The sequence below is a fragment of the Diceros bicornis genome, chromosome 24 (assembly GCF_020826845.1).
Source record: "Diceros bicornis minor isolate mBicDic1 chromosome 24, mDicBic1.mat.cur, whole genome shotgun sequence".
Lineage (NCBI taxonomy): Eukaryota > Metazoa > Chordata > Mammalia > Perissodactyla > Rhinocerotidae > Diceros > Diceros bicornis.
In genome coordinates, this window is record NC_080763.1 from 5,043,444 (window position 1) to 5,187,622 (window position 144,179).

At 38.8% G+C, this 144,179-nt stretch overlaps 3 protein-coding genes across 6 annotated transcripts; 2 read left to right on the plus strand and 1 right to left on the minus strand.

Annotated features, from left to right (window-relative positions):
• Positions 1–20,717: 20,717 nt before the first annotated feature.
• WDHD1 (WD repeat and HMG-box DNA binding protein 1) lies at positions 20,718–84,854 on the minus strand. Its single transcript, XM_058566954.1, has 25 exons — positions 84,495–84,854; positions 77,527–77,638; positions 72,339–72,490; positions 71,558–71,669; positions 71,334–71,384; positions 70,300–70,395; positions 67,309–67,401; positions 66,365–66,471; positions 65,996–66,137; positions 62,836–63,046; positions 59,937–60,124; positions 57,183–57,367; positions 54,420–54,661; positions 52,103–52,240; positions 49,908–50,064; positions 32,739–32,853; positions 31,951–32,082; positions 29,439–29,659; positions 29,223–29,341; positions 28,973–29,029; positions 26,732–26,775; positions 26,160–26,327; positions 25,443–25,573; positions 23,573–23,711; positions 20,718–21,545 (listed from the first exon to the last, which is right to left on the minus strand). Exons 1-25 carry the CDS (start codon positions 84,569–84,571, stop codon positions 21,348–21,350), a joined length of 3,387 nt encoding a protein of 1,128 aa, XP_058422937.1. The 5' UTR covers positions 84,572–84,854; the 3' UTR covers positions 20,718–21,347.
• A 148-nt stretch (positions 84,855–85,002) lies between these two features.
• SOCS4 (suppressor of cytokine signaling 4) lies at positions 85,003–103,736 on the plus strand. Of its 2 annotated transcripts, none has more exons than XM_058566960.1 (2): positions 85,003–85,248; positions 100,075–103,736. In XM_058566960.1, exon 2 carries the CDS (start codon positions 100,167–100,169, stop codon positions 101,487–101,489), a length of 1,323 nt encoding a protein of 440 aa, XP_058422943.1. In that variant the 5' UTR covers positions 85,003–85,248; positions 100,075–100,166; the 3' UTR covers positions 101,490–103,736. The 2 variants fall into 2 exon arrangements, with proteins under 2 accessions (XP_058422943.1, XP_058422944.1); XM_058566961.1 differs by lacking the exon at positions 85,003–85,248 and adding an exon at positions 85,291–85,829.
• A 4,174-nt stretch (positions 103,737–107,910) lies between these two features.
• Positions 107,911–117,861, plus strand: MAPK1IP1L (mitogen-activated protein kinase 1 interacting protein 1 like). 3 transcript variants are annotated; one of them, XM_058566965.1, is made up of 5 exons: positions 107,911–108,025; positions 109,270–109,297; positions 115,019–115,040; positions 115,743–116,450; positions 117,448–117,861. In XM_058566965.1, exons 3-5 carry the CDS (start codon positions 115,023–115,025, stop codon positions 117,457–117,459), a joined length of 738 nt encoding a protein of 245 aa, XP_058422948.1. In that variant the 5' UTR covers positions 107,911–108,025; positions 109,270–109,297; positions 115,019–115,022; the 3' UTR covers positions 117,460–117,861. The 3 variants fall into 3 exon arrangements, with proteins under 3 accessions (XP_058422948.1, XP_058422947.1, XP_058422946.1); XM_058566964.1 differs by lacking the exon at positions 109,270–109,297 and adding an exon at positions 109,930–109,971; XM_058566963.1 differs by lacking the exon at positions 109,270–109,297.
• The last annotated feature ends 26,318 nt before the right edge of the window (positions 117,862–144,179 follow it).

The following is a 144,179-nucleotide window of genomic DNA, read 5'->3' on the forward strand; positions in this document are numbered from 1 at the left end:
TTCCCCTTCGTCTTAAGTAATAGAATCCTAATATTAAGCTGGACACAGGGTCGCCCTGAATGAAGACGCTTTTCAGCCACCCTCACACTTAGATGAGGCCACCGAGCTCTGGTCAGTGGGATGTGAACAGAAGGGTGTATGCAACTTTCAGGTTGCGTCTCACTTCTGTGGCCGGGAATGGGAACACAGGGGCTGAACGGACTGCATGGACAAAGCACTCTCCTAGAGATGGTGGGAACTGGACTGATGGAGCCTGGAGCCTTAGTGATTTTATAGAGCAGAGCCGCCACGTCAGTCTGGTCTTATACTTGAGAGAGAAGTAAACACCTCTGTCATTTAAGCCACTGGTATCTTGGACCTCTGTTATTGGCAGCAGAGCTTATATCCTAATCAACTCAACTGAGGTATACAATTTAGACTTCAGGGACAGACCTACAGAAATGCAAACGTCGCTTGTATCATCACGTGAGTATCCTGCCTGATTTACCTGACTCGCCAACCTCTAGCTGACATCAGTCATTGTTGTCTAATGCTGGACTGAATAGGGGAAATCCCACGTTTGAATAAAAACGGCTCTGAATGTTTCCTGGAGTCAGACCACTCCCTGATGACTTCTAGTCTCAAAGCCTCCAGAGTCCTTCCTGCAGCCGTCAAGGACTCCATTTACCACTGGTAGAGAAATGATCTTGCCATTCCCTCTGAGTCTCTAGTTTTTTCTTGTTTGATTCAGTGTTCAAGTCTCCAGACTTGACAACCAGGGTTTAGTGTAGGGTGACAACCATTTCAGTCTGCCTGGGACCTCCCCAGTTTTAGCAGTGAGGGCCCAAGTCACAGAAAACCCCTCAGTCCTGAGCAAGCTGGGACGGCTGACCATGCTAGCTATATTTAAAACATGTCATCCTGTTCCTGTTCTCAGAGCTTTTGAGTTTCTATCTGCAACTGCCTTTCCACTTTCCTTCTTACTTTCATTCTTAATTGACGTGTGCTGACTGCCCATTATGTGCCAAGTATAATGCTAGGTGTTGGAGAAGTACAAAGAATAATAGGATCAGACCTTCTCATCCACTCAAAGAGACAGATGTGCCATCTAAGTGCAATACTGTGTAATAAACACAATTAAAGAGGCAGGTGTGAATTATTTGGGAGTACAGAGGAGGAGGTAGTTGAAGTGCTGGAGGAGTTAGGAAAGGGCTTCCGAGGAAGGGACGTTCGAGCTGCATCTTGAAGATGATTAGGTATTCACCCAGCAGAGAAGTTGCTAAGTAGTTGATTCTTACCCTTCCTTTTATACCCTTCTGATACCAGACCTCTTAATCTCAAGTTCGTGTGCCCAGTGCGCAGTGAGCCAATCACCGAGACATCGTGCTTGGAGATGGAGAAAGGTTTGTTCGAATTGGCCAAAACAAGAAGGCAGGAGGGTAGCTTCTCTCAAATCCGCCTTGAGAAGAGAGGAAAGCAGGGGGTTTTATAGAGCTAAGGAGGCTTGGAAGGAGGAGTTCCAGAGAAACAAAGGGGAAATCCGTGTTCCTTTCACTCCAGGTAAGCCCTTGGGCAATCAGACTACTGGGCGACAACAGCACCTGGCCGCTGGTTATCTGGTGATTGAACCTTCCTTAAAGGCATTCTCTTTCTTCTGTAAAACAAGCTCATAAATCCTTGTGACCCTTGAGTCACCCCCGAGGTTAAAGAAGAAAACAGCAAATTGACACGATTGACTTCTTTTCATCTGTGTCTGTGTTGGGAACAAGGCTGAAGGGTAATCCTGTTCTCATTGAATATTTACAGTAACCCTCAGGTGCCCAGCTTCACTCCCTCTCAGTCTTTCCTTTATAATGGGGCTTATATCTGAACAGAGGTTTAGTACAAAACAAATCCAGGAAATGGATGCTAATTATTCAAGATTTCCTATATTTTTGTGAAATTTTTATGTGAATCTTTCTCCCACCCAGGAACATGTTGCAGTAGTTCTGGCTAAAGCAATGCAAACAGAATTTGTTAGATGGATGGGAAGACTAAAAAGGGACAGGCAGCTGGGGCAAGCCCTTTTGCCATTTCCTATTTCTTTTCCTGGAATTCAGAGGTGATGACTGGCACTCCTACAGCCATCTTGGACCATGAGGCAACTTTGAGATTGTGTGCATTAATGATGGCAGATCAGAAAGATAGGAGGAACCTGGCCCCTGATAACTATAGAGCAACCACAGGAGTCCTGGACTGTCTACCTCAGGACTTTTACAAGGGAGGAAACTAATCTTTTGTATATTTATACCATGGCTATTTAGGGGTTTGGGTTATATGAAGTTCAACCTAATCACAATGGATATAATTAACATGTCAAATTTTTAGTGATAATGCTACTGTATTAGCAGTCATACACCCACAACTACAATGATAGGTTGAGTAAGAATTCCCTAACATAGTACAAAATATACAGACATCATTGTAGATAATTGAAAATTAAATATCAGACAACCTTTGGCAATATTCCACTTCACCCCAACATGGGCTCCTGTCTCCTACCAGATGCTGAGTCCCTCAACAACTTCCTCTCTTCTCAAGGCGAGCTCTTCGTCCACCACCTCCACCGCCATGTTCCTGTCCATTCCTCATGTGAATCCGTTCATCTACCGCTCCAGGCCTCAGCCCAGCTCAGCCCTGATGATCATGTAATTTCTACTCCCAAAAGATAGTTCGCTTATCATAGTCAATATTCTCCCCCAAAAGAATTCGGTATTAATTCAAACTAACATTTTCCCTCTACTACATATATTATCTCAAAATCCCGAAGCTTCCACAGCAAACTTTTAGCTATTTGTTGAAGTTCTATATCATTTACTATCCATGGAAAAGCTTGGTCCACAAAGGAAACTCCTGACCAAAAGTGTATGAATTGAGTTTATTCTGTTAAAAGATAAACTGAGGCATATTAAATTTTTAAGAGTTTATTTGAGCAAAACCCAATTGCAATGAGACAGCACGACAGGGGAAGTGGTTAGGAGTGCTCCACTGAAAGGAGCCAGGGGAAGACAGGAGGCGGAAGGTAAGCAGGGAAGTGATCTGAGTGGCTACAGCGTGAGCAGTTGCCGTATTTGGGAGAGACTGGTTGGCTGTCTATGTTGGTCATGCTTAGGTTTTGATTTCTTAACCTGGAGGCATTTCAGGCTTAGGATTTGGTCTGCTTACTTAGGCTGCTGAGGCTTTAAAACCACTTGGTCTAAGGGCCTCCTGGTTTAATTAATTTAACGATCCAAAGCCCTAATAATTTCTCTACACTCCATCTGCATAATATAAATTGCTTTTCTAAATCTAAGGAATATGATAGTTAATACTAACGTCATATGTGTTTGTTTACACCTACCATGTCCCAGAAAAAACTCTGAGTCAATGTGCAGTCCTGCTCAGGTATCACACTTAACATATTCGTGAGGAAACCTAGAGACAAAAATGCTTGATTTTTAGGCTGGTAGAGAGGCATATTTGAGCAGGAAAGCCTCAGTGCCCCTCTGTTTCCAACGGAGAAGCAGCCCCAGCTTCAGCCTCTGGACGGAGCTGTCTGCAGTTTCCGCACCTGCATGTGAGGCGGCTTCCCCGAGGCTGGAGAGGGGGGCGCATCCTAGCAGCAGCAGTAAGTCCTGGTCTCACAGCATCAGGTGCGCCAGTCTATTTGCAACGTTGTGGAGAATCTAAAAGGAACATGGTGTCAACTTTCCTCTCCAAGGAGCCTCATCCTCATTCTCTTAACTCCCTGGCTTTTCTCGACCTGTTGCTTTTCTTCTGGCTTCTTCCACCTGCCAAAATCTGCTCTTCTCACTTTTATTATATACACAATATTAATTATTATTTAAACAAATGAAACATATTTCCAAACTGTGACTGTGTATGTGTGTGTGTGTATATATATATTCCTACTGAAATCTGCACAGAATTATATAAGCGTAGGAAGTTGTAAAATTTGTGAATGGGCTTGGGAGACATAGTCTAATTGAAAGATCAGTCAGACTTTCCAGAATGTTAACATGATAGGCGCATGTGTTTAAACAGTATATTCGAAGCATCAATCATTCAAGTACCATCTAGTTCTCATGAGTCTCCCTATTTCTGAGGCTATTTTAAAAGCTCCAGGCTCTACCTCATACAACCAAAAACTCTGAGGGGAGTATAAAAATGTTCTCAGCCTTTGTTATAATCACCAACCTTAAATAGATTCATACCATGAACGAGAACAGGCCCTTTTGTGACCAGGCTGGGGAATGGTATCCACCTGAATAAGAATCAGACACAAGCCAAGAAATGACCAGAAGGCAGAGAAACTGGATGCTCACCCTATGTCCCCTCACCACACTCCTTCAACCAAGGGAGAAGGCCCCAGCTGAGCCCAGGCTAATCCCGTCTTCACAGGAAATCTGTGAGCAGTGGCAGAAACTGAAAGGACAGGGGTCCTTTGTGAAGAGCCTCTGAAAGGCACCAGTTCTGATTTTGGCAATGGTGTGAAGAAAGAACACAGTCTGGCATTTAAACAGGCCTACGCGGAATCCAGTTTAGCCACTTTATTAGAAGCTATGTAACCTTGGGCAGGTCCCTAACCACTCTGTACTTCATTTTCATCTTCTGGAAATGAGACTAACGATATCCTCCTTGCAAAGTTGCTGAAATTATTTTTAAAAATATAACATATATAGAGGCCAGCCAGGTGGTGTAGCAGTGAAGTTCACACGCTCCACTTCAGCCGCCCGGGGTTCGCATGTTCGGATCCCGGGCATGGACCTACGCACCACTTATCAAGCCATGTTGTGGTGGCGTCCCATATAAAGTAGAGGAAGATGGGCATGGATGTTAGCCCAGGGCCAGTCTTCCTCAGCAAATAAAGGAGAATTGGCATTGGATGTTAGCTCAGGGCTGATCTTCCTCACACACAAAAAAATAAAAAATAACATATATTATCATATATGATTCCATTGATATACGTTCCACAAACAGGGAAAACTAATCTGAGATGTTAGAAATTAGGATATTGGCTATCTTTGAGGAGAGCAGAGGGTCTTGATTGGGAGAAGGCATGGTGCAGCCTCCTGGGGTGTGGGCACGACTCAGGAGGTGGTGAAACAGGTATTCACTTTGTAATAGTCCAGTGAGCTTTACATTGATGTTTTGGGCACATTTCTGTATATAAGTATTTTCGAATTTTGCTAAAGTTGAGAGAAATAACACACGTAAGGGCCTAGTACTGTGCCTGAAAGATTCTAGGTGCTCTAGGTGAATGAGTTATTTGTTGTCTATTTTAGATGTTAAAACCTGTTGAAAGACGTGTAATTGAGAAATCAGTAAGAATGAAGCCCAACTTTAAAAGCTCCAACAGTTTGTGCTTCTACAACATGTCATTCACAGCCCACATGGGAATGTGAGAAATACTGTTCTTAGCTCAAATCCATCATAGCAGTCACTATCTATGGCAGCTACAGTGTTAAGAAATCTCTTAAGGGCCGGCCCCGTGGCGTAGCGGTTAAGTGCGCACACTCCACTGCCGGCGGCCCGGGCTTGGATCCTGGGCGCGCACTGACGCACCTCTTGTCAGGCCATGCTGTGGCAGCGTCCCACAAAAAGTGGAGGAAGATGGGCATGGATATTAGCTCAGGGCCAATCTTCCTCACAAAAAAAAAAAGAAAGAAAGAAAGAAATGTATCTCTTAAATAACAAGACTTGAAAGTCAAAATTACTCCTTGATCCATGTGCTACAGAATGGATGTTGTGTCAGCAGGCATGAAAACAATACTAATCTCAGTGCACATCTCCATCAGAGATCACCCTTGGGTGACCAGATGCATTGTCAATGAGCAGTAATATTTTGAAATAAATCTTTTTTTGTGAGCAGTAGATCTCAATATTGGGCTTAAAATATTCAGTAAACCATGTTGTAAACAGATGTGCTGTCATCCAGGCTTTGTTTTTCCATTTATAGAGCAAAAGCAGAGTAGATTTAGCGTAACTCTTAAGGGTCCTAGGATTTTCGGAATGGTAAATGAGCATTGGCTTCAACTTAAAGTCACCAGCTGTGTTAGCCCATAACAAGAGAGTCAGCCTGTCCTTTGAAGCTCTGAAGCATTGACTTCTCTCTAGCTATGAAAGTCCTAGACGGCATCTTCTTTTAATAGAAGGCTGTTTCACCTACATTGAAAATCTTTTGTTTAGTGTAGCACCTTCATTAATTACCCTCGCTAGATCTTCTGGGTAGCTTGCTGCAGCTTCTACATCAGCACTTGCTGCTTCACCTGGCACTTTTATGTTACGGAGACGGCTTCTTTCCTTAAACCTCATGAACCGACCTCTGCTAGCTTCAAACTTTTCTTCTGCAGCTTCCTCTCCTCTCTCAGCCGTCACAGAGTTGAAGAGAGCTAGGGCCTTGCTCTAGATTAGGCCTTGGCTTAAGGGAATGTTGTGGCTGGTTTGATCTTCTTTCCAGACCACTGAAACTTTCTCCATATCAGCAATAAGCCTGTTGCACTTTCTTATCATTTGTGTGTTCACTGGAGTAGCACTTTTCATTTCCTTCAAGAAATTTTCCTTTGCACTCACAACTTGGCTAACTGTTTGGTGTAAGAGACTTAGCTTTCAGCCTATCTCAGCTTTCGATAAGCCTTCCTCACTAAGCTTAATCATTTCTAGCTGTTGATTTAAAGTGAGAGATGTGTGACTCTTCCTTTCACTTGAACACTTAGAGGCCATTGTAGGGTTATTAATTGGCCTAATTTCAATGTTGTTGTGTCTCAGGGACTAGGGAGGCCCTAGGGGAGGGACAGAGATACACACATTTATCAGTTAAGTTTGCTGTCTTATATGAGCGTGGTTTTTGGAGCCCCAAAACAATTACAATACTAACATCCAAGATCACTGATCACAGATCACCATACAAATATAATAATATGGGGCTGGCCCTGTGGCATAGCGGTTAAGTGCACGCACTCCGCTGCTGGTGGCCCCGGTTCGGATCCCGGGCACGCACCAACTCACTGCTTGTCAGGCCATGCTGTGGCGGTGTCCCATGTAAAGTGGAGGAAGATGGGCACGGATGTTAGCCCAGGGCCAGTCTTCCTCAGCAAAAAGAGGAGGATTGGCAGATGTTAGCTCAGGGCTGATCTTCCTCACAAAAAACAAACAAACAACGACAACAAAAAATATAGTAATAAAGTTTGAAATATTGCAAGAATTACCAAAATGTGACACAGAGACATGAAGTGAGCAAATGCTGTTGGAAAAATGGTGCCAATAGACCTGCTTGACACAGGTTTGCCACAAACCTTCAATTTGTAAAAAACACAGAAGCTGTGAAGCACAATAAAGCAAAGTGCAATAGAGCGGGGTATGCCTGTGCATAGGCGGCTTGCATTTGTGGCTCACATGATACGTCTATCGGACAGCTCTGCGCCTAGACAAATGTTTCCCAAACCTGAAGCATCCCTGCAGCCCTTCAAGATTTTTGCCATTACTGGTGGTATTACTATTGTTCACTTAATATTGACTCACATTTTTACTTAAAGTTCTTTTATTTTATTTTTATAATTTTATTTATTTATTTATTCCCCCCCTAAAGCCCCAGTACGTAGTTGTATGTCGTAGCTGCACATCCTTCTAGTTGCTGTATGTGGGACGTGGCCTCAGCATGGCCGGAGAAGCGGTGCGTCGGTGTGCGCCCGGGCTGCGAACCCGGGCTGCCAGCAGCGGAGCGCGCTCACTTAACTGCTAAGCCACGGGGCCGGCCCTAAAGTTCTTTTAAAAGAAAGCTATATATCATGGGCTTAATATATTAGCTCAAATTATTAACACACATTAAATATATAATTCTTAAAATAAAAAAATGCTTGTCTCCGTGCGCCTCTGAAATCATGTCATGCTGCAGTATTACAGGCCCACCATGCACTGGGAAACCCTGCCCTGGAGGGTAGAAGAGGAATTTGGGGACAGTTTCCCCGGGTGGTAGAACCATTCCTGAGCAGTGCTATTCCTGGCCACCTCAAGACTGGCCGCCAAGAGCTGTGGCCCTGGAAATGGCAGTGAGGCAGAGTGTGATCTGAGCTGCAGAGGAGGAATGGAGCTGCCTGCCGTAGGGGACCCACCAGGCGTGGACAATGAGCATCTCAGTTGCAATGAGCTGGACTGAATAATAAAGACCTTTCTCTGTGTTCCATACTCCCCAGAAGCAGCCCCCTAACTGCCTGTTATGGTGTAGTTCTCCAAGAAAAGGGTACCCCACCTTGAGAAATAGGGGATAAAGTTAGGTTAAATTTGATGTAGAAAAATAATGTGACTCTTACCTCCAGGATTGTGGAATAAAATTCAGACCCCTTAAACACCTCTGCTGCATGGCACCACGATCCCCACATATGAGGATGAGGCTCAGATTGCCCAGGGGCCCCCCAAGGTTACAGAACTAGCATGTGATGCCCAGCTGGCTCCAGCTCTGGAGGCCTCGTTACTCTCATTCGCTCCCGTTTTGCAATATCATGGACACAACAGAGATGTAGTCCTGTCCTCTACACACTTGAAATCTAATTGAGACCCAAAATGTTTCCCCCGGTATACATTAGGAAAACATCAGAAAAAATGTTCGCTGGGAAACATACATCCAATTCCCACAAACAGAATCTAAAGCCGAGTCCAACATCCTTCTAGGCCCACAAAGAAATTTCTTGTTGCTGTTTATTTTATTTTAATATTTTCCTCTGACCACAAGGAAATGATCTTCTGGCAGCTATGGTGAAAATAGTCCAGGCTGAAGTCTGACAGACCTGGATTCCAAATCCTAACTCTGCCCTTTACTGTGTGACGTATGGGAAATACTCGACCTCTCTGGGCTGCAATTTCTTTACTTGCAAAAAGGGAAAAGTTGCTTTGAAAATTAGAAATAATGTATGCAAAGGACATTGTGAATGTACCATAAGTAATAATTATTATGATGATTATAGCAAATAATTGTTCCTTATTCTTCTTTTTCCTCCAAATCTTTCATCAGCTTTAAAACAAAATAAAACCATGTTTTTCATCTTTCTAAGGGAAAAAGAAAAGCCTAAATGGTGTTTGTGTGGCTGCACCTGTCTGTTCACTTAGTGTCACCATTTCCCGGGAATCAATACAATTATTTGCCCCTGGACATAGTTTCCCGGCAACACACGTCTTGAACCAATTCAGGTGAATTTCCTCTGTCATTTATGGTCACCTGGCTCCTGCATCAAGTGGCTCTTTGCAATCTTCCACAAATATTAGGATCATGCCTGCTCAAGGGAAATGGGAAAATGTTATGTTGATACTGTCTTTCTCTCGGGATTTTACAACACTGAGCAAAGAGCCGTCAGCTGAGGCCACCTCTGTCTCTCTGAAGGCAGTTGGGTGGGTACTTTGTGCCATGTAAACAGCAGAACAGATGTATTCCCAGGGTTTTCTGACCTGAAGGAAAGGGAGCAATCCCTCAGTGAATCCTCAACAACTACTGTTGATGATTAGGAGAGACCTAGGGGGCCGGCCCCGTGGCTTAGAGGTTGAGTGTGTGCGCTCAGCTTCTGGCGGCCCTGGTTCGGTCCAGGGGACGCACCGATGCACCGCTTCTCCGGCCATGCTGAGACCGTGTTCCACATACAGCAACTGGAGGGATGTGCAGCTATGACATACAACTATCTACTGGAGCTTTGGGGGAAAAATAAATAAATAAATAAATTTAAATTAAAAAAAAAAAAAAGGAGAGACCTAGGAAATAATGTGATTTTCCTGAACAACGGTGTACCCTGACATTTTCTCTTTCTTTCCACCAAGAGCAGGCTGGCAGGTACCTTTAAGGCAAAACAACAGTCAAGTTATTGCCAAACCATTTAGCAAATAGCATATGAATGTTCCATGTTTTAACTGTAAATATTCTTCACTTTAAATTCCCTTTATCCTTCCACATCCAATTTTTTTAAAAAAATTATGTTGTTTGAATCCCTGCATGCAAATCATTTACTTTGATATTCATTAAGTAGATTTTTGTGATTGCTAAACAAGTATATCATATTTTTAAAAAGGATTTACAGGTTTTTATTTGAAAACAATTGTTTTTGATAAAATTAAAATCTCTCATAATCTCACCACAATGTTATCAATTTGCTGTATTTCTTTTTAACAGTTTTCCTATGTACAAATGGTTGTTTTTATTTTACATTGTTCTTCATTGGCAACCTGCTTTTTTCTTTTTACCATTGTATTATATGAATTTTTCCATGTTACAACAACATTTTCATAGGTACTTTTTAAAAAACGGCTTATTCCACAGTTAATCTGATAAAATCTCATTAACAATAGAGCCCTTCATCATTGCCAATCACCCAGGGCCAATCACTTTAACATGACCTTCTCCAGGGTCTCCAGTTTGTACCAGGGATAGATAAGTAAATTACTCTGCTTTTAAGGTACTTTTCCTAATTCTGTACTTGGATAAAAATCTAAAGTACAAGGATATTATAAGTGATGTGACCTTGCATAAGTTATTTAGCCTCTAAACTCAGCCTCTTTATCTGAAAAATGGGGATAATAGAACCCAGTTCAAGAAGATGTGAGATCAGTGCTTCTCACATGCTACACAGTCGATAAATGCTGTCGATAAATGAAGCGTATGTTTGAAACAAGATTCACTTCCAGTCAAAGTAAACGGAAAAGGAAGTACCTACCGGGCTTTTCCTAACAGGTATCAAATTAGGTTATGATCTTGTCCAGTGTGTAGGGGGCAGCCTAAAGAAATAGGTCATGTAAAATCAATAGAAAATGTTATCTCCCGACCCAGCAGGGCCAGCTTGCCTTTGTCGGGCACTGCCACGCTTTCTCTCTGGCAGAGTCAGACCACAACACAGTGATGCAGTGGCCGCACTGGTCAGCTCAGCGCCTCCAGGCACGCCTCGCTGGCCTGCTCTCTCAGTCGTCAAGCAAATCTTGAACCTCTACTCAGACTACACAAGATGCTTTCCTGCAAAGAGCGGGACATGTTATTTTTCTTTAGCCTTCACATGTCTAGATGTTATTCCAAACAAAATTATGCAATGGAGCCCACGTTTGGAATTTACTGTAAGCTATTTTTCGAAGATTCTGAAATGCCTTGTATGGAGAAGAGGAAGAAAAACTACTAGATTTTTCAGTGTTCTCTGTTTTTTAACATTTTCTTTTGAAATAATTTCAGATTTAAAGAAAATTTACCAAATAGTATGAAGAATTCCCATATACCCTTCAATGAGATCCCCTAAACGTTAAGGCTTTACCACGCTGGCTTCCTCATTCTCTCTCACTGTTTTCAGTCACTCAGTACAGTACGTTTTCTTCACAACCACTTCCTTCAAGTGAAACGGGATGCCCTCTATGGTATGTACTTGTCTCCTGTAATCTACAACTGAGCATGTGTTTTAAAACACATTAATATATATATACACACACACATTTCTAATTAATCAAAGTGATACACACAGTCAAAAAATCAAATAGAGAAGATGAGCTGATAATGGAGAGCAAGAGCCCCACCCCCAGCTCTGCTCCTCAGTGGCACTATCTCTCAACTGCCCTTTTTGCTTTGGCTTCTTCCAGTGGCAACCTATACGTCTCTAAATAATATGCTTCTACTGCTATTTCTTACGAATCATCTTGGGACATTTAGTTTTAACTTCCTACTATGAAAGATAAGAATTTAGCCCATTTACTCCCTCTGTCCCATAGTGATATCACTATTCTTAGTTCTTGCCCTGTCACTTCAGTATCTTCAGTCAACATACTTAAGTCTCAACTTTTGTTCCAGCCACCGTAGAAAGCGAGCTGGCCTCCCACTGTGTAAGCAGAGGATACTAGCATTCTAATTCCTTACCCCGTTCCCTTCTTCTCAAGGCCGTCAATTTACAACATTTTCGTTCTGTTCTATAACCACCATTCAGATGTCTACAATTTTTCTATGAGTTCATCTTACAAAATGGAAAACTAGTCAGAATTTACATTTCCATGATGATGTGACCACGGGTCACTGCAGAGAAGCAGCATGCTAGGAGCCCTTCTCCACAGGGCCAAGGTCATGACCACCTGTCACTTAGTGCAGAATGTTCCCCATGTCAAATCAAAATGGGAATTCTACCTCTTACCTCCACCAATCCCTGAACCAAATCTTCGTGTTTTTCCAAGTTCTCGATACTGCTTAATCATTGTCCTGCCATCCATGTTTTGTCTCTGTGGTTTACTCCTTCCTTCTCAGGCTTTGTGAGCATGCAGGAACCCCTGAAATGCCAGAATGTGCTGCTCTGGTTCTCCCTAGAAGATGTGCTCACTTTCCTTAGAGCAGCCTTCCCCATTTTAATTAGTTACCAAGAATGAAACAAACTCAGGAGATTTCAGATAAATTCTAGATTTCTGTCTTCTATTGAAAAATTACAAGATTGGGTAACTCTGGATTCGAATTCTACAGCAGTGCGCTGTGGTGCAACAATACTAGCTCTCTTCCCTTTACCTGTCTGGACCCTGTGGTAATGGGTTTTCAACCCTTGAAATACAGACCTGCGCTTAATCTCCTTGGCTCCTGCCCAGTCTGAAGTCTGTCTCAGGTTCCACAGGGCAGACCATGCCTCCCCTGGGTCATAGCACCTCCTCATGTGTTCTATCTTGCTACTTACTCAACACGTGGTCCACAGACCAGAACAGCCTCAGTGGCATCACCTGGAAGCTTGTTAGAGCTGTTGAACCTCATGCCCCACCCTAGACCTACTGAATCATAATCTGCAATTTAACCAGATTCCTTGGTGCTTTGTAGGCCAACTAAGAAAATAATTGTTCTAAACTGTAGTTTCCTGCCTTGCTTCACTGGGCATCCCCCCTCTTTTTTTTTTTTGGTCTTCCTAAACTCATTGAATTCTCTCATGCACGGGTGTCCCTCACTCCTTTCACTTCATCATCAATTTTGTGGATTTACTTACTTTTCATTTTTCATCTCTTTTCCATTACTTTTATTTCCATTATTTAATGGGATCTCTAGAGGCAAAAGAAAAAAATTTTGTGTGGTCACTAATTCAGCAAGCAATCTGATAGTTTTCAGACATGGGTCTTAAAACACTAGAGAAACAGAAAATTTTGCCATGCCTTGTCTTTGTTTTGTTTTCTTGTTTGTGTTTTACAGCTCTCCTCTCAAGAGCACAGAGGTGAGAGGGGATGACAGATGTGTATGACTTTGATGGAACAATTCCTCATGAGGGAGTCTCCTTATGCCCTTTGGTTGATTACACCTGGAAAACTCAGAGAAGCTGCTGCTCTAAGACTGGAGGCCACCATTCTGCCAGAAATACCAGCATTTTTAGCAAATTGGAAATTACAATAAAGACAAAGGGAATGGAACAGTTTAGCAGAGACGTGCAAAACCATGTTTTTTTGTTGTTCTGGGTGTATTTTTATTTTTAGCATCACAACTGCTACTGTACATTTGTCCTTGCCAGTCATCCAAGTATTTGTGGAAATTAACTGCAATGTTATGAATGTTTCACAGATGGATGAACCAAAGCTGATGAGAAAACAAACTGTTCTGATCTTCTCACCATTTTGGAAATCTGAGTTTTATCTGGCTGAAAATAAATATGTTTTCAATAAAAACTGTACCATGTAGTTTTTTTTTTCTGCCAGAAACTGAACACCCAACTAAAAGTGGCTTAAACTGGTGGTTCTCAAAATCAGCTGCACATTGGAATCCCCTGGGAAACCTGGCTCCCACCTGGTGAGATCTGGCTTCATTGGTCTGGAGTGTGGCCTAGGCATTGAGAGGGATTCCCGTGTGCCGCCAAGGTTGAGAACCACTGGCTTAAACAATGCAGACATTTGCTGTTTCATATAACCAGAAGTCTGAAGGTGGCACTGCAGGCATGGCCCAGGGACTTGGTAATGTCATCAAGGACCCAGGCTCTTCCTAACTTTCTCCTTAGTCATTCTCGGGACGTTGTCAGTGTCTCCACTCTCAGGCATAGAGAGCTGCCGCAGCTTTGAGCATAACGTGTTTTTTTTGTGTGTGAGAAGATCAGCCCTGTGCTAACATCTGCCAATCCTCCTCCTCTTTTACTGAGGAAGACTGGCCCTGGGCTAACATCCGTGCCCATCTTCCTCCACTTTATATGGGACGCTGCCACAGCATGGCTTGCCAAGCAGTGCGTCTGTGCGCGCCTGGGATCCGCACTGATGAACCCCGGGCCGCCGCAGCGGAGCTCGCACACTTAACCGCTTGCGCCACCGGGTCGGCAAGCATAACGTGTTTAAACACAGCCAGGAAGATGAGGTCAAGATCACCTCCTCCTCTCACTTGTCTTTCTTTGTCAGCAAGGAAAACTTTCTTGGAATCCCTCCTGGAAATTTCTTCTTATTTTACTGGGTAGAACATGGCCACCCATAGACCAATTGCGGCAAAGAGAAATAGCTTAAATCAATTACCTTGTTGCTGTTAAAAAACAAAAGGAGGGGGGCCGGCCTTGTGGTACAGCGGTTAAGTTTCATGTGCTCCACTTCAGTGGCCCAGGTTTGTGGGTTTGGATCTGGGCTGGGACCTACACCACTTGTGAGCCACGCTGTGGTGGTAACCCACATACAAAGTAGAGGATGAGTGGCGCAGATGTTAGCTCAGGGCAAATCTTCCTCACCAAATAAAGAAAGATAAAATGAGGGCTCCATTAAACTAAATAAAAAGAGGGGAATGGGTGTTAAATGGGCAACCAACAACGTCTGTCTCTGTAACCTTGTTATCCAAAACAAATTAGCAATAACTCCTCATTCACCTGCAGTATGCCATCAGGCTCCATTGGATCAGTTTTTCATTTTCTTTTTTGGAGCAGTTCTATTTGTAAGAAGTATTATTTTGTGACTTTAGTTCTTTCTTAGAAGTCTTCCAAAGAACAAAGAGAAAATTTACTTTAAAAAAAAAATTGAATAAAATTCATTCTATCTTGGTGATTACCATATGGGTCCATTGACACTTTTATAAATCTAAAATACATCAAGAGATCTTACTGATTTTATTTTTCTTGCTTCAGGTTTTGCTATTTCATCATTTAAGGAATTCTTTTATCATACTCTTCAATTTTTCCCAGCTATATTTGAAAAAAGAATTAAATTACAAGAAAATGGAAAAATAATGTAATCAACTAAAAGGATGATGCAATGGTTAAAAAAATTTTTTATCCTTCAGTTTTCTTATTGCATCATTTTTCAAGAAGGTATAAAGGAAGACTGGAGGAACTATTATAGTTTGCTTTAAGATTTCATAGAACAAATTGAGAATTCATAATTTTTCATTTTCCAAGTGGCAAAGAGAACTGACAGAGGAAGTTGTTTCAAAATTATTAGATGAATCAGAAGATAAATGCAAAGAGACATATAGCAGCACTCTAGACTCTAAAAATGATGGTGGAATTGATCATATAAATGAAATCTGAAATTACGAGTTTTCAGATGGTGACACTGTAGATGAATTTTCTCAAACTCAGGAATCAATAAGTGACCTGTATATTTCTAAGGACAAAAAGGAAATGTGGTATTTTCATCCAGTTAGTCGTTCATTCAAAAGGAGCATCTTATCACGCAATATTTTGTGACAAGAACCTGGACTATCTTGTTTTGCTAAAAGGATGTATGATGGTATTCTTTAACCTTTTTTTATTGTTTGTGCACCAATATTTATTTGAAACGAAGAGGTTTGCTAAGTTTAAATTCTTTTTAACATTTCTAATAAAGTTTTTTTCAAACTACCCCTTTATTCTTCTGTGAATTAACCATAAAATAACTTCAAAATGACTTCAATATTCAAGATGAATATTTTTCTTGGTATCTTGACAAAGATCACTCAGATTATCCAGTTGTGGGCTCACAATCCTTTATCAGTGTCAACAAGAGAGACATATTGATTACCTTGTTTAGGAGAGGCACTGTGCCAGGCTCTAAAGATACAGAAACACAGATACAGATATGTCTGCTCTTGAAGAGCTTATAAACCTGTTGGGAGTCAAGAATATAAATGTTTTCCCATTAGCTACAAATATACACATTAGGGTTTTTCATTGCCAGTTGTAGGACATCCTCAGCTATTTTCCCTCTAGCTTCCCCTAATGTGAACATCTTACATAACTATAGTAGAGTACCAAAACCAAGAAATTGACATTGGAACAATCCATACAATTCCTTCAGATTTTACCAGTACAGACTTACTTGTGTGTATAACTTGATGCAATTTTATCACATGTAAAGCCTTGTAAAACCATCACCCTGATCAAGACGCTCACCTGTACCATCACCACAAGACTTGCTCTCGTCACCCCTGTACAGCCATACTCCTCCCCTCTCCATCTTTAACCCTGGCAACCACTAATCTCTTCTCCATCTCCATAATTACATTATTTCATGAATGTTATATAAATGAAATCATGCAGTGGAATGGAATCAAAATATCCTTTTGAGATTGGCTTCTTTTCATTCAGCATAAGTTCCTTGAGGTTAATCCAAATTGTTGCATGTATCAATAGCTTGTTCCTTTTTATTGCTGAGTAGTATTCCATGGTATGAATGTGCCATAGTTTGTTTAACCATTTAGCCACTAAGGGATACTGGGTAGTTTCCAGTTTGGGGCTATTAATAAAGCTGCTGTGAACAGTCATGTACAAGTTCCTGTGTGAAAACAAGTTTTCATTTCTCTGGGATATGTGCCTAAGAGGGCAACTGCTGGTCATATAGTAAGTCCATTTTAGTTTTGAAAGAAACTGCTCAACTATCTAGAGTGGCTGTACCATCTTACATTCCCACCAGCAATATATGAGTGATCCAGTTTCTCTGCATCCTCACTTGCCTTTGGTGTTGTCACTATTTTCTATTTTAGCTGTTCTGATAGGTGTGTAGTGATATCTCATTGCAGTTTTTTTTTTTTTAAAGATTTTACTTATTTATTCCCCCCCCCCAAAGCCCCAGTAGATAGTTGCATATCATAGCTGCACATCCTTCTAGTTGCTGTATGTGGGACGTGGCCTCAGCATGGCTGGAGAAGCGGTGCATCAGTGCGCGCCCAGGATCCGAACCCAGGCCGCCAGTAGCGGAGCGCGCGCACCCAACCGCTAAGCCACGGGGCCGGCCCTATCTCATTGTAGTTTTAATTTCCATTTCTCTAATGGCTAATGATATTGAACACCTTTTCAGGTGTTTATTTACCATCTGTATATCCTCTTAGTGAAATGTCTGTTTATGTCTTTTGCTCATTTTCTAATTGGATTATATGCTTTGTTTTGTTTTTAATGCTAAGTTTAAGAGTTCTTTATATATTCTAGATATGCCCAACTACTATTTTTAATCAGCTGCTATAACATTTAATTTGAGGGACAAATGATGTCATGAAGTGTCTCTATCTCATTGAACCACATTAATACTCCTCCCTCTTTAGAAGAACCATCTGTATCAATTCCAATCCAGCTGTCCTGGAGAGGAACACTATGGGGAGGTCAGGTTCCAACCCCGGGCAAAACATTTTATGTCATTCATCTGCTCCACACTATTCTTTAACAATTAAAGTGCCAGCTCTCCATCCTTCTTTCTCTAGGGTTTTTGTTATCAGAGCCACAAAAGCAGCTGAGATAATGGTGACATGATAATTTTTTCTCTGTTTTTAATTCTTCCCCCACTTTTCCACTTTCACTAGATGGGTTTCTTCTGCTCCTTCATTTCTCTGCTTCCCCACAACTTGAACATTCCCCATCTATGGCTATGGCACTCGCTTCCACATGCCTATGTAGCTCAGTTCCTTGAACTAACTGATTCTGCTTCTGTGCCCAAATTCCAAATTTCTGGGAGAGAGACTGGACCCCTGAATATTGGGGTCAGTTATGTACTTCTAGTGCAGCTATGGACTGGGGAAGTGATGGCAAGTGATATGTGACTATCCTTCTGGGGATGTGGCCTATAAAGTTCTCTGAGGAGGTCTGGGCAGAAAATTACTAGCATCTTTATTACAAGGACCACAGGGAACAGGTCAGAGAGGTTGAGTTGTTCCCAGAGCCACAAAGCTCCAGTGGTACAGGTAGGATATAAACCCTAAGGCTATCAAGCCCCCAAGTTTGTACTGTATTGACTATGCCAGTCATCCCACCAACATGGTTTCTGCCCTCAAAAACCTGGGTCTCTGGTGAGATCAACAAGTATCCACAATTACAGTAGAGACACAAAAATTCCAACAGAGAAATATACCAGGAGAAAACAGAAGACAGAGATCTAGTAAATGAAATACAATTTATGATTAAAAGAACAATAGCATTATTCCCTTTTTTTGTTTTTGAGGAGGACTAGCCCTGAGCTAACATCTGATGCCAATCCTCCTCTTTTTGCTGATACAGTTTCAGAGTAGGTAGAAGTTGGTATCAACCATAGGACCACTACCAGCAAAAGGCCACACTTTAAATTTCACGTTTGAGTTGACTTTTCTTTTTTTATACCTCTATGGAGCACAAATTTGGATTGCACACCTATGTGGGAAAAAAACACATGCACAGAAAACAGCCTAATGACACACACAAAATATTAATAGTGGTTACCTCTGGGTATTCAAGTTAGGGTGATGTTCTTCCTCATTCTTTCCTGTATTAAAAGTGTGTACTTCTAATAGTTAAATGCAATGCAAGATTCTTGACTGATCCTAGATGAGGGGAGAAGGGTGAGGGAGAGTAGGCTAAATGGCACTTAGGGGAAATTTTAATATGAATACATGTTAGGCAATAAAATTCTTCTGTTAAGTTTCTTTGGCATAATGATATTGTGGTTATGTAGAAGAATGTCTTTGTTCTTAGGGGACACATGTTCAAGTACTGATGGGTGAAGTGTCATGATGCATATTTCAAATAGTTCAGGAAATACCCTGTCTATAAAGCATACAAGGCAAAATGTCAACAGCAAGTCAATCTAGATAAAGGGTATAAATATGTTCACGGTATTATTTGAAATTTTCTGTAAGTTTGAAAATTTTCAAAATAAAAACCTGGGGAAAAATTATATACTTCTTATAATAAAACAATTGGAAAACCAAAAAAGGCCCATAAAACAACCAGTCACTGATCAAGATGCTTTCTATGTGGATGGGCCTCATCCTTTTGTCTAAAGGGATCTGTTCCATGTTAGTGACAGGGGCTCACCACAGGCTGCTGCAGTGATAGGAAAGGCTGTAGATGACCACAGTCCCTGGAGTTGGCAGGTATAACCCCGCACTCACTCACTAGCTCTCCGGAATAATTAGATGATGCCCTTTCGATGAGTGTAAAGCCATAAAATAATCTTTTTGAGAAGTTTTTGCTGTTGGAGAACAAAATTGGGCATATGACAACTTTCTAGAGAACATAAGCTCAGAATAGGCAATATTATTGATATCATGATGGTGGTTAATATGTTAATTTATTCCCAATTCCATTTTCCTACCATTAAGTCCCAATTTTCTGAAAAAAATTTTTAAAAAAGAGATTTAATCTTATATAGCAAAGGAATAATGATAATCTTTCTTGGTTTCAAAGTTCTCATTTGTAAGTTAAATCGGGTCACTAAAAAACCTTCCCTCAACCAAATAAAAGCAGGGGATTAAAAAAGCCTTTTGCAAATCCTTGGTAGTATCAGATTCCTATGGATCTGAAATACAACACTCAAAGATTATATACTTAAGTATTATACACTATGTACAAAAAGCAAGTTGAGGAAATAAAAACAAAGTATATGTCTACAAACATGCATTCCAAGGTATAAATAAACTTATGTCAGGATCTTAAAATCAAAATTAATTCATACAGTACAAAGCAAGATAAAATAGCCAATAGCACAATGATAATAAGAGCTGACATTTATATAAAACATTACTATGTGCTAGGAACTAAGTGCTTTTATCTCATTTAATTCTCATATAACAACCCTAAGAAGTAGGTACTACTGTTATACTCATTTTACAGATGAGTGAACAAAGGCTAGAACTTCCCCAAGGTTATTCAGCTGGTAGGTACTGCAGCGGGTCTTCAAACCAGGTAGTCTGGCTTTCAAATCTGTGCTCCTAACCACTGTGCTATAATGTCTCTCAATACCAACTACCAATTAAAAAATCAGAAATATATTCCTTCCTAACCTTAATCATCATGAGATAAGGAGTATCCTTTGGCTCCTACACATCAAAATTTTCAACATATTCTGTTTCTTCCAACCTATAAAACCATCCTCAACTTTGAGCCATCTGATTTTATTTTACTACTATGTCCCCAGCCCCTGTACTTTTAAGTATTATATACTATATACAATAAGCAAGTTGAGGAAATAAAAACAAAATATATGTCTACAAACATGCATTCCAAGGTATCAGATACCTCATTAAGTGGCTGCATTTGTATTAAGCTCTGCTTAGAATAATAACCAAAATGCATGAAATGCTTAATTAAATCTTGTTTGTCCAAAATAAAGAGGAGTTAAACATTTTCCCTAACTCTTGACTACTCTCTTATCAAGGCTTCAGAGACTTGCTCAGAAAAGTACTGCCGATGCTGATAACCAGAGTATCTGACCAGGAGCACATTATGCCTTGGGCTGCAATACTATTAAAACAATATCTTCAATTCTTCTCCTCTGTGTGTATAATGTGTAGCAGGATGAAGGCGGTGGTGGAAATTATGGTGATAAGTACTATAAGATAATACAATGTTAAGACCATATCAAGCCAAACATGGAAATGTTGAAGTTTCATTTATTTAAAAAAAAAAATAGGCCATAGACAACTGAAAGCCATATATGAAGAAATTTCCAAAACACACAAAAGAAAAAGTCTCATCTACAAAATTATTTACATGTTTAGGGCCCATATTAAAAAACATGGTCCCCTAGGTCCAGTCTAGACATAGAGAGCAGCCTATGGTAGCACACTGGGGAAGAGGACCACTACGGTACTTCCCAGTACAGGACATAAACCAAACAAGGAAACTTCTAGAAGGTACTTCAATGCTCAGAGGTTTTAAGACCTTGGCTTTGATGACTTTGAAGGTAAGAAACAAAATCAAACTGACTTCCACTGGGACATGCTGGTGGCCTCAAGTCAGTGACCACAATCACAATGCTTCTGAATGGCCCTCCATTTGGGGGCAGAGCAATCTGCAGAGATGATAGTTTTTACACCTGCCCTGTTACTTACACCAATATAATTAATACATTATCTGATAAAGACAAACAGTTGTCTTTAAATTCTTTTAAAAATATATAATGAGTTTCCCAAAGATTAAAAAATAACAGTCCAGATTTATCAAAGATGAGTAAAAAATCCATTACTTTCCTAAGGTCACTTCCTTACTCTATTCCTGCTTAAATGCAAAAGCTGACAGTCTCTGATTCGTAGAAAGATCTAAAGGTCTTTGCTTTTTGGGCGACTTCAGACTCTCCTTGCTTTTCCTTTCTGGTTCAGTTTCATTACCCTCCTCAACCGCACATTTCCGCTTCTTTGCTCCGGCTCCATCACCTGCAGTTTCTCCTCTGCCCTTGGTAGCCCACGCCTTTGTAAAAACATTGGAGGAGAAACGATTTTTAGGCAATAATAAAAAATAGGAAAGAAATGACTTCTTTACTTTTCCAGGTGACATTCTAGCATACAAAGCAGCGTAACTAGCACTTCAAGTGTTAAGCTAATCATTAATGGTTCTCACTGTCAACAATCTCTTACTCTTAATTGCAGAGCATGTTAAAAAATTTACACTCTACTACATTTCAATCTAAACTCTGCTTGTATTTAACTATATTAAGTGCAAAATACTAAAACTGCAGGCACTTTTTTTTAAATAAAAGTCGTTGTTTTCTTTTTTTGGGTGAACAAGAGTGTCCCTGAGCTAACAACCATGCCCATCTTCCTCTATTTTGTATGTGGGATGCTATCACAGCATGGCTTGATGAGCGGTGCACAGGTCTGTGCCCAGGATCCGAACGTGTGAACCCCAGGCTGCCGAAGCAGAGCTCGCGACTTAACCACTACGCCACCAGGCCGGCCCCTAAATAAAACTTTTTACTTTGACATTATTGTAGATTCACGTGCCGTTGTAGGAAATAACACAGAAAGATCCCGTGCACCCTTTTCCTAGTGTCTCCCAATGGTAGCACCTTGCAAAACAGAAGTGCAATATCACAACCAGGATATTGACATCGATACAATCTCCCTTTTTACTTCTACTCATTTGTGTGTGTGTGTGTGTGTGTGTGTGTGTGTGTGTGTATTTAATTCTACTGTAGGTTTGTGTATTTACCACCACATTCAAGATACAGAACAGTTCCATCACCACAAGGACGCTCACGTTGCCCACCCTCCCATACACATACTCCTCACCCAGGCCCCAACTGCTGGCAATCAGTACTCTGTTCTGCATCCCTATCACTCTATTATTTCAGGAACGTTACGTTCAGTACATATTCTTTTGGGATTGGCTTCTATTCACTATGCAGGAACCTAACAAAATTCACTCTTTTCAGCTGTCTCTTAAATCTCTTTTAATCTATAATAGTTCCTCCTCCTCCTGCTTTATTTCCCCACCCATTTATTTATTGTAGAAAAAGGATCTTTGAGCTGTAGAATTTCTCAAATTAACAGACTGGATTTAAGTAAATGTTTAAGGTTTACCTTAAAAATACTGATTACATTTTTAAGCACTCAAAAACACAATCATAACTTTTGCCAAGTCGCTTCCTCTTCTGCTGCATAAGGTCTTATTCACTCAGATGCCATTTTATCTAATTCTTTAGAATTTTTATCTTTCTATAAATACTCATAAAAAATGAGAAACACAAAGTTCCTGATGAGATTCTAAATGAAGCTATAGGTGGTAAGAGCAATTTCTAGCTTCCTCATTTTGCAACACCTTTATACATAAAACCCAGTTCATCAAAGTGAGTATCTGTCACTAGGTGCCCACGCTGCACACTGCCATCCCTGGGGAAATGAAGTATAAGACTTTAACTGATACACCACACACGTTCCTTCGCCTTGCAACAGAAAGCTGCTCCTAGCCTTCCTTCACGTGGCAGAAATTTACATGAGGAACAATAGGCACGAGCCACCTGTCCTAATTTTCACGTGAAAGGCTGGAACAGAACAACCAGCTTTTTTTCCCAAAAGCAATATTCTCATTTAGTATTTAATGTATAAGTAAATAGCATTTTTAAAAATTCTGCTTACAAGGACCCTAAAGTAGTAGTCCAAAAACGTGAACTAATTTTATTTTTACTTATTAACTTTATTTGCTTTTGATTTATAAGTAATGCACTTTTTCTTGGAGTATTCCCCTAACTTACAAAATGCAGGAACTTATAAGGATGTAAACAGTATATCTGATAAAAAAAATTAATCATCAGCACTAAATAATAATTATTATATATCCATATGTTCAAAGCTGACATTTCAATTATTTAATTTTCTCTCCACCAAGAGTTTACTGAAATGTATTCAATTTTCAAAATCAGAAAAAGGCATTTTCTACAAGAATTTTTAGTACCTGGGAATTCACTAAGATCTCAATCTCAACATAATTATCCGTACCTTCCTTTCTTCAGTTGACAATGCTCTAAATCGAATCATTGCTTCTTTTATTATGTCTGCTTCATCCGAAAAGTTAGGATTGTCAGACAAAATATTACTTCTGTTTTCTTCCAGCCACATCTGGAACCCAGTCTTTGGCCTAAAACAGCAATTATGTGAAAAAATTTCATACTTAAGATGGTTTAAAGTGCTTTATGATTCTTTTGGTTAGTAATTAACCATTAGGTTTTGCATACCTACACAAAGTAAGAGAGACAATTAATTACACTTGTTAATAATCATATTACATATTGCTTAAAACTGCCTGGAGATTGCAGAAATAATGACCTGAAAAATCCTTTGTAAGGTCAATTCAAAGGGTTTACTGACATTTGTATTCTCCAAGTGCAGCAACTGTGAACTCTGCACTTTCAACTCTTTTGTGAATGGCGACAGGCTCAAGGTTTCCAATGTCACTTAGCCCCCTGGCCCATGAAAATTCTTCCACGTATCTTGTAGGCTCTTTCTCCGCTTCCCAAACCAGCTATTTGAAATCTCACAACTTCTCTCAAGCTCCTTACCCATCCCCTCACCCCTGCTCTCACAGCTGACCTGGGAGTGTGGGTCCTTTCTTGTATCATCATTATGTAAAGCATGGACACAGCACACTTGTCAATTTTATTAGATTTCACTTCTGACACAAATTGTCTTTAGGTCACAAGTAAAGGTTTAATGCAAACATTTTTAATGCAAACATATTTACTGAGCACTTTTTTTCTGTAGAGCCAGTTGATAGTAGAAAAAATTGAATCAAATAAAATTTTCACTTTTTAAATATCTAAATTAAAATCAGAACAAAACAGAAAAAATAAAAACCATACCTACACCCTCAAAATAAACTGGTTAACATGAGATACTGGTTAAACGAGATACATAATGCTAAAAATGACACGGTGACTTTTTCAATTTCACTAATGCATTTTAAATAAATCCAGCATAACAGAGATCAAGAAATTTGGTGACATATTACATTGGTGGACAAACAGGATATGGACAAACAGAAACTCTCATATCGCTGGAGGTGTACAAAATGAGACATCAATGCAGAAAAGTTTGGCAATATCTATTGGAATTACAAGTGCACATTAACTTGAACCGTACAGGAAACATCTTATAGCTGTATGTATATGTGAGAAGTGACATTCATATACAGTTATTCATTGCAGTCCTATTTGTACTAGCAAAAGACCAGCAAGCACTTTTTGTCCACCACTAGAGAGTTAAATGAGTTATGGTATATCCACTCAATGGATGTGAAAAGATTGAAGAAACTTTTTATATAGTGATAGGAAACGATCTGCAAGAGCTAAGTGAAAAAAAGCAAGGTAGAGAACAATGTGTATACTCCCATTTCTGTAAAACTAAAGAAATAGACAAATATAAGTGTTGTATATGAATAGAGTAATTCCGGAAGGCTAGTAAGAATCTTACTGCAGTGACTATTTGTGGGGAGGGGAACTGGGTGGACAGGAAAGAGATTTACTCTTCATCACATCTTTTTGTATCCTTTGACTGTGTGTCACCCATGCAACTCTATTATCTATTTAAAGACAAACAAGAAATGAACTATAAAATATAATGCTCCAATAAATCTATCTATAATTTAAAACACATACACAATTTATCAAAGCACACTTTAATAAGTAATATAAATAGACCTTAATCAATATTTGTGGCTTCCTCAAAGTTACAAGTGTTCAGAATGCCCACTAACAGTGCCAATGCATTACTTATAACAATAACTAACAGAACTGCAGACAGTACTGCTGCTCTGCATGCCTTTTACTGGGACGCCGAACCTTGAGAACACTAAATGTCTCCATGTACTGACCTTGGGTTTTCAGTGTTCTGAGGACACATCGCTGGGGTTTCAGATGATGGATTTTTAGGATTTTCTTCTTTCACTTCCTCAGTCTTATCAGCTTGGGAAGTTCTTTTCTGGAAATAGGATGCTGCAGATGCCTATAAAAACAAACATAATGAATACCGCAATAAAATCTAGTATGATTCTATATGTTCAAGCAAGTTTTGAAAAATGAAAAATATTCACAGTTATTTAGAATTCTTATACCAACATGTGAAGTCCTAAGGTTCTCAGTTGAAAACAAACATGCATATACACACAAAACTCAAAAAAAAACTATACTTCAAATTCCACGTTTTCTAAATAAAGTTACATGAAATGGAAAAGGTAAACAATAGATCTATCTTACTGATGACAAATCGGAGAAGAAAGCTGGGAGGCAAGATCAGAATGCAGAACAAGGAAAGGTTAGAACCAGGTAGCATACTCGGTGTCATTACACAGGGACACGCATCAGAACCATCTGGGAAATTAAAAAAAAATAGATGCCTGAGTCCCTGGGGTCTGGGTATATATATTTTTTATAAGTGGTTCTGAAGCAAAACCAGAATTAGGAACCAATGCCCTCGCAGACAATCAGTTACCAACAACTGGAGCCTCCTGCCCACCTGGAAAGTGAACAAAACCAAAATCAGACAGACAGACCGCATGCTGCGTAGCGCAGATGTGGGCAGTGAACGGTACCTGCTTAGACTTTGCCTTTGGAACCAGAGGCTTTATAACTGGAGACTTTTCATTATTGGTAGCTCGATTAAGTACAGATTTCCTGGATGATTTGTTTATATTGTCTAAAATATGAGTTGAACGTGATGAATTCACTGAAATGGCTGGCTCTTTGGAATTGGCTGACACCTAAAGAGCAAACCTGCATTAGCATTTTACATTGAAAGAAGGAAAAAAACCCCAATAGATTTATTTTTCCTTTAAATTTCTGTTAAGCTTGTATTGCAGTCTCATCTTTAGAACTGAATACATTTGGTACGATCCAAATTAAGATTGATGCACATGTTCTCAAACACACATTCCCAAGAAAAAAAGGGAATATCTTTCAAAACGATAGGTACTTAGAAGATAAGGAGAAAACACAGCTCTTAGCCTAAGCGTGAACCAGTGCTGCTTTCGTCTTTGTTTTCACCAAGACCTGCTTCAGTCTTTAATGCCTCCAAGTCTGAGGAGGGTCATTCGGTGGTTGGGAAATATTTTCTCTGTATGGAAATGTATTTAAGTAATAGAAAATATCACTGAAAAGAGTTTACCTTAAAGGGGTTTACTCGTCCTTGGCTGTTAGAGGTAACTGCACCTTTCATAAGAAAGAAACCCTCACTTAGTGGTAAAGCATGGAAGACTTCTGACTTTTATAATAATAGATGAAATATTTTATCTATATTATATGAAAATAAATGTACTTTGCAACTTTAAAACTATTAACAACTATATATGACCTCCTTCCTATTTCCAAGACAAAATAAAAGCTATTCGATGAACACTATCCCAACCTGCCACTATGAAATACACAAACCCAACATGTATAGATCTGTCCTTTCTCCTGTTACCATGGAGGAACGGTGTCTTCTTTTAGCTAAGGTTAATAATTCCTCTACTTGTGCTGTAGATCCCACCCCCTCCTGCTTTGTCAAGAAACTTGTCCTATCAATGGCTACACCATCTTTGACTTTTTCCTCTTTATTGGCTGCTCAAGTTTCCCACTTAAACAAACAAAAAAAACAAACCCTCTCTACCCCACATTCCCTCCAGTCACCATTTTCTCTCACCTCCCCTATAGCCAAATTTCTCAAAAGCTGTCTACACAGCTATTCCCATTTCTTCACTGCTCATACATTCCAACATCCAATATAATATGGCTTCTAGCCCTACTACCCTACAGAATCTGTTCTTGCTAAGGACTAAATAAACTCTGTGTGGCCAAACCTGGTGGATACTTTTCAGTCATCATCTTACTGTACCTCTCAACAGCATTCCACATAGCTGAGTGTTCCTTTCTTCTCAATGCTGTCTCCTTCCTCGACTTCTGGGATACCACATTGTCTGGTTTACCTCTTTCCTCTCTGGTCTCATTCTCTTTCAATGGCTCCTCCTCCTCTACCCAATGTTTAAATGTTGGGGATTCCCTAGGCCTAAGCTCATTGTTCTTCTCACTTTACATCCTCCCCTAATGTTCACTCACCCATGCCCATGGTTTAAATTGCTATACTTATGCCAACGATTTTCACTTTATATCTCTATCCCAGAGATACTACTTTCCTGAGCTCCTGACCCAAATATCCAATAGAAATCCATCATCCTCCTATCCAACTCTGTATTTCTAGTGTTTTCTCAGTAAATGGCACTATCATTCACTCAAGTACTCAAGCCAGAAACCAAGAGTCATTTTCCACACCCTAAACTTGCACACTCTCCACATCATCTTCTGAAACACCTCTTCAATTCCTCCCATTCTTTCTACCATCACCACCACCCTAGTCCAATCCACTATTCACTCTCATTTGGACTGCCTCAGTAGTCTCCTTATATGCATTCCTCCTTTGCACAGTGTGCCATGCTATGCCCCCGCCTAAAAACCTACAACAGCTTCCCAGAGACCTTAGAATAAAGATCAAAATCCTTACTATGGCCCACATGGATCTGCCCACCACTCCAGAACTATTCAGTACCACTTTTTCTTTGCTCTCTGTGCTCTTCACACCACACTCATACTCTGCATACATGCTGTTCCTTAAGCCCACATACTTTTCCTCTGCTTCTGCCCCCCCCCGCCACCTTTGCTTAGCTGACTCTTATTCATCCTTCAGGTCTTTGTTTTAAACACTCCATGAGACCTCCTTGGGGTCCCAACCCATCCCCCTCACTGACTAGATTACAGCCACCTGTTATATGCTCTTTTAATATTCTGTACATGGTTTTCTGTTTTTGGGGGGTTTTTTTTGTGAGGAAGATTAGCCCTGACCTAACATCTGTTGCCAATCCTCCTCTTTTTGCTGAGGAAGATTGGCCCTGGGCTAACATCCATGCCCATCTTCCTCTACTTTATATGGGACGCCACCATAGCACAGCTTGATAAGTGGTGTGTCAGTCTGTGCCCAGGATCTGAACCCATGAACCCCCGGGCCGCTGAAGCGGATCATGCAAACTTAACTTCTATGCACTCGGCCCACCCCTCTGTATATGTTTTTAAAGGTAATGTTTTTAATCAAAGTAATATATGTACATAGTTTAAAAAGTCAACTGGTATTATAAGGTTTATGCAGGGATTAACCATGCATGTCTGCTTGACTTCTGTATTCCCCATCTAGTCAAATACCTGACACTCAATAGGCATTTAATAAATATTTGTTAAATGCCACAGTTTCACAAACAACATCTCTGATAAAAACAAAAAACCAAAAGCTCTAAAGGGTAAAGTGTATTGAGTAGATGTATCATTTTAAAGTCTACTTGCAAAATTTCCTTGATATTACAGAATCACAAACATTTCTTACCTGACTTAAGAGCTGGAACATCAGAGGAATTTGCACTTTTGGAAAATGGGTTCTGTCCTATAGAATAATTAAGATAAAACAATATAAGGTAAGTGGGAATATAACGTCATCTTCTATAATCAACAATCAGATAGCAAAGATGTCTTGAAAAAGTATGGGTATTCAATTTTCCTCAGCCAAGTAAAATGGGCAAAAACACACAAATGACATTTCTCAACTTTAAATTGCCTTAAAGATTCATGCCTCTTACCATGTTTATGTATTTCTGGTTTTTCTTCTATATCATCAGCTTCTCCAGTGTCCTCTGCATCTTCTTCAACTTGATTTCTGAGCCTTGGCTGGCTCCACTCTGTAGCAGTATTACTATAACTAAAATGCAGTAATATTATTCAATAAAGAGCTAGGCAAAGATCAACTTAATATTCAAGAGGATAAAGAAAAACTCAAACAACTGAATATTTCTTACCCAGCATTCAGCTTTTTTCTGAAATCCTCTTCCTCTTCTTCCTGTTCTACCTGGGTGGCTGCCAATTCTGCTGCCTTGTCTGCAGCCAGTTCACTAAGTCGTTGGGCCAATATTAATCTCCGAGAACGAGAAGCATATTTAATGGCTAAATTCACAGCATTTTGAGTCATTAGATCAGCAAGTTCCACACAACGAAATTCCCGCTCCAGTTTACAAGAAAGCTAACTCAAGAAGAAAGAAAAATGTATCAAACCACGTTAAGCAAAACTTTTTAAAAATAAAAGAATGATACAGTAGTAAATACAGTAAAACTGAGAAAACAGTTTTCTAGATATTGGATCTCATTGATTCTAAGATGCACATTTTTACACATTTTATCATCTCTGAAATTGGGGAGTGTCTTACAATTAATCATGGGTCAGAGTTTAATTGGCAGCATTTTTTTCTGTCTCAGTGGCTTAAATAAATAAAATAATGGTGCATTTTACAATCAATAGCAGCATAGAGTCAATGAAATATGGCATATCATTTCAAGTCGTTAACTGCAAGGAGAGTAAGAGATTCATTTAAAATTCAAATGTGGTTCTCTTAAATTTGTTTTCCTGCCCTCGCCAAGTAGGGTAGCAAATTTAAAGAAGGAATAAATTGTAAATGATTTATTTGTTATTACTTTGCCCAGAATTGGCACACAAATGCTACTACGTGAATTTCGGTGGTGGCAAGTAGATTTATCCATTAATTTTTAAGAGTGATCGTCTATGATCTCCAACTACTAGAAACAGTTATACAACTTCCAAAAAAACAACTTCCTTTTTCTTGCTCTATTTTTTATACTTAACAATATAAAACAAATGGCATTCAGTTAACATCTCTTAGAAAACACTGTTTTTCTTCTAATATGAATTTTGATAACTCAAAGTGAGGCAACTCAAGTACAGTGTGAGGAAAATACATACTTCGCAGACTACTAAGGGTCTCATAATTCATAGGGTAGAAGGATTATTTTGTTACTTAGACATCCCATGTCTGATCCGTCAGCACAGAAGCTTTAGCTATTCACTTGCATGTCCTCAAGTTTTCTAGTATCACTTATCTAAGCAGTACTTCTCAATCAAGGTAGTACTGTGCCTCAGGCGGCATTTGGAGGTGAAAGGGAATACAGTCATGCACCACATAACAACGTTTCGGTCAATGAGGGACCGCATATACAATGGTGGTCCCATATGATTAGTACCATATAGCCTAGGTGTGTAGTAGGCTATACTATCTCGGTTTGTGTAAGTACACTCTATGATGGTCACAAAACATCAACATAACAACATCATGTTAACTGAAATCACCTAATGATGCATTTCTCAGAATGTATCCGTGACGTTAAGTGATGTATGACTGTAATGTGGTTCTCACAGTAACTAGACTGAACTACAGTCATTTGCCAGGGGGCCAGAAACGCTAAAGAAGAACTGACGAGGCCCCAAAGCTATTAGTGCCCTGCTGAGAAACACTGCTCCAGAGGAAAAGTTCCTCAAAGGCTAAATGCTAAATAAATTACACATATTTTTCCTTACATGTCTTGTAGGAAGTAGAAAGGTTACTAGTTCCTAAATCACAAATGACACTTTACAAAAGGAACAAAACTTACTCTACATAAACTAATTAAATTTCTTTAATACTAAACTCAAGGCAGTGGTGCATAGAGAGGACAGTAGTGAATACCACCTTCTGGAGACTGGAGCTACAGTTAGCTATGTGGTCTTAGATATCACTTTTCCCTCAGAACCCTCTTCCTCAACTTGAAAACGAAAAGTCTGGACCATTTACTCTCTTAAGAAATACTGAGGTCTACTATGTATTAGACAGAGCCTGCACGGTCTCTGTCCTCAAGGGGCTTACAGTCTAGTGCAATATGAGCAGAGAAGAAATTATAGGATTTTCCTCTCCATAAACCAACCTGGAGTGAGGACACAAACATATAAACCTTATGTTTCAAAAAGTTCATTTATCTCCAAAGATAAAACTACTTAAATTCCAAGGCACCAAACCTAGTCACCGGCTATAGACAAACTTACCACACATAGTTGTCTAAGAGGATGACAAAAGGCAAGCCTACCTAAAAGCCTTATCAAAGTTAAGACTGCCCAGCCTCGGAGGTTTAAAAGCCCTCAAAGTTTATTTGTTGCACACGACCAGAGCAAGAGCTACAGCCATGGTTCTAAACTTTAGTGAGCATCAGAACCACCTGGAAGGTCTGTTAAAACTGTGTGGTGGGCAAAAGCAAAAAGTGAGGCGGCACCAGAACAGTTTATTTCCTCCTAGGATCTTAAATACAAGGCAATGTTCTAAATATTTTAACTGCAACATCAACTGAGAAACAGAACTTTCAGGGAGAAAAACACGACAGGATACAACTTAGGAACTCTAGGTTGGGGAACTCAGTGTTAATTCACATACCTTTAAGAAATTCAACCTACAGAAAAGCATTTAATTTTTTCAGTGTATTTATTTTACTTACCGCAAGCATTTTCATTAAAAGTTCCTGTTGTTCTTTTATTGCTTGATTTTTAGTACTCTCTTCATATTCATAACCATTTTTAGCTAAATAATCAAGGTGATTGTGAAACATAACTGAACGCCAAAATTGTTCCTACAGAAATGGAAAAAATTGCTTAGAGTCAACTATCAGCTTAATACCAGCTAAGTGTTAAATGTTTATCTTAAGATATCAGTTTCTGAATATGCTATTTTCTGATAAACTCCATTCTATAGCTTATTTTACAATTCAAATTCTAATGTGATACAATGGCTTGATTTCATCTTCTATCTTTAAAAAAAAAGGGAGGGAAATTTAGCATTTTAAACAGTTTCCTAGCTATTATAGTTAAAGCTTAGAGAACTTGGTAAACTAGTTTTTTAGAAGCCAATCTGCTCCTTGTTTAATAACTAGTTGCTAGATTTCAAATGACTTTTGATGATGCAGGGCTAGGAGTGGGGTGAGGCAAGCCAGGTGCCTACGGCACAAAACTGGTGGGAGCAACTCTCTCAGGCACTTGCTCCACCCCAAGAGGGGGTGCCTTACTCTCGTGAGGCCTTGACGGTCATACCCGTTTACCTCACAGAAGGTCCCTGGAAGCAGCGATGGCACTCAGCTGCCCTGGTGATCATAAGCAGTCCTCCTACTGCTATTTATTTAATTATCAAGTAAGGAGTACTCAACACTGGTCATCAGGATAATTTTTCAATGCCTGCGTCACAGGCAGTGTACTATGAAATTCAGAGTGTCAAGGCAAGATTTCCACATACCTCCATTTGTCCTTTCTCTGTTGCAATCTGACAGTAAGGAAGCTTAAAGGACAATATAGCTACAGCAGGGCGTGGAAGGGTGGGAGGAAACCGAGAACCTTTACAAGGAATGCACCTGTCAGTAAAGAAAAAGTCGCACCATAAAAACTTCCTAAAATGTCATAAAACTGCTAAAATATAAATATTTTCCAAAAGTCAGTAACTTGGAATCATGATATTATTCCAATATTTGGCTTAATAAAATACAACAAATTCCTCTTTTAAAAAAGTGCTTTAGGGGCCGGCCCGGTGGTGCAAGCGGTTAAGTGCGCGTGCTCCACTGCGGCGGCCAGGGGTTCGCCGATTCGGATCCTGGGCATGCACCGACGTACTGCTTGGCAAGCCATGCTGTGGTAGTGTCCCATATAAAGTGGAGGAAGATGGGCACAGATGTTAGCCCAGGGCCAGTCTTCCTCGGCTAAAAAAGAGGAGGATTGGCAGATATTAGCACAGGGCTGATCTCCTCACAAAAAAAAAAAAAAAAAAAAATGCTTTAGCCTTGATCAGGTATTAACACTATCCCTCCATGCATTTCAAGAATTTAAAAAATCCCTCCTTACATCAGCTTTATTAAATAGCAAAGGCTAAAAGTAAAATCAGCTCTCTTCTGTGTTTCTTTAGCAAACTGGCCACTTGTAAAAAATAGAAATTGTGCCATAAACACTTGTCATGGGATCCATGTTCTAAAACAGATCACCCTAAGATAAAATGCTAATGAAGCATATTCACTTTCATTCATCATTTGGGAATACTCAGTACTGTTGGTAGAAAGCGTCAAACAGACAAAAAAATGGTGGAATGTCCAATACAGAAAAGTGTTTATTATTAGATATTGGTGAGAGTGGAGCAAAAAATCCAGTATCATCAAAAAGGTTATAATGTATACCTTCTCTGCTAAATCAGAGGTTGCCTCATATGGTAATAGCTCAGAGGGAAAGGACTTTGTCTAACCTTTCTGACTAGGATATGTAAGGCATTCAAAGATGCCCATCAGGATGAGTACTGCTGCAATTTATTAACTGAAAAGCATTCACTGATCACAGAATAATCTATACACAGAATATTCTTAACTTATGTACTCCGAATTATTTACAAGGAAATCCCGGGAAGCATGACTGCGCACTGTAAGTGTCATGGGCGTTTAATTTACAGCACAGCCTTCAGGGCCTTAAGCTCTTGAAGGGAAATGTCAAGCAGAAATAAGGCCCTTGGGTTTGACATTTTTTCCCTAAATATCTTCTAGCATTATCAAATGCCCACTAGAGTAATCAAAAAAAAAGGGGGCAATACCCAGAAATCTTTTTCAAACTACATAGGCCCCCTTCCTAGTAAGATTTGAATACACCTTTCCTTCTTTTTGTGACTATACAATAAAAATACAAACATGTTTTTAGAGTTTCAATATTTCTGAACATACAATCTCATTCTTTCTTCCCCCTCCCCTTTTACGACTTCATATAAATCAGTGGTTTTCACCACACAATATGAGGTGGCAGTGTGAACTGGTGTCTGAAAAATCTCTTATGGCAATTCTGTCATGCACCTATTCACAAAAACCACTGGTTTACTAGTCACACAAAATGGACAAGACAGAACATGTGCATTCAGAAAGGATGAGTCCCATTACACACATATATGTACATTAACAAAATTAAGAACAACATTGGGAATAATCTTAATTGCCTTAACATTCTCTTTTCTATAAAGTGATTAACATTTTCTTGTTTAAAAACATTTTGCAGCTCAAATACTTTTTGCAAATACATTCATTGTAAAGACTTGAATTAAAAAGATCTTTTCATGGGGCCGGCCCCGTGGCTTAGCGGTTAAGTGCACGCGCTCCACCGCTGGCGGCCCGGGTTCGGATCCCGGGCGCGCACTGATGCACCACTTCTCCGGCCATGCTGAGGCCGCGTCCCACATACAGCAACTAGAAGGATGTGCAGCTATGACATACAACTATCTACTGGCGCTTTAGGGGAAAAAAATAAATAAATAAAATTAAAAAAAAAAAAAAAAGATCTTTTCTCTGTAAATATCCCTTTCATGGAAGAAGAAGAGGAAAAAACAAATTCATTTGACCGTTAATTTGGTGAGTTTTGCCTACAATGAATGAGTTTCCCGGAAACTATGTGGCTAAACCATTTGGAGGAAAAAATGTCAAAAAAATAAACCACAGTTTACTAATGAGACAAAATTACTTCAATTCCTCTTCAAATCACAAAATTTGTTCTTCTATTATATTAAAGGAAGAGTTGAAAAATATCAAACTGGAGAAAACTGGGGCCAGTGTCCAGACTGGCCTTCCCCCCCAGCGAGTTTTGCGCTGTCTTCTGGCTGGACAGGACCTCCCGTGTCCGAGGGGACTCTGATTTTACAAGCCAATTGTCAGGCTGCTGGCCTTATTTATCTTTGCGTAAGGCAGCACGTACAGTCAGCACTATAACAAATATTGGTTAAATGAACACAACTCAAAAAAAAATGTTGTTTTCAAGTATGTTTAACTCAAGACAGAGCTTTTAAACACTAAAGAGAAAAAGAAGGAAGGCTGATGTTTCTAGAATGCAAATTAAACTAGCACACAAAATTAGTCAACTCTCAGTTATGTATTAACCAGTAGTGATCACATAAAAAGTCCTTTAAGGAAACCATAAAGACAGTTTTGCTAAACTGAAGTTCATTTCAAACGGAGGTAGGAGTGGTACCTCTACAGCTCAGTACTTACTTATATTCATAATTAAAGGCAGGTGTTTTGTACAGACTCAAATAAATTTTTTAAACATTATTTTTAGCAAAATGTACTCCTGAACAAAAAGAAAGCGTAAATATTGCTAAATCTGAGTTTAAAAAAAGCATTTAAAACGAAAAGAATAAAGAAACAGGTATCATTAACCATGAAATACATGGCTAAATGCCTTTAAGTAAATTGTTTTTTTATTTTCTTTAAGAAAACTGCTGTTATTATTAAGAGCTGGCATTCAAGGAAGACTCACTAAGAGCCAGGCACTTTTCTAAGCACATGCTACATATTAACGCACTTCATCTTCACAGCAATTCTGTGAGAAGGGTACTAGTTTCATCCTGGTTTTAGAGACGAGGAAACAGGGGCACCGAGAGTCTAAGTGTCATGGCCAGGGCCACACAAGTGAGCATTTTAGTCAGGACACCACCACAGGCAGTGTGATTGCAGAGCTTGAGCTGTGGACCACTAGGCAACACTGCCTTCCCAGGGAGCAAGTGGTTCATCATCCTTACCACAGACACTAAGAGCAAACAGAGGCATTAGAGGTTTCAAGTCACCTATCAAGGGTGAAGTTCTTGAGAGCAAAGATAGGTAAGTCTCATTAAACACAGCAGCAGGCTACTGGCTACTAAAAGTGGTCGTAGAATTTTCTTCTCTGACCTTTTATGTATCTCTATCTATAGGAAGAAAATTAATCATCTCTAAATGTGTCTAAATATAAGGAAAGCTGGTATGAAAAGTGCTGTAAGCCATACTGCAAAATGGTAGCTTCCAATCTTGCAAAAGTCTTCTGATTCAAGTTTATTCTTCCAAAATAAAGCAAGGAAAAAATTAAAAACATTCTGATCAATTTATCATGGTATATACGTTTTTATTAACAGATTTTTCAGCATATCTTCTCGGTGTTTCAAATGTCTGCTGGATGAGACTCTCCTCAGTAATTCCATTATTCTCCTAGAATAAGCTGGTTCTTAAGGGAGAAGTGTTTATTCTTTCAGTCCACTTATCAACTCAACTCCCATTGTTCCTATACTCCAATATGTACAGAAAATATTGTAACTTTTCTGCCACTAACTAGCTGTGTCATCTCAAATAAGTTACTTAACCTTTTTGGACCTCAGTTTTCTCATCTGTAAAAATTGGGGAGAAGGACTGGGAGTGAAGGCAGAGAGCACAGGAACTGGGCCAGAAGAAACTGGTGGTTCCCATTCTTTTATCACTGTAGGGCTGCTAAGGCAAAGTGTCCATTCATTCACACAGGCACCATGAAGTGTCTGTAGAACAAATTTTAAAAGTTTCCACTTTAGTACTAGAGTTTTCACATGCATGTAGATGCTGTAATTTATAAATACAAATTTATGTTAAAATATAATTTTTAGGGGCTGGCCCCGTGGCTTAGCGGTTAAGTGCACGTGCTCCGCTACTGGCAGCCCGGGGTTCAGATCCCAGGCGTGCACCAACGCACCACTTGTCTGGCCATGCTGGGGCGGCATCCCACATACACCAACTAGAAGGATGTGCAACTATGACATACAACTATCTACTGGGGCTTTGGAGAGAAAAAGGGAAAAAAAGGAGGAGGATTGGCAATAGATGTTAGCTTAGGGCCGGTCTTCCTCAGCAAAAAGAGGAGGATTAGCATGGATGTTAGCTCAGGGCTGATCTTCCTCACAAAAAAAATAAAAAATAAAATATAATTTTTAGGTCTATAGAAGTTTTCTGTTATTTTAGATTTTCTCTATCAACTGATACTAAATGTAGAAGCTACTATCATTTAGAGGTCATGAAATGTTTTGACATTTAAAAGGGTTCTTATACTTTAAAATGTCAAGAGCCACTGGCCTAGACAATTTCTAAAATCCTTCCAAGTCTAAGAGCTATAATTTAGAGTCCATTATTTCTTTATCCCATGTTGAATTTAACAGTTAAACGTTACTAGCTGTAATTATCATGTCCTTTAATGAGAGTTAAAACTCTTTGCAGACCTTAACTGAAAAGCAGATAAGAAAAGAAGGCTGGTGGTATAAATGACTAGGGGGTGTAAAAATTAAACTTGATAAAGTATTTATAATATTAAAATTAAATGAAAAAACAAAATTATTCATTGCAAATAAATAATTTCACATACCTCCTTAAGATAATGACATTCACTAGCAAAATGAATCATCTTACTTGAATAAACATTAGATGGAATAGTAAAAGATCCTTATAGGTTCAAAACTTAACCTCTTATTAAGATAAAACGTGAATTCTTTCATTCAAATTACTAAATAACTTGATTCATGGAAATGGACATACAGCCTAAGAACTGTTAAAAACAGTTAACTAATATACTCCTGATACTAAACATGTCAATAATGGAATATTTGGAGATTTTGAAAACCCAAGACAGAGACATAATAACCAGCAATTCCTCTACAGTTCTCTACTAAGTTCAATTTTGTATTTTCTTAGAAGACTATGTCTTCTCTTCTCAAACATCCCACACTGCCAACCAGTGCCTTAAAAATACCCTTGACCTTGCTTCATCAGACAGGAATTCCTGTCACCTTTCAACTACCAAATCTATCTGCATTTGTGTGTATCTTCCTCCCTCTCTCTATAACTGATAAAATCTCGTATCTTCCCGTTTTAGACAGGTGGTCTAAAATCTACCATCTTTTTTGAGAATTTCATTCCTTTGGTTGTCTTCTTTTCTTACATTGTCAATCTCACCCTCCTTACTGAATTTATTGCCAAAAGACTACAAAAATGCTCTACAATCACCCACGGTAAATAATATCTTGTTTGACTTCTCATCTTCCTTTAGATACCTCCCCATATCTCTGCTCCTCTTCACAGCCAAACTTCTTGAAGAGTTATCTACATATTATACTTTCATTTCTTTACCTCCCATGTTCTCAGCCCACCACAATCTGGAATTTATCATATCACTAAAATCACTTTTATAAGGGTTACCAGTAACTTCCACGTAGCCAAGTTAAGAAGTCTTAAATCTGACTTCTAGCCTTATCTTATTCAGGTTATTGAATTGCCTCTTTCATTAAAAAAAACAATTTAACTTATTTAATTTCTGAACAAGTAATATATTTACACGCATAAAAAGTATAAAAAAGAATATAGAGGAAGTTTCCTATATTATCCACTGAGTTCCCTCTGCCAGGTGACTACTATTCTTAGTTTCCTTTTTACTCTTCCAGGAATTCTTTGGCATATATACAAACAAATACAATTATGCAGTATTCTCATTCTCTCTCCCTTTTATACAAATGGTATTCATTTCACTTAACACATCTTGCAGATCTTTCCACATCATTACATTAAAACTTTTTAATAAGTTTTATTAAGATATAATTCAGGGAGTGACGTCAGTGTCATGGCGGAGTGAGCTTTGCCGTGAACTCTTACCCCATAAGATACAACAAAAGGAACAGTCACAGACCAACAACGGAATCCCAGACAGTGAAAAGCTAGATCGGAAAGATCCACACTGCCGCACATCTGAGAGCGGAACGTGCTCCGCCAGGAGGAAGTGGGGAGAGGTAAGGAGAACTCCTCTCCCTCCCCATCAGATCAGCGATCCCGGTCCCTGCGGCTCCCAGAGAGGGGGGAGGGGTGGCCCTCTGCGGGGAAACCGTAGCTCTTCGGCTCTCTCAGCCAGTGGGAAACTCCCACACGGAGGACTCAGAAGAGCCACAGGGCTACCATCAACATCTGAGCACCCCAGAGAGCGGATACAAGGGGCGAACAAGAGGTCCCCCACGCCAGGGACCCAGAGGGCAAAAGAGAGAACGCCTCCTCCCTGCAAACGGGACCCTGCAGCTCAGCCAACCAGACCAGAGCAACCGATCCCGACAGACCAGATCAAACGACCCGACCTGCAGATCGCAGCAGAGCGCAGGGGACTTAGACTACACAGCCCTTTACCACCACACAGTGGCAGCGGGTGGAAATTGCAACCAGAGATTTCCAGGATGAGGAAAAACAAAACCAACACAGGAAATAAATAAAAAATTATTTAAAAAAGGGCCAGCCCCGTGGCTTAGCGGTTAAGTGCACGCGCTCCACTGCTGGCAGCCCGGGTTCAGATCCCGGGTTCCCACCGACGCACCACTTCTCCGGCCATGCTGAGGCCGCATCCCACATACAGCAACCAGAAGAATGTGCAACTATGACATACAACTATCTACTGGGGCTTTGGGGGGAAAAAATAAATAAATAAATAAAATTATTAAAACCAACACAGGAACCACAATGCAAAGATATATGAAATCACCAGACCAGAAACAAAATGACAAGCACCCAGAAATCAACCCCGAAGACACAGAAATCCATAATCTAAATGACAGAGATTTCAAAATAGCTATCATAAAAACACTCCACGAAATACGAGACAACACAGACAAACAATTCAATGAGATTAGGAGTTTCTTCACAAAAGAGATTGAAATCATAAAGAAAAACCAATCAGTACTGATGGAGATGAAGAACACAATGGAGGAGATAAAGGAGAATCTGGAATCTTTAAAGAACAGAGCTGACAATATGGAGGAAAGAATTAGCACTTTAGAGGATAGGAATACAGATATGCTCCAGATGGAAGAGGAGAGAGAACTAAGACTAAAAAGAAATGAAGAAAGTCTCCGAGAAATATGTGACTCTATTAGGAAATGTAACATAAGAATTATAGGTATTCCTGAGGGAGAGGAGAGGGAAAGAGGAACAGAGAGCCTATTCAAGGAAATAATAGCTGAGAATTTCCCAAATCTGGGGAAGGAGCAGGAAATACCAGTAAGCGAAGCCAACAGGTCACCTAAATATATTAACAGACAAAGGGCCTCTCCACGACACCTAGTGGTAAGGCTAGCCAGGGTCAACGACAAAGAAACAATATTAAGGGCAGCTAGACAAAAACAAAAAATAACGTACAAAGGAACTCCCATCAGGCTCTCAGCAGATTTCTCAACAGAAACTTTACAGGCTAGGAGAGACTGGAATGATATATTCAAAATACTGAAAGAAAAACTTTCAGGCAAGAATACTCTATCCAGCAAAAATATCCTTCAAATATGATGGAGAAATAGTAACTCTCCCAGATAAACAAAAGCTAAGGGAGTTCATGGCCACGAGACCCCCACTACAAGAAATACTCAAGAAGGCCCTCAGGCCTGAAAAAAAGAAGAGAAAGGGAATACAAAGCTTGGAGCAAGGAGAAAAATAGGTAGATAAACTCAGAAAAATAGTAGATCTTTACCGGAATAGGTTAGCAACCACTTAAATACTAAATTCAAAGATCAAAGGAAGAAACTCATCAAAAATAAATTTAACCTCATCACTGTAAACACACAGCCACAACACAAGATAGAATAAGGTATATAACAAGAACGACTTAGAAGGGGAAGAGGAAAGTGATTGAATTGACTTAGTATAAGGAAATAGGAGGCCATCAGATAATGGAATATCTCATACACAAGATTTTTTACCCAAACCTCAAGGTAACCACTAAACAAATAATCAAAACAAAACCACATATGATAAACAAAGAGAAAACTAGAAGAGTTATAAGACAGAACAACCAAACTGAATTGGCAGTCCGAAACAAATGGGACAAGAAACAAAGGAAACGCAAAAGAACCAGAAAATAAGTGACAAAACAGCAACATTAAGCCCTCATATATCAATGATTACCCTAAATGTAAATGGATTGAACTCTCCAATCAAAAGATACAGAGTGGCAGGATGGATTAAAAAGCAAGACCCAACAATATGCTGCCTCCAGGAAACACATCTCAGCACTAAAGACAAGCACAGGCTCAGAGTGAAAGGATGGAAGACAATACTCCAAGCTAATGGCAAACAAAAGAAAGCAGGTGTTGCCATACTCATATCAGACAAAGTAGACTTCAAGATAAAACAGGTTAAGAAAGACAAAGAAGGGAAATATATAATGATAAAAGGGACACTCCACCAAGAAGACATATCACTTATAAATATATATGCACCCAACATAGGAGCACCAATGTACATAAAGCAACTATTAACAAACCTAAAAGGAGACATTAACAACCACACAATAATAGTAGGGGATCTTAATACCCCACTTACATCAATGGATAGATCATCCAGACAAAAAGTCAATAAAGAAATAGTAGACTTAAATGAAAAACTGGACGAGATGGACCTAGTAGACATATACAGAGCACTCCATCCAAACACAGCTGACTACACACTCTTCTCAAGTGCGCATGGAACATTCTCAAGGATAGACCATATGTTGGGAAACAAAGCAAGCCTCAATAAATTTAAGAAGATTGAAATCATAACAAACATCTTTTCAGATCATAATGCTATGAAACTGGAAATGAACCATGAAAAAAAAACTGGGAAAGTGACAAAAATGTGGAGATTAAACAACATGCTACTGAACAACCAATGGATCATTGATGAAATTAAAGGAGAAATCAAAAACTATCTGGAAACAAACGAAAATGAAAATATGCCATACCAAACCATATGGGATGCAGCAAAAGCGGTCCTGAGAGGGAAACTCATAGCGATACAAGCCCACCTTAACAAACAAGAAAAAGCCCAAATAAGCAACCTTAAATCACACCTAACAGAACTAGAAAAAGCAGAACAAACAAAGCCCCAAGTCAGCAGAAGGAGAGAAATAATAAAAATCAGAGCAGAAATAAATGAAATTGAGACCCAAAAAACAGTAGAAAGGATTAATGAAACAAAGAGTGGGTTCTTTGAGAAGATAAACAAAATCAACAAACCCTTAGCCAGGCTTACTAAGAAAAAAAGAGAAAAGGCTCAAGTAAATAAAATTAGAAATGAAAGAGGAGAAATTACAACGGATACCAGGGAAATACAGAGGATTTTAAGAGAATACTATGAGAAATTATATGCCAACAAATTGGACAATCTAGAAGAAATGGATAAATTCTTAGACTCATACAACCTCCCAAAACTGAACCAAGAAGAAATGGAGAATCTGAATACACCAATCACAAGTAAACAGATTGAAATAGTAATCAAAAAACCTCCCCCAAACTAAAAGTCCAGGACCAGATGGCTTCTCCAGTGAATTTTACCAAACATTCAAAGAAGATTTAATACCCATCCTTCTCAAACTATTCCAAAAAATAGAGGACGATGGAACACTTCCTAAATCATTCTACGAGGCCAACATCACCCTGATACCAAAGCCAGAAAAAGACAATACAAAGAAAGAAAATTACAGGCCAATATCGCTGATGAACATAGATCAAAAATCCTCAACAAAATATTGGCAAACCGAATACAGCAATACATTGAAAAGATCATACACCATGATCAAGTGGGATTTATACCAGGGACACAGGGATGGTTCAACATGCGCAAATCAATCCATGTGATACATTACATCAACAAAACAGAATAAAAACCACATGGTCATCTCAATAGACTCAGAGGAGGCATTTGACAAGATACAACATCCATTTATGATAACAACTCTCAACAAAATGGGAATAGAAGGAAAGTACCTCAACATAATAAAGGCTATTTATGACAAACCCACAGCCAACATCATACTCAATGGGGAAAGACTGAAAGCTATTCCTCTGAGAACAGGAACGAGGCAGGGCTGCCCACTCTCATCACTCCTGTTCAACATAGTACTGGAGATTTTGGCCAGAGCAATTAGGCAAGAAAAAGGAATAAAAGGAATCCAAATAGGTAACGAAGAAGTGAAATTCGCACTATTTGCAGATGACATGATTTTATATAGAGAGAACGCTAAAGAATCTGTTGGAAAACTATTAGAAATAATCAACAACTACAGCAAAGTTGCAGGGTACAAAATCAATCTACAAAAATCAGTTGCATTTCTGTATGCTAATAATGAACTAACAGAAAGAGAGCTCAAAAAGATAATACCATTTACAATTGCATCAAAAAGAATAAAATACCTAGGAATAAATCTTACCAAGGAGGTGAATGACCTATACAATGAGAACTATAAGACATTATTGAAAGAAATCCATGATGACATAAAGAAATGGAAAGATATCCCATGCACACGGATTGGAAGAATAAACATAGTTAAAATGTCTATATTACCTAAAGCAATCTACAGATTCAATGCAACCCCAATCAGAATCCCAATGACATTTTTCACAGAAATAGAAAAAAGAATACTAAAATTTATATGGGGCAACAAAAGACCCCGAATAGCTAAAGCAATCCTAAGAAAAAAGAACAAAGCAGGAGGCATCACAATCCTTGACTTCAAAACATACTACAAAGCAATAGTAATCAAAACAGCAAGGTACTGGTACAAAAACAGACACACAGATCAATGGAACAAAATTGAAAGCCCAGAAATAAAACCACACATATACGGACAGCTAATTTTCGACAAAGGTGCTAAGAACATACAACGGAGAAAGGAAAGTCTCTTCAATAAACGGTGTTGGGAAAACTGGACAGCCACATGCAAAAGAATGAAAGTGGACCATCTGCTATCGCCATTCACAAAAATTAACTCAAAATGGATCAAAGACCTGAAGGTGAGACCTGAAACTATAAAACTCATAGAAGAAAATATAGGCAACACACTATTTGACATTGGTCATAAAGGAATCTTTTTGGATGACATGCCTACCCAGACTAGGGAAACTAAAGAAAAAATAAACAAGTGGGACTTTATCAGATTAAAGAACTTCTACAAGACAAACGAAACCAGAATCAAGATGAACAGACAACCCACCAGCTGGGAGAGAATATTTGCAAAACATATATCTGACAAGGGGTTGATCTCCATAATATATAAAGAACTCACACAACTGAACAACAAAAAAACAAACAACCCGATCAAAAAATGGGCAGAGGAAATGAACAGACACTTCTCCAAAGAAGATATACAGATGGCCAATAGGCACATGAAAAGATGTTCAACATCACTAATCATCAGGGAAATGCAAATCAAAACAACACTAAGATATCACCTCACTCCCGTTAGAATGGCTATAATCACCAAGACAAAAAGCAACAAATGTTGGAGAGGATGTGGAGAAACAGGAACCCTCATACACAGCTGCTGGGAATGCAAACTGGTGCAGCCTCTGTGGAAAACGGTATGGAGATTCCTCAAAGAATTAAAAATAGAGATGCCCTATGACCCAGCCATCCCACTACGGGGAATGTATCCAACGAACCTGAAATCAACAATCCAAAGAGGCTTATGCACCCCTATGTTCATTGCAGCACTATTCACCATAGCCAAGAAGTGGAAGCAACCTAAGTGTTCCTCAACTGACGATTGGATTAAGAAAATGTGGTATATATATACAATGGAATACTACTCAGCCATAAAAAAAGACAAAATCATCCCATTTGCAACAACATGGATGGGCCTGGAGCGTATTATGTTAAGTGAAATAAGCCAGAAAGAGAAAGACAACCACTGTATGATCTCACTCATATGTGGAATATAAACCAACACATGGACAGAGAAAACTGTATGGTGGTTACCAGGGGCAGTGGGGGTGGGGGGTGGGCACAAGGGGTGAAGGGAGTCATATATATGGTGATGGACAAACAAAAATGTACAACCCAAAATTTCACAATGTTAAAAACTAGTAAAACATCAAAAAAAAAAAATGATATAATTCATATACCAAAGTTCACCTAGAATGTACCACGGCCATATCACACCAGAGTATACAATGCAATTTTTAGTATAGTCAAAGATGTGCTTGTATCACCACTATCTAAATCCGAAACATTTTCGGGGCCAGTCCCTGTGGCCTAGTGGTTAAGTTCAGCGTGCTCTGCTTCAGCTGCCCGGGGTTCAGTTCCTGGGCACCGACCTACACCACTCATCTGTCAGTGGCCATGCTGTGGTGGGGGCTCACATACAAAAAGAGGAAGATTGGCAACAGATGTTAGCTCAGGGTGACTCTTCCTCAGCAAAACAAACAAAAAACAAAACATTTTCATCACCCCAAAGAGAAACCTCACACCCACTACTAGTCACTCCCTATTCTCCACAGCCCTCTCCCCTGCAAGCCCCTGGCAACCACTAATCTAGTTTCTGTCTCTATAGCTTTGCCTATTCTGTATATTTCATATAAAGGAAATCATATAATACGTAGCCATTTGTGTCCGGCTTCCTTCATTTAGCATGTTTTCAAGGTTCATCCATGTTGTAGCATGTATCAGTATTTCATTCCTTTTTATAACCCAATAATATTCCACTGTATGGATATACCACATTTTACTTTTATCCATTCATCAGTTAATGGACATTTGCATTGTTTCCACTTTTTAGCTATTAGGAATAAATCTACTATGAACAGTCAAGTACAAGTTTTTGTATGGATGTTTTCAATTCTCTTGGTTATATACCTAGGAGTGGAATAGCTGGGTCATACAGTAACTCTATGTTTAACCTTTTGAGGAACTGCTAAACTATACCATTTTACATTTCCACGCAGTGAAGTCTGAAGGTTCTAATTTCTCTGCATCCTCACCAACACTTGTTATTGTCTGTTTTTGGATTATAGCCATCCTAGTGTGTCTGAAGCAGTATCTCTTTGGTTTTGATTTGCATTTCTCTAATGACTAATAATGCTGAATATCTTTTCATATGCTTATTGGCCATGCATATATCTTCTCTGGAGAAATGTCTATTCAAATCCTTTGCCTGTTTTTTAATTGAGTTGTCTTTTCTTGAGTTGTAAGAGTTTCTTTATATATTCTGGATACATGTCCCTTATCATATATATGATTTGCTTCACCCTTCTAAAAAAATTACATAGTATTCTAGTGTATAGATGTACAGAATTTATTTCTCTATTCTTCTACTAATGGAAATTTAAGTTTCCAATCTTTTGCTAATATTAACAATCCTACAATGCAGGATATCTTTTACATGTATCATTTCCCATATTTGCTAGCAGCAGTGCTTCCTAAACTTTAATATGCATATGAATCACCTGAAGATCTTGTTAAAGTGCAGGTTCTGATTCAGTAGGTCTGATCTGAGATTCAGCATTTCTAATAAACTCCCTGGTGATGCTGATGCTGCTGGTCCACGGATCATACTTTAAATAGCAAGTACTAGTATATCAGTAGGACAAATCTTAAAAGTAGAATTATTGGGCCAGCCCGGTGGCGCAAGCGGTTAAGTGCACGTGGTCTGCTGCGGTGGCCCAGGGCTCGCCAGTTTGGATCCCCGGCGCGCACCGACACACCACTTGTCAAGCCATGCTGTGGCTGCATCCCATATAAAGTGGAGGAAGATGGGCATGCATGTTAGCCCAGGGCCAGTCTTCCTCAGCAAAAAGAGGAGGATTGTGAGACGTTAGCTCAGGGCTGATCTTCCTCATACACACAAAAAATAATTAATTTAAAAAATAAAATAAAATAAAAATAATAAAAAATAAAAGTAGAATTATTGGATCAAAGGGCATACGCATTTTTAACTCTGGTAGTTTTTGAAAAATTGCCTTCCATAGAGACTGTAACCAATTTATACTCTCATCAGCAATGTATGAATGTGATTATTTCCCCACAGCCTCACCAACTAAGAGTGTTATCAAATTTTCAGATTTTTCCCATTTGATAGGTAAAAAGAGAATTTTCTTTTCAGTTTTGATTTGTATTTATCTTATTTTGAGTGATATCAATCATCTTTTCATATATTTGAGAGCAGTTTTTATTTCCCTTTCTGACTACTGCCTCTTTCTTGAAACAGTCTTCAGTTCTAGCTTCTGTGATATGACGCTCTTCAGGTGATTTTCTCTTACTTGCTTAGCTAATCCTCCTTTTGTCTCATTCAAAAGCTCCTACTCCAAGACATGACCTCTAAATGTTGGAATTTCTTAGGTTTACGTTCTGAGACCTTTTTTCTTCTAAGTCATCTCATTTATTACTAGGACTTTAAATACCATCTATATTCTGGTGATTCCAAAATTTATATCTCTAGCCAAAATTCTTCCTCTAAATTCAAATTTTATATTCCAATACCTTCTTGATAGCTCTATTTGGATATTTTGCAGGCATTTCAAACTTTAGCACACCCAAGAGAGAATTCATTTTCATCTCCCTTATCTCTATAAATGGTTTGACTATCCATCTAGTTGCTTTAACTAGAAACATGGGTGTCATTATTGATTCTTCTCTCTCACTCTCAATCCCTGATCTAACAACAAATCCTACTGTTTCTATCTTGAATCTGCTTCTCTTCATTTCCACCCGCACAATAGCTCCAGCCATAGTTATAGCTCAGCTAGATGACTGCAAAATCTTCCTCAGTGTTTCTCAATGGAGGCACTGATAGCATTTGGGGAGGGACCATCCTGCACACTGCAAAATGTTTAACAACCCAGGCCTAGCTCTCTAAATGCCAGAGTAATCCCTAATCACCGTGACAGCTAAAAACAATACCCCACATTTCCAAACATCGCTTGAAGAGGGGATAAATCCCCTGGATGAAAACTGGTCTCCCTACTTTCAGTTTTACCCCTGCCAATCCATTTACTATACATATATCTCTTTTTACAGCACAAATCAGATTACATCATTCCCCTGGATAAATACCACCCCCCCCTTTTTTTGTGAGGAAGATCAGCCCTGAGCTAACATCCATGCCAATCCTCCTCTTTTTGCTGAGGAAGACTGGCCCTGTGTTAACATCTGTTGCCAATCCTCCTCCTTTGTTTTCCCTTTTTCTCCCCAAAGCCCCAGTAGATAGTTGTATGTCATAGTTGCACATCCTTCTAGTTGCTGTATGTGGGATGCCACCTCAGCACGTCCGGACAAGCAGTGCGTTGGTGTGCCCCTGGGATCCGAACCCGGGCCACCAGTAGCGGACCGCACGCACTTAACCACCAAGTCACGGGGCCAGCCCCTCGATAAAACCCTTGAATGGCTTCCTGATGCACTTCGAATAAAATCCAGACTCTCTATCCTCTATCTTATAATGCAGCCTGTGCTTAACTTTCTGATATCATCTTGGACTTATGCCCCCCACCATCCCTTGTTCCTTATACTCTAGCCACATTTAGATCCTTTCAATTGCTCAAATATACCAAGTGCTTTCTGACCTCAGGCCTTTGTACATCCTGTTGTGGGAGATCAGAATTGGCCACCTCAAAATATGACTCTTTACCTTGATTATTTTTTCTGAAAGAAACTTTGACCTCCCCCCACCACTAACTGCCTAAAAGAATTTAACTCTGGGCATGGATAGACTGGGAGGGTCCTTGCTAAGCCCATTCCAAGTAGAAGTTGCAGTTATTCTTTGTAAGAGACACTTACATTTGTAGGGGAAATCTCCATTTGTAAAGGTATCTCCCTCTCTGTACCGGGAAGATGCAGAAGGTGAGACTGCATAATAACCTTACTGTGCTTTTCTGGCAATCTCCCATAACTGACTCCCCCCACCCCCAACATCCTCCTTTGTCTTTACCTAAATCTATTTAAGAAGAGGGAACCTCCACCATTTTGTTGAGATACTCAGTTTCCCCAGGTCTCTCCCATGTATACATGTTATAAAGCTTTGTTTGATTTTCTCCTGCTATTTGGTCTCATGTTAATTTAATTTGTAGCCCAGCCAGAAAGGACCCAGAGAGGGTAGAGGATAGTCTTCCTCCCCTTCACTGTTTACTCTGCATGGATTGCTTTTCACTTCATTCTTCCATGGCAGACTCTTTGGCCCTCAGGTCTCATTTTAAATGCTACCTCCATAGGAGTTTTTTGTGATCACTCCACCTAGAACGTGCCCTTCTGTGATTCTTCATCATGGGCCTGCTCAGATTAATTACTGGCATTTATCCCAAGTAGTAATTAATATTTACTTGTTTCTGTTATCTGTCTCCCCAGACTGTAAGCTCTATGAAAGCAGAGACCTCTTTGTTCACTAAGTACCTACATAACGTCACTGACAATCTTTTAGATCGAGAAGATATCAGGTGTCAAAAAAAGAGGAAAATCTTCAACACAATACCGAACAGAGACTATATGGACTGAGAATTCTACACTTGCAGTCAACCACTAAATTTCTACTAGCCCTCTCCCCGACTACAATAATTAAGCTAAAAATCTCAAAAAGCAGCGGAATTACATACATTCAATTCTATTCATAGTTAAAAATAAAAGGCTGTAATAAAAGATGAAATGCCATGTTTAACCAGAACTCTCCTCCCTGTCTGGCTGAAATGATGCTACAGTCACACTAACAATTTCTGTTTTGTTCAATAAGTTCCAAGTCAAGAAATTGGTTGAAAACTTTCAAGTGAATATAAACAAATTCTAATTTAGTGAATATGGAAAGCAAGTAAATGAACTAAGGTGAAAGACAAAAAATACACTTTAAGCATTTTCTAATAGCCCACCTCAGTTGCTGGGGATTTTCATGGATACCAACCACCCAGTAGTGATCAGATTTTCCTTTGCAGTGTTCTCTAGTGTTACATACTGGAGTCCATGTATTACCAAGCCCTCTGTTAAGCATTCGAACAATGCCTTCTGAATCCACATAACAGGGGGTACCTATACAGCAAGAAAAAAACAAGTCGCTTGGAAACACAGTTACGTATTTGTTAAATCCTATTTTAAAAATACATACCAATGATTCAACTTCCAATTCAAAAGCAAAAACCAAAACAAAAGGGCAAATAATTCAAGATTATTTCCCACAAAAAATCATTAACTACATACAGTTAAGACCTAACTATAGAAAGGGGAAAAAATTGCATATGATATGTCTGAAATTTACCAAAATAAGAGGAAAAAACTGACAGTTTCAGTAAAAACTATGCCACCTGCTGGAATATAGCAATATTTTTAGAAGCCAATTTCAGTAAAAAAATTAAATTTGAATCCGAAGCCTCCCTGGTTAAGAGAGATTTGGAAAAACGCCCAGAACCTGACGCAAGGTGATGACGCAGAGAATTCTGTCTTCAGTACTCCTCTTCCTCCCTCTCTTTCTTTGCCTTGTCGCTGTGCTGCTCCCCAACTCCCAGGTAAGCAATTCTTACCTAGGAAACAAGTAAGCATCCCTAGTTCCCACCTACTCTGCTCCCATCTTGGGAAGCATACAGCAAATTCCCTAATTACCCCTTTTCTTATCTGTGACTTCACAGCCCTCTCACTCTGCAAACAGCAGTTTCCTCAGAGTCTAGATCTGATTGGTAATTGGAAAAAATAAAGCTATACAAATGGGAGTTATCAATGGTCACATTATTAAAGCTTTAATGACTAATAATACCCCAATGGAAAACACACCCAGAAATGGCTGATGTTTTAAAGACAAACTGGAGTTTCCAACGATGTAATTGAAGGGCACAAATCTCCAATAACAGAAATATTTAAGCCAGCAGACAGGGTTAACAGGTGCCTTAAAATAAGATACTCCTCTGTATCCTTCAAATCATCTTTCAGAAGCCACTATTAAATCAATCTACAACAGGACTGTCCAACAGAAATGTCATGTAAGCCACAAATGTAATTTTTAATTTCCTAATGCTACATGAGAAAAGGGGGAATAAAGTGAAGTTAATTCTAATAATATATTTCATTAAATCTAATACATCCAAAAAATAACCATTTTAACATGTAATCAATGAAAAGAATTATTAATGAGATTTTTTTTTTTTTTTGGTGAGGGAGATTGCCCCTGAGCTAACATCTGTCGCCAATCTTCCTCTACTTGATATACGCCACCACAGGATGGCTTGATGAGTGGTATATAGGTCTGCGCCCAGGATCTGAACCAGCAAACCCTGGGCCGCCAAAGTGGAGCACGTGAACTTAACCGCTACGCCACCAGCCCGGCCCCTTAATGAGATTTTTTTTCATTCTTTTTTTCATACTAAGTCTTCAAAATCTGGAGAGTATTTTATACTTACAGCACATCTCAATTCAGATTAGCCATATTTCAAGTGCTCAACAGCCACATGTGGCTAGTGGCTACTGTAGTAGACAGTGTAGCAATAGAAAATTCCTGATTTTTAAGTAGAATCTACTACAAAAGCCACAATTGTACCATTTGTATCTCCTCCTTACTATCTATAAAACTTTCAGAAAAATATATTTCCTTCTTTGTAAGTTTTCTAATGAGAATTCCCATGAACAAAAAAAGATCTAGTACATAAAACAATGGCTACCTTGCCTAATAATTCCAATTTCCAGTTTTGCCAACATAATAAAATAAAAAATTTTAAACATATTATATAGATAACTTATCTTCAAAGAAATTATCAGGATAAAACAGTGAAACCATTTTCTTCTTCTTCTTTTTTTTTTTTTGGGAGGAGATCAGCCCTATGCTAACATCGGCCAATCCTCCTCTTTTTTTTTTTTTTTTTTGCTGAGGAAGACTGGCCCTGCGCTAACATCCATGCCCATCTTCCTCCACTTTATATGGGATGCCGCCACAGCATGGCTGTGGGTGCGCACCCAGGATCCGAACCGGCGAACCCCAGGCCACCGCAGCGCAGCACCCACACTTAACCGCTTGTGCCACCAGGCCGGCCCCCATTTTCTTCTTAAAAAATGTCTTTAATATAAATAAATGAATTTATCTTGCCTTCAGCTGAAAATCCAACCCATACAAGGTAGGACTTCCTTGTAAGAGGAAGAGAATCACCATAAAAAATTTGTTTTTTCTCTTTCCCCAGCTCTAGCAGTTGAACTCCAAGGCACTGATCCCCATCAAATCCTGTACCTAGTGAGAAAATGTAAATATAAATCAGGTATCAAAGATTATTTAGCTATAATGCAGTCTAAATTATTTCCTGTGAATTGAATTGATTTTGTGATTAATTCTTAGATTAACAAGCACTACTTTTTATGGATAACTCACTCAACTGAGGCACCATTCAGGTATTAGAAGCAGAATACTATGTTACATGGACTATTACTAGAAAGTGGTTATAAGTCCTAATTCGTTCACTTAAGAAATATTTACAGAGAGCTAACTATGTGCCAGGCACTGGGACTACAATGGTAAACAAGACAAAGTCACTGTTCTCTTGAAATTCACATGTAGGTAGGAGAAGACAAACAAATTAATAAAAAAAAAACAAAAAAGAAGAAAGAAAAAGAACAAAAAATGCTAAGTGTTATCAGAGTTAAAATAATGTGATACAGAGCGCTAGACTGAGTGGTTACTTGAGATTGGATAGTCAGAGGTGGCCTCTTTGAGAAAGTAAAATTTAAGCTGAGACATGAATTGCAAGTTGGAGGCAACCATCCAAATGTTAGGGGAAGGAGCACTACAGCAGAGGGAGGGAACAACTAAGGAAAAGAGCCTAAGGTGGGAACAAGCTTGCTGAGTTTGAAGAACACAAAGAAGCCAGTATGGCCAGAACGAGTAACAAGAGAAAAAGTGGCAAGAGATGAGGTTGCAGAGGCAGGCAAATGTCAGATCATGTAGGACCCTGCCAGCTGTGATAAGGAGTTTGATTTTTAATCTAAAAGCAATGGGAAGTCATCAGAGGAATTTGAGCAGAAGAGGAATGTGATCTGATTTATGTTTTTAAAAGATCACCCAGGCTGCTATGTGGAGAATGGGTTGTGGAAGGTAAGAATTGAAGTTGAAAGACTAGTTAGGAGGATACTGCAGTAGCCCAAGAGATAACATCTGGGTTGAACTGGGCTTTTAGTGGAGGAGATGAACAGCCAGATTTGGAATGTGTTATTCTATAGAACTGACATGATGACATGACCTTACTGACAGAGTTGATGTGGGAGGTAAGAGAAAGAGAAGAATCAAGGATAACTCTTACATTCCTGACTTGAGCAGCTGGATTGATAGTATGCCATTTACCGATACGGGGAAACTAAGAAGCAAGTTTGGAGGGAAAAAAAAAGTCAAAAGTTTTATTGTGACCAAGTTAAGTTTGAGATGCATATCAAAACTCTACATAGAGATTTCAAGTGGACAACTGGATATGTAAGTCTGGCGACACAAGAAGAGAGCAGGGCTGGTGATATTAATTTAGAAGTCACGGACACATAGATGTATTTAAAGCCATGGGCCTTGATAAGATTTCCCAGGATAGTTTCTCAAACTGCATGTTTTGACCTATGAGTCAAGAAATCAATTTAGATTTGCAACCAGCATTTAAAGAAAAATGAAAGCATACAGGAAATATTGTCCATGAGACTTCGTTTCAGTTACATTTGCTGAGATGTACAGGATAGCAATGTAGAATGAACTTCTTACTATGGCTAACCAGTCAAAAGACTGAAAGTTCCTGACCTAGAGAGAGCAGTAGAGAAGAGGGGCTGTGACTAAGTCCTGGAAGACTTCAGCTAAGAGGCTGGCAGAGGAGGAGGAGCCAGCAAAAGAGCTGAGGCAGTTATCAGAGAGGAAAAAATCAGGAAAGTGATGTCACAGAAGCCAAGAGAAGAAAGTATTTCCAGTGGAATCATTAAAAAATAAGCATAAAGAGATCATTGTAACCTTGACAAAACTAGTCTGAGCATAGTGGTGGAGACTGAAGAGAGAATATGAGGTGACGAAAAGAAGGCAGCAACTTTTCAAAAAGTCATATTCAAAGCTATTTTGGTCCTTCACACCAGGAGTTAGTTTATTTTTTGAGGCATTTAAACCCTGAAAATTCTTATAAGATACAGACATGGAAGTAATTAACCAAACTCTACCTTGAAATTCTTTCTCTAACACAGTTCTTCTATAAACAAAATGTTTTAATTTTCATCGCTACTAGTAAATACAACAAAATTCTGTATATTCAAAGATTACACTGATTCAAATGCTATAATAACTGCAAAAGGAGGTATATAATCCAAGACAAAAAAAGAGGGAGGAAAAAAAGCTCACGTAATTTCCATTTTACTTCAGGTCATGGTAAAATTATACAAGACAAGAAAAAACCTACCTCTATGATAAACAATGAAAAGCTGTTCTCCATGTCCTGCCATTGACACCACAGGCCCAGGAAGACTGAAAACCTCTTTCTGAACACCTCCAATAGTGAACAATCGGAGGAGCAAGGCACTAGTGGCGGCAGCAGCCCATCCCTGACCAAGACATATGGCTTCAATATCCTCATTCTGCGGCATGTCTACGATCCACTCCTTGCTTGAATCCCAAGAACTGAAGTGCAGGCAGTGAAGTTTGCTGACAATCAAAACAAGACAGAAACAATCAAACTTTCGTATTTGATATTTTATATATGTAACTAATCATGACACCTAGTAACAAAACCAAATAGTTTATTTTTCTGTTATACACAAATACTACAAGAAATGGCTTTACGAAAGTAATTATAAAATATACTTAAAATGAATATATTAACACCACTAACAGTCACGTTATTGAAGAATATTTAAAGAGACAGGGAAATGCTCACAACACAACATTAAATGAAAAAAGCAGGCCAAATCTGCAGAGTACGTTCCTAGGTTGTAAATACATGTAAGCATCACAACCTAATAAAAAAAATTTTTTTTTTTTGGTGAGGAAGATCAGCCCTGAGCTAACATCCATGCCAATCCTCCTCTTTTTGCTGAGGAAGTCTGGCCCTGGGCTAACATCCGTGCCCATCTTCCTCTACTTTATATGGGACGCCGCCACAGCATGGCCTGACAAGCAGTGCATCGGTGGCTCCTGGGATCCAAACCCGGGCGGCCACCAGCGGAGTGCGTGTACTTAACCGCTACGCCACGGGGCTGGCCCCCACAACCAAATTTTTAAAAAGGAAGGAAGCATCAAAATGTTAGGCAACAGTTCTCTCATTGCCAAAAAAAATTTAGTATGGAAGAATAAAAAGAGAAAAAGAAAAAAAATCACACACAATCCCACCAGCGAGATTACCAACCGTTGCTTACAATTTATGTGTCCAGTCTTTTTTCTTTGCAAACATATATGCAAGTGTAAGTATTATTAAACTTAAGCTTCAAAACGCAGATACCATAGCATTCAGAATCAGAGACAGAACTGACTTTCTGAACAGTAATTTTAAATTCAATTTTAAAATGAAAAGGTAACATTGTATAAAGCTGTGAAATAATATATCTAGGAAGACAAAGAGCAAGACCAATTTTGAGATCAAAATTACACATGGAGGGGCTGGCCCCATGGCTTAGCCACCAAGTTCACGTGTTCTGCTTCAGCAGCACAGGTTCTCAGGTTTGGATCCCGGGTGTGGACCTACACCATTCGTCAGCCGTGCTGTGGCAGTGACGCACATACAAAATAGAGGAAGACTGGCACAGATGTTAGCTCAGAGACAATCTCCCTCAAGCAAAAATAGAGGAAGATTGGCAACGGATGCTAGCTCTGAGCAAATCTTCCCTGGCAAAAAAAAAAATTATAGACAGAAATAAATGTTCTAATTATGTAAGATATTATGAGTTAGAGGCACTGTGTCAACAGTGATTTATTTTAGCAAACTGATTTAATTCAATTATGAAGTATTGAGTTCATTTTACAATGTGTAAATTAGGAAACCAATTAAAATGTTAAAATGACCTAATACAGTGTTTCTTAGACTTTAATACATACTCAATCACCTGAGGATCTTGTTAAAATGCAGATTCTGATTCAAAAGGTCTGAGGTGGGGTCTGATTCTACATTTTCGACAAGCTCCAGGTCACCCATGCCCCTAGTTTGTGGACCACACTTTGAGCAAGGAACTAATATATCCAATCAGAAGGATTTGAATTTCAAATCACCTGGGAGTTAGTAAACTCTATAATCAAGTGTGTAAGCAATATGATCAGCTGAAGAAAAGAGATTAGAAGAGGGCAATCTGGCTGGAATAACAAAAAGCTGAGTAAAGTATTTTTTCTTCTTTAAAAAAAATACGGATTCTGCATCCACTGCTTTTCCATCGTGATTATTCGTCTGTCTGTCTATCTACCTACCTATCAAAATATCTAAGAGGTACAAAACATATTAAGTAAAAAAAATCAAACCAATGAATAGTACTGATAACATTTTTTGGTGTGTTTTTCCTCTTTTTTTTTAAAGAGAAGTTTCAAATCTAATGTATAGTGACAAAAAAAAACCCACATCAGTAATTGTCCAAGGCTGGGATTGGATTAACGGCATAGGGATATGAGGGAACGTTTTTGAGTGATAAAAAATATTTTTGTTGTGATAGTGGTTACCTGAGTATATATACATTTGTCAAACTCATCAAACTATACACTTAAAATGGGCGCATTTTATTGTATATAAATTATACCTCAATAAGTAAATTTTAAAAGGGGGGGGGTTCATACAAAAAGAAATCTAGAAGAAAACAGACCAAATTGTTAACAGTAGTTATATCTGACAGTAGAATTCTGGGGGGAAATTTCACCTTCTAAACATCCTGTACTTAAGTTTGTTTGTTTACAATTAATATGTATTACTCTTATACCACCAATAAAAAACAATAACAATGTAAAAACAGTCCCATTTCTCTTGCATTATAAATCATGTCACATCATTTTGACATATAGTTAGAGAATGTAATGAGGGGACATAAGTTCTGAGGTATTATAGGTGGGCTGGTATTTGCACTAAGCTCTTCTTTCTGAAATTCCATACTACAAAAGATAAAATATTTTTATTAACTTTTTGTATTGAATTTCAACAATTATATCTAACAGTTCAACAGTGACAAATTCATCTTAACAATCTTGAATTTACCTTGCTAGTTCATCGGTGCTTTCACATGCCAATAAAATAGCTTCATGGGAAAGATCTGCTACTGTATAATTCAAAGTGTTTGATAAGTGTGTTGCATGGTGTATGGAAGTATCATGGAACTCCACATCTATGGCATTGTCTTGCTCATCATTATAGCAGCGAATAATTCCAATAGAGTTCCACACCTGCAAACATGTAAGGTTAAACACAAGTCTGAGAACAAATGAAGCACCTACAATCAGTAAGCTAAAGTAGTACCAATTGACAAATATTATATCTCAGTATGTATCAAGGTTTAAGTTACAGGAGCAACCACGGCTCTTCTACTTCTAAATAGTTTCAGGTAACAGTAGTAACACCAGAGCTACAATCATTCTTTTCTTCATGAGAAGATGGTATCTATATAATATATATATATATAAGGAAATGAAATATTTCATTTAATATTTTTTAAAATTAAAAATCACATTACTGTCATTTAAAAAATACTTTACAATTGGCCTTTGAACAACCAAACCATTAAATTCCTCAAAGGAAACATTTCAAAAATTGAGATGTAAATAGCCCACCGTAGGGGTCTTGTCATTAAGATTCACTGCTCTGGGCCGGCCCCGTGGCTTAGCGGTTAAGTGCACGCGCTCCGCTGCTGGTGGCCCGGGTTCAGGTCCCGGGCGCGCACCAACGCACCGCTTCTCAGGCCATGCTGAGGCTGCGTCCCACATACAGCAACTAGAAGGATGTGCAACTATGACATACAACTATCTACTGGGGCTTTGGGGGAAAAATAAATAAATAAAATTATAAAAAAAAAAAAAGATTCACTGCTCTCACCACTAAGGCCTAAGTTTGTTTCCTAATCAGGGAATCACACCACCTGTCTGAGGGCTGTCATACTGTGGCAGCTGCCTGTTGCTGTGATACTGAAAGCTACACCACCAGTATTTCAAATACCAACAGGGTCACCCAAGGTGGACAGGTTTCAGCGGACTTCCAGACTAAGACAGTCTAGGAAGAAGGACCGGGCCACGCGCTTCTAAAAAATTAACCCTATGAAGAGCAGTGGAGCATTGTCTGATATAGTGCCAGGAGGTGAGAGGATGGCACAAAAAGACCAGGCAGGGTTCCACTCTGCTGTCCACAGGGTTGCTAGGAGTCCAGAATCGACTCGACGGCACTAACAACAACAAATGGATATAAATGACAGCATATTTTTCTGTTCCACCTAACTGGTTTATATTATAGGAATAAACACATACATTTTAAGGGAAAATAAATTGATACCATTTTAGAGAACTTACCTTCGACTGATGTACACTATAGGCTCACACTAGGCCCTAGCATTGCCTTTTCTCTACTACAAATATAACTATAAATAAAATAGTTTACAATAATAGAAACAATTAAGACATTACTTGATGATTACTGTCCACAAAGTTTTATTAAAATAAAACATTGTCTTTAATATTTACATACAAATTTATGCCAGGCCTATATCTTTCAAAAAGGACAACAGGCAAAGTCCTCAGTGGAAAACCTCAAATAACCAACAAACAGAAATATCAAACTTTTTTAGCTCTCAAACTTAAGACAAAAAGCTAATATAGTCATTCATCCATTCAGGAAATATCTATTTAATGCCAACTGTGCCATATCTTGTTCTAAGTGCTATCAGTAAACAAAACAGAAAAATCTCTATCCTTGGGGAGCTAACATTCCAGTGAGGTGGGGTGGGGAAAAGGGGCAAATCGTTTTTTTTTTTTCATAGCATCTATCACCTTCTAATATACTATATTAGGAGCTGTGTTCTTTTTTTTTTTTTTAATAAATATTTTTCACATTTATTAGTCATTTGTGAATTGTCCTTGCTCATTTTTTTTTTCTTTTGTGAGGAAGACTGGCCCTGAGCTAACATCTGTGCTCATCTTCCTCCACTTTATATGGGACGCCACCACAGCATGGCCTGACAAGTGGTGCGTCGGTGCACGCCTGGGATCCGAACCTGGGCCACCAGCAGCGGAGTGCATGCACTTAACCGCTAGGCCACAGGGGCGGCCCCAGGAGCTGTGTTCTAAAAAATACCTTCTAACTAATGTTTTGGAATCAGTATAATCTTCTATATAAAACTAATATAATACGAGAAATAAGGTTTGGAAGTATAGCCAAGAAAATTGAAAGACATACAGTCACATTTACTTATGTTTATTATATATCATTTTGCAAAGCAGAATTTTATTTAACACAATTTTCAATAATAAGGTTGAGGGCCGGCCCCGTGGCTTAGCGGTTAAATGCTCGCCCTCCGCTACCAGCGGCCCGGGTTCGGATCCCAGGTGCGCACTGACACACCGCTTCTCTGGCCATACTGAGGCCGCGTCCCACATACAGCAACTAGAAGGATGTGCAACTACGACATAGAACTATCGACCAGGGCTTTGGGGAAAAAAAAAAGGAGGAGGATTGGCAATAGATGTTAGCTCAGAGCCAGTCTTCCTCAGCAAAAAGAGGAGGATTAGCATGGATGTTAGCTCAGGGCTGATTTTCCTCACACACACACAAAAAATAATAATAATAAGGTTGAAATAAGACTGTGGGTTAACCATAAAATAAATCAACCACAAAATTATAATTAGCCAAAGTGCTACAGGCCAGTTAATTAAGGTTTTTAAAAATATTTTTTACCAAACAAAATTAACTACAATGAGATAAAAAGTGAGATAAAACTATTTAAAAGTTAAGTGTAGACCCAAGGCTTACCATGAATCTGTGAGTGAGGTGCAAGGGTGTGGAACCTGACTGGAAAGGCTTTTGCCGGGGAGTTGGCGTAGGTCCATCATAAAACGGCCTCTGAGATATTACAAGTGGTAGATTGTGAATGCCGCCTGCCTGATCATCTTCCTCCTCCTCTTTGAGAAGCCTAGAACCAGTTTTTAGGATTGTAACATCTAGAATACCAAGGATTATAATTAGAGAATTATAAATACCAATGACCTGGAAAAAGAAAAGCATTATGAAATCTAATAACCTTTTCCACTCATATTTAATAATATTAACATGCTATTGGCCTCTTTCACTGTGTTAACATTTGCAGTGATGATGCCGAAACAACGGAGAGTAAAACTGTTGGTGCATTAGCATGAATCAAGGCAGGGGTACCAATCTGTTTTAGTAGTCAATGCATTGCTGGCCACCATTGAATTGCACTGAAAATACTAATTTTATTAAATCTCGATCCTTGCATAAATTTTTTAAAAAAATGTTCTCTATGCTAAAATGGGAAGCATGCATAAAGAAGTGGGATGGTTGTCTCAAAAAAACCATTTGTGCAATTGAGTTGTAAGCTGAACTAAAGGATTTTTTCACAGAACACCATTTTTACTTGAAAGAATGCCAGACAAACTATGGTTATGCAGACTTGGGTATGTGGCAAACATTTTCTTGAATATGAATGAAGTGAGCCTGTCATTTAAGAAAAACAACTGACAGAATTTGTTGCCAATGATAAAACTTGAGCTTTCCAGTGAAAATCAGAATATTAGAAAACTTATATTTGCCACCATGAGCTTGACTGCTTCCTAATATCTAAAAACTTCTGATGAAATTGGTGATGATAGTAACAAATACAATTTTGGATAATACATCAACGTTAGGAAGATCTGCAAACCTCAGTGAACCAGTATTTTCCAAATTACCAATGCATATTTTACAAAATCAAACATGGCAAAAAATCCATTCAAAGTTCAAGTTAGACCAATGGACTTTAATGTAATAGAGTTGAAAAGTTTTCAGATTCCACATTGCAAGTAATCTTCAAGAAGCTATTTGTTGAGTTTTGGTGCAGTATCAAAGAAGAATATCCACTTATTTGAATAGGCTATTAAAATACTTGTCCCGGGCCGGCCCCGTGGCTTAGCAGTTAAGTGCGCGCGCTCCGCTACTGGCGGCCCGGGTTCAGATCCTGGGCACGCACCGACGCACCGCATCTCTGGCCATGCTGAGGCCACGTCCCACATACAGCAACTAGAAGGATGTGCAGCTATGACATACAACTATCTACTGGGGCTTTGGGGAAGAAAAAAAAGAAGGAGGATTGGCAATAGATGTTAGCTCAGAGCCGGTCTTCCTCAGCAAAAAGAGGAGGATTAGCATGGATGTTAGCTCAGGGCTGATCTCCCTCACCAAAAAAATAAATAAATAAAAATAAAATAAAATAAAATACTTCTCCCTTTTCAAACTACATATTTGTGTGAGGCTGAATTTTCTTCATATACTTCCAGCAAAAATAATATACAGCAGTAGACTGAATCCAGAAGCAGATGAGAGAATCTAGCTTTCTCCTATGCCAGACATTAAAGAGATTTGCAGAAAAGGTAAAATAATGCCACTAACTAAATTATTTTTGTTTTTCATAAAAAATGTTATTTATGTTTATATATAATGAGTTTATTAATGTTATTTTAAAGTGAATAAATATTTTTGAAATTTCTCAGTTTTAAATTCTAACATGATAAATAACAATAGATATAACTCTATAAAAGAATGCTCTTTGGGGTCCTCAAAAATGTTTAAGAGTATAATGAGCTCTTGAGACCAAAATATTTGAAGACCGCTGTTCTATAAACCCTATATGATTTATCACAGTACATTGACATTTTACTTGTGAATGTTGAAATGTGTTACTTTAGCATTTAAGTTGTTGTAACAGGCACTTCATTTGAAGGTTTTTAATTACAATCTCAATTTCTTTAACAGATACAGTACTATTCAGGCTTTCTATTTCTTCTTGAGTCAGCTTCATAGTTTGTGTCTTTCAAAGAATTTGTCTATTTCATCTAAGTTGTTGAATTTATGGTCACAAAGTTGTTCATAATATTCTCCTATTACCCTTATAATATTAATAGCAGTGCTGTCTTACAGAAATATAATGTGAGTTACATATATAATTTTAAATTTTCTAGTAACCATATTTTAAAAAGTAAAAAGAAACGGGTAATTAATTTTAATAATATATTGCATTTAAAATATTATCATTTCAACATGTACTACTCAATGTAAAAAATGGCTAAGATATTTTACATTCTTTTTTTCATACTACCTTCAAAATCTGGTTGCATTTTACACTTACATCACACACCTTAATTTGAACTAGCTACATTTCCAGTGCTCAATAACCACAGGCAGCTAGTGGCTACCATATTGGTAGTGGAGGACTATAGGATCTATGGTGATGACCCCTCTTTCATTACTTGTATTAGTCATTTGTGTCTTTTCTTTCTTTCTTGATCAGTCAGGACAGAGATTTATCAATTTTATTATCAATTTTATTATCTTTGCAAAGAACAGCCTTTGGTTTCACTGACTTTTTAAATAGTTTTTTTTGATGTTAATTTCATTGAATTCTGCTCTTTATTATTTCCTTTCTTCTGCTTGCTTGGAGTTTAATTTCCTCTTCTTTTTCCAGTTTGCTAAACCACAAACTTAGATCATTGATTTGAAACCTTTATTAACCTAAGTATTTACTGTTATAAATTTCCCTCTATGTACTGCTTTAGCACATTCTACAAATTCAATAATGACTTTAAATAATAGTTTTAACAAAAAATTGAAAATATTAATCAACAGGATGGATCATCACACCCACAGAATCAGTTCATACCAGCTGAGTTTTCATCGTCTTCTAGGATGTGACTTCGCTGTCTAGGACGACCTGAAGCCAGCATGAGGTCATCATCATCCTCATCATCATTTATAATCCCTTTTGAAAAAGAGGGAGTCTCGACTGCATTGTCATTTAGAAAATCACCAGCATTACTTGTATCATCTCCATCAAAAAGATCATTGTAATCCTTTTCCACTCTGCTAGATGCCTTGAACAAATTAATACAAATTAGAAAGTATTAGTGAACTATTTGGATAAACTCAATCATTCAAAAGTCAATCTTTTAATATGCACCTAAAAACTCTACTAAGTAAGCAAATGCCCTGATAAGAATACTTAGCAAATGTATTTACAAGAATTGTATTTATATTTATATTAAGACCTAGTCCATACTTTAAATGCCTTATAGTGTACAGATGGGGCAGGAGTGTAGGACAGATAAAGAAATACTATATACCCAAATATAAGGCAAGATTTTACTTCTCAAAAGTCATTCCTCAGAAAAGAAGTCCTCTCATTTACTTTTATTTTGAACAAGATACACTTAGATAAGATATATTTGCTTTAAATGATCTCAGCTAAAGCTAGTTTTTTTGATGCTTATAGAAGTAAACAGAATGAATAGAAAAACAAAGAAGGCAAAGAAATTCAACAGAGTTAATCATCGAATCCTAGGAATATAAACATACCATTGCATGTATTGGATCTAGTGTAAAGTTTTTGCAATCACTTTAAAAAGTGAAACAGTAAGCAGATAACATTGTAGAGATTACAAGCTACTCCTAGGATGAATGAAAACTGTACAGATGTTTAGCCAATGGAAACTTATAGTATACATCTATATACAATTATATAAAGTAAATAAATATATAAAAGTATATATAACACACATATATAATTATATAAAATTATATTTAAAAATCATATAAATATATAATTGTATAAAGTAAAACATGGTATAAAATTCTAATAAGAACATCATTAATGGATTCAAAAGGGACTATATCACAAAACTTTTAGATGGAAGTACATACAATTGTGTTCTGAAAAACTGATGTTTAATAAAGTGAAGGAACAGAAAAAAATATCTCTAAATTCATATAAACATATGATTTGATACAAGTAATTAAATTAATAACTAAACGCTATAAGATATTTAACTATTTTATCTATAGTCCTAAAAGTTCAGGCACTCAGTTTGGTCAAAAAAATTTTTTTGGATTTTCTTATTGGAAAAATCAGGGTTTTGCCTCATATTTAGGAGAAAGCAGGCAATTCTGGATAGAAGGATTAAAAGTTTTATGAGAGGTGACCTTTGAACTAAAAATTATTTCTCCACTTATGTTTTGTTTTTAGCAATGTTACACGTGACTATAAATTAATCAAACAGTGTTACAAGTCTTATTACAAAAATGAAAACAGTCTCCTGCACAGCATCTGCTCTTTTAGTTATTTCTTTTGATATCTTCCTCCATAGTCATAAATAATATTCTAATGCTATTTTTTGATTTTTCAGTTTTAATCATTATCTATTTAATAGATCCTATTAACTTCCCTCTATTAGGGAAGATGAGGATTTGGTGCCATTTTTCAACCCCCCCTAGCCCATGTATACACGCACACTATTCTCCTACCCCAATCTTCCCAATATAGATATATTCTCATATTGGTTGGATCAATATACAGTATTTAGATGATTATGACCCTGTAAATGCTATTTATGGCTGAATAAAAATAATACTAGCAACACTTAAAAACTGTGCTAAAGACTGTTTTAACTCTTTGCACATAATTCATTTAATCCTCACAATAACCCTAGGTGGTAGGCATTATTTCTATCCTCGTTTTACAGATGTAATACATTGTGATCACTTTTTCTTTATTTTACAACTTTTTGTTTTTCCTGGAGTTAAGAATCTTCTCTCTCTTTAGGTTTTTTTTTCTTGGATAGATTTCCCAAAGATAATTCTTCCAATTTTCTGCCTGAAAAGCATTAGACTGGCTGACAATCAATGCTCTGGGTATGAAGTATGAAGAGAGACCTCGGAATTTCAACATTGAAACATATACTTTCATTTAATCCTTTTCAGGACAGTATTCCCCCTTCACCCAATGCCACTCAACTGTACTCAGTGTCCCGGGACCAAAGATCTCTATTTTACCTTTTCTAGAGAATAAATCTCCAGTTTTCTGCCAGAATGTATATGGGGATGAGGGAAGTGAGTTCCTAGCTGTGCTCACTGATGTTGAGACTGGAGGGATCTACTTGTTTATTAAACCAACCCTCCTGTTTTAAGCCTCACTTTTAGAAATACCTAGTGCTACCAAATTCTGAATCTTTCGGGTCTCAGTCAGGCAAACTGAATCGCACCTCAGTTTTTCCATACTGAGGTCTTAGGATTCAACTTTTTGAGAACTAAAGTTAGTTCCAATCATCTTTCTATTTTCCAGCCTCCAAAATTTTGTTACGATCATCCCTTCAACTGTCTTCTTTAACCTTACGGGACTATGCGTTTTTAAAAATTCCTTTAGTGTAGTTTTAGTGGGGGTTTCAGGTATGAGGTATCTGAGCAGAAATAAATGCATGTAAAGAGTCTGCAATCTTTAACTGGAAGTCTAAACCAAGACTTGAAATATGAATGGGGATATCTGCCTGGGAGGGAAATCACGAACAAAAGCAAGGAGGGATAAGACACGGTGGCCTCTGTAAAGCAGTTCAGTAAGGCTGAATGGCTCAGCGTAAGAGGTATGTGGGCAGCCCTAAGAGTTAAGGCTAATTCAGAGCAGAAGATTATAGGCTAAACTAAATTACAGTTATTAACTCTAATTTTTATCTACAAAACATTTATTTAACAAACAATCCCCAGAACAGCAGGATAGTAAAATAGCATTTCACAAAGGTAATCCTTGGAAAGCCAAGAAATATTAAGAGGCATTATATGGAGGTAAAAAAGTTTCTTAGTAAAATATTGTACAGGTTGAAACATCAGATTGAACAAATTTAAACAGTTTTCTTTACTATTGATCATTACTGAGCATCTCATATAGTAACGTGACTTGTAACTTCCCAAGAAAGTAATATAGTTTGTGGTGTTTTCCAAATCCATATGACCACAGAAAGACTTTGAAGACAATGTCCTATCATATTGCTTATTACCTTACTGCTTGATGTCTTTCCATTGGGGTCACAAACATTCTCCAGGAGCCCGAGATTTCCTTCTGCATCAGTATAAGCTATTTGGCCACAAGTAGGATGCCACGCCAGGCCACAAATTGCATAACCCTTCTCATGTTTCACCCTAAATATTAAAAAGTAAGTTCTTAAAACATTCTAAAGAAAAATATAAACTATACATTTCTTTAGGTAAATTTATTAGAAAAGGTTAAATGACTTTTTATAAACTAAAAGCTATATGTTTGCATTTTGACAATCTAATAATTACAAATTTGAAATGTTTCACGATAAGAGAAACAAAAATATGATAGAAATAAGCAAAAAAGAGACAAAAGATATATTGAATCATACCTTTCCATGCAATCTTTGGTTTCCACATTCCAAACTATAATTAAACCATTAATACTCCCTGCAGCTAAATACTGCCCACAAGGAGACCAGGTTACTATATTGAGGGTCTATAAAGAAAAACAATTAATAAGTAACAATTTTGTATAATTTGAAACTAAATACTCATACTACCAAATTCAAAGTTTTACAACCCCTATTCTATGTATTCTACGTAACTTCTCATTAGATCTGATATATAAATAGCAAGATAGTTTGCTCATTTTTTAACTTTATTTTTCAATAATATTTAGCTATCAATAGCGGCTATTACTTTATCATGAGAAAATTATACTGGCATAATTTTTACAGCAAAATCTAAAAAATGTTATTATCTGGGAAGGAGAGACAACACAAGGTATCCTCTTAGCAGCCACCATCAAGATGAAGAGAACTAGTAAGTGATGCGAACTTTAGTAAGCCATTGCTGACCTAATGGGTGTCTCTATTTCCCTAACTGCAAAACTAGTGTGTGTGAGAGGAAGAGAGAGAGAGGGAGCGAGCAAGTGAGAGAATGAATACAGACCAACAACCTTTCTTGCTCTACAATTCCAGAGTCTATGATCACAAGTTTCAGCGAAACTCATTTAACAATAAAGGCTAATTACTGATAACGTGAGAATAACTTATTCTAATACTACGCTAGGATTAAATTTGACTTCTTATAAATTCAAAGATTTTCTTATCAAATTTCACAACGCAGAAAGGTCAGATGGGACCTAGCAAAGACCTACCTACTGCAATTATTGGCTAAACAAAGAAAGGCTGAGGGGGCAGAAAGTGGATACATACACAACAGTCTGGAGTTGTTCTCCATTTCCAACAATATTTAACTGCAAGTGTATTTAAGCAAAGTCTGCATTAAATATTCCCTTTGGTCTAGTGAAAGTGTCACTTACAAAACCTACCTGACAGATGAAATTATCTGAAAGATCAAACTGATTACTCCAAGTTTCTCTTCTATATAGCTTAACAGATTTATCCACAGGAACTGCCAGCAACTATTAGGAAAGATAAATGATTTAAACCAAAGTTTACATTAAATTAAATCTGAAGAGAAAAAAAGCAGAAAATTCATTCAAATAAGCTTACAAAACATAAAAGCAAGTTTGTATTTTAACTGACAACTAACAAAGCTCAGAAATTTACTTAAAATCAGCAAAGAATGGGTAATGATCACCCTACTGCTGTACTGAAAAACAGCATTACTAGTAGTTACTAGTATTTTTAACACTACTTCTTAAGGAATTTAAGCCCTTTGAATCTAAATACTCATCTCATTTGCTGGAAGAAAAGAAATAGAGCCAGAATGCTTTTAATATCTTAAGAAAAGGAAATTTATCTTCCTATGTATTCTTCCTAAGAAACAGATTAGTAGAAAACATACAAATAGTATATCCTCTCCATGTTTATCAAAAAAAGAAAAAAGGTGTATTATTTATGAACAGTAAAACTATGCTAATTTTATTAATTTTAAATTAATTAGATTAATGTTTTTTATAAAAAGAAAAAAATACATGCTGGATTCCCCAACTATTGCTTTAATGCATAATGTACACCCTTAAAAGTTCTCATGACACAAAAGGGCATATATTGAGAAAAAAGTCTCCCTCCCGTCCCTATATTCTATTTCTACTTCTTGAAGGCAAATACAAGCACAGACTATACAAGAATGCATAGGTACATATACACAAGCACACACACACACACACAATTAATAAACAGTAACATTCTATCTATATCCACTCTTCTACAGCTTGATGTTTTTTACTTAACAATATATCTGAAGATCATTTCATGTGAGGGCATACAGATACACCTCATTCTAACAGTTGCAGACTATTCTACTTTCAGAAATAGCACAATTTATTTAACTAGTTCCCTATTAATGAACATTTAGGATGTTTCCAATCTTATGTTACTATAAACAATGGGGCAACAATTTCATTATACATATCCTGTAGTGAATCTGTATGAATATGCTTACAGGATATATGCCTAGAAGTAGTACTGTTGATCTTTTATTCTGATAAAAATGGCCAAACACTCTTCCACATAGTATAGAATCAAACTTTTAATCTTTGACCATCTCATAAATGAAAAATAGACTCATCACTATACTTTCAATTTGTATTTTTTAGTACGAAAGGTTGCATATATTTTTCTATGTTAAAAGCCATCTGTACATATTTTTCTGTACATTGTCTGCTCATGTCCTTGCCCATCTTTCTATTGGGGTCTTAGTGATTTGTAAGAATTCTTTGTATATAAGAAAATTAGCTCTTTGTCATATTGTTTCAAACTTTTTTCCCAGTTGTCATTTGTCCTGTTTCTGAAATATTTTTATCATACAAGAATACTTTTTACATTGTCAAGTTTATAATCTTTTCTGAAAAATTTCACACATACAGAGAAGTTCAAAGAATATTACAGCAAATACCTATATAAAGATTCTCCATGTGGCAGGAAGCCTCCAAGATGGTTCTCAATGATTCTCATCTCCTGGTATCCACACCCTTTGCCAATATATTTACTAAATCTCCTTTTCTCCATCTTTACCATACACTAAATTCCCATATATATACTGAATCTATTTCTCTGTTTATTCATGAGTCAGTAGCAATTTGTAATTCCTACAGCATCACAGTATGTTATATTTGACTGGATTAGACTCCATCACTTTTCTTTTTCAAGACTTGTAGTTTTCCATATGGAAATTAGCTCTATTTGGTCTCCCCAAAAATCTTATTGATATTTTATATTTGAATGTTGTCAAAACTATAGATTAATTTAGGGAAGAACTGACATCTTTATTTATATTGAAAATTCCTCTCTAAGAATGGGATATATTTTTCTATTTAACAACATCTTCTTTTACTCCTCTTGATAGAATGGTAAAGTTTTCTTTATATAGATCTTTCACATTTCTTAGTAAGTTTACCCCTAGTTATTTTATCTTTTTTGATTTCACAGTAAGTGCATTATTTTCTCCCACCATATGTTCTAAATGGCTACTGTTTGCATATATAATTGTTATTGGTTCTGAATATTTTTTTTTTGTTTTTTTTTTTAGAGTGTTCAGTGCTGCTTTGTCACTCAAAGCAGTTGTGGTAGAGGGAGAGCATTTCCAGAGAGCTACAGATTGGCAGGAAGAGCATGCTTGTACATACAGACAGAGGCACAGACCCTTGGTCAGGTCAGATGACCTTCTCCATTTGTTTTTGTTTTTGTTTTTTTTTCCCCCGAAGCCCCAGTAGACAGTTGTATGTCATAGTTGCATATCCTTCTCGTTGCTGTATGTGGGACGCGGCCTCAGCATGGCCAGAGAAGCGGTGTGTCTGTGTGCGCCCGGGATCTGAACCTGGGCCGCCAGTAGCGGAGTGCGTGCACTTAACCACTAAGCCACGGGCCCGGCCCTGGTTCTGAATGTTAATTTTGCTTCCAGCTACCTTATTGAATTTTCTTATTATTAATAATAATTTCCCCCAGTTGATTTTCTTGGAATTTCCTTGTATACAAGCATTTCATTTGCAAATAACAAGCATTCTCCTTCCTCCTTTCAAACCTTTCACATCTTTTGTATTGTCTAACATCCAAAATGTTAAATACTAGTGGTAAGGGTGGACATAACAAAACTGTTTCCAGAGTTGTTCCATTAAATATAGATGTAAACAAGAATATAAAATTAATTCATTCATGCCAAACGTACTCTTTAAAAAGAATTTTTAAAAAGTTGAAATGTTTCTTAAAGCATTTCAATATCAATTAGTTGGCTTGGGGCTCTAAAATTTATAATCCAAATGAAATAGTTACAATTTAAAAGACTGTTCTTACCTTCAAAGTTAACAAGGACTGGAACAAATAATTAAAACAAAGGTTGAAAATTAAGAGTCACTTACCTTCCCACTTTTTGGCTGCCAAGCAAGTCTGCACATTGATTTTGCATTTATCACATCATTGCATTTTTGTAGCAGTGGCCAACTAATAGCACATGTCTGATTTTAAAAAATAAGAAAATTTATTTCCCTTTATGAAAATTCTTCCCAAAAATATGTAGGACTGAATACATCTAATAGGTGGTTTCTTCAAACTGATATGTAGCTCAGAAAAAAACAACTTAATTCACTTTAATCTAATTATAATATTTGATTTACCTAAATTACTCTAAGTTCTTCAGAAGTAAAAAGAGCACAAGTCTTAAATAATTAGACTATTTCCCATGTAGAATAAGCAAACAATATGCTCAGTGAATGAATGTCCATACACACATACAAAAAACAATATATTAAAACCTTAAAGTGTCTACGAAAATAAACTTCAGAAATCTATTAAAAAATGTTAAGGTGTGAAAGTCAATCCTTCTAAATAGTTCAAGAACGAGGGGAAGGAACTGTGGCTACTGAGGCATACCTGGGGGGAATATTTCTCTCATTAGCCACATCATCTCTAGAAATGCCAAGGCCTCTCTGATCACCTCAGAAAGAATTAATTGTTCCCTCTGCCAATCCAGAGACCACTTTCTTCATATCTCCTTTAAAACTTTTATCAGGCTAGGTTTGAATAAGTTGCTCATGCGAATTTCCCAATCAAGTGTGGCCCATGCCTTATTTTATTTTTGCATCCCCAACATCTGGGGCCCAACACATGGTAGTTAGTTTGTAAAATATATAATGACTGCATTTCACCTGTTGATTTATAAAACCTAAAAATGAAATATAAATCTATAACCTCCCCTGTGATTGAGTACAAAAGCAATTAGTCTTCAACATATTTACTTTTGCGTTAGATTATTACGGAATTTGATCACAAAACATGCATTTAACGCTACCCAAAAGAAACAAACTATAAAGAAAAAGAATTATTAATTTGGCCAAATAATACAATATGTAATGGAAATGGGCAGAAAGTTTTAAATTCAAATTGATGAGCTTACCTGATCTGAAATTTGCCACACTCTAACAGATCCATCACAACTAGCTGATGCCTACAGGAATAAAACAATAGATTTCTCTACAGTTACAGCCATAATACCGTATGGAAACTGGTTCAATTGATAAATCAGAGCCTTTTATCAACTGTGTGAAATTTTTTGCTAATTCTCTTACAATTTTAAACATATTCAAGAAAAATGCAAAGAGAGAGGGAAAAATTGATTACCAGAAAGATGTCCTTAGGATCAAAGGAAAGACTTAAAACAGGCGCATCATGTCCTCGAAATGTTTTCTGTTGGCTGCAATCCATCACATCCACAACTTTGACTAGAAAATCACTATGAACAGTAAGAGTAACGTACATGAATGAATAAATGCCAGTGCAAATGCCCCTCCTAAAAGCTATGACCCAAATATTTCAAATTCACTAGAATAAATGCCTTTTTTTATAGCAATCAGTGAAATTTGGCACCCAAATTAATGACCTTTAAGTTTTGCTCTATAAAAATGCTAAAAACACAAGCCAAGATTTCCCATTATGTTAAAATACAAATACCTCCTGAGTGGCTTCCTTAGTTACATCTTAAGATTCTATTATTTGCTAATGTAATTAGTCACAACCATTTTTAAAAGTACTATGTCTTTTACTCCACCTCAGCAACTCACCAATTACATTTTTTTCCTATGACAAAAAAACTTCAAGAGAAACAGCAAAAATCCTGATTGTACAGGCAAGATTCTGCCTAAAATAATTTCTTAAATTTTGTATCAAACTATCATCTTTCTCCAATCTTTTTCAGCACTTACTGAATAGGCTGTTTGCAAAGCAATATATCTCAAATCACAAGGAAGCACAAGTTTGTCCTTTACTAGATAAGAGACTTGAATATAAAAATTAAGTGACAAAAAAAAAAAAAGGCAGAATCTTGAAAATGTTACCGTGAAACCAATGAATGAGGCCATTCTGTTCTAACATTATCTCCTCTTCTGATATCTAACAGCCTTACCTAGATCCAGCAGCGATTTTTGCACCATCTCCATTAAAGACCACATGGTTTGCATTCGTGGTGAAGCGTGTCAATATACCATCTGGAACTCCTTCAGGAAATGTGTGGACTTGAATAGTATTGTTAGATACTGCAGTGACCAATTTTCCATTCTAAAAGAAAAATAAACGTAAGAAACATTGGCAAAACAAATGCAAATCAATTGGGAGTCTCTCCACAGTTAAAAATCCTTAAAAAAAAAAAACAACCTTATAAATATAGTTCATGCCAAGAGAGAAATTATCAATGTACAACTTTCCTGAAACATAGAACAGTACGAAAAATTTATTTGCTATCTTTAGAAAACTTACTTCCCCCTCCATCAGCCAAACTTTTAGCCTCTGGTTTTTCTTTTACATCTGGTGAGAAAAATATTTAAATAGTATTTTTATGGATTCCCAAGTGTCACAAAAAAGGAGACTCAAGAGAGCTTTTCAGAGAAATTAGCTAGTCTCCGGGAAGAAACTGCACATCAGAAGGCATGGCCACAAGGGCCACACTGTAGTTTCCACAATAAAATTATTATACGTCTTTTGGAGTAGGGTAAAGTGTAAAAGATCCTTTTTAAAAACACTAAATAAATAGAAAGTTTTAGGCTCTGAAAATGATCAGCAGATACCATTGCTATACAGAGCTTTTAGCTAAGAATCATAAAAGGTCAAAGATTTGCCCCAGCGCTTTAATTTTATTACTTTTCCAGGAGGGATTAAGTCCTAACAGACTAAATCAAAGTCTACCAACCTCATACAAGCTCTGATAAATCATATGGTCCATTTATTAATTTAGATTAAATGATAACTGCCAAGAAAAACAAACTACTCAAGTCTGTTAATGAATATACTCTACCCTATAGCAATAGGTCTCAGCCACAGGTCTCTTGCACATTTAGGACCCTCAGCCTATCTATAGCACCTGCTCCCCCTCTAGTGGAAAAAGCACTTGGTGATAACAATAACATGTTACCATATAGCAAAATTTGGGAGGATGTATACATCTGTTCAAATAACAGTAAAGATGATTCATATTTGAACTGTAATATATACTTATCTTCAAGTTCGATTACTGGAAAACTGGTGAAAAATACTGTTTATGCCTACATTGTAACTACAGTAAGTAAGTAACTAAACAATCCACAATAAACTAGATTTATAAAGTTGAAGCTAAGAATAATTTAAATGTGAAAACAAGAAGAGAATCAACAAAAAGCTATAACCAACTTAAAACAACACTGATGATGCTAAGTGTTCTTTGGCAAAACTGCACAAACACCAACTATTCATGTGGGTACATGTACAGGAATCTGGCAACACGACTGTGCTGTTCTTGCAGAGGTTTCTTAGTAGAATACTGACTAAGCATCCTAGGTTAGCGCTAATAAAGAATTTTGGTAATTCTTCAATAACACATTAACTAGCCCTCCATTCATGTGTAAATATTAAAGTATATAACTGTACTCACTCACCAGGGAGACCTGAATAAAGTACCTGCTTTGAAGTCATTTTCCAACAAATCTATGGAAAACCCAATCACTATCAGTACTTTGTCAACTAATAAAATTAAAAAAAAAAAAGAACCTGCCCAAAGGATCAGGGCTCTGGTCAGGATTTAGTCAGACCACTCTCCTCCCTGGTGGGTTGTGAGGAAGGGAACCCAGCACAGGATGATGGAGCTCTAGCCCATTGTACTCCTTACTGATTATGTCATTTGATCCTCCTCTGAGCTTTGGTTTTCCCAAGAATAAAGTGGAGATCATTCCACATACCTCTGCATATTTTTGTTAAAAGGCCTTGACAATGTAAAATACTATGCAAACATTAACTATGATTATCCACAAATATGTTGATTCATCCTAGTTTCACTATTTTGGAGGTTGATATTTTCTCCACTTTGTTCTCAAATAAAACATCTAACTGTACTTTCCTGTACCACTGAATCCAAAAATGGAAAGTATGTGTTTATAGGCAATTATGTTTTAAATGAAATATACTGTAAAACTGTCAACTTTGCACTGCTATTTGGTAATGTCATTTCATTGAAGTACCATGAACTCCATTCCTAAAGCCAAAGAAAACATTTTAGCACTGACTATGGGACTAGTAGTAGGTTGAATAGTGGCCTCCAAAAGACATGTCTAAGGCCTAAGCCCAAGTACCTGTGAACGTGACTTTATTTGGAAATAGGGTCTTTGCAGATATAAGTTAAGGATTTAAATCCAATGACTGGTGTCCTTGTAAGAAAAAGGAGAGGGAGATTTGAGACACAAAAGACACAGAGAAGAAGGTGATGCGAAGATAGAGGCAGAGACTGGAAACTGATGTTTCTCCAAGCCAAGGAACAACCAGGATTACTGGCAACCACCAGAAGCATTCTCCCTCAGAGCCTCTAGAAGGAGCCAACCCTGCCAACACCTTGATTTCAGACTTTTTGCCTTCTGAAGTGTAAGACAGTAATTTTGTGTTGCTCCAAGCCACCAAGTTGGTGATACTTTGTTACAGTAGCCCTAGGAAACTACTACAAGACCACTTTTACTTTTTACTTCTTTATAGACTTTTTTACATACAAAAGCAGTACATACTTATTGTAGAAGAAAAAATAACAATACAAAAGTGTCCGGAGCAGAGAGTGAGTTTCCCTACTCTTACAAAGTAATTTCCATTAACATTTTGGAGTTATGTCTTTTTAACCTTCTTTTATATACATGCAAATTGCAAATATATATGTATATATATCCTTTATTTTAACAAACATAAGACTACACTTTACAGACTGCTCTGCAATTCACTCTTTCATTTTTCAACTTATTGTAAACATTTTTTTGGATGAAGATATATAGCACTCCCCCATTTTTCAGTGGCTACATAGTATTACATTACATGGCTCTACTAAAATTTATAAAATGAATTCTCTATTAAGGGACATCTCAATTGCTTCTAACTTTTGGTATTAATAACAATGTTTTTATTAATATCCTTGTCCACATAAACTTGAAAGTGTATAAGTACTTCCTTAGAGTAAACAGCCAGAAATGACTGTGTGCATTCTAATGTTGATATGTCATATCAATTGACTCTAAAAAAAAAGTTCCTCAGTTATACTTCTAGCAAATGTGTATGATAATACTGTGAAATAATAGAAAATATCAATTGGTCTCTGTCTCCAGTTCCAGGCACAGGGCTCCTGAGACCCTTGTCATTTCCTAAGTGAGAAGAGCACTAGGAGCATCTTTTGTTCTAATATTTGGTCTTTGACTCTGGTTCCTGACACAGAGCTCCCAAATTCCTTGGAATTTCCTGGGTGACAGCAGTGTCTTTTGTTCTAATGAGGCACACTCTTCTTAGGCTCCTGGATAGCTTCAGGATGGGGGCTAGTCACCAGAAAGATCAAGCCATGGTTAAAGCTTGCAACATTCAGCCCCACACCCCCATCCTCCAGGAAGGGGAGAGGGGCTGGAAATGGAGTTAACAATCGATCATGCCCATGTGATGAAGCCTCCATAAAAATCCCAATAGTATGGGGTTTGAGGAGCTTCCAGGTTGAACACATTCATGTACCAGGAGGGTGGCACATCCCAGCTCCACAGAGGCAGAAGCTCCTGCACTTAGGACTCTCCCAGATCTCATCATATGTATCTCTTCATCTGGCTGTTCATCTGTATCCATAAACTGGTAAACATAAGTAAGTGTTTCCTGAGTTCTGTGATCTGTTCTAGCAAATGACAGAATCCAAGGAAGGGGTCATGGGAACCTCCAATTTGTAGCCAAGTTGGGCAGAAGTTGTGGGTAACCTGGGGGCCTACTACTTGTGAGTGGTATCTGAAGTGGGAGATAGTCTCATAGGACTGAGCCATTAACCTGTAGGGTCTGCGCTAACTCTGGTTAGTGTCAGAATTGAACAGCATTGTAGGACACCCAGCTGGTGTTGTAGGGAATTGCTTGATGGGAAAAATCGGGAAAAAAATCAACACGGCTGGTGTCAGAAGTGTTGTGAGCACGGTAGTAGTTAGAGTAAAGGAAAAACATAGGAGGAGAGTGTTTTTCCTTTACAAATACTTATTTCTCCAAGCCCTCAATATTACTGGGATTAGCAACATTTTTCATCCTTGCCAATCTTATAGGAAAAAAAATCCAATTGTTTAATTTGCACTTCTTTGCTTATTAGCGATATTTAGCTTGTATTTAATGTATGTTGGTCATTTATATTTTTTCTTCTTGGAATGTATTTCCCATTATATATGACCATTTAAAAAAGAATGTGTCTAAAGACCATCTCATCTACCTTAATGAGTCTGAGTTTGAAAAAAGTATGAATTCTGCAGAAAGATTTTTTTCTCTCCAAATATAACACACTCAACTTAAAATTTATCACAAACAGGGGCCGGTCCAGTGGCATAGTGGTTAAGTTTGCACTCTCTACTTCGGCAGCCTGGGTACGCAGGTTCGGATCCCAGGCGCAGACCTACACTGCTCATCAAGCCATGCTGTGGAGGCATCCCAGATACAAAGTAGAGGAAGATGGGCACAGATGTTAGCTCAGGGTCACTCTTCCTCAAGCAAAAAGAGGAAGACTGGCCACAGGTGTTAGTTCAGGGCCAATCTTCCTCACCAAAAAAGAAGAATTAAACAAAATTTATCACAAATAAGAAGCTGAGTGGCTTTTAGACCCTTAGTTTGCAAAGTCCTTCTGAAAACATGTCTTCATTCTCCAAGTAACCTACATCTCATACCCATACTAACCTCACATAAAACATTAGAAACATGAAATATATATGTATCTTGAAAAAGTTAACAAAACCTTTCTCTTTTCTATAACGATTCCTCAAGTTATCTGAATTAGTAAGCTAAAAACCTGAAACGCCACTGAGTTTTCTTCAAAGGAAAAAAAAGGAACATTTAAACCTCCTTCTTTAAAGGAAAAGTACAATTTCTTACATATATTTTAATTAGCTCATCATTAATCACCTTTTATAAACCATTCAGATTTTGCCTGTAAAAATTTTGGGCAAGTTATGGTATTATTATACATTTTATTTCATAAGAGAAACAAAAAGGTACATCTATATTCAAAACTTGTATAAAAATATTTTTCATCTAAGCATAACAATCACATAACAGTACCATTTCACATCAGCTGCTATAATTGTTTTTAATACCTTCAAAGCACATGAATATGCCTTTTCTCCAACATTAATGGACTTAGGATCATCATCATCCAAGTCTTCCCAAATCCTCACATCACCATCACTTCCACAAGTCACAATACAACTGTGAAAGAAACACATTAATTAAAAAGTCACCCAGTTTCAGCCTATTAATTTTTCTGGAATGCCACTTTATCTTTTTTCAATAAAATCAAGATATTAGCCAATGTTTTCTCATTTTACATACATAAACCTCAATAACAAGGACCGCTAATCTCCTATCCTGTAAAATAAAACATGAGTTTAATGTTCTCTACAGTTCCTCCCCGGCATAAAATTTTTTATTTATTTGTAATAACGTAAGAAAGATGAGTACGTAATCTCTGTAACAGCAGGGACCAGGTCTACCTTGCTCACCATTGTGTCTCTAGCCAAAGTAGTTTCTGACATATAGAAGCCTTGACAAATGTTTGTTGAATGAATAAATGGATGGATGCAAGAGCTCAATTATCCAAAGCTTATTATTTAGACGGCTATCTGCATCTCTCAAATCTTGTTTTAAACCTCTTCTCTTCTGGGTGCTTTTATTTTCATTCAGTATGTTTCCTATCTAGACACATACAAAAGCAAATAAAATACAAAAATAACATGGTAAACGACAAAGAGAAGCCATATAAAGAACTATGGATGTTCAGAAGAAAAAGACTAATTACCACTTGGAAAACCAGAAGAGTGGTATTTATGCCGGAAAGTCAAAGGACAAGGAGGACCGGATATGCTGAGATTAGTGAAGAGGGCAGTCTCAAACAGACGAAACCACATGAACCAAAATATGAAGTCAGTAAAGCATGAGAGAGTTTACCTGGAGCAGAGAGTCCACGAAATAGAGAAAGAAAATGTAGATTGAGGTCATCCTAAATACCTAAATCTCCTTAACACCAGAGTAAGGAGCTTGGACCCCCTTCTATAGAAAATAAATAGAAGGACCATAAGTCTCAGTTTGCCCAGGACATTCCTGATCCAGCTGGTTTGGCATTTGTCCTCGATTTCTCACTTTAAAACAAATTAGTATTGGGGCCGGCCCGGTGGCTTAGTGGTTAAGTGCACGTGCTCCGATGCTAGCGGACTGGGTTCGGATCCCAGGTGTGCACCGACGCACCGCTTCTCCGGCCATGCTGGGGCCAAGTCCCACATGCAGCGACTGGAGGGATGTGCAACTATGACATACAACTATCTACTGGGGCTTTGGGGGGATAAATAAATAAATAAAGTTTAAAAAAAAAAAAAACAAATTAGTATTAGTTGCATCAAAATTGGTAGGGCAGTTTTGACAGACCTCTTTGCACCGCCAGCTTCTGCCACCATCTTGTTTAGTAGTGTAATACGTGCAATGAATAGAGTTCTCACTTTTAACACATAGGTAAAGCTGGAAGACAACCAGTGATAACCCATCTTCCCCTTTCCAATCCTTTCTTGACGCAGCATAACTAACACCTCCTTTCAAAGACAACAGGTGTTAACTGATAAACACCAAAGTGAAGTCAGACATGAGCCCCTAGGGAGAGCAATTTCTTTCCGTCTCCAGTGGTGATGGCAGAAGTATTTCATCTTGCTGTGCCTACTGACTCTTTGGTGTATTAGCCAGGTGCACTGAGGGAGATGTAGAAAGTTGCAGGTGCCAGTTGGTGGTGCCAGTGGGAAATTATAGTGAAACACAGTGGAATTAATGAGATATATATGCAAGAAATAGAGTTAAGCTGTCCCCTGAAGAGCTTTTAGAGTAGTCTGAACATTCTTCCTACAGTGTTTTTGTCATTTACTGTAGGAATAAACTACATATTAATTTTATTATTGGCTATGCTTTTTAAATTTTGCAAAAAAATACACACCCTTTCAGTAGCAATGAGCTGGAAAAAAACACATCAAGTACACGTTTAACAAAAAACTACTAAATTCCTGCTTCTCAAGAAGTTTGATAATGAAAATGTAACTTGAACAAAATGTTAGTTGATATTTACAATGAGGGCTGTAGTGATAACACCAATCACAGGAAAGTCAGAAGACAGAACTCCTGAAGAAGCATCATCTACTTCATAAGTTAGTGGTTATCTTGAGACTGCCTGAAGAGCATGCTTCTGCAGCTGCAGAAAGGGAGTCTGCATCTTGTCAAACCTGCCTTTTCAAAGAATTCAGCGCTGTCCAATATAACTTTCTGAGATGATGGAAATGATCTACACCTGGCTACCAAGCAATTAAAATGTGGCTAGTGTGACTGAGGAACTGAATTTTTAATTCAGTTAATTTTAATGAATTTACAGCTAAATAGCTACACATGGCTAGCGGCTAGTGTATTGGACAGTGCAGCATTAAAACAAGTGACAGTTGTTCTAAATTAATTTTCTTTTTCATTCTAAATTTTCTAGTGCAAGTATGAAAAGTGAAGTGATAGCTGTTAATACGTTGTCTCCATTAGTAAAAGAACTTTTCAAACAGTTAAATGATACCGGTTTCATATCAATGTCATCAGAGGTTTTAAATAGAAAATCAGTCAGATTAATTCCAATAATGGTTTGGTGGATGATTTAATGGTTTAGTTTTCCCTTCAGTTCATGGAAACAAAGCAAAGCTTCTGGAAGATCATTCTGTGGAAAGTGAAACAGCTGACATTATTGGGAATTCTATCTAACTTCATTTGAAAAGTTCAATGCTAAAGATAAAATTCTTAATTTTTACAGTAATAATACACATTTTGGTAGAACACAGCACTGTAGTAAAAACAATGTTCTTACTAAATTAAGAAATCTATGAAACACAAAAATACTTGGAATTAGAATTAGAATTCATATTGTGCCCAAATGAACTGTGATAAGTTCCAATAAGTACCAACCAAAACAGAAGCCACAGTTGTCAGATTTTAGGTAATTTTACTTATACTCAAAATAATTGAATAACCAAGTTTTTGTAATAAACTGATGTTAAATACACAAAAATACTTCAAAATCGCATGAGATGCTTTCTCTGCTGCTTATCATCAATTAGATTTTTTAAATATTTGAGACTTTGAAGAGCGACTTTATAAAATCTAAGTGTCCTATAATGATGGTGTTATTATTACTGAAAACAAGTTCTCTAAATCTTAGTTGCATTTTGTTCAAAATCAGAAATCTATAATCAAAGCATTCAACTTAAGCCTTTGATGCTTTTAGTAAAATACAATTAATGAAAACAAAGCTTTTTATACACAGGAAGACATGGAAATTTATCCCTACAAAAGCAAAGAAGAATTGAACTGTACATTAAAAACTGAAACGGTGAAATGATTTAATTTTGAAATTCTGTAATCGCCCTTGGAATATCTTGACTTGTAGGAAGAACCTTTTGATGGAATTCTTATTTTTAATTGTATCAATTTATGTTCTGTGCCAAAATGAAATGAAATTGAGTAGGCTTAAAATTTGTAAAACATTCAAAGGAATCATAGAGACAACTTACTTGATGAATTTTGTCTTTAAAAATATTGAAGACTAGGGCCAACCCCGTGGCTTAGCGGTTAAGTGCGCGCGCTCTGCTGCTGGCGGCCCGGGTTCGGATCCCGGGCGCCCACCGACACACCGCTTCTCCGGCCATGCTGAGGCCGAGTCCCATATACAGCAACTAGAAGGATGTGGAACTATGACATACAACTATCTACTGGGGCTTTGGGGGGGAAAATAAATAAATAAAGTTTAAAAAAAAATATTGAAGACTTTATTACTGAAAAAGGGTACTCTGAATGCAGGTAAAAAGACAGAACCTGTAAAAATACTAAAAATGAAATATTTACCCATTTCAATCAAAACAAATTTTTAAAAATTGAGACGCTTCCATTTAGTAGAATTTGCTCTGAGCTTACCAGGTACGTGAGAACCAAAACAGAGTATTTTCTTACTGAAAAATATTATGGTCTAAAGAAAAGAATTATCTGAAGGTCTCACTTCAAATTTATTAACAATAAAATGCAACTCTGAACAAGACTGCAGCCAATTTTATAGGAAAAATAAAGACTATATCAAAAAAAAATATTTTTTCAGAAAAATATCAGCAATACCAGTTTAGAGACAGGCTAAAAAACTGATTAAAGTACATGAATACCAAGAATGACTATTCTACTTATGTTAATGTTTAGGTTGTATGTTTAACGTTTAGATAATCAATGTAAAGAAAGTTTTTTTAATGTTTTAATGTCACAAATATGTTTTTTAGGAAAAAGTGTTTTGAAATAGTTTTTGACTAGAAATGTTATAGATCTACCAAAACAGAATTTGCCAATCAATAAATTCAAAAAATTGTAATTTTAACTCCTTTGAAATCCTCTCCCATTCTCAAAGGTGTCCTGGTTTAGATGATAAATTAAAAAATCCACTGTAAATTTCTGAGCATAAGGACTCATTCTATTCTGCCTTTATCCTCTTCATGACATAACTACAAGAAGCCAATGATTACCAAGCCATTTCTCACCATCTGGATTCTCCATCCTCACAGAGCAATATTCTTTTCCTAATCTGACCACCCCTCCCTAACCCTCCCACTGGGCCTCATGAGATTCATGGTCTGGCACCAGCAAAATCTGTACATTCTCAGCTTTTTTTCTGAACATTCATCTGGAGACTGCTTCCTTGTTAGCCCTCTTAAGTGGTGACTGATTTCATTTCTACATCCCTCTGGGGCCTGGAGGTGGGCCCTCCTTGCACTTCATTACCACTTCCATTTTATTGCCTCAACCAACTCTCTCTTAAAAAAAAAAAAGGATGAAACTGCTATTGGAACACCTACAGATTCCTAAAAAGAAATCCCCCACGTTTCCTAAGGATTTTTAGCACAAGACTCATTGTTATTCTCTACAACACTATTCTTTTATCATAATTCTTAGTATATTCAATATTGATGCAGATGAAACTTTCTGAAACTCTCTTTTCCTCTACCCCATCTCAGATTCCCATGGCCATAGCCTAGATTTTGTCTTTACCAATACTGCAGTTGCTTCATAATCTCAACTTCAATCATCCTTATCACTTACATTTTCATTTTATACTCTTTTTTTTTGGTGAGGAAGAGTGGCCTTGAGCTAACATCGGTTGTCAATCTTCCTCTATTTTGTATACAGGACGCCACCACAGCATGGCTTGACGAGTGGTGTGTAGGTCCACGCCCGGGATGCGAACCCGTGAGGCAAAGTGTGAGAACTTAACCACTACGCCACTGGCCCTTCCTCCCTACGTGATTTCACCCAAGTTCACAGCATTAAATATCATCTCTATATTGACAACTCCCACATTTAGATTTCCAGCCAGGACCTCAAGCCTAAATTCCAGGAGGCATCAGCTAAAGATGTAGATTTCTACCTCTAGCTCACATTTCTTCTCTGAGCTTTAGACACATTTATCCAACCCAGTCTACATCTTTAGTTGGATGTCTCAAAGAAATCCTACACTAACCATGTCCAAATGCAAACTCATAATCTCCACCCTCTCTTATATCTCTGAAATATGCTCCTCTCCAAGTGTTTCAGATATCTGTGAATGGCACCATCATTTCCCCAAATGTAACATCCAGAAACGCAGATGTTATCCCAGACACCTCCCTTTCTTTCATCCTTAATGTCTGATCCATCCTACTGATTTTACCTTTTAAAATATTTCCTGAATGTATCCTCTTTTCTCCACACCCCTGTCTACTCTAGTCCAAGCTTCTATCACAGTCAACCAGACTAATGCAGATACCTCCTAATAGTCTCTCTGCATCCACTCCTGCTGCTTTTCAATTCATCCTCCACGCATCTTCTCAAAAATGAGAGTCTGCTTACATCTCTGTTTCAAATATTTAATACCTTCCTACTGCTTCTAGAATAAAAACAAGATTCCTTAATAAAGCCCAGAGGGCATTGGATAGGATGCCCATTGCCTACCTTCATAGATTTGTCTCTCGTCAATCTCTGCATCACGCTGCATTTTAGCATCACGAGCTTTCAATTTCAGTCTTTTGAGCATACCATGGTCCCTACTCCCACTGGAACTTTGCACATAGTGTTCCCTCTGCCTGCAATGCCACCACCCCACTCCACTGCCACCACCATCCATCTCTTTATACTTCTTAATGCCTACTCAATCTTCAGATCTCATCTCAAGAAACACTTCCTCAGAGATGCCTTCTCTGCCTCCTCAAACTAGATCCAATTCCCCTCATATATGCTTATCACTGCATATATCACTTCATATTTCTAAGTGTAATTCTAAATGTACATTTATTTTTGTGATTAATTTGTGCTCAACGTCAATCTAAAAAGACCTTAACGTCAACGAGGGAAATGATTGTGCTTTGTTTGCACTGCTGTACCTCTAGCCCCCAGCAGAGTAGACACACAAATATTTTTTCAATGAATGAATCAACGTAGGAATAATAGTGGAAGCCACACAATTGGACAGTACTGCATAGGAATGGGATTTAGAAAGTTAAAAGGGACCAGAGTAACCCTGGGAAAATATCACCATTTAGGAATCAAGCAGAGATAATAAGTTAGAAAAAAAGTCATCAGAAAGTTAAAAACAATAACGAAAAAGGAAATAGCATCACAAAAGCCAAAGGAGAATAAAATACCAAAAAGACAGAACAGCCGCTAAACATGACAAGCAGGCAGCTGGTGATCCCACAGAACAATAACGCAACACGCAGAGCGGCAGTGAACAAAGGGAAAACGTGGGGAAAGCTCACGAATTCCAACTCCTCTGGAAGTAAGATTTTAACTTTTTTAATATACTAAAACTACCAAGACGGTCTGAATCCAACAATAACTCTAAGGAAAATATACGTGCCATTTTATATTTCAGCCTTCTTTCTCTCTATCTGGATGCGTCATTTTAGGCCGACTGCTTACCTGATGTATAACAATAAATGTTCTAATATTAACACCTGAAACGTTCTTTCTGTTTCTCAAAGTATCTTACCTCCCAGAATCATCGAAACAGACATCTGTGTGGCCCTCTGTATGTCCATATCTCATCGGCTTCTGCGTGGCAGGCATCTTTTCCTTCACTGAAATGGTTTATAAAAGCCAGTATTATTTGAAAGGAGAGGAAAGCCGGGGCTGAAGCGGAAAAAGGAAGGTTCTTTTCTCCCGGGCACGCTCTCGGCAGCCCCGTTCTACCCGAGTGGCACCAACAGGATACAGCCGAGGCTCTGTCAGACAAAAAGCCGGGGCGAGGACACGCTTCTCCTCGATGGGCGGCACGGACCCGGGCTCACCGACGCGACCGAGCCTCCGCGACCGAGAAAAGGCGAGGAGCGAGCGCCCGCGCAGGACGGCTTCCCGCGCTCGGGCGTGTTGGCCACAGTGCGCCTGCGCCGGCCCACCCACGCCAGCGCAGGTCTCGACCGAGGTCGCGGGGTGGTGGCGTCAGCTGCGCGCCGGCTGCCAGGAAAAACGCTGGTGGCTGGGGGAGTGAGGAAGAAAGGGAGGGAGCCGGACACGGAAGTGGTGGCAGCGCCTGGGGAGCAGGTGGAGGCGGTGACCGGGACGTCTGAGACGAGATCCCAGCGCCGAGGGGAGCGGACATGCAGAAAGGCATCCGCCTTGTAGGACATACATGAGGTGCAGGAGCGGCTGGGCCTCCCTTCTCCGCCTCAGCGAGCGCCCAGAGTGATGGCGATGGTGATGGCGGCAGTGCCTCGGGCAGCCCCAGTGAAACTGCGCTTCGGGAGGTGAGCGGGGGAAGGGTGGTTGCTCCCTAACCTTGCTCCTTCCTTCCAGGCTTTCTTCACGTGCAGGGTTATGGTTATATCCGGGTCCCTGGATGGTCCAGCCTTTCCTTGCGGCCCGGCTGGAGGAGACCTTTGGGCATCTTCTCTGGAGGAGAGGAAGGCGAGACCCTTCTCAAGCCTGTGATCTTGGCATCCTTCCCGCCCTCATCTTGTCATTTCTATAGAGATAAAGGGGAGGAGAACAATCTCAGTTCGCGGTCCCTGGAGATATGGCGTCTACATTTATGCTTATTCTTTGGGACTCTTTACATAGATCCCTTCAGAAGAAAGTATCCTGGATTTCTCTGTTCAGACCCCACCTAAAGTTCACTGAAGTGCTTATTTAGATCTAAAAGAAGAGCTAGAACTAAGGTGATTGTTGAGTACTTCGGTCCTTGCAATCTGTGCCAATAAGTTTATGCCTTGCTTGTGTCTTCATGTTCTCCATGTTGGTAGACCGGTCTCTGATGAAAACCTTCACGATGATAATTTTTTTGTGTGGCAGCCAACTTCTAGTCTCAATCAGACCTCGTTTGTGGCATGTGAGACATTTTTCTGTTGTATGGATTTCCCCCATTGTTTTTCAATCTCATTCCATTGCGAAAAGTTGCCAACGCACAATGAAGCACAGTTAGACAAACCGTGGTATTGTTCTTACCGTGGTGGCATTGTGTGAGGGGTTGTTTTGAATACTAGGGCTCCAAATAGGCTTGCTGGACGCTGAAGTTTGGTATGTGAATGAAGAGGAAGAGCGATTGGCAGAAACAGAACTTGGGATTTGTGGAATAATAACCAACCTATTGTTGATTTCCCACAAGAGCAAAAGATACCTGAGACGATTCTTTCTGAGTGACTTAATCTTATTTGGAGATCATTCGTTTTTTAGGTACATTGATTTATAATTTTTTTAAATTTTATTTATTTATTTTTCCCCCAAAGCCCCAGTAAATAGTTGTATGTCGTAATTGCACATCCTTCCAGTTGCTGCCTGTGGGATGCGGCCTCAGCATGGCCAGAGAAGCAGTGCGTCGGTGCGCGCCTGGGATCCGAACCCAGGGCCGCCAGCAGCGGAGTGCGAGCACCCAACTGCTAAGCCAGGGGGCGGCCGTATAATGTTTTTTTTTGTTTTGTTTTTTTTGTTTTGTGAGGAGATCAGCCCTGAGCTAACATCCGCCAATTCTCCTCTTTTTTTGCTAAGGAAGACGGCCCTGGGCTAACATCTGTGCCTATCTTCCTCCACTTTATATGGGACGCCGCCACAGCATGGCTTACCAAGCAGTGCGTCGGTGCGCGCCCGGGATCCGAACCAGCGAACCCCGGGCCGCCGCAGCGGAGCACGCGCACTTAACCGCTTGCGCCACCAGGCCGGCCCCTAATGTTTTTTTTTAATCAAAGTAAATATCGTTGGACAGACTATGGGGTTCAAGATGAACTCTGATAATACTTGCCCCTATATATAGAATAAATCACGATGAGATTTCAATGTAGTACTCTCCAGAGCTCAGCATAAGAAGAATCTGCAAATTGGAACAAGAGCTATAAAATACCTTAACTATAATATCTATAGTACCATGTGACTTTAAAACTGTGAATGGTGTCCACTCTTCTGACCTTTCACTCTGCCTTAGCAGTCAAGCCATTTGATACACAGGTTAAAGAAAAATTTTCTTTATAAAGTTCACATGTAAGGAAAGAGCTTGGGCCTTAGAGTTGAACAGCCTTAGGTTTTAATTTTGACTCTGCCAGTTTCTCATTGTGTGACCTTGAATATACTTCTTTACTTTTTCTGATTGTCAGATTCCTCATCTCTCAAATGTAGGTAATACCTACCTCCATTGAATTGTTAAAGGGTATAGGAAATACTCATGGATGTAGAAAACTAATTATTATTGATGTCTCATGTTATTTACTGGGTACTTTGGGTGAGCTTATAGTGGTTTCATTTAAAATGGAGTTGGTTTAAATCATCCAGTAAAATGTTTCAAATATTAAAAGATGTATTCTTATTTTTGTTAGTGTTATGTTTTCACAGTTCCATCCTGTTTCAATCAAATGCTTACGAATTTCAATCAAATGCTTACGAATTTTATTGTCTTCAGTGAGTTCATGGTCTTGTTGAGGGAAACAGACGTTCAGACAATATGTACAAAATGACAGTGTGGTAATGAAATGTGTATAACTTAAATGTTAGCAAAATTGTCTGGTTATTTAAGATCACATAGCTTTTAAAAAAGAAACCAGTGTAGCTGTTTGTCACTGATGTGGCTGTCAAAATTTTGAAAATGGATTTATTTATCAATAATAGTGCATGTCTTGTAGGAGTGGCTAGCTGAATGAACTCACTGAAAATGATGCCAAGGTTGCAGATTCAATTGCAGTGAAGGTTAGTTAATTGTGCTCTGCTGTGACCACTCATAGCATGCTTAGGCTCACGAATATTGTTGGTCTCCAGGGCAATAGGGTGAGAGAACATGAGTATATTATCATTCTACTGATGGTGGTGAGTATTATCTATATAAATAATAATAATATCACAATCTTAGAGAGTCAGTTTATCCAAGAGGCATATCAATATTGCCTTTTGGAAGGAGTTTTAAAAATGCCTTTGCAATAAAATGTGTACTTGATGTAAAAATCACTAATCCTGTGAAAGATAAGGCTGGAAGAGAGTGTAACAATAACTGAAGAGAAGAGAGTATGGAAAAAATAACATTGAAAGCAGTTTAGAAATCTGAAGATTTTTATATCTCTGAAACTTACCAGCCCATTTAATTTATTTTTAGGATAAATAATATGTGCACATGTATAAACTTCCTAAAGTATAAAAGGGACTACAGTAAAAGTCCTACTCCCAGCTACTTAGTTCCCCTGCCTTAAATTTTTTTGTGTGTGTGTGAGGAAGATCAGCCCTGAGCTAACATCCATGCTAATCCTCTTTTTGCTGAGGAAGACCGGCTCTGAACTAACATCTATTGCCAATTCTCCTCCTTTTTTTTCCCCAAAGCCCCAGTAGATAGTTTTATGTCATAGTTGCACATCCTTCTAGTTGCTGTATGTGGGATGCGGCCTCAGCATGACCCGAGAAGCGGTGCATTGTTGGTGCACGCCTGGGATCCAAACCCAGGCTGCCAGTAGCAGAGCGCGTGCACTCAACTGCTAAGCCATGGGGCCGGCCCTCCCCTGCCTTAAAGACAGCCAGTATTTGATTCTTGTGTTGTTACATTAACAGTGGATCCTTACCACAGCAAGACAGATATAATCATTGTTTTATCGTGAAAAAACCGAGACTCAGAAAGGTTGTGATTTGTCCAAGGTCACACTCCTACCAAATGTCAGAGCTAGAAATAGAACCCAGGTCTTTTACTTTCTAATCCAAAGTAGTCTTACTATGCTGCCTCTCTAAATCATAACTGTTGCCATAAAACTTAGAATTTAGTAAAACATATCAGAACATAATAGTGATTTTAAGTCTAGTGTCGCCTTATACTAGTTTGTAGGTAAAACTTGTTCCCAAGCTTAAGTGTAAGCATACATAAAGCAATGAAAAGAATAATCTATAGTCAGTTAAAAAAAAAATTTCTTTTGGGCCTGGCCCGGTGGTGCAGTGGTTAAGTGCACGTGCCCCGCTTTAGCGGCCTGGGCTTCGCAGGTTCGGATCCTAGGCGCGCATGGATACACCGCCTGTTAAGCCATGCTGTGGCGGCGTCCCATATAAAGTAGAGGAAGATGGGCACAGATGTTAGCTCAGGGCCGATCTTCCTCAAGAAAAAAAGGGGAGAATTGGCATCGGATGTTAACTCAGGGCTAGTCCTCCTGACAAAAAAAAAAAAAATTTCTTTTGCCCACTATTTCTGTTGAAATCTATTTATTTACTAAGTTAGCTTGCAAAAACGACACACTTTTTATAATTAAAAGTTTGGTTATTTACACCCATAATATTTTTAAAGAATTTAAAACTTTTTAAAAAGAGCATGTTTAATATCAGGAGTGTGTTATAATATTTCAGAAAGGCTGAAGCCTCCGCAGCGTCAGAGTTTTGAGGTATATTTGCATGCAGATTTTCTTGCCTTATATGTAGCCTTTGTTTCCTTTCTTCCTTTTCTTAATTTTGCCACTTTCCTACCTCTCATTTTTAGAAATTACTTTCTTCTACATGAAAAGGCAGCTGTTATATATTTTCATTAAGCTCCATGTATGCTATTTTCATACATTTTAATCCTGGCAGTAAAAACATGAGTAGCTGGCATTATCCAGATTTTACAATGGGAAAACTGAAGCTAAGTGAGATTTTAAAAATCAGGTGAGTAGTAAGTGACAGTCTGAATTTTAGCTTGTGTTTGACAGTTTAGCAGCTCATGTTATTTCATCTGCACCATGCTTCATTTTTAAATATGGTATAGTGAAAAACTGTAGATTGTTAAATTTTCATAGATCTTTAAAATTTTAAAATTTTCTCTTTTGGGCCGGCCCCGTGGCTTAGCGGTTAAGTGCGCGCGCTCCACTGCTGGCAGCCCGGGTTCAGATCCTGGGCGTGCACCGACGCACCACTTCTCTGGCCATGCTGAGGCCGCGTTCCACATACAGCAACTAGAAGGTTGTGCAGCTATGACATACAACTATCTACTGGGGCTTTGGGGGGAAAAGATAAATAAATAAAATCTTTAAAAAAAAAAATTTTTTCTCTTTCGACTAAATTGACCACAAGAAAATAGGCCAAAATGTCTAAATTGATTGCCTCTAGGTAACTGAATTATACGTTTCTTTTCATTTTTTAAAACTTTTCTAAATATTCCATATATTTTATAATGAGCATACATTATTTTTATAATTAAAAAGTTGTTGGAAGGAAAAAATACATCTGTACAATCCAATTTATTACCTAAAGAGTTTCAGTAATATATCTTAAACATTCTGGTTTCTAAGATTCTGTTAAGCTCCTTCCACTTCTAGAAGTCCATGTACTACCAGCTCTTAGTTTTCTGTTCTCTCTTCACTCTAGATTAACCTTCTTCAGTGACAGGTTCCTAGACATTTCTCTTTATCTTTAGCTAGTGTGCTCAGGGAATGTACACTCATTTGAAGATAGCCCAAGTTAATGTTTCCCCAAAATTTGTTCCACAAAAACGATTTGTGGTAAATTAAATATAGGAAACTGTGGCTTAAGCAGGTCTCTTAACTAAAGGACCTCTTGGAACCTTTTGCTAAAAATGCATTGTAGTCTTTCAGAAGGGAAGCATTTCCCAAACTTGTATGACAAGGAAACTCCTATTTCTCTAAAATACATATTAACATCTTTTAGAACTAGTGTCTATAGGAATACAGATTGGGGAACACTGGCATAAGCAAAGGATAATTAGGAAAGTAAGTGGAGAAAGTGGGGAGAAGGGAAGGCGAGTATAGTGGTACTAATCAGTGGTTCCTTTTTATCCAGTTAAGTTCCATAAGCCCTAGCTTGGTAGCTTGAAAAAAGGTGATACTTTAAAATATTTACTGGAAAATGAACCTCTATTGCTTTTGTAATGAGAAAAAATATTTTTGCTTGAGAGATTTTTCTCACATGAACAAACTCTTTTTCGTATCTTTTCCTTAACATTCTGAGGAATTCATCTGGTGTCTACTATCCAATATATTCCATTTGTGGGGCCTAAATGTTTCCACAGAATCCAACTCAAATATCATACTATGATCAAATATCAAGGACTATGACCCACAGAATCCAATTCAAATATCACAGAGTACGATCAGAATACTTTCAAGGAGTTTTGGGCACATAATGGCGGGTAAACTTTGGAATCATGGATTCGGTAAGGAAATTCCCATGGCAGAATTACTACCAGAATAATAATTTATTCATGAATTCTTTATGTAGTATAGTAAATTATTCTTTATAGGATCAAATTGATTTTAATTTAGTATTTACATGAATTCTGGTCTTAGGGATACATCACCATTGTAGATATGGTAGTTCAATGAATAATTAATATATACAGTAATTCTCTCTCTTTTTTTTTTTTTTCGTGTGAGGAAGATCAGCCCTGAGCTAACATCCATGCTAATCCTCCTCTTTTTGCTGAGGAAGACCGGCTCTGAGCTGACATCTATTGCCAATCCTCCTCCTTTTTTTTCCCTAAAGCCCCAGTAGATAGTTTTATGTCATAGTTGCACATCCTTCTAGTTGCTGTATGTGGGATGCGGCCTCAGCATCGCCAGAGAAGCGGTGCATCGGTGCGCGCCCGGGAACTGAACCCGGGCTGCCAGTAGCGGAGCTCGAGCACTTAACCGCTAAGCCACGGGGCCAGCCCACAGTAATTCTCTCTTATTCAGCCTCAGAGAGAATATAAATGAACTTTCCAGATAAATGAAATTTAACCCTTTAATTATTGGCTTTTTAACAGTTTTCTATAGAAATCTTGAATTAAAATTACCTTCCTGGCCTTATTCAGTAGAACTAACTAAATGTTATTTAAATCTTTTGTTAAAAAGTGTAGAATGGCCATGTTGAGCATTCTGTTATCACTGTCACTGCAATTGGTGGTAGAACCTGGGACCAAATGGCTACTGAATCTGGGAACTTGTTTTCTTGAAAAAGGGTTTTATATAAACTTGCTTTTTAGACATTTGCCTCTGGCTCATTAAGAAATAATAATTAAAAAAAAAAAAGATGTCACCGTGTACTCTCCCGGGCAATGTAACTTAGCTGCCTTCATAAAAAATTAATTATTGAGTCAAGAGCCAAAGCAACCTTCTCCCAAGTGATTCTTTCACCCTCTTTAAAGAAAAAAAAAAAAAAAGCTTCTTTGCAGCTTCCAACAAAGGTCTTTGATTTGTCAGTACTTTCAAAGTATCATCTTTGATTTCTATACTACATAAAAGTGGTAGTAAAGCCACCTTATCATCATTTTATGTCTTCTACCTCATTTATACAAAGTTTGCATAAAATTCCAAGAATATCTGAAACTAATAATGTTGTATGTCAGTTTTACCTCAATTAAAAAAAATGTATTAATGATATGCTATTCGAAAGGACTCATTCAGATTCAGGGCCCTACACTTTTTTTTACATTCAGATTTTACACGTATAAGCAAGACACCAAGGCACTTTTTTAAAACTTATCTTTAGTCTTTAAAAATACAATAAGGGGGTGCTGGCCTGGTGGCGTAGCAGTTAAGTTCGCGCACTCTGCTTTGGCAGCCCGGAGTTCGCAGGTTCGGATCCCGGGCTCGGACCAACACCACTTGTCAAGCCATGCTGTGGTGGCATCCCATATAAAGTAGAGGAAGATGGGCACGGATGTTAGCCCAGGGCCAATCTTCCTCAGCAAAAAGAGGAGGATTGGCAACAGATGTTAGCTCAGAGCTAATCTTCCTCAAAAAAAGTAATAATAAAAATACAATAAGGGGCTGGCCTGGTGGCATAGTGGTTAAGTTCACGTGCTCCACTTTGGCGGCCGGGGGTTCACGGGCTCAGATCCCGGGTGCAGACCTATGCACTGCTCATCAAGTGTTGCTGTGCCAGGTGTCCCATATATAAAATAGAGGAAGATGGGCAGGGATGTTAGCTTAGGGCCAGTCTTCCTCAGCAAAAAGAGGACGATTGGTAACAGATGTTATAGCTCAGGGCTAATCTTCCTCACAAAAAATAAATAAATAAATATAACAAAAATAATTTTCTTCTCACTAAAAATTAATAATGTGGGGCCAGCCCGGTGGCGCAAGCGGTTAAGTGCACACGCTCCACTGCAGCGGCCCGGAGTTCGCCGGTTTGGATCCCGGGTGCGCACCAACGCACCGCTTGTCAGGCCATGCTGTGGCGGCGTCCCATATAAAGTGGAGGAAGATGGGCATGGATGTTAGCCCAGGGCCAGTCTTCCTCGGCAAAAAGAGGAGGATTGGCAGATGTTAGCTCAGGGCCGATCTGTGAGGAAGACTGGCCCTGGGCTAACATCTTTTGCCAATCCTCCTCCTTTTTTTTTCCACCCAAAGCCCCAGTAGATAGTTGTATGTCATAGTTGCACATCCTTCTAGTTGCTGTGTGTGGGATGTGGCCTCAGCATGGCCGGAGAAGCGGTGCGCTGGTGCGCGCCTGGGATCTGAACCCGGGCCGCCAGTATCTGAGAACACGCACTTAACCGCTAAGCCAGGGGGCCGGACCAATAATGTTATTTTTATTGAGAGCAATGTGATTGAATTTTTTATTTTTAAATTTTGGTTTAATGAAACTTCTGGGAGAGATTAAAAAATTCTTTTTCCATGTTTTTAAGTGTAAAGATGTGAGATTTATATATATGATGTATTTGTATCCTTTTTTATAACAAAATCATATAATAGTGAAGGAAATTCTGACTCTTTTTCCTAAAAAGATTTCTCCATAGCATAAGTTTTTTTAAGCAAATACTTTCTCAGTAATTATTAAAATGTTACCTATACCATGAAGAGACTAGTTAAATGTTTTGTTTTGCCTTTCTTTCTTAATATATCTACTAAGTAGCTTCTGAGGGCCACTTGTTAGCCCAGTAAAGGTCATCAAATTTAGAACACTTGTCATTTTGTAAAAGAAAACTGCATAACTCATCTGAAAAGTTCAACAACTTTTTTAAGTACCTTGCCCTCAGATAACTAGCAAACCTTCTGTGTTATAAATTTTTCACGATCGTGTCTATTTAAAAAGTATTGTAAAGATTCTTTATTTAAGATAATATAATCCACAAGTCGATTCCAGCAACATGTAAGCAGTTGTGGTACACTGAAAGTGAATAAAGAAATGGAGACGGTTGCCATTAAGTCCTCAGCTTTTTGGAACTCCCCCTCTTCCCTCAGGAACAGCACACCATCAGACAAGTAAGCATCTGACAGTGAATGATTGGAACACTATCAACCATAAATTCAATAATAATAATTTTAAGTTTTTTAATTTTTAGACAAATATAAATAGAAGTTAAATTTTCTTTCTACTTCTAAGACCACAACATTAAGTGACATTCTGGCCTGTATATTGATATGCTATGTTTTGCCAAATCAGTTTTTTGCCATAACAGTTTCAAAAGTGAGACTTCTGAAGCATGAACTCAGTTTTCTAGCAAAAGAATAGCTATGTGAAATTTATATGAGGCTATAATTCTGAGATAGAAGAAGATAACCAGTCAGAAGAAGATTTTCTGTGCATTACCTCTTTAAGTACAGGTAAATGTATGGAAAATTCATCTAGGGTGATGATATTTTCCCCTGTATTTTATGGACACCTGCAGCATTAGCACATGTAAGAACAGTTAACCTAAAATTCAGAGATACTTGATTGACTGGTACCTATTATTTACACGTTGGTAAGCTTTGCCTAAGTAAACCTGTTATGTTAGCATGTAAACTTGTATACAGGATGGCTGGAAATTAGTTCTTCAGGGGAAGATGTTAAATTGTTCTATAGCATCATAGTCTGTTGAGTTTCAGCTATATTTGGCATATTGATCCATTTTCACTTTGAAACATTAGTTATCCTCCTGAAAATTATATTTGCTTATAAACTTTGTAGTTAGCATTGGGCTAGAGACAGAGATATTCAGTGATTTCTTCATTATGAACTATTTGTATAAAAGTGGCTTAGGTGCTTTAATAAAACAACATATCTAATATCTGTTTCTTTTTTTAAAAAAATATATGTTAACATTTATTGAGTACTTAATACATTTAGGATCTGAGCTGAGTACTTTACCTGCATTATTTCATTTAATCCCCAACAGCCCAATGTAATAGATAACATCAAAACCTACATTTTAGAGATGAGGAAACTGAGGTTTCAAGGTCATACGGCTAGTACAAAATAAACTAGACTCAAACCATATTTCTAATGCCTGCTGTCACTGTGCTGTGGAACTGCATCCTTGTCATATACATGTATAAAGATACTGAAAATGGTTACTAGGTGGTAGGATTATGGATACTTTCTCTTCACAACTTTATGCCTACTTTGAATTTTTCACAGTATGAATTACTTTTATTTTTATTTATGTTCATCAAAATGATCTATGCACCTAGGTTAAAAATTAAATTAAGCTGAAAATCTTAGATAAGAAACACTGCAGTCCCCTCCTACCTATCCCAAAGGCATCTACTTTCAAATCTTTTAACTGTTTTCCTGATATTTTTAAATAACATGCTTATACTTCTCTTTCTTGGTTCATCGATTATTAGACATTTTCAGTTGAGTTCTTCTTATGATATATGAGGATTTTCCTCTCTTTCCATTCTGTTATTACAATTATATCACAATTTTGGTGAATATGTAAATATCGTTCACTGCAGAGTCAGGTGTTTTAGAATTCTATTTTCTTTCTTGTGTGTGTGAATTTTTCTGTAATCAATAATTACTTAATTCTTTTTCCATTGCTTTCTTATCTTCTCAGTTGAATTTTCCAAAAGTCAATTCTATTTTTTTTCCTCAAGATGTTCCACCTTGGAGCCTTATGTCCTTGTGTGGTTATATGGACAAGTTGCTCTCTAGCAGCTCTGGATACCCTGTTGTCTGGAGACCTCCCTTCATCATCTCAAGAATTCACATTTCCTCTCTCCTGTGTTAAATATCTTGTTTCCAGCATTGCGTCCTTTGTTTTGGGTTTACATCGTAATTTTAGAAGAGCACATCAATCAGTATGCGGTAAAATTGTTGATAACTTTGCACGTCTGAAAATTTCTTTATTTGATCTGCCTATTTGATTGATGATTTGGCTGGTTATCTCTTCAAGGTTGGAAACTAGCCTCTAGCTTCCAATTTTACTGTTGAAAAACCAAGTGCCATTTTATTTACAGTCCTTTGATTGTGACTTTTTTCCCTCAGGAAGACTTTTATTTTTATTTTTTTTAGCTTGGTTACTTGTATTTATTTATTTACTTACATTTTGTTTTATTATCTTATAGTATTATTTTATTCACTTAGCATGAGGTTTACCCTCTTCACAAATTTTTGAGCATACAATACAGTATTGTTGCCCATAAGGTAGGAAGGCTTTAGTATCTCCTCTTTATCTCTAGGGTTCTAAAATTTTAGAATATAACTTGGTGTGTATTTTTTTTTCCCCACATTGTGCTGGGAACTCGTTGGGCTCTTTCAATATGGAGGTTCATGTCCTTCAGTTCTGGGAAATTTTCTAATATAGTTTCTTTGATAATTTCCCCCCTCCATTTTGTTGTTATTTTCTGAGAAATATCTGTATTGATCCTCTAATTTTATTATCTTTTCTGTCTATTTAACCATTTTTTCCCTATTTCCTGTTATTTCCTCAACTCATCCTCCAACTTTCCTATTGAATGAATATTTTATTTCTGCAGTTGTATTTTTAATTTCCAAAACTTTCTTATTCTCTGTCCTCACCTCCTCTTACTCATTCATAGATGTAATATCTTCTCTTAACTTGGAAGAAATCAATTTTATTTTCTGCTCCTTTCATGATTACTTTTTTCTTCAAGTTCTTTATGTTTTAGTCTTTGTCATTTATGTTTGGAGGCTTTCCTCAAAAGTCTGATGACCTGTGAGTATTCATTCATATTCTAGAGCCAATGAAGCACATTGCTATAGCGATACTGCCTGAAAACTGTATGTGAGTAGGCGGGGCTTGTGGCCTAGTGAGCTTCCGTGCATGCTTGGCTGGTGTTCCAGCTTTTTATTGGCGGATTCCCAGATATCGGCATCTATAGGCCTTTTCTCTTATGCCATTCTGTTTCTCCAGCAAAGTATTTTCCAGTCTCCTGTTAGGAGGTATAAGTCTGGCTGCTAGAGTTCTGGGAGCTGGATGGAAGAAAGGAGGAGGGAAGTTTTATTCTGATTTTAGTCCCAAGCCTCCCCTCTACCCTCGCTATGTCTAGCGTCCAAAGTCCTGAACCTCTGTGGTTCAGTTTCTCCAGGTAATAAATATGCCATCTCCTCTAAATGTGGAGTGAGAACCGGAGAGATCTAACTGCTCTTATGTAAATTTTCAACCTGCCTCCCCATTTTCCACCCTGTTCTCCACCCATACTTTCTATAGCACCTTGTGCCTCTGGGTCCTGGACTTTGCCTCCTCTGTTGCCTTTCTTCTCATCCGTGTCACCTTTGTGCCTGATGTCACGCGCCTCTCCACTGCTGAGTCAGTTATTGCCCCTCCATTCATTGTCCTCATTTTGTGACTCAGGTTATGGCTATCTGCTAATTTCATTGAAGATGAGGTTTGTGTTTTTATTTCTCACTTTTCCTTGTTTTGGGCTGACTTCTGAGAGAAGGATGGAGCAAAAAGATTTTCACTCAGCCATTTTCAAACCTTATAGTTACTTCTTTTATTTTTTATTATTTATTATTTTTTTTTTGTGAGGAAGATTACCCTGTGCTAACATCTGTGCTAATCCTCCTCTTTTTGCTGAGGAAGACTGGCTCTGAGCTAACATCTATTGCCAATCCTCCTCCTTTTTTCCCCAAAGCCCCAGTAGATAGTGGTATGTCATAGCTGCACATCCTTCTAGTTGCTGTATGTGGGACGCAGCCTCAGCATGGCCGGAGAAGCAGTGCGTCCATGGGCGCCCAGGATCCGAACCCGGGCTGCCAGTAGCGGAGCACGTGCACTCAACCGCTAAGCCACAGGGCTGGTCCATTACTTCTTTTGTAAGTAGGAAAAAACCCAGAAAGGTTTTCATTTTGTGGGGAAATCAAGGTACAGTAATCATTAAGAAATTTAGTAATGGAAAGTAGCAGTTACAACTAAAGGAAGCATTAGAGCCTATGAAAGATTTTATAGGAAATTTGGTTGTTTTTGAAGGCAGAGAGAAACTGAAGCAGGCCCCGGTAAAGGTGGGAATGTCATCAAGAACAGAGGTAGAGAGCTTAGTAGCTCTGTTGTAGAAATGAAGGAAAAATGACACAAGTTAGAGGTAGCAAGGAGACAAGATGAGGGAGCTCACATCCAGTGGAGTAAAGTTGGTCATACGGCTTATAAACTGCTATTTTGATATTTTTTTTAGTTAAGTAAAAGCACCAGGCACTTCAAACCTTAGATGATATATTTTTCACATTATCATGCTAAATTAAAAAGTTGAAATTATGTAGTATTAACAAAAAATATCTGCTTGGGGCTCCTTTATTATTTTTTTATCTTGAAAAATAAAGTGTAAGCTCTTAGACAGAGTCTAATGAATGACTCTTCATTTTCTTCAGTCTACTTTGTTGCTTTTGCTTGTTTATTTTTGTTCAGGGAAATTTAGTCAATGAACAACCAAAGCATACTGTTAAGTGTAATTTTGGTGTACTAAATGATGATATTTCTTTTAAAATTATATTAAAAATATTTTTCCCTGTGGATTTTAAGTGATTATATACAAGTGAGCTCACTAAATCAAAATAATAAGTATAATCACCAGATGCTATCCAGTGTTTGGAAATGGAGTACTTTAGGGCCGGCCCCTCGGCTTAGCGGTTAAGTGCGTGCGCTCCGCTGCTGGCGGTCCAGCTTTGGATCCCGGGCGCGCACCGATGCACCGCTTCTCCGGCCATGCTGAGGCCGTGTCCCACATACAGCAACTAGAAGGATGTGCAGCTATGACGTACAACTATCTACTGGGGCTTTGGGGGACAAAAATAAATAAATAAAATTATAAAAAAAAAAGAAAAAGAAAGAAATGGAGTACTTTATATGGCAAGTCTGTATCATTAGTTTACACTTTGAAGCACTTGCCAATCATATTTGCCACTGCAGATGCTTGTTTCAAACCCTGCTGGTTGAAAATGGATTCAAGTGGCTCTAAACATTTAGTTGACTGGTAGGATTGTTAATGTTCCTCTGACATAATCAGAAACTGAATTGTAATCAGAATGTTGAATGCAACTGATTTTCTCAGTCACAAAATTCAACTTTCATTTCCAAAATATTTGAGGTCATAGAACCCCTCCCCCTAATTCTGGGCTTAAATCTTATTCCACCTGAGAATAAAGTAAATTCCATCTACGACCAATCATTGCTATTAGTCTTAATAAAACTCAATATTTTACATAGTAAATTCTAGTATATCTAGCCAATTTCATAGGAAATGCATTGCCCTATAGAAATTTATCTGCTTGTTTTTCAAAATTATCAAGAAGAATACAAGGAAGTGTGTGTGTATGTGTATGTGTATTTGTATAAAATAACAAATTTTTATTCAATTCTATATTTTCTAAAAACTGCCTAGACTGTTAGTGAAGTTGACCAGTTATTGAAATGAGGAAGTGCTTGCATGGCATTCCTACTGTTAAGTGGTAATTATTTATTTAATAAATTCTTAACAGCTTTTATAACTTAAAACTGTTCCTATTTTTAATCAATAGGAAAGAAAACAGGGAGAGGGCAGCGAAGAAACTATATAAAGTAGTAGTCCTCAACCACCAGCTCATAGATTTCTCACTGTCTCTTACAAAGAATTCACTGGTTTGCTGTGAAATAAAAATAAAGGGAGGAGAGATGGGCATAGGATATATTTCAAGACTAGAAATTATTCACATTTTGAGCATATATTTTAGCTGAGAGAGGAGACTTGGCTTTTTCTGATCCACATTGAAAATTAGCTGTGGAAAAGGAACTCAGATTCTTGACTCCATCACACTATGAAATTATTAGTATATAGTAAAGTAAATTATTTAAGTGGGAACAAAATATGTTGGAACTCCCTCTCAACGTATCCACTACTCTATCTTTTTCATGTACTAATTATGCTTTTTCATCTTGTGTCTAATTGGGGCTTAATATATAAACTATACAATGTGAAAGACAAATAATTAATGATTTTTTTTTTCTTTAGACACATCCAGAAAGTGCCCAGAAGAAACTTCCTGCCAGAAAAACTGAAAAAGCAATATTCATAATACTGGAATTTGTGGATAATTTGTTAAAATGGCAGAAAATAGTGAAAATAATAGTAAAAATGTAGATGTAAGGCCCAAAACTAGTCGGAGTAGAAGTGCTGACAGAAAGGACGGTTATGTGTGGAGTGGAAAGAAGTTATCTTGGTCAAAAAAGAGTGAAAGCTGTTCAGATGCTGAAACAGTGAATGCTATGGAGAAAACTGAAGTTCCTTTAAGGAGCCAAGAAAGAAAGCACAGCTGTTCATCTATCGAGTTGGATTTAGATCATTCCTGTGGGCATCGATTTTTAGGTCGATCTCTTAAACAGAAACTGCAAGATGCTGTGGGGCAGTGTTTTCCAATAAAGAATTGTAGTAGTCGGCACTCTTCAGGGCTTTCATCTAAAAGAAAAATTCATATCAGTGAACTCATGTTAGATAAGTGTCCTTTCCCACCTCGATCAGATTTAGCTTTTAGGTGGCATTTTATTAAACAACACACTGCCCCTATAAATCCCAAATCAGATGAATGGGTAAGCACAGACTTGTCTCAGAGTGAATTGAGGGATGGTCAGCTAAAACGAAGAAACGTGGAAGAAGAGGTAAACTGTTTCCCACATACTATTGTTCAGCCCTGTGTCATAACCACCAACAATGCTTCATGTAGAGATGGTCCTATGACTGGCTCTGTGATGAACCTGGTTTCAAATAACAGTATAGAAGATAGTGATACGGATTCAGATGATGAAATTATAACACTTTGCACAAGTTCCAGGAAAAGAAACAAACCCAAATGGGAAATGGATGAAGAAATCCTGCAGTTGGAAACACCTCCTAAGTATCACACCCAGATTGATTATGTCCACTGTCTTGTACCAGACCTCCTTCAGATCAATAACAATCCATGTTACTGGGGAGTTATGGATAAATATGCAGCTGAAGCTCTACTAGAAGGAAAACCAGAGGGTACCTTTTTACTTCGAGACTCAGCACAGGAAGACTATTTATTCTCTGTTAGTTTTAGACGTTATAGTCGTTCTCTTCATGCTAGAATTGAACAGTGGAATCACAACTTTAGCTTTGATGCACATGATCCTTGTGTCTTCCATTCTCCTGACATTACTGGGCTCCTAGAACATTATAAGGACCCAAGTGCCTGTATGTTCTTTGAACCACTTTTATCCACTCCTTTAATTCGGACTTTCCCCTTTTCCCTGCAGCATATATGCAGAACAGTTATTTGTAACTGTACAACTTATGATGGCATTGATGCCCTTCCAATTCCTTCTTCTATGAAATTATATCTGAAGGAATATCACTATAAATCAAAAGTTAGAGTACTCAGGATTGATGCACCAGAACAACAATGCTAGGAATAGAGTAGGAACTTGGGAATGATTATATACATATTTTCATTTAATATTTTATTTTTCTTATTATGCCACTTTGAATTTTTCTACAAGGGCAGTTAAGACTCCAAAATAAACCTCTACCCTAAATTTTACTTCCAAATCAGTTTATTTTTCTTATGATACACTAATTGTTTAAGGTTACACATTAGGGGTTAATGGATATTTTTGACGAGGTGTTTGGTTTTTGTTTTTACCATGTAGATTGTATACTTAATTTTTTTTCTTTTCTTATTTGTAATTTGCATATGATCCATGGACATTTGACATTTGGTAGGCATTGCAAACAGTCAAGTAATCTGTATTTCATACTTTCTTTAAAAATAATGTCCTTTTCTACATGTAAAATGCTTTAACCTATGCCATTGGTATTCCTATACATAAAATATAGTTTCCCCTTCTCAGAGTTGTTTTAAAATTTTTTGGTAAAGCTGAGTGTGTTGTAATTCACAATCCATACTAAAGTACTTGACTTTTGTAATTTAATAATAGGGATGTTAAAGGTAACAAAATTGCTTAAAATCAAACTTGATGTGTTTTCATTTTAAATATTAACTATAAGCAGGATTACTAAATTCAGTTAATCTGGTCGGTAAGAATCAAATGAGAACATGACATTTTGGAGGTGAATTTATTCTTCCACAATGTGGCGCGGTCATTTGTTATTCCTGGAATAGATCTTTCTCAACGTGGAAGAGTTACCATCTTCAGAACATAAATATTGTTCTTTTCTCACTGGAAGCTATAAAAATAATGATAACGCTATTAGTAACTAGTAGTTACTAAAGTACTAAAGCAATTGTGAGGTTTTTCTGTATTTACTTATGAATTGTTGCTTCTACTTAGCCCTTTTATAGAAACTCTGAGCCTGTTACTTTGGGGAGATGCTACAGTTTATAAACAACGACAAATTTCCATTGGTAACTAAAGAGTACCTAAGTAGTTTTTCATTATTTTAAATTAAGCTTGAATAAAGATTCAAGAAGTAAATATGGAGCTCAGTATTCAGGAAGCTTAATACTGTTTTTGATCTTCAGGTTTCAAATAATTATCCCTGTCTTCAGAATTAACATGTCTTTATTGTGGCTTCAAAAAAAGGAAAACATATTGGGAGCTACATGGCTTATGCCATACTGAAGAGTACTGGGCACCAGGTGTAATATTTTAAATTTACTATCCCAAGAGCAGGGAAATGTTTTTAGAAACATCAATATCCCAATATAATAAAGATACATGGAGTGATAGCCTATGCTACTGCTCTTTTTTAAAGAATCGATGAATAATAAATTTCCTAGACAGTCGTTTCTTCTGGTGAACTATCTACCCCTTTGTACAAATTGGCATTTTAAATATCGTAGGAATTGATTTCTTGATGATAGTTTAGCTCTAGTAGGAAGCTGCTTCTACCCAGATTGAAAGAAATTTGACTCAAATTTCCAAGTTAGAACAGATGTTTCTTAAGTGTCATTGCTTTTATGTTGAAGTAACATTTCCCTTTCTGAAGTTCTGCTGTTAACATAAAGATGCCCTTTTTTGTCTCAGTGATCTCAACATTGTCTTGGTTCCAGTGAGGGTTAGCTACTAATATGGCACCTCTCTTAGCAGTGATGAGGCTCAGGATATCATAACACCAATGTCAGGATAAATATCTCTTCTGAAGATGATATTTCCCTTTACAAAAGTAGAAAAGTCTCATACTACCTCATCTTTATTGTGGCGCTTTTGTAGATCACTGAGAAGCTGATCTTATTTACCAATATAACACTTCCTAAATATCCATCTTTGGTGAAAGAAAATTAATAGTATGGTGAGACTCTACCCATGATTATAGTTTTTTATCAGAATTTGATAATGAGACTTTCTGTTTCTGTGAAACAATTACTTTAAATATTTTTCTTTTAAAAATAACTTTTTATCAGTACAGAAAAACCTAAGGGATGACTAGCTAACAAATATTCTGTTAAAGGGTAATTTTATAAAGAAAAATGAAATATAATTATGTTATCTTTTATAATGGTAAAAATTAGTGTTTATATGAAAATCAAGATCTAAGTAGCTTTTCATATATTCAAACTGGTCACTTATGATATATTTTCTCTGGCTTTCTTATTTTTTCAACTTTAAGGTATTAATAGCTATTTACATTTTCAAAATACTGCCATATATATAGCCTTGAAGTGGATGATCTAATAAATGAGAACAGGGAAGAGACTCATTTACTCTGAAATGGTTTGTATTTTTCCTTTGGTATTTGCTACAGTGAAAAGAAATCTGGAAAGTGGAAATATCAAGTCTTGAGAATTATTTACCATGAAGGAAAAAGAAAAGAGTAATAATAAATTAATTTTTTAAAGCATTAAGGGATTGGAATTTAGAAAGGCTAACCCCTTTCTCAGTAAGAGCATCCATTTAGAAACTAACTCATTTAAAAAATGTAGTTATTGGAATATGTAAGTAAAATAAGTAAGTTTTGAGATGAACAATGTGGTAAGATAGAAATATATCTAAATAAAAATTTTGTAACTCTAAGTTGGATGCTGTGAGCATTTGAAAAGTGTAAATTCCAGAGTTGAGAAAGCATTCAACATGGTGGAAATGTGTAGAGCTTACTGGTGAGAGATGATGGGGCTAAAAGAAACAAGATAGAATATTAAAAATTAAGAATTTAGGCATTACCTCAGGGAAAAGCCTTGACAGTGAAAGAGAACTACTTAATCGCTAATAGCTAGTCTGGACTACACACTTAACTGAGCTTTGGGAATCATCCTGCACTAATCAGGAAATAAACTTGACTTTTCTATTTCTCTCTGAAGCTTTTCAGGCCATACCCCTTCCCACCCTTTTTTTTAAGCTACAGCATCTTGATTTATAATTCCTGAAATATGCTGAATGGATTTTTTTTAGGTTCCATGAGCATTTTTATATGAAGAATCATATGTGATCTTTCTATACCCATGCCATTCACTTAAATAATTCATAGAGGGAATGGTTTAATTTAAAGGAAGACCTACTAGGAAGAAGATTAAAGGAAGCTTTTAAAAGTCAGCCTGTGGCTAGATTTATTGATTTGGTGTTCAGACCTGTGTTCTTTTCCTGAATTTCAGCTAATGGCAAACTGTGGTCAAAGAATTGCTTTCAGTTAAAGTTTTGACTTATTATAAATAATATAAAGAATCTCTTAGTAATTAGAAATCCTTTAAAAAGCAGAGCAAATATGGCAAATAGAACTCATATCATTATACAAATTCCATTTCTTTTTATAAGAAAAACACAAACCATTATCATTTATTCATGTGCCAAAGCCATTAAGAACATAAATCAAGTTATCAGCTTCCTGTCTCTCTGAAGTTTGGATCATATTATAGATCCACGTAATAGAGAGCTTCCTTCCTGTGAAACAAAAACCTTGAGACCTAACTTACAAATATACTCAGTTTTCATTAAAAATTTTTTGTCACTTTTAGTTATAATCAATCAGTCAAATAGGTCATATATAGATTTTGGTAGAGCAAATCTCACAGGAGAGTAGGCTTAATTATGAGACATTCCTGGAGACAACACAAGGAAAACAGTGTTTAAATGTAAAAATAGCCTGTGTGTTAGATAATTTAATGTCCAAATGAATAAAATATTTTAAGTCAAGCAGATTATTATTCCTACTTTGGAAAAAAAAATCTTTACAATTTTGGTTTAACATAATCAGTTTTACATTCATTTTTATTTCTAAAGAAGGAACACAAAGCACAGAAGTTTTTTCTTTTCTTTTTTAATGGCCTACGAGAAAGGAGCAGAAATGAGCAACACTACAAGAGTCTGTCTGTACTATTCTAATACATTAAGATATTGGACACAAAATGGATGTAACTTTGAAACTGATTGGCTTCTAAGTAGAAATGTAAACTAATGGATATAACCCAATGGGAAGGGATTTAGGGCACATGAGTCCTATTTCAAATAAAGCCAGGGTCTATTTTTGATTTACTTTTTAATTTTGAATAGATTACTCAATCCTCAATCTTTGCCTTCATTTCCTAGCATATGAAATGTAGGTAATAATACTTGTCACTTAACTTCCTGAAGGATAATTCTTCAGTTAAGAGGTGACCCTTGAAGCATACTTGAAAATAATTTCTGTACAGCTGTTAAGTACTAATGTGATGATAGGTTTTCAAAGCATCTCCTTAGTGGACCCTGCAGATTCACATTCACTCTTTTAGTTTGTAATAGGCTTTCTTGGCTTGATTTGACAATAGAGATAACAGTACAATTTGAATTTATGGTTTAGAGTCTGCAATTAGATGAACAGTTGCAATTTCCTCCTACCCTTAATAAGGTTTATGTAAAATTGATGTTTGCCTAACTTATTTTAAAAGTTAATTACATTTGCAGGAAGTAAAGATAATCGCTTTTGCTGTGGTTATAATCAAATCTAAGCTTTCAGACTTGACAGTGTAAAACTCAAGGAGGTTTACTTAAATTATGCTGACTTTGCTAGAATTGGATAAATTCTGTATAAAGCAAGTATGAATCTGATACATACTTGAATATACAGAGTTTAAGCAGTGACATCACAAAGCTGTTAGAGCTCTCAACAGTCAGGTTTGTATGATCCACCTCTTACCCACAAAGTAGACTTTTTCCATTTTTATTTCTAATCCTGAAGTTGAATGTTTCTTCTCGGATGTGAGTTCAAATAAATTGATCTGAATAAATTTTCATTTCTTCATAATTAAAACTTCATATATAAAATCCAAAGACTTTGTATTTTGTTTTAAAAATGTATAGCCTTAACCTCACACGTTCAATTTAGAATCTGAGAAAGAAAAATTTAAAACTCTATATTTTACATATTTTCTAATGTATAATACACTCCTTTCAGTTTTAGTGTGTCCGTTTGGTTCTTCCAGAGGCAGGTGCCAAGATGTAATTAAATGTGCAAGAGATTTATGGGGAGGGGGGACACCTATGAAGGATAAAGGGGAAGGGAGCAGGAGAAAGTTGGCAAGTCTTCATACCACATTGCATGGCTGACATCTATGAAAGAAATGGAAGGATTGGGTAGGGTGGGCTTTAGGCTGCAGTGCAGTTCTGAAAAAGCTAGGTGGGGATTTAGTTCCCAAGCAAAGGTTACCTGTAGGAGCCCACCTGGGACAGGAAAGGCCTAGCTCTAGAACTCCCACCATGCTCAGTTATCGGCTGGGAGCATGGGAAAAGCTGGAGGCTGTATCACTGATACACCTGACTGGGACTAGGGTGAGGTGAGTGCGGCACTCAACTTGGGCACAAAATTTTTTTGACTGAAAAGCTCAGTAACGAAAAGTAATATTTTGGTGCAACATTTAAAAATCAGAATGCAAAAAAAACTCTACTGAGCAAAATACCAAATTTTAAATAAAGTTAGCACTGTTGTACTGACCTTTCCTGTTGCCACAGGCTTCCTGTAGCTCCACAAGGCACCGCTGATTCAATGCCTCTTATGAGCGCAGGGTAGGTCGTTCACACTGGTGGCATCATTTTCCATAGACCATCGCCCCTATCCAAAAATATGTCTTCCCCAGGCTTAGGTATTTGAAGTTCCTCTATTGCTCATTTTTCGGCATGAGAATTATGTGTGCTGTGGAGCATGCCCAGAGATTACTCTTCATTTAAGTTTATAGTAAAATGTCCACCCACTGATCCACTAACGGCTTGCACACAGAAGCAAAATGTTATAAGAATATTGCATACCTTTAATATATTTTTACATATAAAATATATGTACTATTATATGTATATATTTTTCACACCATACACGTAATTATGACATCTTCATTACTGGCTAGCAGGTTCCTTGACGGCTGGGCCCTGTGACAATCATCTTTCAGACCTAGCAAAGTAGGTGCTTAAAGGTCTATTCAAAAACGAAATGTGGGGAGAAGAGGCACTGATCAGGACAAGTCTGCAAAGACAGCTGTTCCTTTAGTTAATATCAATATGTCAAGCCATTTACAAACGTCTTTCCTTTCCCGTATTGTTTAGCTCTCCCCAATTTTGGCCCAAGGGACCGCGTTCCCCAGTTGGCCCACATCCACACCCAGCCAGCTTCGAGGCCTGCCTGTGAAAACCGCTGAGCTTAGGGAATCCAGAACCTGCCCCTGAGCCACTCCAGGAAACAAGTTAGCAACTTCCCCCAGGCTGCCTAGAGCGCCACCGCCTCAGAACTCCGGAGGACTGGGGAGCTTTCCCTCGCCCACCGTGAGGAAACATTCCCCCGGGCCGAGCGCGCGCAGCAGCCGCAGCGCCGCCAGGGGCCTGCGGGGGGCGCGCGCGGCCCGGCCCCGGGGGGCGGGGCGCGGGGAACGGGCGGGGGCGGCACGCCCGCCGTTTCCTGTTCCGGCGCCAGGAGGAGGCGCGCGCTGCTGGTGCCGCTGCCGTCAGTCAGGCTGCGCCCCGTTCTTCCGCGCCCGGTACTTCGGCCTCTTCGCCGCCTCGAGACCTGCTGCGGGCTCGGATCTTGCCGGGTGAGGCTGCCTCGGCGCTGGCGGGGGTCGTGGAGGGGGTGAGGGAGCGTGCCCGAGCGGGAGGCGGGCGTGGTAACCGAGGTCCTTGAGCCGCCTCTGCGGCGCGGGGCCAAGCGCTTCTCCCCGGTGTCTTCTCCCGGGCCGTGGGCGGCCCCCCGACGGTCCCCCAGGGAGAAGGCGTCGGAGGCGGCGACGTCGCGCCGGGCGGGTCTCTCGGCGCCTGACGTCAGGCCTGGCTGGGGGCGGGGCGGGGAGCGGACACGGCCCCTCCCCCACCCGCCTGGCGGGGCGACCCGCTTGGAGGCCGGTTCGCTCCGGCTGAGCCCGGTCTCCCTTTGTTGCGCTGGCCCCAAAGGGCTGAGGGCCTCGCGGGCCTTGGCCCCGGCCCTTTCCCTGTTTATCAATGTCTAATGGGAAGGGAGGGAGAGGCCTGAACAGATTCTTGGGGGAATCTTCGACCCTTGTTTAACATCATCCGCCATGTGACAACGTTTGCGTCCTTGCTCAAGTTACTAGCAGATACATTCGATGAATACCCGTGACGGAGCCTGGGCGAGTGCGGAGTTCTGTAATATTCTCTGTTGTCGGGTTTAGGAGCGCGTATCATGCATGGTAGCTTATAAATAGCTGAACCGTTTTCCTCTTTGAAAACCCAGAGTAGTGCCTTTAATGGATGAAGATTCTGATGTTGAAGCATACTCAGCTGGCCGTAGAAAAACGTCTTGTTTAGCACTGCTGCTAAAGAAATACACACTCGTACAGCTGGTGGTTGTAAAGGCCGGTTTTGAAAACGAAGTCTCGCTTCGGGCGGAGGTGGCCTTCCGAACTCTTTCAGAAGTCTTTGTTCGGTGGTGTTCCTTGGGCAGGAAGAAGAGAAGTTTTCTTGCTACTGGCGTCTCTGCATCGCCTATTCAAAACTAGTTTGTCTCGGAAACCTAAGTTGCGTATATTGGAGTGTTCTTTTCCTCTCTCCAGGAGGAGCGGAGACCTATCCCTTAACCGAAATTCTTGAGGCCTGTGTGTTTTGGAATTCGGAAATCTTTGGATTTTATCTTTCAATTGTAGAAAGGCAATAAGGTGCATAGATGAGAGGTGACACCCCCAGCAGAGTCAGGCCCCTAATCCAGTATTAACGTTTGTGCAGCCATAGGTGTGAATTAATGAAAACTATAAAGCGCTTCAGGTCAGGTTTTGCCACCAAGTAAGTTTTATACCAAACTTGGGAACGTTTCTTTCGTTTTCAGGTTTCTGAATTGACAACTGCCGATAAAGGTTTGTGGACCTATAACAGCGATTGTAAGAGCTAACATTTGTTGAGTTTTGCTGTGTCAGACAGTGACCAAGAGATTTGTTTATTATGTAAGTCTCAGCGTATCTGTGAGGTGGATTCTATTCCTGTCCACTTACATCTCTGAGGTTTGGAGAGTTCATCTTACCCAGAGCCAGCCGGTGAAGAGCTGCAGTTTACAGCGTTCACTCTTAACCATCTGCAATATGCCCACATAAAAACGAAGACAAGAGAATATCTATGTTGCCCACCCATTATTTTCTAAGCACTGCTATTATAGGCACTTGATTTACGAGTCCCATTTAGTCTGTCATATCACTGGCTTGTTCTTTATAGTTGAAGAAACGGAGGTTCATTGAGGTGAACTGACTGATAGAGACGTTTAAACCTTAGTCTAAAGGCTCTCTGCTAAGACTTGCGTATCCCTCTCCTTTCTATATTCCAGCTAATCTGAACTGCTTAACTTCCTGCAGATTTTGCTTTTGCACAAACTGCTCTCCTTTTCTAGGACCCTCCCAACCATCCCCTGTTCCCAGCTCTTACCCCATTGTTCTCCCAGACTGCTAACCACTGCTCCGGATTCTTCCCCTGATACTCCCTGCCTTGATTCCTTTAGGAGCCTTTGAGGAACTGCCTTAGTGCCCTGTGCTTACCCCAGGTAATGTAGTTACTGTTTTTAAATGGTAGTTCTCTACCAGACTGTAAAGTCCTTAAGCATTTATTCCATGCAATACTATTCATTACCCCAAAACCCAGCACAGTGCCTAGCACATATGTTCCAATAAGTATCTGAATAAGTGTGGGAAATATGGCTGACATGAGGTTGTTGAAAAAATGTGTTCTTTTAATTGTTTTTAAAAATTTTAAATGTTCAGAAGGTTTCAAATCTGCAATTTCTTGAGTTGCCCAGATAGAAGGTATCTGCTAAAAGAGCCAATACTAAAAACTATCATATATTCTAGTTCAAAATTTATATCTTCAGTACAATATATTATCATCCTCCCTCCCTACTAAACAGATCAGTGCAAAACTGATTTCCCCTAGTTTCTCTTAATAAACATCTTACGTGTCTATAGCACTCTATAGATTATTAAATACGTTGCTTTTAATTATCTGTGAAGTAGTCAGGAATTTTTATTTTATAATCGTTTTGCAGATGAAAAAATGGTCTCTGGTTAAGAAACTTGCCATTGTCAAAAGACTCAGTCAAAAGGATTGATGTCTGGGTTTCATAACCATGTAGTCCCATAGTGTGCCATCAGAATTTGCTGGCCCTTTGAAATATTCCTTGTGCAGTAGTCACTAGTAATTTATGAAGTTCATCTTTCTTAAACCTCCCTGTGATTGAATTATCATTTTTATTCCAAAGGCCATAGGCATTATCAAAATGTTGTTTTACTTTTCTAGTGTATGTCAAAAGAAATTTTGTGCTCTGTTTTAAAATTACTATTCTTACTGCTCAGAAAATACAATGATTATTTTTCAGATGATGTGTAGATCCTGCCATAAAGTGATACTGGAAAGTTTTAGAAGTAATATCTTTAGATTATTCCAAAAAGAAAAAACAAAAACCTTTCTTGATTATAAACCTTTTTGTGTGTGTTTGTGGCTAATTTCGGATTACACTGAGCTCATCTTAATAACTAGCATACTTCAGATGTTTTGGAATAGCCTTTTAGAAAATCTAGATATTTTTATATTCTGTAGTTTTTATCATATTGAAACACTAATGTCAAAATCTATTTTTTACCTTTTTATGATGAAAGTATCCCCCTAAAGTAAATTGGAATGTTTTCAGTGAACATGAACACTGTTTATTCTAGGCATGAGGATTAGGTCACTTTGCTACGCAGTGCTGGAGAACAGGGAGTGACTATTTCTAATCCCTTTGGTCAGGGCTTCATTATTTTAATCATAATATTCTCGGGCCGGCCCCGTGGCGTAGCGGTTAAGTGCTCGCGCTCCGCTGCTGGCGGCCTGGGTTCGGATCCCTGATGTGCACCGACACACCGCTTCTCTTGCCATGCTGAGGCCTCGTCCCACATACAGCAACTAGAAGGATGTGCAGCTATGACATAACAATTATCTATTGGGGCTTTGAGGGGAAAATAAATAAATAAAATCTTTAAAAATCTTTATAATCATAATATTCTAGTAATTCCTCTGTTTGCCAGAATTGATTTGGAAAGCCAGAGTTGTAAATCGGTTTAATATTATTAACTTGTGGAATAATTTATATTTTAATGTTGTTCTATGACTAGTTAACTGTATATTATGTATATATGTTTTTCAAAAACTAAGAAAAGAATAATTCTGAAAACCTGAACAGCAAGACCATATGAAATTGAATGGGTTGATTTGTTAGGTTCTCTGCTCCATAATTAATGTGAACTTTGATACAGAACCATTTTCTGTTTCAGAAAGGCTCACCCTCTTTGAAAAGCATGTCTTATGTAGACTTTAAACTTGTGCACTGATAAGGTTTCTTCAGGTGTTAGTCCTAAGAATTGACTGTTTTGTGATGTGATGTTTTAATATAAAACAAACCTTAACATGGGAATGAATGGGTAATTGTATTTGCTGTATATTTAAATGTTTTTTGATATTCTGAATGAAAAACAAGGATATAGCAGTTGTGACTTAGTGGTCTTCATGTTCTTTTTCTCCATCCTTCCTCGTGATAACCAAATCATACTTAAAAATAAAACTCCAGGAATGCAAGGATGGCTCAATGTTAAGCAATCTATTCATTTAATTAACTGTGTGAATGCATAAGGGAGAAAAACTAAGATCATCTCATTAGATGCCAAAGATCATCTGAGGAAATTCATTGTCTTCTCTTTTTTTTTAATAATTTTATTTATTTTTTTTTTTTTCCACCAAAGCCCCAGTAGATAGTTGTATGTCATAGCTGCACATTCTTCTAGTTGCTATATGTGGGACGCGGCCTCAGCATGGCCAGAGAAGCGGTGCGTCGGTGTGTGCCCGGGATCCGAACCCGGGCCGCCAGCAGCGGAGTGTGCGCACTTAACTGCTAAGCCACGGGGCTGGCCCTGACTTTTTTTTTTAACTAGCAAAATAAGAACAAATAAATCTAGCAACATAGACATGAATAGAAACTTCCTTAATGTAATTTTTTAAAATCTCAAATTAAAAATGAGAATTGTAGGGCCAGCCCAGTGGCATAGTGGTTAAGTTCACACAGTCCGCTTTGGTGGCCCAGGGTTTGCAGGTTCGGATCCCGGGCATGGACCTACGCACCACTCGTCAAGCCATGCTGTGGCGGCATCCTGTATACGAAATGGAGGAAGATGGGCACAGATGTTAGCTCAGGGCTGATCTTCCTCAGCGAAAAGAGGAAGGTTGGCAATGGATGTTAGCTCATGGCCAAGCTTCCTCACACATACACTCATACACACACACACACACACACACACACACACACACACACACACACACGAGAGAGAATCGTACTTAAACATTAGATGCATTCCCGGGAGACTTGGGAACAAGACTGCTGTGCTCACTATCACTATTTAACATTTCATTGTTAAGTCCTAGTTGATGCAAAAGAGAAAAGAGATGTAAATACTGGGAAGAGAAGGTATTATTATTTTTTGCAAATACCAAAAAATACCTGGAAATCCCAAAGAATCAACTGATAAGCTTTTAGGAATAAAATAATTCAGTAATGTTGCTGCTTACAAAAGTAATACAATGAAAGGAAAGAGCCAGTTTACAACCACAAGAAAAAGTTTATTAGTTAGAAATCTATCTCACAAGAAATGTGTAGGAGACCTGATTTTTCAAAACTTCTGAGTGATACTGAATGACGGCACTAGGAAGACATACCTTGTTCTTGAATGAGAAGATTTAACATTTTAAATCTATCAGATGGCCCCTAAATTTATCTGTAAATTTAATACAATTCCAACCAGAACACCAACAGATTTTTTTTTTAATTTTTTTACAAAATCATCTGGAAAAGGTGTATGTGAGAGTGTTTGGGAAAATCTGAAAAAAGAAAAGTAGTAGTAGGGCAACTGATGTTAAAATATTAAAAATATAAAACCACCATAATTAAAATGGAATTTTATGGCACAGATAAGTAGAAAAGAATAGAGTCCACAATACCTGTGGGAAATGATGGAGGTTCTATAGCCTGGCTCTAATTAAGAGCCTCAGCTCTGGGCTCAGACTGTGCCTGGGTTTGAACCCCTTTTCTATTTGTCACTAGGTCTGTAACCTTAAACAAGTTAACTTGCTAAGCTTCCTTTTCTCCAGCTGTAAATGGAGGGTGGTAATAGCAAGTTAAACCGTGAAAATACTATAAGAAAGCGTAGGTGAGTTTTTTTTTTAACCTTGGATTAGACAAGGCCTTTGTAAAACAAGCCATATGTGGTTCAGAAAGATTGATAAATTTGACTACACGAAATTAAAAACTTTTGTAGTGCCAAAAAATACCATTTAAAAGATTTAAAAATAAAAGGAACTTGGGATAAAATTTTTTGTCTCATATGTAACAGACAGAACAGAGCTAATTTGCGTACTGTCTTACAAAGCATTAAAAAAAGTACTACTAAGTAGTACAATGATCAATGACAAAAAGTTACATACTGTCTTCTTCTAGTTGTATGAAGTCAAAGAATAAGCAAAAACTAGAAAGTGATTGTTGGGGGAGGTTGATTAAAAAGGAGCATGAATAAACCTTCTGGAGTGAGGTTAATGTTCTATATCTTGGGTAGTTAAGAGAGGCTTAGACAGTTAGAGCTTGTTGACCTGAATACTTCAAGGTCCATGCATTTTATTGAGTGTTAATTATACTTCAGTTTAAAAAATTGGTAAAAGTGGTCCAGGGACATGAGCAAATTCACAGAAAAAGAAGTACCAATGGGATATTAAATTAAAAAGATGGTCTACTTTCTCCTTAAAGTCAAAAGTTGAAACAAGTAAAGAAGTTAAAACAAGATGCTAGTTTTTAATCTATCATAATTGAAAATGATTTATAAATTCATAATAGCAAGTGATAGAAGAGGAACTAGAAGGAAAAGCAGACAGTGTAAATAGGCAAGGGACTTTAAAATTGGCATGGACTTTTGAGATGGATTTTAGATAACCTTCCCTGTTCACTGTAAATTTTGTTTCTAGTATTTTCCTGGTGATGGATTCACAAGTGAGCAAAGATATGTGTTCAGACATGTTTACTGTATCATTGTTTCAAACAACCCAAAATGCAAACAAACCTAACCTGCCACCAAAATGAGAGTGTAAGCTAAATTATGGATCACTTTTGTATGTAAAAAGGGATGAAGTTAATAGAGCTGTATGAACTATTATGGAAATTTTTTCTATATAAAGAAAAACACTCTGTATGAATGATTAAGATTCCATTTAAGTAAAAGTAATGTATGCATAGAAAGTTCCTAAAAGAATATATAAGAGGGGCCAGCCCCGTTGCGCAGTGGTTAGGTTTGCATGCCCCGCTTTGGTGGCCCAGTGTTTGCCGGTTTGGATCCTGGGCCCGGACCTACGCAGCAACGCTCATCAAGCCATGCTGAGGCCGTGTCCCACCTAGAGCAACTAGAAGGATGTACAACTATGACATACAGCTATCTGCTGTGGCTTTGGGGACCAGTCTTCCTCAAAAAAAGAATATATAAGAAATGGTAAACAATGGTTTTGAAATATTCCTTCTTTCTTTTTAGGAAAATGTCTGATGAATTTTCGGTAAGTTGATGCATTTATCCTTTGTAAGTTTTTTGGCTCTTAGGAGAATATAGTCCTAACTGTGGACCATAAGTCTTTTAATTTAAAAGAGGTGCTGCTTGTGATTCTTGGATTGAGGAGGGAGGGGGATGTGATTGTGATAGGTGATTTGCCTTAATTTACTTAGATAAAACATGTTTGAAAACACTTCTTTAGTATTTATTTCTTATGAATCCGTAAGTAAAAAATTTAAAAAGTATTTCTTCTGTTGTTCTCTTTTAACCTGATATTAATAATAGCCACCGTTTATTGAAAATTATATACCAGGCACTGTGTTAAGTGTATCAAGTGAATTATCTCATTTAAGCCTCAAGTTAACCCTAAACTGTTTTTTGAAAATGAGAAAGCTAAAGCTTGGAGAGGGTATGTAACTTGTTTGAGGTAAAGCCAAGTATTCAGATCCACAATATGTTGATTAGTTGTATTGAGAAAACATGAACTTCTCTGAGGAATGTGCATTGTAAAGTTGATAATTCGAAGTAACCCCTGAAGTTTTGTATTAAATGAATTGTTTTTAAACTGAAGAGCTCGGCTTTTGAAGATGTTACAGAGGTTTGTAATCCTTGACCCAGTAGCTTACTATCTTTTATGAGTTTATAATCACGTTTGGCATGACTTGTCCCTGAATAAGATTGGTAAAGACATGCTTGTTTTGTATTCCAGTTGGCAGATGCACTACCTGAACACTCCCCTGCCAAAAACTCTGCTGTGAGCAATACAAAACCTGGCCAACCTCCTCAAAGCTGGCCAGGTTCCAACCCTTGGAGTAACCCAAGTGCTCCACCTTCTGTGCCATCTGGACTCCCATCAAGTGCGACACCCTCCACTGTGCCTTTTGGACCAGCACCAACAGGAATGTATCCCTCTGTGCCTCCCACTGGACCACCTCCAGGACCCCCAGCACCATTTCCTCCATCTGGACCGTCATGCCCCCCACCTGGTGGTCCTTATCCAGCCCCAACTGTACCAGGCCCAGGCCCCACAGGGCCATATCCTACACCAAATATCCCCTTTCCAGAGCTTCCAAGACCATATGGTGCACCCACAGATCCAGCTGCCACTGGTCATTTAGGTCCATGGGGATCCATGTCTTCTGGACCTTGGGCACCAGGAATGGGAGGGCAGTATCCTACCCCTAATATGCCATATCCATCTCCAGGGCCATATCCCACTCCTCCTCTTCCCCAGGCACCAGGGGCAGCACCACCTGTTCCATGGGGCACTGTTCCACCGGGAGCCTGGGGACCACCAGCACCATATCCTGCCCCTGCAGGATCATATCCCACACCAGGACTCTATCCCACTCCCAATAATCCTTTTCAAGTGCCTTCAGGACCTTCTGGTGCTCCACCAATGCCTGGTGGCCCCCAGGTGAGTGTTTAATTTGTTATTTAACATGCACTAATAATCACATAAGCACACCTGAAAGATTATTTGTCTCCAGTCTTGGATGGAAGATTGGAAAGCTTTTAAAACTTTAAGAGAAGGTGTGTGTGTATATCAAGAGTAAATTTCACACTTCAGGTAAAACATTTAAAAGGATGAAAACACAAGTATTCCCAGTACTAAAAATGGAAAGAAAAATTTCCCCCAAATCCCCAAAGACCTTGTAATGTAGCAGTGTCCTCAACAGCATCCTTGAGGTAAACTCAGAGATAACATTTAATTGGACTTAACTTTTTTTTAACATTTCTCAGTAATGTTTTTTAGCATCACACGAAAGCACAGTTCAATAAGAGCAATCCCTGCCTGTCTGGCTGGATATTGAGGTAGACTTTGAGAGAATCCAGAGCAGTGAATATGTAACATTGCCCATCTTGCATGCAAAACTGAGTGTTTCTCAGCCGAAGTTTTTTAGATCCTTAGCAGCATTGAGCTCAAGGTTCTACCACTGTTATGCATTGTGTAATGCTTTATACTTTGCTGTCCGCCAAGCTGGAGTAGAGCTGACGTCTTAGTTAAGGCCTTCTTGGACATATGACCAAATTGAAAAGCACTCTGCTTCCCCCATGAAGTAAGCCAAGTGAGTGTCCAAATGCAGAGTCAAGATTCTCCTTGAAGGGGGAACAATCTGTTTACTCTTAACAAAATAACTAATCAGCTCTCCAACTAGGTTAATCAAACATCCACCCCAACTGTAAAGGAAGAAAATCTTAATAAAGTGCCCCCAAAGCTTCCTTTCATTAGTGTAACTTCTTGCTATATATATTCTCTTAAAAATTTATTTTTTTAAATTGTATGCCAAAATGAGTGAGATGACTTGCTGTTTGGATTTATGATGCAATAAGTTTATTTTAAGCCACAGAAAGGAGTTAATAAACTCCATTTACAAAACCTAGAAGTTTACTTTTTCTTTTTTCTATTGCAGTCTTACCATTAAGGTTAACAATGGATGAAGAGATGACGCTTTGCTTTTTGAAGTACATATATATGCACATGCATGCATATATAAAAATTGCTGTTTCACTATTCTTAGAGGGCATTCATGAATGAACAACTCTTGCACCTCTCAGAGAAGATATCTGCCTCTTGTACTTGGATGTATCAGATGGATACAATCAAAAATGTAAATCATTCAAATGTGATTTTTATTCAGTTTTTATGGAGAGTTGAAGTGATTATGTTGAATAGCTCTTTGATAGAATTTGTTTAAATTATGAAACTACACACTTAAAAACTAAGATGCTGTGGATTATTGTTAGAATCTGCAATCTCATTGGCACATTATTTCAAGTATTTTTCTATAATCACTTTTTCCCCTGAATAAACACTTTGAAAACAATCACATTGTCATAATTTAAACAAATGATAGCTTCTCAATATCTTGAGCTAAAATGATAGCTTCTCAATATCTTGAGCTAACCTTTAGGATAAATAAACCTGGTCCTTTTGAGGTTATTTTTTGGGTATACGTTTTAAAACTGCCAGTAATTATTGTTGAGTTAGTTAGGCGGTGTTCATTTTTATCCTCAAGCTTTTAGTAAAGACTTTTCCTTCATTTTGAGTTCCACCTGATTTATTTTTAGCCAGATGGGTCATACAACTCTAAAATCTGCCTTTTGTGGAAACTTTTTTCTTTTTAATGCAGGCCAACATGTATGTAAATTATGTTCTTAGAGAATTGGTGATCTCTTGGTATTGCTTTAGAATAGGTTATGAGATGTCCATAGTGCTTTGGGAAGAGCTCAAGGAAGGAAATAATTCTCTCCTTAGTCTTGAACCTCAAACTAGAGGAAACCCTGGGAATTGCTTCATAGTGACAAGTAATTTGCATTCACACGAAACACTCTTCCTCCCTGTAGCCCCCCCTCCCTTAGTTCTTTCAAAGGAGCACATCCCTTAATTCCTGCCCGATATGGAAGACTGATACACTCTTGGGGTCTGTTGTAAACACATACAGCAGTTGTGTTTAGAGAACCTTAGTCACACAGACATGACTTCTCTTTGTACAAGTGCGATCAGAATATGTATTTGTCTTTCAGAGTCTGGTTAGACTGTCATTGTCTCTTGCATAGTTTACTGATTTCTGTTTGTAAAGTGCTTATGGCTCACAGTTCAGTTCTGTATTTGCTGACAGGAAATAGGTAGAATTGAGTGCCATCCTTAAAAATTATCCTCAGCTCTAACACTGAAAATAATGATAATAAAGTGTAGATCCCTGTAATTGAGTTTAAAGCAGTATGACTGTTACTTAAATAAGTGTTGCTTGTAACCACCAAAATAGCCCAAGTAGCTTTTTGGCATCTTATCTTGAAATCAGATTTTTAGATTTGGAATAGAATTGACCATGTTAGTTGTCAAATAACATTTTGAAACTTTGAATGTATCCATTGAGTTACAAAAATGTATTGTGAATTTCTTGATCAGCATAGGAGAGATTTATGGTGAAGCTCTTGTTTTTGCGTAGAAATAAGATATTTAGTAGTTTATTTCTCTTACAGTTAAAATGTCAAGAATGTCAAATGCTGCCAATTTAATGGTTTGATAGCTACCTCCTTTTAAGAAAGCAAGATGGTCACCTTTGAGAGGAACATTCAGTGTTTAAGCCTCCCTTTTAAGTAGGTGATAGATTGTTTTGGTATTTTTAGACTGGAGAATGTTGTTAGACCACTCTTACGTAGTGGTACAAGTGGTCTTTTTTTCTTTCACTTTCTTGCAAGGACAAGTGGCAGCTATCTACAACACTCTTGGAATCTATTGTCAAAGTAGCCTCCAAGTTACAAGGCAGATAGCCTTAGAAGGTCTCATAGCTTAAATTACCAGTCAGTATCATCATATCAGCTAGCTCTGAAGGGGTAAGATGTTAGGAAAAGTGAGACGGCAGCAAAGATCTCTCTCCTTATGGTTATTTTGGTTGTCCTACATTGGGATAAGTTGACAACTCTTGCTTTAGATGCAGTGTTTAATCTAACACTACAGAGGATGATGTTTGACTAAAAGAAGAAGAGGCAGCGTTTGGGAATCTGTAATTGTGAAGTCCCTTGATTATCAAAGAAAATCTTTTGCTAAAGGATTTGGAGGACCATGAACACAAGATTTGGAATTACTACTCCCAATAGGTATATTAACTTTGCTAGTGACCCATTCTGCCTAGTGTGCCTAGATAGTACTGCCTTTTTAATCTTTGCTTTTCAAGGACTTTCCAACTGGTATTGGGGATTTTTTTTTTTTAAACGTAGGAGTGGAAATGAAAGGGAATAGAATTTGCTTTTATTATTCTTTTTAATTCTGTAGACTGTCATTTTTTAAATTGGGAGGGAAGGATCTCAGTTCTTATGGATACTAAGGCAAAAAATATTTTTAGGTTCAGGGTAGAGTTAAGAAAATTGAAGTTGTTTCAATGGGGGAAAGCATCTAGGAAGGTTTTTTCCTCTTTACATGGGAATAAGGTTGCGTTCAATACAAGTCTTCATAGTCTGAGATCAGTTTATGAAAGAGACTGCTTGTTACTATCTTTGGTCTTAGGAATACACTGGCATTTGGTCTTTCAGAGCAAGAATATTAAAATAATTTGATGGAGATAGTTGAGATGTGTTGAGGAATAGTATTTCTGGAGTTAGAATCTTAGATTTTGAAATGTTGAACCTAAAAATGACAACGAAAAATTAAAATATAGACCTTAGGTCGTCATTCACACACTCACTTCTCAAGAATCATGGCTCCTTAAAGGAGTGCTTAAAATGCCTTGGCTTATCTATACTGGACTTGGCCTGACACCTTTTCATGGTTTTGAAGATGGCTGTTTACAGCTCTGACTCCACAGCCCTGTTTTGTGTAAAGTAATTATTGATTATTCAGGAATAGACAATACATGTTTTAATTACCCAAGGGCCTCGTTCCTTCTTTGTCTGTTTTATTGTTTATTGTTTTCAGCAGAGAATAATAAAAGAGCAGAGAAGAAAAGGGAGGAATTTCTGGTCTTGGTCAGTCACACAACTGCAGTGGAATATTGGAATATTTTCTAGGAAAGAAGTCAGTTTTACCTCACAAATAATTAGTGCTACCTATTCTCAAATGTACAGCTTTTGAAACTATTTGTGTAGATGAACATAGCTCTACTCAAAGTTTCAGTTAAAATGCTATGCCTGGTTTGCATATCAATCAGTGGCCTACTCTTCTAAATGGTGAGTGCCAATGTCTTCCTTCCTCACCCTGAATAATCTAGTGCCAGCTTTATAAAATGCCAGGGTTATAAACCTAAGCACAGACCTTCAAGTGTTAAATTTTTGAAAAGCATCAGGTTAAATTCAGATGGATCACACTGATATACTGTACTTTGCATAGAAAGTGGTGGGTGGCTTTCAGGGAAGATTATAATTTAATCTTAATAAAGGAATATTTAGTATTGAAGACAGACACTATTTTTATTTTCAGCATTCTGCCAAGTAAAACAAAACTTGCCAATAAAATAATCAGTATTAAACAACTGCCATGCAAGCTTCTGGCTATAGAAAACATCTCAGAACTGCATTCATTCAACAGACACTTAAATGTCCGTGATCCAGGTACTTTGCCCGATGCCAGAGATACAGAGATGAAAGAGAATGCCTGTCCTTGAGAGGTTCACAGCTTAGGAGGTGGCATGACAAAATTCGTTACTATACCCATTATTAGTTTACCTAGATAAACATATTTTAGTCTTGTTGCTGGTGGAAATTAAAGACCAGCTTTGGGCATTTTAAAGTGCAAAGTATAGTATACCTTTTTTTTTAAGTAAGAAATTAATGTTTTTCAAGATTGAAGTTTTGTCAGTGCTCTTCAAGCACGCGGAGTAATGGAATGTCATTCTTTTTTCCTTTCCCCTGGATAAGGCACTTTTCACTGCCTGTCGCTCATTAGCAGATACTGATTTGTAGCCATGAAGTAAACTTGACTTCTTATACATGCTCTATAAAGGTTTTTTGTATTTTTTTCCTTGATGTTGTGATTTTTTTCATTTGCTTAATAATGACAAATTTAATGTATGTAATTATCTATGCATTTTAAGTTAAACTGCCTAAAATGTGATTTGAGGCTTATACATTTGTTTATATTATGAACTGTAAGCAATCTGTTTGAGAGGTTAGGTTTTCTATCACCTGCTGCTGTATTTGTAAACAAAGACAAATATTGGTTTAAGAAGTAATCATAATTAGGAATAGTCTATGGATGTGATACTTGATTTTTTTAAGCTAAATTTGTTTGCTTTTGTGTATTACACCTGAAAACTTTTTTTAAAAATGTATTTTCATGGTTTCACAGTTTTTCCATGTATTTTATTCTTCCTTGAGCAAATCCAGAGCCTAATTAACTGCAAATTTGTTGTCATAAAGAAAGAAAAAGAGGGCCTGAGATACCCCTTTGTGTGGGACCTGAGTTCACTAGGCACTTAAATAGGCTGCCTGGGAATAACCCTTTCTCCACAAACCACTTTCAGCGACACGGTGTCCTTTGTGAGGATTTCCTCTTCTCCCTTTAAGGCTAGGCTGTTCTTTGTAACCAGATTATCTGTATATACAAAGTTAGAGGACTTTCCCTCTCTGCCCCTGCTGCCACCACCCCTGCTTTCTTTTATGAAAGATGATAGTTCTACTGTTGCCATAACTGCTCTGCCCTTAGTGTAGTTTGCCATTTCCTTTCCACAGGGGGTTTGCCAGCCTTTCTTCAACTCCAGTTAGAGGGGGTCTATGAATTAGTGAACAATTTGTAGTACATTTTACTTTTGAAAGGGATTTCTGCTTTTTGCCTTACAATTGGACAAAATGCAACTGTAAATTTTTAAATTGCCTTTGATGTCTTATTTCATATCCCCTAATAGTACCTACCTAAAATGGAGCTATGAAATAGGTAGTGAAATGTAAGACCATTCTGGAGCAGGGCTGGGTTTTTTCCCATTGTAAAATGGCGTTGCCTTAACAAATATATTCTTCTCTTGGTACCTGACCCAAGCAGGTTCTGTTTTTTAACCACCATATTAAAACTTAGCGCCAGGGGCCGGCCTGGTGGGGTAGCGGTTAAGTGCGCGCGCTCCGCTGCAGTGGCCTGGGCTTCGGATCCCGGGCACGCACTGACGCACCCCTTGTCAAGCCATGCTGTGGCAGCATCCCATATAAAGTAGAGGAAGATGGGCACGGATGTTAGCCTGGGGCCTGTCTTCCTCAGCAAAAGGAGGAGGATTAGCAACAGATGTTAGCTCAGAACTGATCTTCCTCACAAAAAAACTTAGCGCCAATCCTTATGCAACAGATCTCTAAAGCAAAATAGAATCCCAGCAGTTAGCTCACTTATTTTAAATAAGACAGTGCAATAGAATTCTAGTACCAGAAGAGAATTTTGGCCATGCCTCAGTTTGTTCCTATAGCATTTGAACATTATTCTTATTTGGGCAGGTTTTTATGTTGGTGTATTAAAACCATTTATTTTCATACTGTGCTTTGCAGTGCTCTGGGGTTCCAGGGCTGAGGAGGTGACCAAAGAAGTAGAGCTTAGTCACTCTCTGCTCCCGGCTTTCAATAGAGCAATTCCACCCTTCCACTTTATGTATTTTACTTACTGTATATTAGTCAGCTTGGGCTACCATGACAATATATCATAGACTGTGTGGCTTAAACAAGAGGAATGTGTTTCTCACAGTCCTGGAGCTGGGAAGTCCAAGATCAAGGTGCTGGCCAGTTCAATTCACAGTGAGGGCACCTCCTGACTTGCAGATGGCTCCCTTTTTGCTGTGTCCTCGTACAGTGGATAGGAAGCAGGCTCTCTTGTCTCTCCTTATAAGGGCACTAAAGGTGAGGGCCCCACCTTCATGAGCTCATCTAAATTAATTACCTCCCAGAGGCCCCAGATACCATCACATTAGGGAAGAGGACTTCATATGAATTTGGGGAGGACACAATTTGCTTCACAGCGCTTACAGATAGGTTTGGGGGGACAATAAGTTTTGCTACTTATGAATTTTAAAAACTATTATGTGACCATGTCTCCTAGTTGAGATTGGCTAAAATCATAATCACAGATTCACAAGCATAATAGAATCTCAGGCCATCTAGAATTCTAAGCCATGCTTAAAGTGTTAGTGTCACATAAGGAAAGAGGAAATTTAACGTTTCGTTAAGTTTTTGTTGTCATGTTTGATGTTAGGCCTCATTTTTTTAAATGGTCATTTACACTAGCATTCCTTACAGATAGGTAGATTAAAAAGATAACCTCATTTAGGGATAAGGAAACCTTTAAAAGAGGTTAAGTAAATTCCTAAGGTCGCACTACATCAGTGATGGCACCAGCTCTTCAGTCATCAAGACGGAGAGTTTGTCTGGTAGGTCGTCTTGCTCAGGCATCTGGCACCCTTTTTATGCAGTTCCTTGATCACCAGTCCAGGCCCCTGCCTTTTCTCTTCCACCAGACTTCCTGGCTTTTTATTGTCCTCTTAAGACGCTACTGAGTAGGTTGCAAAACTGGGAAAACTCTCCTAAGATAACACTCAACTGTTAACTTTTTAGTTGAAGAGGCCAAGTTCAATGGAGCTTCATAGTTTTATCCTACTTCTGACTCAGCTTCATTTCCTGGGAGCTAATAAGGTAGCTCTTATGTACACTTTACATATTTTAGGTTGTTAAGTTCTTAACACCCTTTCCTTTGAGATACGTACAGCCTAGAAGGAGACAGAAATAAGTAGTTGACAGTACTAAAGAGTTTACATGCACTATCTCAGTCAAGCCTCTAAGACAGCACATTCCTATCCCTATTTTATAAATGATAAAACTAAAGCTGAGGTTATAGAGATCACAAAGGTTGTATGTTATGGAACTGAGAATCCTGGGTGTGGCTAATAATCAAAGTTTCTGCTGTAAATCACTATACTACAGAATGGTGCTTTCTAGGTTCTGCGTATTACACGTGGCTGTCATGGTTGCCTTAGTACTGTAGTTGTGCTTTCAAAATTGTATACCTGGAAAGTCAAATCCATGTAACATTTATTGAATGTTGTGTAGCAGACCTTTCACACATTTTATGTCATTGAATGAGTTTCACTGGATATTCACTTTAAAAAGCTAGTGTTTATGTTTGAAATGCATATCCTTATAGTTTGGTGAATAAGCATAGTTCTTAAACTGCTAACTGAGAGCTTAGAGAGTTATATTTTCATAAACAAGGGCAAATAATGTTTAAAGGTGTAGCAGTTAAGAGTAGGTTTAAGATATGAATGTGAGAACTGTTATAAAAGGTACTGGATGATCAAACCAGTAGTTATCAGTCCTACTGATTATTTGAAGACACTGAGTATCCAACTGCTCTACAGTGAGAAAGGCCTAGACAAGGCTGACAGAGTGGCTGAGACAGAAGAGGTCTCTGTTAGTAGTGAGAGAGCTGCCAAGATGTACAGGAACTGTAGGGAGGGTGGGAGAGTCCAAGGGAGGTTTTGCCAAGTAGGGCTCAACAGTTCTTTTTTTAAACTTCCCAGTACAGGACGTGCTAAGTTAAAACATCTTGACTTTTGCTTAGTTACTGCAACACACAAAAATCCCAAGTACTAGACTTAATGAGTACCTGGATCCCTTCTTGAATGCCCAAGAAATCTTTACAAAAAAAGACCCAACTACATGACTAATGATCAGGACGTATACTTGGGGGTTTTATAGAAATGGAGTGAAGAGGATTAATGTGAACTAGGAAAAGCCTGTTTACAAACTTCATGAGATTTCTTATCTGAAAGATGGTAATAAGTCTACACCTCTAGTGAATCTGTAATAGAAATCTGATTAGATTCTGGAAGGCAGCCCTTCATGGTTCAGTGAGCAACACAGTTGCTGGGGCTTCAGGGGGCAGAGTTTTTAGCTTTGAGCTCAGCTCTGCAGTGTGATTGGGTACAGTTAACTAGCTTGCTGTGCTCATTTATCTCATCTGTAAAACATAATATTGCTCCAAGTACCATGAGGGGAAAAAAGGGAACATTCTTCCTTCCTTCCAGACAAAGGAATCTGTTTGGTGTATTAGCATAACTAAAAGAATACACATCTAATGTATGGTATCTCTGTTAATGTTCCTTTTTATCAGATTGTCGAGCTTGAGGGCTTTAAAGTTACACAATGTGATAATATGTTAGTATTTATTGAACATCAAGTTGCACTGCAAGTTGTCAGACATCTCAGTTTGCCTGGAACAATGCTGGTTTGTTGTTGTCCAGGCATAAATTTATCTATTTATTTATTTTTGTGTGTGTGTGAGGAAGAGTGGCCCTGAGCTAACGTCTGTGCCCATCTTCCTCCGTTTTGTATGTGGGATACCGCCACAGCATGGCTTGATGAGCAGTGTTGTTGTCCATGCCCAGGATTCAGGCTCCTGAACCCCTGGCCACCACAGCAGAGTGCGCAAACTTAACCACTACACCACTAGGCCAGCCCCTGTCCAGGCATAATTATTAATAGCACCCTCTTTACATTCTCAAAAGTGTCCTGGTTTTAAGGATAAATTATATGGTTATCCTAACTATAACAAAAAAGAATACAAGTGAAGATTTTCTGTGTTTTATTTCTTGAAAGAAAAAACTTGTTCTAAAAAACATGTTTTAGAAGTTACCCTAAATAATATATGTGAATCAAAGGTTATTACTTACACTGCATCTTTTAAAGGTGAAGAAAAATGTCCAAGTCACTTAATTGCAGCCACATTGTCTTCAGCAAATCCCAAAAGCCAGAAGAGAGCACATTCCAGTCGTAGAACAGGAAGCCAGGCGTTTTTTAGGATAGAGAAGCTAGATAGAGAAGGAGAGATGGGAATAAGGTTTCCTACTTTTCTGGGCATTTCTCCAGGGATTTCTGCCTCTTGGCCTAAATGTGTCTTTTTTTCCCCAATTCTGAAAGCAATTTCCCTTAAAGCTTCAAGTTTTTTCCTATCTTAATTCTCTCATAAACTGAGTAGCACAAAAAATTATGTCCAATTTTGGGGTCTTTTAGCTGCTGCATACAAACATTACCAAATCTGTAGTAGAACTGTATTTTATTTCCTCCAGCCCTGGGCTGACATGAATGTTTCTAGTTCACATGAACTAGAGGGGAGGGAAGAGTGAGGATGTACCTGTTTCATAGGTACATTAGTGGCAGGGGATAAATGATGAAAACTTGTTAAACTGCTTCAGAAATATCTCTTGGTTGGAGTGATAGTTCTCAGTTTTTTGGTGTTTGGGGCACATTTTTTTAATACTGGAATTTGTAGGTCTCCTGTAAGGATCAAATGCTTCAGGGATTATCACACTGTATTCATCAGGCTGATTGAGTAGAATGTCTACTCCCGCAACCAAGTTCTCTCGTATAGTTACTCAGCAAAGTTCTTGCAGGCTGCAGGAAGCGATTTTTCCTTGGTGCTGGCTCAGTGGGGTACTCGCTCTGCCCTCCAGCAGTTTGAATCCTGCTCTGCACCACCTGCAGCACCCACTCAGCTTAGCATTCTGACAGCCATTGCCATAAAAGTCCATGTCCTCAACTGTGGCAAAAATTAATTTTGCATATTGATTGCAATTTAGTGACACATCTGTTTTCAGCACAGTGTTATGCTGCAGTGGTTGTGAAGTTAGAATCAGAAACAGCTCAGAGTGGAAAACATCAGTTTGAATAGAAAGTGAAACCTCAGAATACCCCAAGTTTGAATATCCATTTGCTGCTAGCACCTTTAATAACGAAGTACTCAGGAATCACATCTGACATATCCATCAGAAAATTCTTGCTCTCAAACAGTCGTACTCTTTGTGTAATGTAAAGCATGTTAGCATTACCCCGGGGGAAGGCTGGGAGGGTTGCAGCTGGGGAGGGTCATGGAGGACTTAATCGAGTCTGGTAAGTCTGTTGAGTAGGTAGTGGCTATAGGAGTATTCATTCTATTTATTTAACTCCAAAGATATGTAATACTCTTTTGTATGTACAATGACATGTTTTTTAAAAGCATGTGAAGCTTGAGCACCTAATACTGAAAGGCAACCCCAGTTTCACCCAGGCTGTCTCTGATCAAAGTCGACAGGCCTCTCTTCAGTGGTGACTGATTCCCGAGGCCTGTGCCAGTAGAACCAGACAGGCCCAGTCAATGTTTTCCCTTTATGCTAATAACTGAACATGTCAATGACTTTAGGAAACAAACGGTTGTCATTAAGAATACACAAAAAGGGGGGCCGGCCCGGTGGCGCAAGCGGTTAAGTGCGCGCGCTCCGCAGCGGCGGCCCGGGGTTCGCTGGTTCGGATCCCGGGCGCGCACCGACGCACTGCTTGGTAAGCCATGCTGTGGCGGCGTCCCATATAAAGTGGAGGAAGATGGGCACAGATGTTAGCCCAGGGCCGTCTTCCTCAGCAAAAAAAAAAGAGGAGGATTGGCGGATGTTAGCTCAGGGCTGATCTCCTCACAAAAAAAAAAAAAAGATATAAAAAATAAAAAAAAGAATACACAAAAAGGAGCTGGCCCCGTGGCGTAGTGGTTAAGTGCATGCGCTCCGCTGCTGGCGGCCCGGGTTCGGATCCCAGGCACGCACCGATGCACTGCTTGTCAGGCCATGCTGTGGCGGCGTCTCATATAAAGTAGAGGAAGATGGGCACGGATGTTAGCCCAGGGCCAGTCTTCCTCAGCAAAAAGAGGAGGATTGGCAGATGTTAGCTCAGGGCTGATCTTCCACACCAAAAAAAAGAAGAATACACAAAGGTGTTAAGGGTCTGCCCGCTAGTCCACTCAGTCTAGTGCCCAGTCTGACAATGGCACCAATAGATCTTCTGTGAAAGAGCATAATTGGGACATAAACCCAGCATGCCAAACCCAGCACTATTCAGATGGCGATGTTGCTGTCAAACCTTTGATCATGTGAGGCGTTGTGTTGGGCCAGGACAGAGAATCAGACTAGGAGTAGCCCTGCAAGCACAGGAGGAGACAATACGGCCGATAGGTTCCATGGTGATATTAGGGTAAGTGGAGAAAAATGAGTAAAGCAATGAGAGTGAGGACTGAGGTGATGTGGTACAGTGGTGAAGAGCACGGCTTCTGGAACCTGACTGGCTATATTTAAATACTGGCTCCACCACTCACCAGATATATCGCATTGGGTGAGTTACTTCACCTTTTGGTGCCTCCATTTCTTCAGCTATAAAATGCAGTTAAAAATTCCTAACTCCATAGGGTTTTGAGAATTAAATGAAGTAACCCATGTGAAGCACTAGTGTGCATCCAACAAATGTGAGCTTACCATGAGATCTGAAAGGCATTTTTCTCGGTGTTGGGCCTGCAAGGGTGTTATATTTTAGCAGAGGAAAGAGAAAAGTGACCCTTTTTATCCAGTGTGATGTTGCTAATGCAGGAGGCACAGATTACTCTGAGGACACCCAAGGAGCACCTAACCTAATGGTTAAAGAGCTACCATGTTTGGAGCACTAACGATGTACCATACAGTGTCCTAAAGCCTTTAATCACATTATCTCATTGAGTCCTCACAACTTCAAGCCAAGGGTAAAATTCAGCTCTGTCAAGTGCAAAGCTGTGTTCTTTGTCCTTTGCAATGTAGGTCTCCATTAGTGCTGCAGAGTACTTTGCACTTCAGAAAATGTCCTGTCTCAGAGAAAGAGTACTAGAGGGAGACTGTCCTCACCTCCGGCTATTTTGTCCCTGGCCATAGTTTCCTAATCCCATGCATACCCCATTTGAGAGCAGTTGACTTGGAGTGAGTTAGGGAAATCGCAAGCCCCGGGCATGAGTGTGTGAATGAGTTTCTGGGAGAGATGAAAGGCAGGCAAGTACTCTGGGGAAGCAGCTCATGTGTAACTATTCCACCGCAGAGTAGCCGTGTTCCCAGCATTCCAGAGCAGGGCTCCACCCTGAAACAGCTTTCCATGTATTATTCCCAATGACGCCAGCCGCATACCTGCGAACACAACTTGTTTCACGGCTGCTCACAGCTGCACCATTCCTTCCTGCTGGGTTTTGGGAGTACACATGAGCTATGCATTATATAGAGTCTCAGGCCCACTAGGAACTCTGAACACTCGTGTTTAAAAGGAGAGTGCTGCTTTTCCCAGGCTCCTTTGCTCCAGATTACATGAGAGACTTTGGCCTGTATACAGTGATGTCAACTACTACTCTGATCAGGGAATAGGTAAGAGAGACATTTCTTGGAACGAGTAGGGGAGGATCTGAGCCTTGGACAAAGGGCATTGAGAAGACAGAACAGCTCTAAGTTAAATGAGCAAAAATATATCAGCACCTAGATTTTTCAATCATTCAGCTGGTATTTATTGAGCACTTACTCTGTGCTGTGTACTGGGAATTCAGTGGTGAAGTGTTCAAACAGTTTCTGCCTTCACACAGCTCACAAGCTAGGGAAAGAGAATCATTAAATAATATTAATTACATTTATGGTAAGTGATGGGGAAAAAAGTATAGCCTAGTATGTAGGAGTCAAGTAAAGCTCATCAGAGGAAGCATTTGCGCTGCAGTCTGAAGGATGAGCAGGATTTAGGCAGGAGATAAATTGGGGGAAGGGTGTCAGGAAGACAGTACAAGAAAAAGGCATTCCTTGTGTGCGGGAAGAAATGGGCCAGGAGGAGGTGCCCCTGCCTACATGTTGATGGTGTGAGGCAGAGGATGTGAAATGGAACACACTAGGGTAGGAGACCTATGATCAGCTCTATTTTTCCTCTCTTTTGTCTACTAGATTAAATTAGGTGTCCTCCCATCAACAAATGCAGAGGGCTCTATAAACTCAGTTTCAGGTCTTTAGAATCCCCTGAACCCTCCAGGGTAACCATACCGGGGAGATCCTTTGCACAGAATGGGGCTCCCTGAGGTCCCATTAGGCATGTTTTCCTAGCCTGGTGGAAGAGAAAGTCTCCTTTTTATAATCTTAATATCTTTCAAAGCACCTGATTATGCAGCAGTCTGTAAGCTATTTGTGGAAGAATCAGTGTTGACACTGTGCCGATTGGGGGATGGGGCATCATCCCTGGATTTACTCCAAAAGGGAAATTAGAGAAACCCTTGATTGAATAATTTGGTCAGCTCATACCCCAAGAAACTTCAATTTCCCTATCTGGCTTCTTGTCCTACTTTTCTTTCTAACCCAGAAAAGCAGAATGTTTATACTTTATAAGGTACACAAGAGAATTTCAGATCAACTGCCTAGTCCATGGCTGCTATAGTAAACATCTGAGTTTCTCGGCCCTCTTTAAGGCCTTGCACAGAGCAATCTCCAAGGCAGCATTTCCTAAGATGTGTTCTGTAGAACATTAATTGCTAGAGATGCACCTCGAATAAAGGATTCCGTGGGTCAGTAAGTTTGAGGACACTGCATGTGATATCCACTCATAGAAAGGTTCCACCACATCAGTGCCTTAATGTGCTAACAAGTGCTATAGAGAAGAAACCCAATATTTCCCACGTATTTTGAACTACAGAAACTCTTTGCGTAACGGTGTTTCTATGGCAAGAGTACCTGAGGGTATTATCATCAAGGATGTGGAGCAACTGGAACTCTCATATGCTGCTGATGAGAATGCAAAATGGTACAACCACTTGGAAAACAATTTGGCAGTTTCTTAAAAATTTAAACATATACCTAACTTATGACCCACCCATTCTACTCCTAGGAGAAATGTAAGTATATATCCATACAAAGACTTGTACACAAATGTTAATGGAAGTTTTATTTCTGATACCTCAAAACTGGAAACCACCCAAATGTCCATCAGTAGGTGAATGGGTAAACAAATTGTGGTATATCTACTGAGCAATTGATACACTCAACAACGTGGATGAATCTCAGAATAATGCTGAGTGAAAGAAGCCGAAAAAGAGTGCATACTATATGATTCCATTTATATAATATTCTAGATTATAGAGCTAACATGTAGAGAGAGTAAATAGTGATAGCCTATAGACAGGGAAAGGGATTATGAAAGGATGTAAATTTTGGAGGGTTATGGATATGTTCATTAACGATTATGGTGATGGTTTCACAGGTATGTACATGTCAAAACTTATGACACTGTATACTATAAACATGTACAGTGTATATTGTATGTCAATTACGTCAATAAAACTTAAAAAGATCAGAGAGTACAGTTTTCCAAAATAAATGGAGTATTTAAAAAATAATAGCTAATATTTATTGAACATTTCTTGCATGCCAAATTCTATACTAGTTAAAAGTTACTGCTTCCTTTCATCCACCCAGTAACCTTGTGAGGGAGGTGTTATTAGTATTTCCACTAAGTAATTCAGTCAAATCACACATGCCAGTGAGATGCTAAACCAGAATTCAAACCCTGGACCATTTGACTTCATTACCCAACAATCATAACCACTGTATGACCTGGTTCCAGGAGGCCGTCAAGGAATTTACAGTCCAGTGGAGAGGCAGACACCACCCCCAACATACAAGAGAGTAAATGAAGGAAAGAGAAGGGAAATTTTAGTGAAGATGAAATTAATCTCTTACTGGGTTCCAAACTGGACCATTGACCCAATATCATGGGCAATGCTCTAGACAGGGTCTGGTGCTTCTGTCAGGCTGTGCTGGAGAAGGGCGGAGATAAGGAACGATGGGAAGCCTCTACCTAGACTACAAGAGATTGGACCATGCACACTTGGTTCAGGCAGCTCCACCAGTCAGGGCTCCTCCAGTTTCTGCCCACATTAAAGACAGAAGCAACTGAACAGACATTGCCTTGACACATTTTAGGAGTTCCAGGAGAGGTTTTTAATTGAAAGACCTAAGAGTTAGAACCTTGGGTGAGTCCTTTCACTGCTCAGTATTCCCACTTGCTCATCTCTAAGATGGGGAAGTTGACTAGGTGGTGGTGTGGTTCCTCCTAGGTCTCACATGCTCTGTCCTGGCCTGTTTTTATGGTTTTCCCAAAGAGTGTGAAGGTTCTGATGGGCATCCATTAAGTGTCTAGTAGGGTGACTTGACTTCTTTCAGCAGCTCTGCTGATTACAGGGAAATGTACTGAGATTACAAAGCAGCATCATTAAATCACTAAAAAAGAAAATCATTAACTTTGGATGCCTTTATATTAATAGCTAGTTTTCTGATTATAAAATAATACAGGTTAATTATAGGCATTTTAGGTGAGGGAAGAGTTAACACAGCAGGTCTGGTTGCTTACTCCTCACGTGTTTCCAGGGGACCCACCAATGTTTCCACATTCCCACTCTAGGGAATGTGGCCCCTAGAGTGTTCTTTATGTTAGTGATTGATGGTATTGTTATATACACTAGAGCAATGGACTATGCCATACCTGCTTGTCAGGTTGCTTTGTACAAACATCAAGATCAATAATGTGCATCTGGATTCATTGTGAGGGTCCTGGGTTTTGGTTGCCATGGCTGGTTGCATAGCAGAATATACCCATGTGACCAGATCTCCATAGAAGCCTTGGACTCTGAGCCTCAAACAGGCTTCCGTGGGCAAAGACATTCCACACATGTCCCCATAGTTAATCGTGAGAGAGAGAGTACTCCTGCGTGGCCTCAGACCAGGAGGGACATTAGAAGCCTGTGTTGAACCTCTCTGGACTCCATTGATGCATATCTTTTTCCCACTGCTTTTGCTCTGTATCCTTTGCTATAGTAAATCTCAGTGAGTATATGACCTGCTATTAAGTCTTGTGGGTCCTTCTAGTGAATCGCTGAATGAAACACAAATATAAAAAAAGAATGGTTTCATGTATGACTTAGTCCTTAATTTGGAATCCAATTTTTAATCTTGATTGGGTTCCTATGGGAAGAAACAGGACGTTTTACAAGAAATGGCTCTATAATGTCCCCTAGGAAGGGGTGGTGAAAAGCAGAGATCACCTGCACATGACAGCTTTGGGGAGACAAGGGGCAGGGAGTGACCGAGGATAGCTACCTTCCATGTACCCTGCTCTGTAATTCACCCTTCTTTGACAACTTTCCTCAATACCCTTAATAATAATAATAATAACCATTGGCATTTATCAAGTACTTACTCTGAGCCAGGCATTATTCTAAGCACGTTTTCTCATTTAATCTTCACAATGGCATGTTCAGTAAATATTACTATTTTCTCCTTTATACAAGTGAAGAAACCAAGGCTAAGTATGATTAAGTAGCTAGTAAGTGAGATGGGACTGGGACTTAAACCTGAACTCAGAAAGTCCACTGCTATACTTCATGTCCCTTTATGTTCATTCAAATGAGATGTCCCTGATAGAAAATGGGTTTTGGAGCTAGGTTTTGTATTAGTCAGGTTTCTTCAGAGAAACAGAACCAATAGGAGACACACACACACACACACACACACACGACTTATGTTAAGGAATTGTTTCACGCGATTGTGGGGACTGACAAGTCTGGAATTTGTAGAGCAGGCTGGCAGGCTAGAAATTCAGGGAAGAGCGGATGTTGCTATCTCGAATTCGAAATCTGCAGGCTGGAACCTCAGGCAGGGCTTCTATGTTGCAGGCATGGAGCAGAATTTCTTCAGGAAACCTCAGTTTTTACTTTTAAGGATAAGGCCCACCCACATTATGGAAGGTAAAAATATCTGCTGATTTCAATGTTAATCACACATAAAATGGACCATCACAGTTTTGACTTGTTTTTTTTGAAGAGGAAAGGAAGGGTGGATCCCAAATGTGATTTACTCAAGACCAACCCCAAGAGGAGCCTGCTCCCAAGGGAAAAACCAGTCCCAAGAGTTGGAATCCCTATAGCCACAGCCATGCCAGTGTGGCTTTGGCTAGAAGAGGGCACTGCCTCCTACTTGTGTAATTATCTGCATGGGAACCAATAGGATGGAAGAGACTTTGACACCACTTTCAATTATTTTTTACAGCCCTTGATTTAGCTTAGATTTAACTTTCGTAGAATAAATGCCTGTGAACTTTTGGTTTCAAAGTGACCTCATTGACAATACTCAAACTTCACATCCATTCATGCAAGAAGATGTGCAATGATCGTGTCCTTTGGCTTTCCTGGTGCTTTATACCTGGTCGAGTCAGAGCCAAACCAAACAGTTTTTCTAGATGAGGCCAACTCAGACTGATGGGGGGGAAAGGAGGAAGCTGGGGCATTTGGCGATTGAAAGATAGAGTTGGGAGGTCCCCTGGGGCTCCAGGCAGTTGAGGAACCTTCTGGTGAGATTCAAAGACAGGCTTGGGAGCCTCACTATTTCTAGGCTTAAGAGGGTAATACCACAGGCCCCTTTGGCAATACAACTCTGTCTAGCAGAGCAGTTAATGTAATCTCTGGATTCTTCATTGGAAGTGGAAATTCACATAAGTATAGTTATTCTTTAGTTCTCATTAACAATTAAAAAGCTCCCTCCTCTGCTTACATTTTTTTTTTTCTTTTCTTTTCTTTTTGCTGAGGGAGATTGGCCATGAGCTAACATCCACTGCAAATCTTCCTCTTGTTGCTGAGGATGATTGGCCCCGCGCTAACACCCGTGCCCATCTTCCTCTACTCTCTATATGGGACGCCACCACAGCATGGCTTGATGAGCCATGTATAGGTCCACGCCCGGGATCTGGGCCTGTGAACCCCTCTGTGAACCCCACGCCTCCGAAGCGGAGCGTGCGAACTTAACCACTGTGCCACCGGGCCAGCCCCCTCTCTGCTTCCATGTCAATGACAACTTACCTTTGTGCAGCTTGAGACTTTGCAGGGCGCTTTCCCATCCCACAGCGAGTAACAGAGCAGGTGCTAATGATTTCCAGTTTACAGTTGAGGAAACACAGAGGGTCAGTGGTTTGCTCTGGCTCCCCTGTAATCCAAGCCTGGGAGGGGACCAGAAGCCTAGGGCCTGATCTTAGCTCTGTGCTCTTCCCCTATCAAAAATGCATTCCTAACTCTCATTCACTGCTGTTTCCAAGGTCCATTAAAGCTGAGTGTATGCAAACACTGTGACCCAGCAACTCCACCTATAGGAATGTACGCAACAGAAATGCATGCACATGAGCACCGAAAGGTATGTGCAAAACTGTTCGTAGCAGCATAATTTGAAATAGCCAAAAAATGGAAAACAACCCCAGATCCTGTCAACATAGGTGGATAAGTAAACTGTGGTATATTTCTATCATGGAATACTGTGTATTAATGAGAATAAATGAACAAGATTAGGCAAAATGTGGATAAATTTCACAAATATATACGAAGTTCAAAAACGGGCAAAATTAGTTTCAAGTATTGAAAGTAAAGTTAATGGTTATACCTCAAAGGACTAGTAACTGGGAGGGGAGATACAGGGGTCTTCTGGGGTGCCACTAATGTTCTACTTCTTGACCTAGGTAGTGGTATCTGGGTAACACAGAGGTGTTCACTTTGTACAAATTCACCAAGCTGTATGTTTATGATGCATGCACTTTTCTGTATGTATGTTATACTTCAGTAAAAAAGTTTTAAAATCCTTATTTGTCTAAATAACTTACTTTCAATGAGCAAACTTTAGTACTGTCCAATGTAGCTCATCCCTGATTAAAGCAGATTTGCTGGTTGCCTTACTCTGACTGTGACCACACCACCATTCCCCAGAGAGTTTCTGAAGGGTTGAGAGAGCAGGTCAACATCTGCCTTTGCATTTGTGCGTGCAAGAATACATTTCAGAAGGGCTGCCACACAGGAAGTTCCTCCCCTGCCTCCAGTGCTACAAACTTACATTCTTTCTGTGTGTCCACAAAGTAAAGAAGAAGGAAGCATCCAAGCAGGATAAGCCAAATCCAGCAAACATCTCATCCAAATGACAAAGCTCACCTGCCTGTCCCATTTTAACAGCCAATGACACTAGCACTATTTTGCAGGAAAAACAGGAAACAACCCCTGCATCCCAAAGGTTCGGGTGGCATCTGTGGACAAGAGAGACCCGAAGCACCAGGCAACAAATGACCTGCTCAAGATTCCACGGCTGGCCCTGGTGAAGTCGTAAATGGAACCAGATTTCCTGTTTTCCAGAGTACAGCCTGCTTCTCATTAGCCCTAATTGCTTCTTGCACGACCAGAGTGCTTGAAAATCTTAAAGGACAAAAGTACAACAACATGTTAAATCAAGAGTTGGCTATCTCCATCCTCGGGCCAAGGACATTTGGTTCAGGGCTAAGCTAAACACACGCGTGCGTGCACGCGCACACCATACTCATTCGCTTCTGCTTGCTGCTTTGGAGAACTTCTACCACCACTTCAGCTCCTTGTATCTTCTATGACAGTGACTCTGTTGTTTCAGTCCCACACCCCATTCCGGGGGCAAAAAAGTGAGAATCTTGAAAACCTCTTTGATAGATACCCACTGTCACACTTTTTCCAGCTGGATTACACTTGGAAAAGTTGACCCTGTTTCTTTTCTCCCAACAGTCAGAGAGACACTAGCTGTACTTTTTGCACCTTTCTGTGACATGGCGGGGTTGTCGGAACTCTGGCTGCTGCGCCATACATGAGGTATGCGTGCTGTGACCACCACAGCAGAACAACAGGATGGGAGCAGAAGCCAGCACTGAGCCAGAGTAGTGTTCTTCGAGAGTCTAAATGAGTCTTGGAGATAGTGGAGATACCGTGGGCCATGCATAGTTGAAGCCCAGCACCAGGAGTTTTCTGGCAGTGGCAATACTCAAAGCCAGGGGGATGGCACAAAGACATATACACAAAGGGGTTCATTGCAGCATTGTTGTAGAGAAAAACAGGAAGCAACCAAAGCATCCAGCAATAACAAGTGTTAAATTATATGATATTGTCATGTACTGTGGGTTATAATGCAGCCATGAAAAAGAGTGAAGTAGCTCTATATTAACTAACACAGAAAGTGGTCTATGCTATAAAGTTAAATAATAAAGGCAAGCTGGAGGAAACTATACATAGCCTGGTTCCATTTATGTATTTAAAATATCCTATATGCATGCACACACAGTCTCACACACACTAGCATTGGTAAATGCACAGAAAATATCTCGAAAGATATACACTAAACTATTATCAGATTCCCCTCCCTCTGGGGAAGGGAGAGGAAGTAGAGAGGTGAGTGGGAGCTTTCCAAGTTTGCCATATTTGTTTCTGATGTACCAAAAGTTCTTTTGTAATTTAAAAAACAAAGTCTATGGAGATAGGGTATAGAGGAGGCACCTTTGACGGGGTGGTTAGCACAGCCAGAGGCTTCTGTGAGGCAGGACCAAGGGCTGGGAAGCAGACTCTCCGAGAGCTGGGGAGCAGGCTCCAAGATCCTGATTATGCATTACAGGTCCTTTTTGTCTTGTTTTCCCTCTGTGGGGTCATGTGCTCTTGCTTCCCTTTGAGTCACTTCCAACACTAGGCACCTGGAGGAGAAGGGCCCCTCCCTAGGAAGGCCTAGGGAGGATGGCTCAGGCCAGTTTGGCGCTAGACCTTAGGAAGAAACCTCCTCATTCCCTTGGTGCCCGTTTCTTTGGGGTTCTTTTCCTGGGCCTTTGCTGTCAGAGCACAAGATCTCCAGAGGCTGAGGAGAAGGGACCACAGCCCTTGGCTGACGTTTAGTATAACCTACTGCTTTTCTCCAGCCAGGCTTTACCTTAGAATTGCCTGGGGAGCTCTTAAAAAATATAAGCCTCAAATATAAACATATACTTTGAAATACAGAATAAATGTTTGTTATGTTAGGAAATGATTGATGCTGAGTAAAATAGAAGTTTTCATCCATTCTGGAATGAGTGTAAGTTGGTTAAGAGCCTTTAGAAGGGGCCGGCCCGGTGGCGCAAGTGGTTAAGTGTGCACGCTCCGCTTCGGCGGCCCAGGGTTTGCCGGTTCGGATCCCAGGCGTGCACCAATGCACCGCTTGTTAAGCCGTGCTGTGGTGGTGTCCCATATAAAGTAGAGGGAGATGGGCACAGATGTGAGCTCAGGGCCAATCTTCCTCGGCAAAAAAGAGGAGGATCAGCATCAGATGTTAGCTCAGGGCTGATCTTCCTCACAAAAACAAAAAGCCTTTAGAAAAGCAATTGGACAATATCAGGAGTCTAAACTATTTTCATACTATTTTGTCCAGTAATAAAACTCCTGGGAATTTCTCGTAATGAAATACAAAACACCTCAAGGAAAATTTATGTGCAGGTTGCTCTCATTATGTTTCCTTGTATAATAGCTAAAAACTGGAAACAAACCAAGTGTTCGGCAAATGGCAGGTGAATGGTTAAATAATGTGTCATTCATGGAACATTTTGCAACTATTAAAATTGTAATGGAAATCTGTAACAATAAGTAAAAATGTATGAATGATGGACTTGTAACTTTTTTTGGACAAAATACTTTTGTACTTCTATAAAAGTTCATTTCAGAAGAAAGAATAAACATGTGCAGGCCTCCTCCCAGTCTAATTAAACCAGAAGCTCAGGGGGTGGGGCCTGGACATCAACATTTTTTTTTATTTCCCCAGATGATTCTTTTTTGAGTGTGTGGTAAGATTTTTTTTTTTTTTTGCTTGAGGAAGATTAGCCCTGAGCTAACATCTGTGCCCATCTTCTCCTTAATTTTGTATGTGGGATGCCTCCACAGCATGGCTGCTGAGTGGAGTAAGTCTGCGCCCAGGATCCGAACCGCACCTGCGAACCCACCACCGCAGTGGAGTGAGTGGAACTTTAACCACTCAGCTACAGGGCTGGCCGCCCTCCCCAGCTAGTTCTAATTGAAGCCAAGGCTGAGAGAGAACCATTAGCCTTGGATCCAAAAGAGCCCTCCCAGCTCATCCGAATGAAATTCCATATGGGCTACTTAAATGGTCTATGTTTCCCTCGCCTTGTCCCTGCATACAGGGACCAGTGGGCCTAGTGGTGGCCCCACTTGGAGGCAAATCATAAATTTGATCTCATGGCCAAATAGCTTTACATCTTACTACAACTAGCAGCAGGTAGACTCATGAGGAAGTAGATGGTTAAAATAATCTAGGTAAGAGTGAAGGCTTGAACTGGGTCAGGACAGCTGTGGGAGGCACAGCAGAGGCAGATCCTACACAGCTGGGCTCCTGAGCAAATGAAGGAGGCTAAGGAGTTGGAACCAAATCCTGGAATGTATGTGGCCTGTCAAGGAGGGGATCCAGCCCTACAGAGTTCCTAGGGTCTGCCTGCTAGTGTCAACCTCCAGAGTCCTGCTAGAGGGATAAAAGCAGAAAGCTTAGAAGGTTTGCCACTAGGAGATTCTGGCAAGAGATGCTGGTGTCTACAGGGCTCTTTAGAAAAAGGTGCTACAGTCGATTTGTTATTGGGCCAAAGGAAATAAATGAAAATTGAATAGGAGAGAGAAAACTCAGGAAAAGCAGACACCAGAAGGTGTCCACCAGCAGAACATAATGATCCCTTTATGGCCCACCACTCTGAGGACCTCAGGGGAAAAGGACCATAGCGATGTGGCACGACTGGAGGGGCAGCTCATAAACGTCCTTCTCACCCAGGCCCCCTGTTGCCTGTAATCCCACTATTCGGTTGATTCCACTTGGGTTATCAGGCGTTGCCCATTCGTTGCTGTCCTGTTCTAAAATGCAGGCTCCTGAGAGGAGTACCACTGATTCAACAGCGAGTTCATGGAATTAGTTTATGATTTATTCAGCCAATTTGAGTGCCTACTCTGTGCTTAGTACTGCACTAGGAGCTGGGATACAAGGGAAAGAAGACTCTTTGAGGTGACTAAGAAGAATCTATTCAATTCATAAGTATCACTGAACACCTCCTGTCACCTGACATGGAGCTGGTGCTGAGCCCAGAGGAAAACAGAAAAATGCACGACAAAGTCACCTCCCGCAAGGAGCTTTTAGCCTTGTCTGGGGAATCCAAGCACACAAAAGACAGAACAAGCAACTGCGTGTTAAACTGCTAATATGACCAGTGACGGACAAGAAGAGTAGAGCTAAGCACCTGCATATCAAAGAGCCTTTTCAGATGCTCTTGTGATTGAATCACACTAACCCTTTTCATTAGGAAGCCTGGAAAATAAGCTTTTATAACCCCATATTTTCTAAATATTAATGTGGGTATGACTTCCTGGTTCTGAGGCCTCACCTTAGTTTCTACCCTTTGCCATAGAGCTCTGGCTAGACTGAGCACTACTGAAAAGCAGTTATTCATTAAGCATTTACAGTGTGCATAGGGGCACATCCGTCTTCTCTACATGTGCCCCCAATTCTGGCCACTTGCCACGTCTTGGTGGTGGGCTGAGTGGTTTCACATTTAGTAAACGCCCACAAGATACATGGTTTCTGTCTTTCATAGGCATGCTCACAAGGTACCCTCTAAGCTGCTGGCTCTGGCTATCACTGGGAAGGGAGGGGTGTGACAGTCACCCAACTGGAGTAAGGCAGCAAGATTTAGGGATGGAGGAGCAGGTGTGGCTGGGAATCCAGGCATCAGGCAGGGCCAGACAGGGTGATGTTGCTAAATCTTGAGGAGCTGTGCCTTTTTATGAAACGGTCATTGGTAAATTGTGTTATCCTGGCAGCACATTCCAGGGCAGATTTCCTTTGGGGCTGGATCAGAAGCTCAGGAAGAAAGAGGAATGCAGACTAGTGCAGGAAAAAAATCAACATCTAGCCCAAGGGAGGAGCAGACTCACTGGCACCAGGGATCAGGAAAGACTGGAGGCAGAACTGGAAATCAAATCTGGGACTGCAGTGGAAGAGTAGACATAACACAATCTAAGGCCAGACCTCGAGGCGGCACGAGCTTCAGAGAGGGAGAGCACAGGGTGGGGCACAGGATGAAGATGGAGGTTCAAAACCAGGGAGCTAATTGTTGTCTACAGACTAAGTAAGACATGGGAACAGTGGTTGCCTCTGCTGGTAGGGGCACTGCCTGGGAGGAAACACGAGGGGACTTCCTGAGAAGATACAAAGATGAATGTCCTGTATCTTGAAAGAAGTGTGGGTTACACTGGTGTATCCATTTGTCAAAAGTCATTGAATTGTATACTTAGGGTTTGTGCATTTCAATGTATGTAAATTCTTCCTTAAAAAATTATCAACAAATTGAACTCTTATGAGGTTTACTTTTAGCAGTGCTATGGATTAGGCAATTCTAAAACTATAATCTGTGTAATCTTGAGCTTGATGTTAATGGGAACCAGATTTCTCAGTGTTGGGGAAAGAAAATACAAATATGGAAAAGGTGTTGCACTGGAATTGGAGTTATCAGTATAACTATATATCTATGTCTAATATATATATGTCTCTAATATATTCCTAACATATATCCATGACTCTATATCTATCTGTGTGCATGTGTGTGTGTGTAACATTACCTAATTCTGTCTGCTAAGAGTGCCTAGAAGCAATGACACACCAGTAAAAATGAGCATATTTAGCACCCAGATCTTGGTTTCTAAATACCATTCCCCACTAAAGGAACCAGGATCCTTGAGAAATGGTTTATTCCAAGGCTGGGGCAGGGAAAGTAGAGGATGAGCCTGGAATATCTTGTTGTGCCAAAAAGTAAGGAAGTGCTCAAAGAATCATGGAATATGTTGAAAGGACTCAGAAGCCAGCCTGAAGGGGCTCCCACTGGCCAAATCTGGGAGAATTTGAGCATCAAAATAAATAATATTTGTAGTGGATTATACCATGTTGCATAAAATAAGACTCCATATTGATATGAATGAATGAATGAATGAATAAATTAAATAAATAATAAATGGAGGCGAAGAGAAACCTCTTCATCACAGTAGAATGTCAACTAATATAAAAAGAATGTTGGAGGTAAAAAGTCATCAATGGATGCTAAAACTGATGGGTAAAATTTTATAAAAAATAGGATGACTGCAGAGTTGTCAAGTATGCCCCCTCCTAAATTAGTACTTTGTAATCATACAAAGGAAAAAATAATAACTCCACAGTGGCAGATACCACTTAATCAAGTCATCAAACCTAATATCACTATATTAGTATAAACTAGTATTCAATATCATGTTCCTCCAATTAGGATGCTTGAAGAAGGACACACCATCAATTGAGTGATATTTCTGCCAAAAATGCATAATCTGAATCTAATTATGAGGAAACATGAGACAAACTCAAATTGAAAGACATTCTACAAAATAACTGGCCTGTACTCTTTTAAAATGTTAGGGTCAAGAAACACAAAGAAAGCTGACCAAATGTTCCAGAATAAAGGAAAATAAATAGACCTGACAAGCAGATGCCGTACATGATCTTGGATTTGATCCTGGACTCAGGGGAGAAAAAAAGTAAGGACATTTTTGGGGCAATTGATGGAATAGATAGTAGTATTGTATTAATCTTAATTTTCTGATTGTGTTAACTGTACTGTGGTTATGTAAGAGAATGTCTTCTTGGAAAACGCACCCTGGAGTATTTAGGAGTAAAGGGGCAACACATCTCCAACTTACTCCTTTTTTTTTTTTTTTTGGTGAGGAAGATTGGCCCTGAGCTAACATCTGTGCCCATCTTCCTCCATTTTGTATGTAGGACCCCGCCACACATTGCTAGATGCGCGGTGCATAGTTCCGCAGCCAGGATTCGAACCTGCAAACCCCAGGCCGCCGAAGCAGAGCTCGAGAACTTAACGCCACCAGGCCGGCCCTCCAATTTACGCTTAAATGGGAGAGAGAAAAAGAATGATAAAACAAATAAGGCAGACATGCAAACAAATGGATCAAAAGTTATAGGAGTTCCTTGTTCTTGTAGTTTACTGTTCTTGTAAATTACTGTTCTTGTCATTTTTCTGTAAAATTGAAATTATATCAAAATAAAAAGATCTTCTCCAAAACAAAATAAAGCAAACAAACCTGTGGGTGTGGTCAGGAGCCAGCAACACTTGGGAACAAGCAGCCAGGAGGCCTGTGCTTCCTGCTGGGGCCAGAGCCAACCCACAGCATGGCCATTCCAGGGCCTGCAGGAGGGGAGGGGAGCCACCCTGCAGGGCGGGCCTAGAGGGCTCGAAGGTCTATCATGTAAATTCTGTCAGAGACTAGACCACAAACTGGGGTGCAGGTCTTGGAAGAGCCCGTCACGTCCTCATGGCTGTTATGTTTCAGATGCTTCATAAACAACATGCAACAAACGGAGAAGAATCATTGGTAAATGTGTGCATTGTACTCAGATTTCATCTCTTTTCATAATACTAATTATTTTTTAAGTCTTCTGTTTTTGTTACAGCACATCAAGAAATAGAAATGTGTTTGCATTTTTGCAAACATGGCTCAATTTAAAAAATCCGGTAAAAGAGTTTAAGGTTAAAAGAGTTTAAGGTAAAAGCAGTTCAAGTTTTCCTGTTTCCGGGGCTGGCCCAGTGGCGCAAGCGGTTACGTGTGTGCGCTCCACTGCAGCGGCCTGGGGTTCGCCGGTTCAGATCCCGTGCGTGCACCAACGCACTGCTTGTCAGGCCATGCTGTGGCGGTGTCCTATATAAAGTGGAGGAAGATGGGCACAGATGTTAGCCCAGGGCCAGTCTTCCTCAGCAAAAAAGAGGAGGATTGCAGATGTTAGCACAGGGCTGATCTCACCAAAAAAAAAAAAAAAAAGTTTTCCTGTTTAGTAAGAGTATAATTAAGGCATGCAGTTTCCCTAAGCAGTTCCTTTCCAAAGAGAAGCATACATTTAAACGTAATTCGTTAATATCTCTTCTGTGGTCATTACCCAATGCTTGGCCTTCTGCCACAGCTCTAGAGCACACGTTATCTTTT

What these genes read in the sequence shown, in the direction of transcription:
- SOCS4 (XM_058566960.1), top strand. Translation starts at nt 100,167, where the DNA reads ATGGCAGAAAATAGTGAAAATAATAGTAAAAATGTAGATGTAAGGCCC.
- WDHD1 (XM_058566954.1), bottom strand. Translation starts at nt 84,571, where the DNA reads ATGCCTGCCACGCAGAAGCCGATGAGATATGGACATACAGAGGGCCAC. An exon ending in TGTTTCGATGATTCTGGGAG is followed by an intron (nt 77,639 to 84,494) that starts GTAAGATACTTT and finishes TTTCTTTCACAG; the next exon opens with TTGTATTGTGACTTGTGGAA. An exon ending in GACGAGTAAACCCCTTTAAG is followed by an intron (nt 26,328 to 26,731) that starts GTAAACTCTTTT and finishes TTTGCTCTTTAG; the next exon opens with GTGTCAGCCAATTCCAAAGA.